This window comes from Ambystoma mexicanum, chromosome 5p, assembly GCF_040938575.1.
Source record: "Ambystoma mexicanum isolate Mex_15411 chromosome 5p, UKY_AmexF1_1, whole genome shotgun sequence".
Lineage (NCBI taxonomy): Eukaryota > Metazoa > Chordata > Amphibia > Caudata > Ambystomatidae > Ambystoma > Ambystoma mexicanum.
In genome coordinates this window covers 165,365,909-165,500,342 of record NC_090930.1, presented here as the reverse complement: position 1 = coordinate 165,500,342, position 134,434 = coordinate 165,365,909, and the positions used below count along the sequence as shown (strand labels likewise).

General features: G+C 47.6%; 1 long non-coding RNA gene across 1 annotated transcript; it reads left to right on the top strand.

The window, feature by feature from the left end:
• The first annotated feature begins 19,515 nt into the window (after positions 1–19,515).
• On the top strand, positions 19,516–92,414 carry LOC138480820 (uncharacterized). The gene is made up of 3 exons (XR_011274136.1): positions 19,516–19,779; positions 92,144–92,222; positions 92,307–92,414. It is a non-coding gene; the product is annotated as an uncharacterized lncRNA (long non-coding RNA).
• The last annotated feature ends 42,020 nt before the right edge of the window (positions 92,415–134,434 follow it).

The following is a 134,434-nucleotide window of genomic DNA, read 5'->3' as shown; positions in this document are numbered from 1 at the left end:
AACTCTGCTTTCTCCAATAATGTCTGGGAAACTCAAAAAAGTGCAAAGCCCAATTCAACTCCCTATTGCTATACCAAACAGAAAGAAAATTGATGTTCCTTAAGCAAAAGTATATGGAAAAGAGGGAGCGGGCAGACAAGATTTTAGCCTGGAAGTTGAGGGAACAGCGAAAGTCAAGAAGAGTAGTCGCCATACATACAGTAGAGGGGAATACAACCCTGGGTGATGACAAAATAGCAGACAAATTTAGACAATACTACAAACGCATATATACAGCGCAGTACTGAGGAGATGGGTCTCACATTGATCACTTCTTAGAGGGCTTACCTGACACAGGTTTGTCAATGGAAATGGCAGAGGCCCCCATTACTGAGGAGGAGGTGGTGTCGACTATTAGGAATATGAAAGAGTGTATGATCCCAGGTGATGGTGGTGTCATGGTTCGGGTCTTTAAGGCGTATCGATCCACGATAGCCCCATTTATGGCGAGAATGTTTAACTATGCTTTGGAAGGGGGAAAGGCTTCCAGACTCGCTGCTAGAAGTTCTTATTGTAGTGATTCCCAAAGAGGGGAAAGATCCATCCCTCTGCCTGTCCTATAGACCTATCTTCATATTGAATACGGACGTAAACATTTTGGCAAAATTGCTGGGCAATAGACTGGAAAAAGTAATGCTGTCATTGGTACATGGGGACCAAGTGGGTTTCATAAGGGGACAGCAATGGTCAGATAACATCCGGATAATGATCAGTCTCATACATCATGCCCAAGAGTGCAACCTCGACGCATGCCTAGTATCCATTGACTCGGAAAAGCATTTGATCGGGTGGAGTGGGGATACATGGGGAAGGTGTTAAAGAGAACAGGGATCCGGAACAACTTCTGTCGGTGGGTCTTGGCCCTGTACAGTGACCCAACTGCATGGGTTTTAGTGAATAGTGTCCTTTCTGCACCCTTCCACCTTACAAAAGGTGCTACGCAGGGGGCCCCTCTTTCGCCACTATTGTACGCATTGTCAATGGAACCCCTAGCCGTAGCGATAAGTGAAAACTCAGAGATCAAAGGGATCCAATGTGGGGAGGTGAAATTCAAACTATCTCTTTTCGCTGACGATATTCTGAGTTATCTGGTGGACCCCCACTGCTCGATCCTCACACTCCTGGCACCTTTTGGGTCTTAAAATTAACGTGTCTAAATCCAGCGTGCTGCCGCTGCGCACGAGGGATCCCGTGGTAGGGAAACTTAAGATCATTCATGGTTTGAAAGTTGAACCTGTAAAGATTACTTATGTGGGGATTTCCTTGCCAAGGCAACTCAAATTACTAACAGATCTTAACTATGCTCCCATGCTAGAAATTATCAAAACAGACCTCTCCAGATGGGCCCCCTTAACAATCGCGTGGTATGGCAGAATTACCTCAGTTAAGATGATTATGCTACCCAGTCTGTTGTACCTCTTTGCAGCACTCCCATCGGAACCCCCTGACTCCTTCTTTAGGAACTTAAACACAATGGTGGTCAGATTTGTCTGCCAGAGGAAATGCCCCAGAGTCAAGAGGACCACGCTGACTCTCCCGAGAGACTTTGGGGGTTTTAGCTTTCCAGACTTCTAGTACTATTATAAAGCAGAGCAAATGGGGGTAAAGCTGGAACACATATGGGACGACATGGGTAATTACTGAACGTACCTGGAAGACATGTATACCCACCTGAAGAAAGTTAGATATCTTATTCGGTCACCCCGTAAGGCCATCCAGGTCACAGTAAGGAACCATCCAAGATTGGGGGTGTTCTGCTTGGTCTGGAAAAAAGGAGGCATGAACAATAGGTTTTCTTCCTGGCCGTCCCTGCTGAGTTCAGTTTGGGACTCCCCCTGAGATCTAGGTTCACATGGCTTTAAATACTCCCAACTGTGGTCAGACAAGGGCCTGGAGAGGGCTGGGCAATTGTTTTCAGAGGGTAGTGTGAGAAACCTGAAGGTGTCTCCCTTACTAGTCCCCGGGGATCTGTCATCCAGGTGGCCAGGACACGGCCAGAGCTATTGGAACCGGTTCCTGGTGGTGGACCAGTGCGGGAGGATCAGATGGATGGGGGGTCTTCAGCGAGGGAAGTGGGACACCGAAGGGCGAGACAAGATATGCCCTTTCTTATAACACCCTTTCCCCATCCTACATGGTAGGATATCTAGAAGCTCAATGACCTACTCCCTTTTGCAACACAAACACTTTCTCACAGGCAGTTCATCGCGAGCAACAACTGACTAACACTAGAGCTGCATACCTGACATGTCATAACACCAGGGTCAGGCAGAGTTAGGCAATTGATACTGATTACACACACCTGACTTCCATCACACCTCCCCACACGGATAAAGGGTGAAGCATGAAATCCCACTCTGAGCGAGGACAAACGTATGAGGAAACAGCTATTTCGAGATGGCAGTTTAAATAGAGGAGAAAGGCGGCGAAACCAGAGAGGACAACAAAGAGGGAATTGCTCTTGCCCTTTTCAAGAAAGGATCACGACTTTCAGCAAACCTCAACAAAAAGAAACACAAGACCAGGAATAACAGCTGACGGCCATTGCAGTATTTGTAAAAGGTACACAGTACCCTCCCACATTGATAGCCAAGGCGGGGAGAATAAATTGCCACTGTGGTACCGTCCTTGACCCCAACAACAAAGCGACAACAATGAGTTTAGCACTGCCAGTGAGTCAGGAGAAACTGATAGCAAGCCGGGCTGTGTGATGCTTAAGGTTACAAGCAGCAACATTGTATGAACAAAGAACTTGTGTATGATTGAAACCAAGAACGGTACCAGAAAAAGAGTGGTCCGGCGCAACGTGGGTGCTCACTCGAAGGTCTCTGTTTTGGTACTTCAGAGTGTGCAAAAGATTACTAAAAGGTGAATCAACGTGGTCCTGCAACGGATTCAGTGGAGTACCATGCATATTCGAAAGGTCTTTGATCGCCTACATGTTGAAATTTGTCTGAGCATAGCTGAGGGGGACTAATTGTGGAAAGGGGGATCTGAGCCCGGCAGAGGTGGATCAAGGGTGAATTGCTAAATCACCCAAGAAGATTTTGTAGACTTGAATCCTGTGCATTCGAAAGTCTTGAAATGGTCTGAGCCCAGATGAGGCAGACTATTTGTATGAAAGGGGCTTTGAGCCAGGCAGAGGGGGATCTGGGGTGAATAGCAAAAATCACCCAGGAAGATATTGTTATTGAAATTGATCTGAGCATGGAAGAGGGGGACTAATGGTGAAGGAATTGTTCTGAGCCCGTTTGAGGGGGACTAATTGTGAATGTTGAAGATCTGAGCCTGGAGGAGGGGGATCCAGGGTGAAGAGTAAATTGCCTGACTTGAATATCAAGGAAGGAACTTTTTCTTATTATTGTATATGGAACATCAGACCCTCTGAGGCAAGAGACTTTGCACCATAGAGACTGGGGCACAGAAAGGCTCTGATATGGGAGAATGGAACTGTGACCTTATGCCGGAGAAGCCCATGAGTGTGCTGTGCTCAAGTGACCCGCCTTGTCCCATGCTAAAGACATGGGGAAGGGAAGACCAGGCCTACACATCCTGACTTTTCACTTCTTTCTTTTTGTGAACATTGTTCCCCACTATTTTGTAGCATAGTGGTAAGGATTGGCAATATTCTTTTTTAGTATAGGCCCATTTTATTTGACTAGACTGCACAAGGACTGTATTATTATTATTTGATGGTAGTAGCTTGCTCCCATCGTAGAGATAGGGTTAGATAGGCGTTTTTTCACACCCCTGATAAAAGTTCACAATGATCACTTGTGTCTGTCTTACTTTGATACCATGCCTTCCTTACAGTAGATTTAACTGGTATGGGAAATTGAGTATGTGTGACTTATTGTTTGTTTGTTGCATCAGGCCCTCTGAAAGAAGAGACTTGGAAAGGGAAAGAGACTTGGGCACGGAAGGCCCTGATTCTAAGGTTTAAACTGCACCCTCGTGCTAGAGAAGCCAAAGACTTTGCTAAACTCGAGTGTGCCGCCTTGTCCCGTGCTTTAAACGTGGGGAAGGGGGGCCAACGGCCTGAATATCCGGACATATTATTCTTCGAACACTTCTTTCTTTTACATAACATTTTTTCCCACACTATTTATATTTAGAGGTAAGGATTGGCAATAGTTTTTTTTTTTAGTATAAGTCCTTTTTATTTGACAAGACATCACTAGGACTGTGTTATTATTATTTGATGGTTGTAGCTTGCTCCCATCTTTAGATTTAGCATTAGATATGTGTTTTTCAAACCCTTTTTGAAGTTCAATAAACACCCTTGAACTGTGGTCACTTGTGTCTGTTTTACTGTTGATACCATGCCTTCCTTACATTATACCTTGCTAAAAAATTCAATAAAGATTGAAGATTAAAAAATATATGTAGATTCTAAGATGACCGCCAACACCAGGTAGAAGTGCCGGCGGAGCTCCCGCAACCCCCCTGCAACTTCAGCCTGGTGCCACCACCCAGCAGCAGTGCCTTCACCCTAAAAAGGGGGAGGGAAGCAGAGATACGGACGGGAGCAGTCTGGAGAGACGGCATGGGTCCCCGCGCAAATGCGTCACCGCGAGGTAGGAGGACCCTGGTGGAGGAGTCTGTGATTGAGGCTCGAGAGAGTTTGAGCCAAGGCGAGGAGGAACCCCACGGAGCGACCCGACACACCACCAGCAAGGGGGAGCGAGGCAATCGAGGACAGCAGTAGACCCCTCCCGGAGCAGTGTCCAGCCGGGCAAGCAGGAAGACGAGGCACCGGCTGGCAGTAGGAGCGGAAGGCAGAGCAGCGCACAGAGGGACCCGGTGACTCAAGGGGGTCCTCTGCGGCAGCTGAAACCCACAAGGCAAGGCAGCAAGGTGAAGAAGGACGAGCGGTGAGGAGCCGACATTCCACCAGCAGGCTCCCTGAGGGCTGGAGGGACCTGCTCAAGCTGACAGTGGGAACAAGCAGGGCGGTGAGTCGGAGGAGAGCAGCCCCAGGTGAGAAGCAGCAGCGCCGCGGCCCGGGGACCTCACCTGCTGCCACACTAAACACCGGGCGCCCGGGACATCGGAGTGTTGGGCGTGAGAGGAGAGCACCCCGGTCAGTGGGGAGAGGCGGCCCGAAGCCCAAGCGCAGACAGGGAATCACCTGTGCCCCTGGTGGACAGCGCGCCCAGCGAGGGGCACACCACAGGGCCGGGGAGGGAGGCCCATGGGATGAGGAGGAACATTTAAGGCACACCAGGAACCCAAACCAAAAGCAAGCGTGGCAACACCATAGCAAACATGCAAGCAACAGAAAAGCTGCCTCCCTCCAAGGGCCCGGACATACTTTGCCAATGGCCTTAGCACAGAGGAACCGGGGCAGAGAGGCCTAAGTCAGTACGGAACGCTTACGAATCTAGATCAACGTGGCATACCTCACGAAAAGCAGGGCCCTGACTGGAAGGGCCCCATTGTAGGAAAGCTGAGAGGAGCAGCGGGGGGCTGCGAGCACGGACAGCAAGCACCGGGGGCAGCAGTAGTTTTACAGGGGACACCCCAGGCCCTGGGTGACAGGAAGAGGAAGAGGGATCACGGCTGAAGTGACCCCCGCAACAAAGAAACGGGAGGGTGCACGGGGGATAGGAAACGACCCGCCGTGACTCGACCAGGTTGGAGATCGACCCAGCACAAAGCACCTAGCAGAAAAAGGGAGAGTTGGAACGGGTGTCAGCTGTCCAGCTATCCCCACCCGGGACCCCGGCAGAGGTGAAGGATACGCGGGGAAGGAGCAGGGGGACAGGCCACCATCAGAAGTCAGGGAGGCGCCACCCAAAGCCGTAGGACAGAGCCGGGCCGGAGAAAGTAGGAGGAGAGACAAAGCTAAGGACTTCAGCAAGGGGATCAGCAGCTAACGGCAAAAAGGGTGCGGGAGAAAGGAGTCTACCTGGTGGGCCCGAGCAGGAAGGAAGGAGCCACCGGGTGACCCATCTGGACGCGGAAAGGCCTCGGGCGGAGCAGGAGACTGGGAGTGCGAATAGTACCGAAATGTTACATCCATCACTAGAGGGAAGCTCTGGGCATCCTAACATGTCAAACAAAAACAAAGGCAAAGCGAACAGAGGAGCGCACCCGCAAGGAGACATACCCGGAACGCTGCCAACAATGTGGACGGCCAGAGCGCCCGCCGAAGTGCCCAGGGTTACCCAGGAAGGAACAACGGGCAGTAACACACCAGAAGAGACGGACCGAACGGTGCCGATATCTCGCCAGGACGTCCATGGGGAAATGCTATCCCTGCAGTCTAACCTGGTCAGGACATTCCAGGACCAATTTCAGCTTTTGTGAACAGACCTCAATGCAGCCCTAGGGGAGGTCAAACAGGATCTGAGTCAACTGGGAGAGAGGATCGACATTTTTTAGAGGGGTTTACAGGAAGTGGACGAAGACACGAAAGCGAACAGTGAAGCTATTGAGAAATTGGATGTGGCGACCCGAAACTTGGAGCTCCAAATGGAGGACATGGAGAACAGGTCTCAGAGAGTTAATATGAGACTGAAATTGCTCTCGGAAACAGTACAAGACAAAGAATTGAAGGGGGTCATTCAAAGCATCTTCGCAGACATCATAGGGGAAGCAGACCCGAGCAGGGTGGAACAGGACAGAGTCCACAGTTTGGTAAACTTCAACAGAGATGCGAAGGCCAGACCAAGGGATGTGCTCATAGCCTTCACAAGATATGCACAAAAAGAATCAGTGCTGAGGGCAACAAGACAACATGAGCCGATCACGTACCAAGATCAATGGGTGGAGTTCTACCAGGACCTAGCAAACAGTACACTGATTAAATGGCACCAGATGGGGCCGGTACCAGCGGTACCCAAGGAAAAGGGGATAAAATACAAATGGACATTTCCATTCAGGCTCCTTTTTGAGTTGGCAGGGTGGCAAAGACGCATTACCACCCTACAAGACGGAGTGGACTTGTTACACCTCGACTTGGACCAGGGGCGAAGGGAGGATAGGCCCGAGAGGGCAACAGAGGGGGCGAACGGAATGAGATTGAAGCCATGGGAGTGGTCCACGGTCGGAGAAAAAAGGAGGAGAAGAGCCATGCTACGCAGCCCACCCTATAGGGAGAGGGGCGATAAGTCAAATGGAGAGGAGGGGGGAGCATCTGGTAGGGGGGAGCCCTGAACATGGAAAATATAAAGGGGTGGTGGACCAAATGGAGAGAAACAAGGGCAGGGTGGGCAAACACATCTTGGGGTCGGTAAGGGCGATGAAACCCGTTGGGGAGGGAGGGAGAGGGTCGAGGACCCAGTTGCAGAGGGGGGGGGTTGGAGGGGTAGAGGGAAAGGTGGGCAATTCGGGCAGAGAGGGGGATGGGGACAAAAAAAGGGGAGATAAAGGATGAGGGACAGGGTAGAGGGCGTGTGGGGGAACTTCATGAAGAGAGAGAGAACGGGGGCCATCGGCAAGCCAGGGGCAAGGACAGATCGATAACCATTCAAGTGGTTAACACATAACGTCAGGGGGCTTAATACCCCCTTAAGAGGAAGAACCTAGAACAATTCACTAGGAAAGAGGGGCCGGATGTCTTGGGGCTGCAGGAAACACACCTCATGCACAAAGACAAGGGGCGGCTAAAGTTGCGGGGATTCGATCAGATTTTGCATGCTTCTGGAAAGAATAAAACGGGGGGAGTGGCCCTAGCCATCAAAAACACGGTTCACTTCAGAGTCACTGAAATCCTACGGGATAAGGAGGGTAGGTATATTATAGTCAGGGCGATGCACCCAGATCTCCCCTACACCATGGCGGTAGTGTACACACCAAACTCAGGCCACGAGCAGTTTCTGAGGTGCGTCCTGGGGGTACTGGAAGTTAAAGCATGGGGTCAAATAATCCTGATGGTGGACCTCAGCATAGCTTGGGATAGGGAGCGGGGTAGGTCGGTGGGTCCTGTGAGGGGAGAGGGAGCAGTGATGTCAGCAGAACTAAGGGATAGGATTGGGAGGGCGGGTCTAAGGGACGTATGGCAGGAGCTGAAGGGGGACGAGGAGGGCTACACTTTCCTGTCAGGAGTCCATGGGTCACACTCTAGAATTGACTATGTTTGGGTCTCAACGGGTCTGGTGGGATGGATTTGAGATGTGAAGACGGGCCCCATTAGAATAGAGTACCACAAGATTGTATCCATCCAAATGGATCTAGGGCGCAAGGAAAGAGGGGTGTGGGGATGAAAATACCCAAAGTTCCTTCTTAGGGACCCAGTAATCAGAGAGGAAATGGAAGGGAAGATTAAGAGCTTCTTCGCATGTAACAAGAGGGGGGACACGGGAGAGGATATAAGATGGGATGCTTTCAAAGCCACATTCAGGAGGGAACTAATAGCAGCAACAGCACAGAAGGAAAAGCAGCTGAAGGCGCTGGAGGCGCAGCTCGGGGCGCAGATGGAGGCGGCAAGACAAAAGACAGGAACAACCCTGACTAGGTCCTCCATGAGGGAGTATAGATGGGCAGTAGGGCAACTAGAGGTCCTCCGAACTAAAAAAGCTGAAGGGGCACTGCTCACCGTGGGTCAAAAGTACTACGCCAAAGCGAATAAGGCGGATGCACACTTAGCGTGCCTAATGAAGGGGGCGAAGTCAAAGAACGCAATCATAGCCCTGAAAACGGGAACAGGGGAGCAGGTCACACGGGCCGGGGTCATCCAGAAAACATTGGTAGAGTTTTATGAATCCCTATATGCATCCCTATATGCATCACAAAATCCTCAGGACCATCTACAGGCGGAGTTCCTGGAAAAGGTGAAGATGCATAAAATTGGGAGGGAGGCACAGGAGACCATTAGCCGGGAGATCACGGGGGATGAAGTAAGGAGGGTGATCAGTAACCTGCCGTCGAATAAGGCCCTTGGCCCAGACGGCATCCTTCTACAAAACATTTGCAACAAAACTAACCCTGCAACTGACATTTCTTTTCAATACATTCAGGTTCACAGGTAGAATAACCCCATCCATGAAGGAGGCCAGACTAACCCTAATCCTTAAGCCTAACAAAGACCCAGAGGAGAGAACATTTTACAGGCCCATTGCATTGAAAAAACGTCAATGTCAAGATCTACACAAAGATCTTGGCAAACAGGCTAGAGAGTTATCTCCAGGATCTGGCGGGATTTATAAGAGGCAGGCAAATGGCGGACAACATCAGGAGGGTGGCTCACATGGTGGAAAAGGTACAAAAGATGGACACGCGGTCTTCTTATTCCTGGATGCAGAAAAAGCGTGGAGTGGTCCTTTTGTTTTGGGTAATGCAGAAAATGGGTCTCAGGGGGGGGGGATTTCTGAAAATGGTTCAGGCCAATTATCAGGCACAGTCAACGAGAGTGAATGGGGCTATGTCAAGACCCTTTAGGCTGAGTAGGGGCACGAAAAACAAGGATGCCCGCTGTCCCCAATGCTCTACGCATTTTATTCCTACAGGCAATAAGGGAGGCAGATGGTATACAGGGCATTCCATTTGTGGGGAAACAGCAAAAGGTGGCAACGTTTGCCGATGATATGCTGCCCACCCTGACAACACCAATAGAGTCTATCCAGGCAAGTAGAACCCTGCTGGAGGAGTTTGGGGAGGTCTCGGGCCTGAAGGTCAATGTCAGCAAATCTGAACTCTTGAACTTAACCGTGGAGGCAGGGGACCGTGACACACTGAGGGCAGTCACCCCCTTCGTGTGGAGCCCGGGGGAATCAGGTACCTGGGAGTGAGAATCACAGCGACCCTCACGGGCTGCTACACAGCTAATTATCCCTGTTACTGAAGGACATTAAGCATGATTTTCATAGGTGGAGGAATCTCCGGGTCTCGTAGCTGGGACGGCTAACTGCAGTCAAAATGGAGAATGGCTTCAGAAAGGGGAGATTACGCAAGATAAACAATGGGTGAAAATGGAAAGAGCTGTAGCGCATCATAAACTGGCGGAAGTACTGTAGCTACTGAAACAGCATAGGCCAAAGCATTTATACGAGAGCACCATAACTAAACTAGTAGCGGAAAATTGGGATAAATTGGTAGGAACTAAGGGGATAACGACATTCCCGTCCCCCTTCACGACTATATTCAACAACAGGGACTTTACACCTGGGCTAGAAGAGGGGGCATTTAAGCATTGGCAAGACGGGGGGTGCAGGAAGCTGGGAGACATTTTCCGAGGGGAGGGAATACTCTCATTTGAGGACTGTAAAAGGGAATTTGCAGTGAAGGAAGGGGAGAGGCTGAGGTATGCTCAAAAAAGGCATTGGGTACTGAACCCCAGAAACAGAGAGGCAGCAGCCAGGAAAACAACACAGTTTGAAAAATTCCTCCTATCCAACGATGGATCCAAGGGGCTAATATCTAACCTGTATAGGATACTAGACAACGCAAATACTAGGCAACATTGGCCGTATATGCTGAGATGGGAGCGGACCTTGGGGATGCATATTGGAGAGGAGGAATGGGAGAGTTTGTGTGGCAAGAGCCTCCCAGTTGCAAGAAGCATGGTATAAGATATTACTCGGCTGGCACTACACACCAGCCCGTCTTCATAAGATATACCTGGGAACTTCAGTGGACTGCTGGAGGGGATGTGGGATGGAGGGCACGGCAGTGCATATTTTGTGGAGGTGTCTGAAAATTGAGCCATTTTGGCAGGAGGTGCAGATTGCACAGGATCAGGCCTTCGGGCCAGGAGATAGCAGACTCTATTAGGAATCAGAGGGGGTAATGCAGTGGGGGAACCCAGAACTCGAGAAAAAGCGAAAGTGTTCCTAACGCTTGCAGCTATGACGATAATAGCGCAGAGGTGGAAAAGCCCAGAGGTACCCATGATGCAGGACTGGCTGTGTAAATATGGGAAATCATAGCCCTCGAATGGGCAACGTATGCCATGAACAACAATGTGCATAACTTAGCAAAAGACTGGGGAGAAACTTTGGCCTTTCTTAAAGACAACTTTCAGGTAGTGTGATGTCCTCAGCGCCTAAAACCTTTGGATCTACAATGAACTTCGGCGACCGGTCCATGAAACGAATGGACCAAGGACAGCGCAGAAGTTGCCTTCGGGGGCATGTGGGGGGACCTGTTGGGGAATGGTTTAATATGTTGTAAAATCAATAAAAAGAGTTTTAATAAATAAATAAATGTACATCTTATAAATCATATAAGCAGAATATATTTTAAAATGTTAAAACTCTAGGAACATTATGGACTGCAAGTCCCATAATGCTCCTTGTACTGAGACGAGGAAGAGGGATCCAGGGTTACCAAAGAGTAATTTGCAGTCTAGTTATTGTAAAAACCCACACCTGAGTAGGACATTAAACATTTAAAGACCTTTCAGGTGCAGGCCAGAAGGAAGCAGCAGGAAGAAGCAGAGATTGTAGTCGTGCTGACAGCAGGACGCCGTGCGGAGAGTCTAGTGGAGGTCGGGATCCCTGGAGTATGCAGAGGATGTGTAGCAGGAAGCGGTATCAAGGCCGGCGACCCCGAGGGAGAGAGAAGCTCCCTGCATCCTACTGCCAACACAGGTTTAAGGTTCTCACTGGCGAGCGCACAGGGTTCTGCAGACTTCATTGACAGTCAGCGCAAGCAATGGCAGGTTGGCGGGAACTGTCAAACATTGCAGGAGTCCCGAAGAACGAAGAAGTGGAAGTTGCGTGTCAAAAGAAGACGCCAGGACAGACCAATGATTTAGCCTGACGCAGGTGACCCCAGGGCACTCCAAAGGAGACCGCTGGCTGATTTTGAACACCAAACTTTTGAATTTAAGCAAACTGGGCACAACTCTCCTATTACGAGATGTTGGATAGGAGAATATTGTAACCGCATTGCCAAAGCCAAATTGGGGAATATCCAATAAGGGAATATTATAACCTTCATTGCCCAAGCCAAAGAGGGGCACTATTAAATCCAAGGAGGTACAATGTTCCTGAAAAGGGGTATCTTAAAAGAGGACCATATAACTTGCATTGTCAAAGCCAAAGAAAGCTGAGAGTGACACCAAGGCAACTTGAATTTGACAGTCCCATAATAAGATATCGTGAGGGACGAAGTTGTAATACCTCATTACTCACATCCAAGAGGTTGTTTAAAAGAAAATCAGATACAGCAGGAGAGAACCCCTCCTTATAACAAGGAACAAGGGGGCGAGAAGTGTAACCTGCATTGCTTGTGGAAAACAGATCAGTGTGAAAACTATTATCCTTTTGTGCATTATGCTGGAGAAAGAGACTGTATGTCAATTGTGCTAGCAAGCCTTACCACAAAGTACCACTAGTAGTAGTAGTAGGTGTTTTATCCTGACAGGGTATAGTAAACCAGGAAATGGACAATTAGTGGATAGTCCTGGCAGGTGAGTGAACCAGGAAGAAGATAACATGAATACTGTGAATGTGGTAGAAGGTTGTGATGAAAAGAAGTGACAAATCCATTACAGTGTTTAATGAACTGTTGTATAACCATCCTGACTAAGATGTTGTTTCTAAAGAAGGAATATGACGTGATAACAATTGATCGATCCTCAGAGAATATTTATCTTGACTTCTGACTTGCTGTGTGAAGAGAAAGTGTTTTGGTTTACTTAGCAGAAGGTTGTGGAACTTTAACTATTGTTTGCAAGTGTGGATAACCTTTTGAACTAAGACAGTCACTTTACCAAGCAAAGGCCATATTGAATGAAAAGAACTTCGATTTCTACCTGCAGTGGAACGTGGCTAGTGAAATTGAACTTTGGTTTGTAACATCCTGAATTGATCCAGGGGAAGGGGCTCCAACTGTGGTCACAAGGATTCCTGTGTACAGCTTTTGTGTTTGAATGTATATGTTATTTTGGGAAGTTTAAATTGCCAACTTATTTCTGTATGATTTTGTTGTATGTATTATTGAGAGGGACAGATACTTTTAGACGTAAGGTCATTTTCCTTTAGCCTTAGTTTTCAGGTAGGAAAATCCTTATTAGACTTAGGGAAAGATAGGCGTTTGTCTCACCCCTATTTATTTAATAAAATGGCGACATTTGTGAAAACTCTACCTATGAGTCCGTCTCACCTTTCTGAATCCTCACAGTATGCAGCATGGCTACTTTGCACTCCCCGATCTTGGTAGTCCCAAAAGCTCATCTGGTTAGCTCTAACATGCCGCCCAAGCCACTTTTGTGCCCCCGGTGTCCCCTCTTCTGTTGAATACATCTGAACATAAATCTGTTGAAGGACATGGAACTGTTGAACATTTTGGGCGATTGATCTGGAGTAATTATTTTTCATCAACTTCTTCAGAGGCGTTAAAAAGAATACAAGAACATTTTAAACTTTTCAGCGGGACATAGATGGCTCCGGGGGTCCAAACCACTGTTAATGCTAAATGACTTCAGATCATGATGATGCAAAATAGATATGCCCTGGAACTTCTCACTGCAATGGAAGTACATGTGTATCACTGAATGATATGGACAATGGAACTTTATTGAATACCATTAGAGCTTTACATAATCTACGTGAGGCCATGAAAAGAGAGGCTGGCATCAAAGATGATACTTGGTTTGATTCCCTTTTTGCCTGTGTTCCATCATGACCGAGCCTTGCTGTAGAAATCTTGATGCCACTGTGCTGAATCTGATTATGTCAACTCTCCTTTCCCTGAGGTAGCCTCTCCCTATGCGACCAGCAGACAGCAGACACCACCTGATCCTGACCCTGGGGGCGGCTATATGATGGAGGCTCACCTGGAGGAAGGTGACCCTCATGGGGATGACACATCATTATTGTATGAAGTCATTTTCCCCATATTCTCTTTTAGGGATGTTTCCTTCTTCATGCCTTGATGGAATATTGTTACACTCTCCCTCAAACTTTTACTTGTGTTTCCCAACACCCTACAAAGAGCAGTATATTAACAACTGGGATGAGAGAGAGGCAGGCAATGATCACTCCCAATAAAGTCCAATAGCAACTTCCTCAACGTCATACCAAGAACAGCCTAGTAACGACTGAGATGAGAAAGAGCAACAGAGCAGTGAAGATGACTAACACCGGTAAATCAACTTAACGGTCTAGTGTTTGGAAACTATGTAATCATGCTGGGAAGTTTAAATCTGCTACAGCTGACAGGCAGAGGAGAGATCTGCAGACGTTGGGCTGCACCACGACCTGTGCTGGCGCAGAGCACCACACTGAGGGAAAGCACTACGTGGGAGACAGTGTGGAGGTGAGTCCGTACAGCAGAGAGTGTGAAGGCATCATGAGTGAGACACAGACAACAGGTCCAAGTTCTTTCAACAAAGTTTTATTAACTCACAAATGCAGGGTGGAATAATGCCTAACTTGCCCTATGCTAAGGTGGGATGTCACTACCTAAAGAAAACTACGGATAGTCTGCGTCAGGAAGTCCAAAGTAAAAACATCTATCTGTGTCCAAAACCTGTTCTTGCACTCACAGCTAAATGCATAAAATGTGTAGGGATGTCAGCATCAAAATGAATAGTGCTCACAGTAAAGTTCAGAGCTTCTTATAGCTCTTGGCTTGCAATCAGCTCCCCTTCCCCAAGTTCAAAGTACTTCACAAAGCATAGGTCTAGGCACCGCTGACGGACCACACGTTCCACCCATTACAACGGGTACCCCTCCTTGACTGTTTTTCCATTAACACCAGTCCACTGCTTCTTCTTAGAAGTGAGGCCTGCTTCAGTCACCTGTGCCACATTCTCTTGACACTGTATTATGGCTTGGCTGGCCACCATGCACTACACTTGTTTATGTTCCCTTGGCTCATGCCAATGCCTGTTTCCTTATATCATATAATTCTTTGCACTTTAATGACTTTGGCCAATGCTGGATTTCTCATATCATGCATACAACTCCTTGTGCTTTCTTGGCTTTGTTAGCACTTGTTTTCAGTTACTGCAGTTCATTGTTCAATACAGTTCAAAACTTCCTTTCAGTAAGATTCACAATCTTTCTTGACTCCTCTCAAGATGCAAGAGTGTTCCCAACTTGCTTTTATTTCATTCAGTATTAAAAAATGCTGTATATCTGCTTTAACTTGCTTTCATTGCGTTTGGTATTCAAAATGTCTTATATCCGCTTTAACGCCACATAGCAATGCTTGTTTTCCATTGATCTCAATTCCCATAGCTTTATTTCTATGATTGCCTGCCAGCCCAATGTTTCCCCTTCTGGTTGCACTCACCAGTCTGACTTACGGCTCCTTGCGAGGTCCTCCACTGCCAAGGGTTTCCTGCTCTCCCCATGTGGTCCCTCACGTCTACTCCCAGCGGTCTTCTGTGACACACGCAAACCCAGCAGTGCTTGAGACACAGGACTCATGCAACCATTTCCCTCGGTCTCGGCGTCCTCCTTCTTACGGCTTGCCACCGGCCTCCAGCATACTATACCTTTTGCTTCCCGCTGCATACGCTCTGTATTTTTCCACGGGTCTGAAGCGCTTCTCCTGCCACAAAGCTACACCGGATAGGACTGCCGGCATCCAGCAGTTTGTGGGCGTTCTCGCACAGCTGACTTAATTTCCTTTGGGATTCCAGCTTTTAAAGTTACCGCCTCCAGTCTCATTCCCAAAAGGACTAGACCGCTCATCATTAAAGCGGTTGTCCTGCTTTGCTCTTGTTGTCCTCCTCCTCGTCTCAGTACTCGGCGAGGGTTGATAGGTGTTTGCTTTCACAAAGTGAGGATTTGTTGTTCTAGGTGTCCTCTTCTTTGTCCCAGTAGCATACTGGTGTTTTTTGGGGAATATTCTAGGGGAATCACAGGGAAAGGGCCGACAAAAATCTATAAAGGTTTGAGGGATTGAATGTTCATTATGAAAGGGAAATGGGGGATACCATGTCTTATCTAAGGACGTCCTCTCCCCACTCCCCAAATCTCCAACACCCAGGTGATCCTCCCTTGCATATCCACCCCAGGGTCGAGATCCAAAAGCAATGGCCTTTCCCTGGCCACCTGAGAAGAGGATACCGGGGGAAAGAAGTGAGGACTCCCTCAGGTTCCTGACAAGAGAGAAAGGAGAGTGCATACGTTTCGCCGCCCGAGAAAACAAGGCAGCAGGAACCCCACACTGTCAAAAAGGACACAGCGAAGGCGCAGTGACTAATGGGACACATGATGAGCCAGCAAATTGAAGGCAACCGAAGCAAAAGAACTCCAGAAGCAACCTGTAAGCCCAGGGGAGACAGATGGGGTTCTGGGTTGCTTGAAATTGTGTGTCGCTCCCAGTGGAGTAACTTTGCTGAAAATGTTGGGGGGGACATGACATCTGAAAATAAAGTGCTCCATCCAAATAAAGGGGACAAAATGGTGTACCATGAGAGTTGGGGGGGACAAACACCCCTGTCCCCCCATAGAATTACGCCCATGGTCGCTCCATAAGAACTAAGTGCGAAACACAAAGAGAGGCCAATGAGGAAGTCCATGAACAGCTTGTTGAACTGAGGGAAGAAAGCAAAGTAAAGGTGAATGCTATTGGGAAAGGGGCCAAGAAGCCTTTGGTGAGAAAGGAAGCGACTACTGAAAGAAACTCTATGAAGCAAGGGTTGATAAGCAAGCATTGGGCTGATCTCAGTTTGTGGATTTCACGGAAGCAGGTCTAGCCCCCACCCTGCAAAGGCACCTTTCCCCCAAACAAAGCCATTTGCAAGGACCCACAAGCTCTGCCTCGAAGAACCTCACAGCCCTCTCTCTCACTATTGACCAACATGCCCCACTCAAACCCATATTGCCCAATCCCTGCAGAAAAGTCAACATCGGCTCACTGAAAACCTCACCTCCTTACGCTGAATCATGCGCGTTCAGGAACACTCCTGGAGAAAAAACCCTACTCCTCATAACCATAGTCCTTCCGCATTGCAGCCAAAACCTTTAAAAACACCCTCATCTTAACCAAAGCCGACTTTCTCAACACCAGAATCGCCAAAGCCAGCTCTAGCCCCTGAGAACTATTCACCATCCTCAAAGAACTAGAACACCTAGCCTCCTCCCACTCGCCTATCCAAGCTGACAAAACATGGTGCTCCACCATTCAAGCAGCACTCTCCAACACAATTGGCAAACTCCAGGACAAAATCTGATCAAAACAAGAAAGCATTTTTGCCAAACACCTTCCTTCCACAATGCCCCCAAAACCCCTCTGTATACATAACCCCCTCTTTTCCACTTCTCAGCCGTCTCCGTGCAGGATATCAACACCACAGTGCAACATCTTATACCCTCAAATTGCAAAGGTGATGCCTGCTCAGCTCACATCATCAGGCTCTGCACAGCCACTCTCACCCCAACCCTAGCAAACTTTGTGAATGCATCCTTCACCTCCAATCACGTTCCGCCTTGCCTCAAAACAGCATGGGTCTCCCCACTCATCAGAAAACCCTCTCTCGACCCCACCCTCTCCACCAACTACCACACCATTGCCACCGTCCCTTTCCTCCTCAAAATCCTTGGCCGTGTTGCTTTATACCCAAATCCAAAACCATCTCAAACAACATCAACTCCTAGGCGGCAGACAATCTGGTTTCAGGCCCAACCACAGCAACGAAACAGCCCTCCTGGACCTAAAAATCCAACTTGACATCACCCGAGACTCAGGAAATCTTGCCATTCTACTCTTCCTAGAGCTATCAGCGGCATTCAACCTTGTAGACCACGATGTCCTCTGCCAACACCTGCTCACAAACTTCCACTTCTCCAAGGAGGCAGTACAATGGATCAAATCCTTCCTAAGCGAACGTAGATCCAAAGTCTTCACAGATGACCACTCAGTCGGCCCCATCCCTGTCCCATGCGGTGTCGTACAAGGCTCCTGTATTTTTCCTGCACTGTATAATACCTACATTAAACCGCTCTTTGATCACCTCGATGCCCTAGGGATCCCATACACCAACTTTGCTGTTGAGACGCAAGTCCTCCTGCCGATCACAGGAAACTACACGCAAGTTGTTGAGCTGATCAACCAAACCCAACATACAGCATCATCTAAAACTTGATGGCAACCCACAACCTCTGCCTAAATGACGAGAAGACCGAGCTATCTCACTGTAGGCTCAGCTCAACTCAACGTCTAAGCTCCCTCAACCCTTTATACTCCTCCTTCACCATCGACGGAGCCACCAGGTTTCCAAACATGTCAAGACAATGGGCGTCTACCTCAAGTGCTTAACATGTCCCGATACATAAATGCGCTTGCATCCTCCACAGCTTACACAGCTAAGCACACCACCTTAAGCAGAAAATGTATCCCTCCCTCCAATTGCCTAACATTAGCCCGGTCTATCATCAGTAGCAAACTTGACTACTGTAACGTTTTGTTCTCTGGCACCTCTTCCAAAAACATTGCTAAGCTTCAACTCCTCCAAAACAAGGCACTACGAGTGGCACTTGGCCTCAAACATTCTGAACACATCACAATGGCAAGAAGCAATGCACACTGGCTCCCTATAAAAGAAAGAACTGTTTTCAAAACTCTTTACCTAGCCCACCGATGTCTCCACCAAAATGCCCCCTCCTATCTCACCACCCGCATCATACCTAAACTAGCTGCCCTATGCCCCTGATCGTCATCTAGCCAATAGCTCTTTACATCCAGATTCAAACGCAAACACGTAGTGGGTGCTAGCTTCTGTGTTACTGCCCCCTCCCTCTGAAACATTCTCCCCAACCACATCAGAAATGAACTCTCCCTATCAAACTTCTGAAAACTCTTAAAAACCTGGCTTTTTGACAAATATGCCTAACTGACTATTGAGAACAATGCATAAGACTCCAGATGTCAATGTACTAAAACTCTTGATGACAATGCTTATTCTTTAATGCCACCTCTTGTTATCATAATCGCTGTGATACCTTCGGGTCTGGGCGATATACAAATGTAAAATAAATAAATAAATAAAGACATAGCATAAAGTAATGGCAGAAGAGTATACCAGGTGAAGCTGAATGTTTGTAAGGTGAAGTCCTGGCAGGAGAGCATACCAGGTAAAGCTAAATGTTTGTAAAGTCAAGTCCTAGGAGAAGAGTACATCAGGTGAAGAGAAGTGTTCGAAAGATTGCATGAAAGTCTTGGCATGAGAGTGCACCAGGCAAACTCAAGTGTGTGCACACGTAATAATAGAAGGAGAATCTCAAGTCAGGCCTGTGCCCTTGAGGGTGTGAACTGTTATAAATGAAGAAAGGAGAATCGCAAGGAAGTTCCATACCCTTGAGAATGTGAACTATTATAAATGTGCAAGAGGAGCCTGGTAGAGGAATATATCAGGTGACTTGCGAGTCTGCGACCTGCATCCAAGTTGCAATACAGTGAAAGGAGAATCCCTAGGAAGATACATGCCCTTAAGATTTTGAATTATATTGAAGGTGAAGAGAAACCTGCGGAAGGAAGCTGCCTGCTGTCTAGAACGAGGATTTGGCAGCCCGTTCACCTCATTGTGTGAGGAAGTCCATTTCTCACAAAAGCTCTGCCCCGTCGCAGAGCGACGCGGAGTGTGCAGAGTGTTATTCGTGTTGCTCGGGGTGCGACCCAAGCAGTATGGCAAGTGGGGATAAAACGAAGAAGGCTCGGACGCCTAGTGTAGCAGCCGTTTAATCAGATCTCGTCGGCTGCTGCGTGTCCGGAGCGAGTGACTGTACCTGTGCAGACCCAGATGTAGGGAGGGGGGGGCCTCCTCTCACGCAGCGACAACAAAGATTTCTAGCCCTAAGAGCTGGAGAGATGCATGAACCCGGCGCAAGCTCCCTGGTAAGCAGCACTGTGTCTTGTGCAATGACCTGCCCCTCAGTCTCTTCCTTAACTACTGACATCTTTCATGACTGCACTGCCAGTACTCCCGCTCTTACACATACAGGAAATCAATGGGACTGGCAAGAATGCAGCCTGCGCCCTGAAAGCCTTACTTCTGCCTGCAATGTTTTCACGTCTAGCCATGAATACACTGCTTCAGGAACATGCTGCTTAATTACTGGTGCGAAGGGGGACGCAAATAGAGACGCAGCCAGTATTCTTTGTAGAAAGAATATTGATCAACTTAAGGTCTTGCCTTTACAAGCCTTAGCCTCACGAGCTATACAGTTCTTGCATGAGCCAAAAAACAAGATACAGTGCGACTCAGATGTCATGGGCTTGGCGTCCCATAATTATACAGGTAACAGTGCAGGTGTGGCATAAGGAGAACTGACAACCGTGGCAAGAGAAAGAGAAAAGGTTAGAAAAGAACCATTTAATGAAAATGCCACTCCTATGAGCACCGAACCGATGGAGACCTACAGCTAGATCATTTTGACAAGTGGCCCTTGCCCCCTATGGTATTTGAAGGCCCGGTGAGTCCATTGCACTTAAACACAAATAGACGCAGCTCAATTGGAGATGTGGACAAAGTTTTGAAAGATTTAATTGCAATCAATGCCAGAATTGGAAATCAGCAAAGTAATGTTACTAACGGTGAAGAGGATAAAGAGGACAAGGTTGTGAGAACCCCACAGTCACAAGCCAGTGACCTCAGTTGCTGTGAACATGAGGCTCCTGATTGCACAATAAAAGCAAATGGCAGTGCAACCTCTTTGAACTCAGCTCCTAAGCCCCCAATAAAAAGAAGAAGACTGTTGTCCAGCTCGGATGACAACATAACCATCTCACAAAAAAGGCACATGGTAAAAGTTCAAACAGAACCCCAGAATTTTACAATTGAGGACTCTTACACATCATCCTCATCTGAAAGTTCTGTTAATGAAGACAAGTTGGCAACGCATACAAACATCAGACAGACGCGGATACCTGCGCAAGCTCTACGGGAACGTAAATCTTTGAACGCATCTGAAATCCTGGCCTGTAATCTTTCTAATAAGCTCAGCAAAGATTTGAACCACCTGATAATGGCAGCACTCACCCTAACAATGGCGCCCTTCACTAAACTCGACGAGCAGTTGAATGAAAATATAAAAGATCAAACAACACTACTAGCTTTGTTGAACACAAAAATAATATCTGTGGAGCATGAAATGGCCTCGAGTAAACAAGCACTGACAATTGGCAACTCCAATTCTGAAGCAAACGTAAGACTTATGCTAGAACACACTAAAAACAGTGCAGCAGATAAGCGGTTGTTTGCGGAAGTGGCTTCGAGAAGCCATCGCCCTTCTGAAAATGCAAAACATTGACTTTAAAAATCCAGAGAAACCAGACTTTGATCTTACTGCCAGTAATATGGCTCTATGCGAGCTAGTAGGTTGTAAACCTACCAAACAAACAGAAAATGGCCCCTTTCGAAACACGAAGGACATAACTGACATGGAAAGAAATAATGAGCCAATTGATGTTGACCTAATCAGAGAACCAACGTCTGTAGGTCAACCGCGAAAATGAAAGGATAAAACTAAAAATACATCCAATGATGAAACCCTGACAAATAAAGCTAATCAGGCAACACTCTGTGGAGGAGAAGATAAGTATGCAAAGGATGTAGTCGCGAGAGATCACAAACAATCTATGGGACATGAGAAGCCCATTAGATTAAATTCTGAAATTATACCTAAACAACATCCACCGAATGTGTCGATACAAGAAGACGCAAGAGAAAGCACACCCTCAACTTCTGTGAATGCAGATGACCCAAGAGAATTTTTGCCTTCCACCTCTGCGAATGCTGAAGGACTGATGGACAATCCTGTGGATCAGAATGCAGCCCAGGCCATTGCAGGAAACAGACTTGAGATAAACTCTCGAGAAAATCCACAGGTAGAAGCCACTCCAATGGAGGTAAAAATGTTCCTTGTCTTTAATCTAAAAAAGTGGAGCCTACAAAAAAACCTCAGACATCGTGTTATTGGAGAAGAAACCAAAAAACATGAAAAAAGAAGAAAGCCACAAAGAGCGAACGTTCGATCTTTTTTGAGAAACCTCAAAGCCTTCAGTATTACAACTACATCTAACAACATTTGTGCAAAAAAACTGAACACTGGAGCAAATTGTAATGAGGCCCTAACCTCGGATACGCCAATGGAACCTAACCCAGAGGATCATCCTAATCGACCACAGGATGATAGCATACCAACTGACCTATTGGATCTGTCCACATATGAATCAAGTGAGGGTGAAGATGAACAAAATGAAGTGAGTGAGCCACATGACTCCAAAATGAAGGTTGGAAATGGTCTGTCAAATCTTCCGATTAGCATAGACTCGAGTCTAGTCCATCTCTCATCGATCAGGTAAAAATAAGTACCAGAAGATGTGTTATGTTTGAGACTATCAAGAGTAATGTTCCATCTCTGGAGGATGCCGATAAGAGCGCTTGCAAATTCTTCACTCTGAATGCAAGAAGAGCACTGGTTGAGGCTGTTAACTGCTCAAAAGTACAAACATTGAATCCGCTAAACGAAATAACCACTCAACTAAATATGAGCACAACAATCAAAATAAAAATGGAAACACCCCACGAACAAGAAAGATAGCTTTTGATCTACATAAAGCAAAAAAAGGTGAACAAATGATCAAGCAAAAGGTGAAACAACAAACCCCTAAAGGTGTTAGTCGGCAAGTACCAAATGTGAAAATAATTGGGAAATACCTTGCATGGTTGGAACGAATTCAAAAAGAAAAAGACGGACTGATCCTAAATAGAAAAATGTTCTTACCCTTTTCCACCTCATACCATAGCTGAGGACTGTGATCTCGGAAGATATTCAGACAGTTGAATTTGAGGAAGAAAAGACAAATGATTGTGTAATCCTTCACATTGCATCAAAAATGATCAGAGACTCTTTATTGGAGTCTTGTATCCAAATAAATTTGTTGGGATTTGACATCACAGAAATAAGCGAAGGAAAGTGGCAGGATTTGCAAGCGCGACGGGAGCTGCGCTCCGTGCCTAGATCAGTCGAAAATAATGATGATGAGAAACATGTCGAAGGAAACCTGCCAACCTTGAAGCTGGATTCTAAAAAGGGTGGTGATAATAGTAGGAGATGGGATACTGAAAGGGACTTGATTACCATCACCATCGCTCAGACCGACTCGCCAACCCGAAGCACTCCCTCTGATGCAAGCAATGAGCAAAATTGGACTTGGGTGGCCAAAACCCTTAACGGGGTAAATGAGAGCTAATGTTTAGCGACCTGCTACTTGGAAAATCTCTGTATCGCATCCTGGAACACGAGAGGACACACCGACCTCTATGGAGATAAATCAAAAGAACTCGGAGACATAGACATTCTCTGTCTCCAAGAGACAGGGCTTTTGGAAAATCCTATTGCTGACGGATTTGAGATTGCTTTCAATCCAGCTATCAAGGGCGTTAAAGGCAGGCCGATGACCGGCCTTTTAACATTGGTAAGAGTTAAAAGCGGCGCACCCATTGTCCTCCATAAAAATGTATCACCTTACATTCAAGTAGTCAAGATCTCACTACCAACAAATGCGAGGAAAATTGGCAAGACCTTGGTGATGATGAATCTATATTGGCAACACGATGCCATACATCAAGAAAAATGTATCTCCCAAGTCCCTGAAATACTAAGCGACATCTACCGCAAAGAGGCTGATGTAAATATACTGATTTGTGGAGATCTAAATATAAACTGCTTACTAAAACAGAACTTAAACGCTAAAGAAAATCAGACGACAAACAGAGCAGCAGTGGCTGATGCATGGATGCATGAAATGAAAGCATGGAATCTTAAAATGCTAAATGGAAACACCCCTCGAGACATTCCTGCTAATTTTACCTGGCTAAGAAAACAACAAAGGTCAATTATTGACTACATGTTTGCCACTGGGAAACTGGGAACCTGGATTGAAAAACTACAAGTTATTAACATGGATCAAAGTGATCATTGTATGCTAAAACATCAATTGAAAGTACAACAACCGAGACAAAGAGAGTCATCTAAAGTTGAGAACTTGGTTGTTGTGCCAGGTCGTAACCGTCTCCGGCTTTGACGAGAACAACATACGTGCTATATTAAAATCACTTGGGAATAAGCAAGATCCAGAGAGACTAGAATACACAGTTCTCCTGGATGCATACCGTGAGACACGCATGACGAAGTCTAAGTCCGACTTCAAAAAAAGACATGTGGGGGACTACGAAATATCAAATAAGAAAAAAGCCCTAAACAAAGCAATAAGAAAAGCTAAAACTTTCTGAACTGAAGAAGCCTTGAGATTGATAAAGCAAGCAAAACAAACCTATAAGAACTGGTTGATTAGCCACAGGTCTGTAATGATGCAACATGATGCTGAAGTGATGATGGAGACCTTAACTAAAAGAAACACAAGCTCCCTTTGCAATTTGCTGAACGATGTACATGTGCCTCCAGGAGTGCTTATAAATAACATGGTTTCAGAGAAAACGTGGGTTGACTACTATACCGAAATGTTGTTCAGCAAAGAAAATAATGTTAATACACAACAGGAGCCTGCAAATGCTTGGTCAATTACTATCGAAAAGGATGACATCTTAAGAAATATTATGAGACTCAGCACGTCCAGAGCTCCGGGGCCAGATGGCCTGAGAAACCAGCAGCTAAAAACAACAACCAGAATTGTGGGCCGAGTTCTGTTATGTTCTGTTTGCATCTATTTTGAAAAATTGAAAAATCCTGACGTCATGGCGTAGTGCAATTGTTGTCCCATCTTTAAAAAAGGGGATAGAACACAGCCAAGAAACAATCGACTGATTGCACTCCTTGACGTGGTAGGCAAAATCTTCGCAAGTCAGTTACAATGTCAACTTTTAAAGTGGATTGAAGAAACTGCGAGGTTTGACCCATGTCAGGCTGGTTTTGTTAAAGGTGTAGGCTGTGGCCTAAATTTAACACTGATAAATTTCCTAAAGATGGAAGCAATATGACAAAACAGAAAAATCTACATAGCTTTTGTTGATTTATCCAGCGCATTCGACACCGTAGACAGGGAATTGCTCTGGGGAAAAATGAGAAAATGGAATTGCCCGGAAAGCTTGTTACAACCCATTAAAGAACTTCATACTAAAACGGTCATTAAGATTAGACTGGATAATGTTGGAACACTTAGTCAACCAATTTCGACCAACTATGGTGTAAAACAGGGGTGCCCACTGGCGGCTACCCATTTCTGCTTATTCCTATCGGACATAGAAGGGCCTCTCGGAGCGACCAACTCTTATCTGCCAATAATCAATGGTGAAGCAGTAAACTGGCTGCTGTACGCTGATGATACCGCCTTACTTGACCTTACGCCAATTGGTTTGACACGAAAGTTAGCAGCTCTTGAGAGTTACGTAACAAAAAACAAACTAAAGATCAACCCTGCAAAATCAGAAGTACTAATTCTGCAGGATCTCACTCTGACCAAAAAAGAAATCAAAAGTCGTGAACCAAAATGGTGCCGGAACAACAAAGTGCTAACGTGTGTCAAAAAGGTCAAGTATCTTGGGATGTGGATAAACAGTAACATAAATGATGCGCCATGGGTTGTCAACGCAAAACAAAAATGCAAACAACTAGCTTGCCAAGCTGCGGTCGTAAATAGGGAATATGGGAAGTTCTCCTTGCAGCCGGTACTTGCTCACTACAACCAGAAAGCAGTCCCGACTTTAATCTACGGTGCAGAAAGCGCTTTAGGAGCTCCAGCGAACCTATGGTCACAACTTGAAACCCAGTATTGGAGAAGGGTTCTCCAATTCCAAAAGGGTATACCATCCGCCTGCTTGCGATATGAATTAAACCTGATATCAATGAACGCAAGAGTACTCTGGAACATGCTGTCCTTGTATCAGAAAACTATTCTTGATAAGAGGACGCCGCAGTTTGAAATTTTACCAGACTTGAGAAAAGGGAATTCAGAGTCAATACCATCTAGATGGATTAATGCCTGTGAAAAACATTTGAGGGAGCTACTTACAGACTGTGAGACATTAAAGAGCAACCCGAACTTTGTCCAAAAAAAGTTGTGGGAACGTGATTGGTGTGCAACTGTAGATGACAGAAATCGCTACAATCTAATGAGAGATGCTGCAAAGGAAGGAAAAGATCGGAGCAACCTCCAACAATATCTGGTGAAAGCTCCAAATGCCAACTATCGAAAGACCTTTATGAAATTTCGACTTAACCTATTTAATACAAGGGTAAGTCGAAAACAGAGAGTCAGTCAGATGCCAGGGACGTTAACATGCCGCTTTTGCGAGAATTACTTGGAGACCTTAAAACACTTAACTCTGGAATGTGAGGGGTTGAAATCGCTGAGGATGCTACACTTGAATCAAGTGGTAAAGACATACCCCACCTTATGTAGAGAAGATCTGTGGTTAAAGTTTGCTAATTCGAGAGAAAAAGATGTCTATGGTCTGATAAGTTTTCTACGTAAGCTTGAAGTCATGTTGACAGAGTGAAATCACTTGGAAAACGGTAAAGATGAGAAGTAGGGTGGCTTTGGGCATAGATTCTCAAAAAGAAAAACTACTGTTCGATCCAAACCACTGAAGATCTTACACAACTGAAAGAAATATGTGGACATGAGAGGAACGCAGTGATGCAAGGGGTGGGGTGGGGGTTTTCTTTTCAGCGCTGATCTCCTTTGACTTGTGCATATGTCTCTGTAACCTATTGCTTCCTACTTTCTCCTCTTTCTTTTCTCTTTCTTTTAAAAAGTTTGTATAAAATAAATGAAATTAAAAAAAATATTTTAAAAAAAGAAGGAAGCTATTTCCATGAGAACTGTGAAAACACCAAGAGGAAGAACTGATCATATTAGGTTCTAAGGAACTTGATTATTCTTTATTTGAACCTTTCACATTAGTAAAAGGAGTCTAGGGAAGGGAGCCATTCCCTGGAACTGTGAACATTGTCAATTTGAAACCTTTTGGTTGGATTTATATTTTGTGTTGGATTTGAACTTTTGAGAACCAGAGACAGTAACCTTTGCAGAGTGTGAGGGCCAGAATAGGATTTCCGACACAGGACATATTTTTGCTTGGACATCTTGACATAGGACAGACCCCCCTTAGTTTTTGGCTGAGGTAGGAAAAACCTCCTAGATTATGGATAGCAAGGCATTTTCCAACCACTTTTTGTTTTAATAAAAGTTTATAACCAAAAACTGTATGTTCTCCGTGTCTGTGTCTCATTCCTGGCTCTTCACAGCACTTTTCTTTTTGTTTTTCTGCTTGTCCTGCTCTGTTCCTGGCAGATACTTTAAAAATGCTGCTCTGCAAAGCTACCGCAAACAGCGGCTATTATGCCAATCACTCAGTCCACAGATAGGGCCCCTTTCATCTCAAATCATATAGGTACTTTAAGGGTCCAGATGTATGATTCTGACACAGTGCTGGAAGCTGGTTAGCAAAAATCTTTATTGTTAAAAGTAAAGAAAAGGAAACCCCTCTCTCACCCTTTGAGTATAAGTGGTTTCCCTACCACACCAAAAATACTAAGAAGTTTGTCAGGATGTCTTGCAAAGTATATTGTCCACCATCCTGTGTCCAAACCTATTTCTGTCCCTTACACTAAAATAACTAAGGAATACTGGGTATCTTCTTGATCCAGAAGGAGGCTCCTCTCTTCTGGATACAGACCATTAAAGTTCAGTTTGTAATGTGAAAAATACAACAACCAGGGGCAAGGACTCCCTTGCAGTGGTTCCTTCTCTTGGCAGTTCTGTTTCTTGCAACACAACAACTAGGAACAATGACCCCATTGCCCTTGTTCCTTGTCTTGTCAATGCTCATTTCTTTGTAACACAACAAGCAGCGGTAATGGCTCCCTTGCCCTGGTTCCTTCTCTTGGCATCCAACTGAACAGACCTGGTATACTCTCTTGCCAGGTACTGGTCCCAACTTAAAACTGTAGCGTCAAGTCTGGTGCACTATCCTGCCGGGCTTGATGATAGAATTTAGCAATTCTAGAAAATGTCTCTTCCCTTGATAATGGGCCCTCAACCCCTTATTTTAGCTGTTTGGACTCTTCTCTCCTTCTCACGTGTATCCCAGATCCCTCTGGACTGTCTCCGACTTGCTATGGGCCTCAGCCCCTTCAATATGTTTCTTCACTCTTGTATGGACACCTGACCTGTCTGCTTTGCTCTTGTGGGCTTTGCCCAACTTCATATGGGTCCCACACCTTGTTATATTTCTCTCGCGGGTACTCTACTTCTGTTTTACTCAATGCCCATCTGAACAGACTGTACTCTCGTGCTAGGTACTGTTACACATACAATGCTTTAGAAAGTTTGTTTTAATATTCTCAGGGTCCCAGACCCTCTTATATCAGATTGGCTCTCTTATCTCTCTCGAGTTGCCGACTTGCTGGTTCTGCAGTAGCCTCTGTTGTTCACCTGGGCCCCATACCCCTTTATGCTGGCTTCTAATATTCTCAGGGTCCCAGACCCTCTTATTTTGGATTTCTGTGACTCTTGGTTTACGTATGTTTCTCTTAGGGTCCTTGACCCATCTATCATCCACTTTAAGTCTTATTGGGTCCCTGACTCTCCTTAGGTTCCCCTTGTTCAGCTCCCAGCCCCTCTCATGAACCCAGGTAGCACCTGTACCTTGCTTTCAGGTTCCTGCTGTGTTGTGTACGTCCCCTTGGGCTCTTCCGAATCTCTGGGCGACCTTCTGATCCTCCTCTCTCAGCTCTAGCCGCCATCTGATGGTGTGGTCTTTTACTTGGTCTTCATCAGTGAGAATGGGGTTCTACATACTTTCACGTAGATGTTTGTGCATCCACAAGGGACATAGGCCCGTGTGAGGAAGAGCATTTCCAGAATATGTACAGACATTCTCAGTATCACAAGTGTAGGGAAGCCAGGTTATTGGTCTCTTCTCCCCACAGGGGAGCCACCCCCTTTGGAACTAGGAAAATCAACCCACTATATGATTTACTCCCTAGCGGACAGGGAAAGCGAATCTCACTAACCACCCTCCTTAGGGGACAAGGCAACCCCAAGCAAAGATGCTCCTATACCTCCCTATTGTACTGACACTCAACTGTTTGTAGGGAATATGGCAGCTGAAACATGTCATGACATGCAGGGCCCTTTAAAGGAGATTACCTTGGTTTCTGACCCTATGTTGGTGGTGCCCCTACCTGAATCCCAGGTCCAATGGTGTCTTTTCTTTCATTCCAGGAAGACACTGAAAAGACTTAGGGCACATGGCACATGCACTAGAAGATGGAACAAACCCATTGCTGCAGTCTAGCAGTCTGCAACTGCCAAGTATTTCAAAGCCGAAGGGAGCAGTTGACTCATTGTGTAGAAGACAATATCTTACTGCCAATACAACTCTTAATCGTACACAAGGACGGTATGAGAGTTTGATTAGCTGGAAGATGGACTCTGCACCCAGGAACAGGATTTGTACACTGGAACGGGAACGTTACAGCCACTGTATGCAAGAAAACAGTAATCAAGAACTGGTCTTCAAGCATAACAACAGTAAACACCAAGGATAGAAAGAGGGTCACTTGTGCTTTACAGGTCGGGTGTTTTCCTAGATAGTAACCAGTAATCCTGTTCTAATGGTACAAAGGAGGTGAGAGCCTGTGGGCAAGATAGAAGTACTATAAGTAGGTAAACAGAGGTATAGACAATAGAATTGAGATAAGAAAGAACAGTCTTACCATCAAAGGAATCTTGAGAGTTCCAGAGGAAGTCCTTGGTGGAGTCACCTATCCCAACGGCATGCAGATGCCTGCAATGGTGTCCCGTTCAGGCAACCTAACACCGACGGCACGAGAACGCCTAGTACCGGGTTTTGCAGAATCGGCAGTCTCTAGTCCAGGCACACCTAACAAAACCGTTAAGTCCAGTGTCCGGGTATGTCAAGTTCCTTGGTGAAAAAGTTCCTTGATAACACAAGGAAAGAACGAAGTCTTGGAGAAAACAGTCTGTGTCAGCGTTCCGAGTCAGCGTTGTGCTGGCGGTGACTGTAGACAAAACGTAAGGCAAGCAATCCGTGTCAGCGTTCCGGGTTGCCGTTTTGCTGGCGGTGACTGTAGGAAATCAAGAGGCAAACAATCCATGTCAGCGTTCCAGGTCGGCGTTGATGAAGCACAAAAGGTAAGGGGAAAACAAGATCAGGGTTCAAGAAACAGGACAAGGGAGAACAAGGATAGTAAAATCCAGAGGGCAGGAATAGCAAGTATACAGAACAAAACCGTGGCTGAATAGCAAATTCAGAAGCACCGCTCGGGCGCGGAGGAGGAGCTTATATTACGGTCAGCTGATCTGCCAAGTCGTGGGTAACGTGAGAGCTCATAGGCAGAATGTGAGCGCAAACCGGTACGCCAACGTTTCCATTGTATTAACCAACGCTCTCGTAAAGACCATGAGCGTGGTATGAAAGGCTTAATTTTAATCGGGCCGGACTTCTGAGATCCTCATACTGAGTGTGTATGCCCCGCTGTTACCGAAACACCAGGTGCACTAGGAGTATTAGAGCTATTCCTAACAGCATCAAAGCACAGAGGAGGGACTCTTCACCCCACATCCGCCTGGAGGCAGGATCACATTGGAGGCGTGGTGGGCAGAGAGCCTGCAGAACACTGCCGAGTACATGGAGGAGGTAGAGAACAGGAAGCCCGCCCTACCGAAGGAGGACCGACTGCTGCCAGAGTGGTTTGCCGGCATCTGCCGAACCCGATGCTGAAGTCCTGTCCAAGTGAGACAGGAGAAACCGAACGTGGAAACCCGACAACAGGGAAGTTGAAGTCGCATTTCTCTGGCAGCTGAAGCCACCAGCTCCCCTGACACTCAACACTGCAGGTATAAAGGTATGCAGCCAAAGAGAGGGAGCGGGAGGGAGCAGAAAAACCCTCTAGAAGCCTATATGAGTCTAATAGTGGGAATATCAAACATGGAACTGAAAGTGAGCATAACCCACGAGTGGTGGACTTTAAAAATATCTCTGAAAGGGCAGAATCCAGAACCAGAAGCCCATGAGGGGCTGAGAGTGAAAATACCCCAAGAAGGATTGATACCGAATGAACTGGTAAGGGGAGCATCCTAGGTTGGAGTGAATATCTGTTCAGCACACTAAGGCTTGAGAGATCAACAAGCCTGTGAGGGGCACAGATTGAGAGCACCTTGAAGATAGAGAAACCAGAAGCCTGAAAGGTCTGTTGGCTCAAATCGAGCTACGAGAGAAAAATATTATCTCCCATGATATCAGAGTGAAATCAAGACATACTGTGTCAAAGTAAGCAAACTAGAAAGTGGCAGCTACTTTTACGCAGAGGCAACGTTTTTACCTATTGGTAAAATGTGTGCAGGCGTCCCAAATAACATTCTTAATGAGGGTGAAAAGGCTCTAAGGACCAAACGTTGAACTTGAACACTATTGCCAGACAGGAGCCTGGTAGAAAAAGAAGAACCAGAAAGAGAACTGGGTGGTGGTCAGAAGCAGCCACTCAAGCCAAAGTATTGTGGAAGTAACTTGCTTAGGCCATATTCATTGTTTAGTTTTAGTGGTAGTGCTATGATAGGATAGAATAGGTTTTGGTACAGAGGACAGAATGTATGTGAGACAGTCTGACAAGCTGGTGATATCTAAGGAATCCGGTTAACACTAATCAAACTTCTGTTTGTAGTGTAAACTCTATCTATTTCCGGGAGGAAGTAGACTAATAATATAATTGAGATAGAGTTGGTGTGAGAGGTTACACTTTCTAAGGTAGCAAAATGCAACAATCCTTCATAGAAAATCAGTTTTAGTAGGTTCAAACAAATATTAAAATGGTATTAAATGACTGTGCACTCAATTGCAAATAAGTGCTAATATCAAAGTAAAAAAGAAACTATAGGAATGCAACAAGACCAATAAATGGCTAATGTTTGAGAACAAAGTGAGTAATGCAGAACACAATATCAATGCATACAATTGTCACTTGATTAGCATATACTATTAGTTTGAGCCTCTGCTGTAATTCAGAGGTTTATGATCGCAACATGTTTCTGTTCTTAAAAGTTAAGAACTGAGCATTCTTCAGGAAAGTAAGTCCTAATCAAATTCCTATTCAACAAATCCGGCTGGGATAGAAGTGAAAACAAGCATAACCTGTCGGATTAAAAGAAAGTAGAGTAAACTATAGTAGCTTAAATTCTCTGAAACAGTTCTATAAATGAACTTTGAACCTCAAACCATAGGCTGAATTACCTTAGTAGGTTCTTGTGGGAGCGAACAACTTCTCTACTCAGTTGTTGAAGGGATTAAAAGTAGTCCTTAGTTCCCAGCTGCAAGAAAAGCGTCAAGATAACCTTTCAGTCGCATGTGTAATGCTACCGCACTCTAGCAGCTCATAGCAGGGAAATCATACGAGGAATGTCAATACGAACAGGAGGAACACCCACCTTTGTGTCAATTCATTTGTACTAAAGTGATTTCAGTTCAAAGCAGAGTCTCATAAGGTGGTAGGTTTGAAGAGCGCCTCCTGCATAGATGCAAAACAGGATAGCGGACAAAGGAATAAATGCCAAAATTCCTGCAATCAGGTAGTCCAATTGCTTTAGGAGCTGGGTACTGAATGAATCAAGGAGCCTAAAAAGGTAGCGAACAGAGTGTCATAAGTATAAGGCTACTATTCCTCTGTGCTACGAGTTATGAGCCAATTAGCAAAGGTATGCTGTTTCTCTAGAAAAAAGTTCATTCTGATGGTCTCTTCTAGTTCTCAGTGTCTTATTTATGAGCTCATGTAGCTTCTGCCAATTATTTATAAGTCTGGTCTTCCAGACGGTGTAATGCTTATCAGAACATTTATCAGTAGTTTCCTTAATGGTTTTCATAAAATAGTCTCTTACTGTCCTTCCTCTGAGTTTGAGTATTTCACTCTCTTTCCACTCTACCCTTTTGGGGTTTGCTATATCTTTATCATGGGTGAGGAACCACCACTCCTGGGGTCTCTCCACTATGCTCTTTCTCTGAGCCCTTGGCACAATATGTAATCTTGACTCATATTACTTGTCAAAGTCTCTCATTAAGGTATTCTCCCACTATTCAACAGTTAACTTTGGTAATTTCTTCCATCCTTCATAGGATTCTCTTTCCAGCTTTCGCAAAGCCTCATGCTCAATATCTCAACTCACTTTCCTTGGTTTCTTGGGATATATGCTTTTTCTTTTTTCTTTTTTTTATAGGCCTTTTGCATATTTAAACAAGAAAACATTGCCCCTTCCCTCTCCCCCGTCCTTACCCTTTCCCCTCGACCCGCTCCTATCCCAGAGCTGCTCCACCTTGCATATTATACAAAGCGGTTTTCGGGTTTTTATCTATTGATCAAAAGTTCTGTGGGCACATTTGAATCCGATACTCATCCCTCAAATATTGCAACAATACTCCCCAATCTGTTTTAAATTGTTGGATGTCTCCTTGGATTGTATAGGTAACCCATCCATAGCCAGGATGTGCTAAATGTTAAATAACCATTCATGGTGGGTAGGTGCGGTTCCCTGCTTCCAGTTCCGGGCTAACACCAATAAGGCTGCCAAACGCAAAACCATAAAGGCCCAAAAGGCATTCCTCAATCCCCAAGAGTGTGTCTGTCCCTACCACCGCCTGCATTGTCACACATACCTGACTTTCAAGGACGAACAAGACCAGCAAATAGGGTGCCTATTCCCTTTACATCTCCGCCAACAATTATGGGATGTCTCCGGATACATATATCGAAGTCTCTCCGGAGTATAATGCCATTGAGTGAGGGCTTTATACGCATCTCCCTAAGGTGGATGGATCGCGTAAGCTTTGGGATATTTCCTCATAAAACCTCCCACTCCTCTAATATATGTCGATTTAGAGTACATTCCCACTTATCCATATAAGACCACCTTTCCCATAGACCACCTGCAACTATCAACGCATGAAATGCAGATTTAAGATGTGAATCACCTGCTTGAGTTGTTATATACTTTTTGAATGCATTAAGTTGCCTACTCGCTGCTGATTTATTGAGGGGATATACAACCCAATGCCATAGTTGATAATAGTTGAGCCTGTCCTCTTCCTTAAGGCCAAAAGACTGTTTACACTGCTCAAAGGTTTTGACTTCCTTGCCCTCCATCATGTCCCTTAACTTTAAACATACCACCTCCCTCCATTTCCTAAATGCTTGTGCATCCCTCTCACTTACGCTTTTTCAATGTCCCACCATCAATATTGTAGTTTTCACAACTTTCTTCAATTATGGTATGTTTCCCTCAGCGGCCTCCCCATTCTCCATTCCACGCTGATACCTTCATTCATTGTGGTGGCGTTTTCAAGGTTTGGAACTCGCATAAGTCTGCTTCTTAGGTTCCTCGTCTCCCTCTTCTGGGCTTCGCAACAGCCCCACTGTCCACATCTCCATAGGGTTCCGCACTCAGTGAATGCCTGCTGATAGGAGGTTTCAGGTCACCCGCTCCCACTGGTGTCTGCGTCGTTAAAGAGGCCCCGGGCCCACCACAGTGCTTCCGTGATCACGTCACCATGTCGGACGGTCCTCCAAGCTCCATCCTGACAGCAGCTTTTCTGCTGTTCAGGGTTGCCAGGTTTCCAGGCTCTCGCTCTGGTGTTCTCTGCTTCTTGCATTGCCGTGAGCTCCGCTGCTCCACTCTGCTCTGCCCCTCCAATGTGTAGCTACATCAGAGGGCTTCCCCTGCATATGGCTCTCTCTCCTCTGATCCACTCGTCGCTCTTACATACATGTTCACTCTTAAAGGGATATTCACTGGTCCTTCAGGCATTGTGGTTGATCCAGGATTGCCTGGAGCTAAACAAAAGGAGGGCATTTTATTCATTACTGGAGGCAGTCTCATGAATACAGATAAGACGCTTGCATAGGGAGTTCCTTGTGGGAATGAGAGTCGTTGTCCCCTAAGAGGGAGTCACTCCCAGTGATGTCTTACTTGCCCAGACCTCAAAGGAGGTTCTTGCTGAATAGTCTCACCTCTGTAGCCACAAAGTGGGTGGCTCCCCCAAGAGGAGAAGGGGCAAATTCTCTTGATTCATCACAGTGGGCCTCAAAGTGAGTATTTAAGCATGTCTTTTGTTTTGTTTTAATATACGCAGCACTTCAATTGACTTTACGGCTGCCCTGTCAGCAGGGATTGTGTTATCCCATCCTCATCGCCAGATGTTTGTGTTCTCTGCTTTGTAATGAGAACCATTTTATTATTTTCCAGGATAGGAAAGTTGTTGTAGCATTAGGGATTATAGGAGGTTTCTTTTAGTTAAAAATAAAACATCCTGTTTGAATATGTCCTTGTGTTCGTCTCCTATCTCTGACTAATGGTTTCCTCTTCAGCTAGCTCTGGTATCCTTTTGGTCTGGTCTCACTCAGCATCTGGGATATAGCTCTCAGCAAGCTCCTTGAGCCTCTTTCTCTCATCTAGTCACTCCTCGTATCTGAGGTATGCTTTCTCATTGGTTGATTCCCATGGCTTTGGGTTGTTTTATCGAAGTACAAAGAATTGTCGCGGAAATGACCGTAGTGGATTTCCCCGCAATACCTTTTTACCGTACTGCATTCAAATATCCAAACCACACTTTTTACATCATAGCGCCACCAGCCCCCCTATTTACCTTTTCCCCGGCCGCCGCCTCTCTTGTACCCCTGCGACATCAGTTCCGTCCCTCTTATGCGGGTCGGAGCTGACGCTGCATGAACCCATTTTTTTGTTTGTTCAGCTTCTAAAAAACTTTTTGGTGTCCCCTGCTTCCAATGTCAAGGAAGCGGGGGACAAACACGCAACCTCCGAAGCCAATAATACCAAGCATGGGGAGTGGGGGACAACCCTGCAACCCCCGCACCACACTTTCAGTATTTTGGGCTTCGATTTCTTAGTACTGGCCAAATTTGGCCAAACAGTCAGTACAACCATTTTTTTCAGACCATTTTGGGTGTTTCCAATTCTCATAATGTCTTGGATAAGCCTTCCTACATTCACCGGCATAGGTATGAAAAGGGACAGTTCCCTTGGTCAGTGGCCCCTCTACCGGCCTCTAGGTTCAGCTTGTGCTTCTTCTTCTGCCTGTCTCGAACCCATCTGTTCCCCTGGGCCATTTTTTTATTGTGCTTCTGTTTGACATGATTATCCAATAATGATTCTGAAAGGTCATCTGCTTCAACAAAGAATGTCTTGTCCGGAACCGGATGTTGTAAAACCGGCGCTGAGGTAAAGGCCTTCTTCAAAGCGTCAAAGGACTGCTGTGCTTCTTCTCTGCAAGAGAACAAGCATTTGTTACTGGTAAGTGCCCTTAATGTAGCGGCCATGGAGGAGAAGGAATGTATGAAACATCTACAAAAGTTTGAAAACCCAAGAAAGGACTCTACGGCTTTTATAGACTTGGGAACCGGCCATTCAAGGATAGCCTTCACCTTACTTCGGCTCATTTTGACACCCTGGTCCGTGATGTCATAACCCAAGAACTCGACACTGGAGGCATAGAAAATACATTTCTCGAGCTTGGCATACAGGTAATTGTCTCATAAACGTTGATGTACTGTGGACACATGCTGTACATGCAAGTCGTAGGATGGCGAGTAGATTAGGATATCGTCAAGATAGACCACCACATATTGGTCTAATAGGTCCATAAAGACGTCGTTCATGAAGTGTTGAAAGGTCGCAGGGGCATTGCAGAGCCCGGATGGCAGGACCGCATACTCAAAAAGGCCATACCTGGTTTTAAAAGCAGTTTTCCATTCGTCACCTTTTCGCATGCTTACCAGGTTGTAAGCACCTCTTAAATCTAACTTGGTGAATATCCTGGAAGACCCCATCTGGTCCAACAAGACTGAGATTAGAGGGATAGGATGCTGGTTGTGAATAGTGTTTGCATTCAACGCCCGGTAATCTATACAAGGATGCAGATCACCCTCTTTCTTTGCAACAAATAACAAGGGGGATGCTGCCGGAGAACGTGATGGTCGTATGAATCCGTTCTTTAAGGCCTTGTCCAGATTCTCCTTGAGTACAGCATCTTCCTTTTAGGTCAAGGAGTAGATACAACCTGAGGGAACCGTAGCTCCTTCCACAAAATCAATGGGGCAATCATAAGGGCAATGGGGTGGCAAGACATCTGTGACTCCCTTATCAAAAACATCACTGTAGGCCTGGTATTCCTCAGGAAGGACAGTAACGGTGACTGTACCAACAACAGAGGCAATGCCTAGAAGAGCATGACAAGGAGCATGTGTAGTGTGTTCCTTAAGGAGGCAAAATGCTTCACAATGATCAGAGGTAAACCCCAATGATCCCATATGCCAGTCCACCACAGGGTTATGCAACACCAGCCAAATCAAACCAAGAATTAAACAAAACTGTGGTGCAGAAATGACATCAAATGTTATTGTCTTGGTGTGTCCTGTGGCAATACTCATAGTGAGTTCAGTGGTACGCTGCATGACTAGGCCTGATTATAGGGTGGTATTGTCCACGGCATTTACTAACTCGGGGCACTCCTTAGCGACCAGAGGCAAATCCCATTCCTGAACGCACTGCGCGTCAACATAGTTCCCAGTGGCACCTGAGTCCAATATTGGAACACATGGTCCCGTTAGCGGACTTCAGGGTAAGTGGTATAGAAAAAGGAGCCGGAAGACCAGAGCCATGCATACCTTTGCTCGACAAAGGGGCTCCCTCTATTGTCGGGCTTTGGTGTTTCCCTGTTTCTTGGGTTTTCATGGACAGAGTCTCAAGAGATGGTCTGAAGCGCCACAGTAGAAACATAGATTGTTCCTTCTCCGAGTTTCTCTTTCTTTGGGGGTTAGAGGACCACGAACTGCTCCGATCTGTATCGGCTCGCTGTCCCCTAGAGAAGGTGTAATAGGTGCTGGCAAGACAGGAACAGCGTTCCTCTTCGCCCCCCTATGCTCTGATTTCCGAGCATAGATCTGCAGTATCAGATCCACTAGTTCAGGAAACCAGTAGGTACCACCGGAACTGTAGATTGGGTGTCCTTTAGACCACTGTAAAACAATGCCCCTTTCTTCTCATCTGGCCAACCCGCCTCTGCTACAAGTTGGTTAAATTTAGCCAGATAAGCCAACAAGGTGCCATCTCCCTGTTTCAATGATAATAGTTCTAAGTCTGTAGCCTGAGACTTCTAGCGGGTATCAAATACTCGAGACATGGCGGCTATCAAGGCATCGCAGTCAAAAAGCAATGGGCTGCCCTGTTACAGCAAGGGATTCACCCAGACTACTGCAGTACCACCTAAATAGGATAGAACGAAAGCTGCCTTTGTGGTGGAGTCAGAGAACGAGGTAGGAGGGCACAAGAAATGTAACCTGCATTGATTCATGAAGGTACGATCTGTCTTGGGGTGCCCATGAAAGTGCTCCGGCGGAGCCAAAGGAAATTGGACGGCCATGAAAACAGGTACTTTCTCTTGCTGAGTAGTTGCAGCCCCTGGTACAGAACCCCCATCAGAGGTCCCCAGCCACAGGGACTTGACTGGCATGGAATCCGGCCTGTAGGCCATCTATACGTTGTTGCGTGACATCATGAGCGGCAGTCTTATCAGCACGGAGGTCCGTGACCAACTGGACCAAAGCTGCTAAGGGATCGCTAACGGCTTGCATGGCTGCTTTTAGTAGGCTTCTGAATATGTAAGAACTGCCAAGTATTTCAAAGCCGAAGGTAGCAGTTGACTCGTCGTGTAGAAGATGATATCTTACTGCCAATACAACTCTTAATCGTACACAAGGACGGTATGAGAGTTTTGTTTTTTTTAAACTCTTTTTATTGAATTTTACAGCAAAATACACCAACTCCAAAACAAAGAAACCCACCCTTTCCCTCCCTCCCTCCCCCAAAGTGACGAGCATTCAAAATCCACATCATCGTTCTTCGAACAGTTTCTCCCCCCTATTGTAGCTCCAATAGTCTCAAGCGCTGCGGACACCACATCACCCTGTAATCTCCCTTAAGGAAAGTCATAATCTCCCCCCAGTCTGCTACAAATCCCTGCAATTTATTTTCCATGGCGTAAGTTGCCCACTCCAAGGCCACAATGTCCCACACCTTCCTCAACCAGTCCTGTTCCATGGGTACTTCGGGGCTCTTCCATCTCTGAACTATTACCAACATCGCAGCCAGCGTCAAGATCACTCTCGCTTTCTCCCTACCTCCAATTCTCCCCACTTCAGGCGTCTCGCGAACGCCCAAAGGGACCTGTATTGGAGTGCGTGTATCCCCCGGGCCGAAGGCCTGTTCCTGTGCCCTTTGCACTTCTCCCCAGAACGGTGCAATCCTGGGGCATTCCCACCAGATATGTTCTGCCGTGCCTGTTAAGCCACATCCCCTCCAACAACTGCTCGGCCTTGAAGGAAACATCTTATGCAGGCGGGTCGGGGTGTAGTGCCACCCGAATAGGAGCTTATACCATGTTTCCTGGAGCTGAGATGCTCTCGCCAGTTTGGGTATCTTCCTCCAAAGTCTTTCCCACTCAGCCCCACTGATTTCTCTCCCATTTCTGCATATAGGTCCATTGAGGGTCCCTATTCGAGATATGCAAAATCTTGGAAATGAGACCCTTCGATCCGTCGTTGGTTAGTAGGAATCTTTCAAACTGTGTTGGTTCCCTAGTTGCAGCCTGCCTAACTCCTGGGTGAAGTACCCAATGTCTTATCTGAGCGTACCTCAGTCTTCCTCTTTCTTGTACTGCAAATAATTGTTTGCATTCCTCGAAAGTCAGAATTTCCCCCTATAGAAACATGTCACATATCTTCCTACATCCTCCCTCCTGCCACCTCTCAAATGCCCTTTTCTCCAGGCCCGGGGTGAAGTCACTGTTACCGAAAAGTGGCATAAATGGGGATGGATACGTAGTAATACCCTTATCGCCCACCAAGTTATCCCACATGTCTGCCATTAATTTAGTTATAGTGCTCTCATTTAGATGTCTCGGCCTATGTTCTTTAGGTAGCCAAAGCACCTCTGAGAGACTACGGTGGGCCACCGCCCTGTCCATCCTCACCCATATCTTTTCCTGCTGACTCTCCTCCTCCTTTAGCCACTCTCTAATAATGCGTAACTGAGTTGCCTCATAATACCGCCTAAAATTTGGTAGAGCCAGACCGCCACCTTTCTTGGGAGCCATCAGTAGAGTACCACTTACCCTTGGTCTCTTCCCTTCCCACACAAAATCTTTGGTCAGAGTCCCCAGATCCCTAGAAAAGTGTGAGGGAACCGGCTGCGGGATCGCCTGGAATAAATACAGCAGCCGTGGGAGTGTGGCCATCTTTACTGCTGCGATCCGCCCCAACCATGATACTCTGAGGCCTCTCCATCTTTGGTATTCCCTCTTAATTGCCTTAAGGAGTGGGGGAAAGTTTGCAGCGTACAACCCACCCAGAGTTGCTGTGATTCTCACCCCTAAGTATCTGATTCCTCCCGGGCTCCATAGCAGGCGGGAACAGCCCCGCAGCTTATCACGCTCTTGTCCCCTAAGCGTCAGGTTTAAAATTTCCGATTTGTTAGTGTTAACCTTGAGCCCCGAGGCCTCACGAAATTTATCCAGAAGGGACAGGCTGACTTGGATCGATTCTCTTGGTGACGTTAGCATCAAGAGCATGTCGTCAGCAAAGGCTGCGAATTTCTGGTGTTCCCCCCGAACGGGATGCCCCTAATGTCCGGCCTTTCCCTGATCGCTTGCAACAGTGGTTCGAGGTAAATCGCATAAAGGATAGGGGATAGTGGGCAACCCTGTTTGGTCCCCCTGTGGAGACCGACCCTCCTGGTGGCTGTCCCATTCACCATTATTCTAATTGACGAAGTTCGGTAATTGGCCTGGACCATTGTAAGAAATTCCCCTCTAATGCCCATTTTTTCCATTACTGGAAACAGGAAGGTCCACTCCACGCGGTCGAACGCCTTTTCTGCATCAAGAGCCACCAAGACCGCGGGAGTGGCCGTTCTCTGTACCTTTTCAACTAGGTGGGCCACCCTTCTAATATTGTCCGCTGTTTTCCGGCCTTTGATAAACCCCGCTTGATCAAGGTGGATTAAAAAGGGAAGGATAGCGTCCATCCTGTTAGCCAAAATCTTAGTATAGATCTTGGCATCCAGATTGATCAAAGCTATGGGGCGATAGGCTGATCTTTCTTCCGGGTCTTTATGTGGTTTGAGAACGAGAGTTACTTTTGCTTCCTCCATTGATGGGGCGATTTTACCGGACTGCTAAAACGAGTTAAATAGCGAGGTCAGTTGTGGGGCGAGCTGCGTAACAAACATCTTATAAAAAGCAGCCGTATATCCGTCCGGGCCCAGGGCCTTATTGATAGGGAGGGTTCTGATCACCTCCCATACCTCTTCCTCTGTAATTTCGTGATTTAGGGCCTCCCTTGTTTCATTACTAATTTCTTGCAGGTGCACTGATTGTAAGAACATATCTTGCGCCTCGCCAGGGGGATGTTGGGACGCATAAAGGGACTCATAAAAACCTACTATGGCCTCCTGCACCTCTTCCTGTTTTGTGATCCTTTCCCCATTACCTACCCTTAACGCCGTAATGGCGTTCCTTGCCCTTTTTCCCCTAAGGAGCCGTGCCAAAAGCATATCGGCTTTGTTGGCCTTCGCATAGTATTTTTGCCGCACAGCAAGGAGTGCGCCCTCCGCCTTCTTAGTGCGCAACAGTTCTAACTGTCCCAGCGCTTTCCTGTAAGCCCGCATGGCTAACCGGGATGGGGTCCCCCCGCTGCCCTCCTAGCCGTCTCTACCTCGGACTCCAATTGAGCCTCTAAGGCTTTCAATTGCTTGGCACGATATGCGGACACTGCGATTGTAGCCTTTAATGCGTCCCATCGTACCTCCTCCCCTGTGTCCTCCTTTCTATTGACTGCAAAGAAAATCTTGATCTTCTCCTCAATGTCCCCCTGGAGTTCTGGGTCCCTCAGGACCACGCCTGGAAACTTCCAGCCCCATATTCCCCTTCCCTTCTTGCCCAGTTCCAAGTTCATCAATACCGTTTTATGGTCCGCTATACCAATCGGACCCGTTTGTGCCTCCCAGATATCACCCACTAGCCCTACCGAGACCCATATATAATCAATTTGAGATTGAGAGCCGTGAACCCCAGATAGAAAGGTGTACCCCTCCTCTTCTCCCTTTACTTCCCTCCACACATCCCGCAGTTCCAATCCAGCGATATTTTCCTTTAATTCAGCCGACATAACCGCCCCGCCTCCTCTCAATCTTTTGCCGTTTCTGTCCCTCTCCCTGTCCCACGCGATGTTTAGTTCACCCAACAGGACTATCTGCCCCCAGGCCTGTTCTCCTATTACTTTCAATACATGCAGTAAAAACTGTTCCTGACCTGAGTTTGGGCCAGAAATCTCCCCACTTTATCTCTCGTAACTACCTCGACTCTAAAGTCAACCTTATTCCTAATGGCCAACGCTACACCTTTTGATTTACTAGGACCTGAGGCATGAAGAATTTGATCAAAGCCTCTCAGCCTTAATCTACCTTTGTCCTTTAATACCAAATTTGTTTCCTGGAGACCCATAATATCCGTTTTTTCCTTCCTCGCAAAGAGCTCCAGCTTTTTCCTCTTTAGCGGGGAGTTCAACCCTCTCACATTATGCGTTGACCACTTAAGGAGAAAACATGTAGAACTTGTGCCTGTCTGTTCGCGCCTGCCCCCACTCCCTCCCCTTCTTTGAATGCCTCGTCCCCTCGCCCCAACCCCCTCCCTCCATCTCCTCTTCCCCCCATTCCCCTCCCTCCCCAGAAGGATATTCCCTTCCCGCCTACTCACCACTCCCAACTCGGGCATCCCTGCCCTTTCCGTACCCAAAATGGCTGCTTCTCCCAGCCCCGTAGCCACAGTTTTCCCTTTTGAGCCCCACCGCCCCTTTGGTTAACATCTTAGATCAAGAGCCAACCCGTGTTCCATTAGTTTCGTCACTTGGGGGATCTTTTTGCAGCCTCGTGCCCTCTTTGCCTCGCTTTCTCCTCTTCTCTCCTACCGTCTTCCAGCTCCAAGGTTGCAACCTGGTGCACCCTGCGGCTCCTCGTATGTCTGGACTTGGCCAAGTATCATCCAGCTCCATATGAAGAATATATGCCCCTTCTTGCAAGGATGTGATGCGCTTCTGGACTCCCTCCCACTCAAAGAGTAGGCCGAACGGGAATGTCCATTTGTACCGTATGTCCTTTTCATTTAACACTCTTATCAGTGGGCCCATCAGTCTCCTTTTAAATAGTGTACCACTCGCCAAGTCCTGAAATAATGCGATCTGCTGGTCCTTGAACATTATAGGCTCCCGCTTCCGAGCCGCCCTCAACACTTCTTCCTTCTGGACATATCTAGCAAAAGCTGCCAGGACATCTCTGGGTCTCGCCTTCTGGACTTTGATCATCCGCCCCGTTCTATGCACTCTGTCCAGCTCAATCCGCTCAGGATTCTCTTCTCCCAGAATGCCGGCAAATATCTCGCGGAGCACTACCTTCAAATCCTTATCAAGGATCGACTCAGGCAGCGATTTCACTCTGATGTTGACCCTGCGGGACCTGTTCTCTAGATCTTCCATTTGAACTTCGAGATTCCTTGTAGCCACGTCCAGGGGTTCTATTGCTTCGCTATTAGCTGTGGTTTCGCCCTCTACCTCTTGTAGGCCTTTTTCCAGGGTATCTGTCCTTTCCCCCAATTGTCGCGTCTCTTGTCTTATCTCTCCTAGGGCATCATTAAGATCGGTTCTCATTAACTGAAATTGGTCTTGGAAGGTCTTCGCCAAATTCGCCTGTAGGGCATGCAGTTCCCCCAGAAATTCCTGTCTTGACATCACACTCTGCTCCTCCTCCATTCTCTGGGCAGAAGGATCCGCTCCCGACTTCTCACAAGCTGTACCGGGGCCCTCCTTGGGGGTGTGCGTTGTCCAGATTGCAGGGAGTGTGCCAAGTGTCCCTCGTGGCTGATGCCCCCTTTCCTCCTTTGTTCTTGATTTTGGTAGTCGTGCTGCTCATATTTCTATTGTTTATGCCTGGGGCACTGCTGGCCCAGTCCAGTTTGTTGCTGCCCCCAGACCCCTTGACGAGGCCAAGAAAAAAAAAAAAAAACCTTTACAGGCGCCAAGAGCCCCTGGGCTAAAAACCTTGTGGTCCTTACCTCTTATTGAGGTTGCTAAGTATAGCCTCACGCTCTCGCTCCCCTTAGCGGGGGCTTCCCGGGATACACCAGGTCTTACAGTATCCCTATAGGTCTCAGCTCCATTTTACTGGGGAGGCCCACCCCGAGTCCTCGGAATATGTCCCGCTTCACCGAAAGTTCCTTGTCCGGGCCTCCTCTACTTCTCCGGTGGGTCGTTGCGCGCCGTATTGGACTGTATCCCAGTCACCCCCTATGCAGCATTGCCGAGTTTCTCGCAGCCTACTGTCTTCGTGGTGGGCTCTCACTCTCCTTTAATTGCGAAGTACCTCGTGGCTCCCCCTCTCCAGAGGACTAAATAACCGAGTGGGGGAAGTAACTCTCTCCCCCACCAGGGGGTTCGTTCCCAGCTCTCTAAATATACTCTGTGCTCTCGCTGGCAGTCAATCCCCCCTCCACAGCATCTCCAGCGATGCCCCCACTCACTTGAAATGCCGCCGTAGTGTGGGTGAGGCAAGGCGCCTGGCCTCCCGATTATGGCATACCTCAGGTTCTGCGCTGAGGGGTGGATGCCTCTGAATGGACCCTCCACCAGTTTTTCACGCTCCCGCCTGCTCCTCTCAATGCTCCAGCACTCCCGTGCTTTGCCGGACCCCCTTCAATCTCCTTACACCGCAGGAGGCCGCAGTGCCACTCCTTGCCGCAGCTGTGCTCCCCCGGCGCTCCTGCAGTCTACCTTGGGAGCGGTCGGCCCCAGCGCCGCCCCGTGTCTCCGCCGCCTCTCCCCGCGTCCCTCTCCCTACGTCTCAGGGAAAGACGCATGCCGTGCAGCCAGCACCGCACAGGACCTGCCGCGGACCCCCGCCTCCTGAGCACCGCGGGGGTCCGCGGCTCAACCCTCCCGTCAGTTGCCGGCTCTCCTCTGGTTCACTCCCCGCTGGGGCCGCTCTCCGCTCGCTATCCTCCTGCCGGCCGTTTTCCCGGCCCTAGTGTTCTTCACCGCGGCGGGTTTCGAGCGCAGCCTTAGTCAACGGCTCGCTCAGTTGACTCCCCCCTCCTTCCGCACTCGCTGGGGGGCTCCCCCAATCGTTTCTGGCTCCGGTTAAGGGGCGGTGGGCACCTCTTAACTCCCGGGGTTGGAGAGCGCCGTCGGCACGTCTACTCCGTGCCAGCGGCCATCTTGGAATCCAGGACGGTATGAGTGTTTGATTAGCCGGAAGATGGACTCTGCACCCAAGAACAGGATTCGTACACTGGAACAGGAACATCACAGCCACTGTACGCAAGAAAACAGTAATCTAGAACTGGTCTTCAAGCATAACAACAGCAAACACCAAGGCTAGAAAGAGGCACACTTGTGCTTTCCAGGTTGGGTGTTTTCCTTTATAGAAACAAGTAATCCTGTTCTAATGGTACAAAGGAGGCGAGAGCCTGTAGGCAAAATAGAAGAATTATAAGTGGGTAAAGAGAGGTATAGACAATAGAATTGAGATAAGAAGGAACAGTCTTACCATCAAAGGGATCTTGAGAGTTCCAGAGGAAGTCCTTGGTGGAGTAACCTATCCCGCTGGCACGCGGACGCCGGCAATGGTGTCCTGTTCAGGCAACCTAACACCGATAGCACGAGGACGCCTAGAACCGGGTGTGCGGAATCAGCAGTCTCTAGTCCAGGAAAAACTAACAAAATCCGTTAGGCCCAGGGTCTGGGTATGTCAAGTTCCTTGGTGAAAATGTTCCTTGATAACACGAGGAAAGAACGAAGTCTTGGAGAAATCAGTCCGTGTCAGCATTCCGAGTCAGCGTTGTGCTGGCGGTGACTGTAGACAAAACGTAAGGCAAGCAATCCATGTCAGCGTTCCGGGTTGGCGCTGTGCTGGCGGTGACTGTAGGAAATCGAGAGGCAAGCAATCCGTGTCAGCGTTCGAGGTCGGCGTTGATGAAGCACAAAAGGTAAGGGGAAAACAAGATCAGGGTTCAAGAAACAGGACAAGGGAGGGCAAGGATAGCAAGATCCAGAGGGCAGGAATAGCAAGTACGTAGAAAGAAATCTGCCGAACTCGATGCTGAAGTCCTATCCAAGTGAGACAGGAGAAACCGACCGTGGAAACCCGACAACAGGGAAGTTGGAGTCACGTTTCTCTGGCAGCTGAAGCCACCAATAGTGAGAATATCAAACAAGCAACTGAAAGTGAGCATAACCCACGAGGGGTGGACAGTAAAAATATCCCTGAAAGGGCAGAATCTAGAACCAGAAGCCCATGAGGGGCCGACAGTGAAAATACCCCAAGAAGGATTGACACCCAATGAACTGGTAAGGGGAGCATCCTAGGGTGGAGTGAATATCTTTTGACCACACTAAGGCTTGAGAGACCAACAAGCCTGTGAGGGGCACAGATTGAGAGCACCTTGAAGATAGAGAAACCAGATGCCTGAAAGGTCTGTTGGCTCAAATCGAGCTACGAGAGAAAAATATTATCTCCCATGATATCAGAGTGAAATCAAGGCATAGGGCCTCATTACGAGGCTTGCGCTCCCGTAATGAAGGGTGCCGGTACGGGACCGGCACCCTTCATTACGGTATGCGCATTTACGAGGTTCCCTTTGCGGGACGCGGTAAGGATGCCTTGTAAAACTAGGCGCCCTTTCCGGGTCCCGCGAGGGGAAGAGGTAGGTAATAACGGGCCAGTTATAATGTGCCTGTTATTACCTCCCTCCCCATTCCCATTGAGCCCTATAGGGGCTCAATGGGAATGGGTTCCTGCAAGGAGGAATTACCGGGTCCTCCTATGTCGGAATGACCCGGTAAATCTTCATTGCAGGAACCCGGTATTGGAGCCCGGTATGGAGGCAGCCAATAGCACCATGGCTACCTCCATACTCGTAATGAGGCCCATACTGTGTCAAAGTAAGCAAACTAGCAAGTGCCAGCTACTTTTACGCAGAGGCAAACTTTTTTACCAATTGGTAAAATGTGTGCAGGGGTCCCAAATAACATTCTTAAGGAGGGGGAAAAGGCTCAAAGGACCAAATGTTGAACTTGAAAACTATTACCAGAAAGGAGCCTGGTAGAAAAAGAAGAACCAGAAAGAGAACTGGGTGGTGGTCAGAAAGCAGCCACCCAAGCCAAAGTATTGTGGAAGTAACTTGCTTAGGTCATAGTCATTGTTTAGTTTTAGTGGTAGGGCTAGGATAGGATGGAATAGATTTTGGTACAGCGGACAGAATTTATGTGAGACATTCTGACAAGCTGGTGATATCTAAGGAATTCGGTTAACACTAATCAAACTTCCATTTGTAGTGTAAACTCTATCTATTTACGGGAGGGAGTAGACTATTAATATAATTGAGATAGAGCTGGTGTGAGAGGTTATACGTTCTAAGGTAGCAAAATGCAACAATCCTTCACAGAAAAACAATTTTATTAGGTTCAAACAAATATTAAAATGGTATTAAATCACTGTACACTCAATTGCACCTAAGTGCTAACATCAAAGTAAAAAAGAAACTATAAGAATACAACAAGACCAATAAATGGCTAATGTTTGAGAACAAAGTGAGTAATGCAGAACACAATATTAATGCATACAATCGTCACTTGATTTGCGTATACTATTAGTTTGAGCCTCTGCTGTAATTCAGAGGTTTATGATCTCAACATGTTTATGTTCATAAAGAGTTAAGAACTGAGCCTTCTTCAGGAGAGTAAGTCCTAATCAAATTCCTATTCAACAAATCCGGCTGGCATAGAAGTTAAAATAAGCATAACCTGTCGGGTTAAAAGAAAGTAGAGTAAACTATAGTAGCTTGAATTCTCTAACACAGTTCTATAAATGAACTTTGAACCTCCAACCATAGGTTGAATTACCTTTGTAGGTTCTTGTGGGGGCGAACAACTTCTCTACTCAGTTGTTGAAGGTGTCAAGACTTGAATGTCGTGCAGAATATAAGACCTCCGTCCCTAAGTACCGAACAGACGGGTAAAGTAACTTGCTGTTCAATCTTTAGGGCCACAGGTGGCAAGTACAGGAACGCAGGTCACCAACAACTGAAAAGGAATGATGCAGGTAAGAGAAACAAATGGCCACAATATAGGTTTGTAAAAAACAGGGAAGCAGGATTAGAAATCTTACCTAAGTGTTGGGGAATACTATCCCAAAAAGGGGGTGGAGGTATGGTAAAAGGAAACACACCCCTCTAAGAGCGTCAATGTACCCTCAGTGTAAGCAGCGGAAGGTGATGGAAAGTGCTCTCACTGGAATCCCCTGTGCAATGGTAACTGGAATAGTTCACTTGATGGTTACACAGTAAGTTCCAAGCTGAGGCAGTGAACTAGGAAGTATCCAGCAAAACGTGATCGAAGTCTATAATACAAAGCCGAGGTCAGGAAGTCCGGGAGCGAATTGAACAACAACTAATCAAGGGAAATCCAAAGACAGTCCAAAATACGTATCCGAGGTTGAGGTAATAGTTCCAAAAGCAATTGTGAGTCCAAACACCAGGTAAATGCCAGAAACACAGCTGTGAAGCAAAGGAAGGTGTAATCTTCACTGTTTTAAGGAGGTTGGAAATCCGGTCACGTGATCGGGATCCCCGTGTCACGTGACGCGGATCGAAGCGTGTTGTCATGGCAACACTACTCCTTTTCGAGCGCGATGACAAGCGCCAGGGAAGCTGCCAATGGAGGAATGGGCGCAGCCGGCTGCCAGGACCCTGAGGCCGCCGGGATGCTCTGGAGCCTCGGCGAACCACCTCCTGCCACTGTGAAGGCACGGGACGTGAACTGCAGGTGGGTGTGTTTAGTGATACTGGTGGTGCATTCTGGGAATTGTAGTGCTGCGGGCCTGAGTGTTGGGAAACGTGATGCTCTAACATGGATGCATGACAGAGCCCCTCCCCAATGGCCCACGACCACGTGGGCTGGACAGATTGTCCCTGTGAAAACAGGAGATGAGAATTGGGGCATTGGCATCGGAAGCAGGAACCCAGGACCTGTCCCTGGGACTGTAACCCAACCAATCCACGGGGTACTGCAGGTGACCCCTGGAATAATGGGAACCCAGAATCCCAGAGACCTCGTACTCTTCAGAGGGGTGTAATGACAGTGGAGTGGGGGGGGTAGCACAATGCGAGTGGGAGTAGGACATGGTTTTAGCAAAGAAGTGTGAAAGACCGGGTGGATACGCCAAGCAGCAGGCACAGAAAGACAATAAGCTACTGGGTTCAACGCTTTGACTACCCTATATGGCCCCACAAAGCAAGGGAGAAGTTTCCGGCAACCAGGGATGTGGAGTTGACGAGTCGACAGCCAGACCCTATCACTGGGCAAGTAAATTGGAGCAGGGGCACGCTTCTTGTCAGCGGAATCCTTCCTAGCAGCCTGCGCCTCGCGGAGATGAGTCAGGGTCGGGGCATGGACCTGGGACAAGTCGCGCATACAATTTGAAGCAGCAGGAGTACCTGACGGGAAGATATCAGGAAAAGGTAGGGTATGAGGGTGCTGACCATAAAGAGAATAGAACAGAGAAAACCCAGTGGATGAATGTGGTGCATTATTGTACGCAAACTTGGCCAGGTGTAAAATTTTATACCAGGTCTGTTGGTGCTGTAGAGACAGACAACGTAAATATTGCTCCATTGCCTGGTTCACCCGCTGGGTTTGTCCGTCCGTTTGGGGTGATAGGCAGATGAGAAATGGACGTCCATACCAAACAGTTTGGTGAGGGGCCGCCAAAACCGGGACGTGAACTGTGATCCCCTATCTGAAATCAGGATGGACGGGAGACCAAATAAACAGAAAACAGATTTGAAGAACAGCCCTGCTAGGGTGGGAGCACTAGGGTTACCTTAACATGGAATAAAACTGGCCATTTTAGTATAGGAATCCACGACCACCCACACTGTATCGAAACCCTGTACCCGGGGCAGGTCGGTCACGAAATCCATCGTAACTGTGTGCCAAGGCCTAGGAGAGATGGGCATGGATTGTAGTAACCCTAGGGGGCATCCTTTCCTATTTTTACACTGAATGCACACAGAACATGTATTCATGTAGTTGTTGACATCCTTTCTCATAGTGGGCCAGAAACACCAACGTTTTAACAGCAATAAAGTGCGTTTTTGTCCCGGGTGTCCACTGACCAGAGCGTCGTGAGGCCACTCTAAGGCTTGGTTACTTGAATCAGGAGTGGGCAATACAAGTTTGTCCTGTACAAATGGGAGGCCTTTGTGATATACCAGGTCCCAATCTGCCAACTGATCTTGATGTTGAGACACCCTTTGGCGAACAGACGACAGAAGGGATGATGGGGGTATGCAGAGGCATATAACATGATCCTTTCCTAGCAAATAATCAGGAAAAACAGGAAGGGATACACCCCCTGGTGAACATGACAATGCGTCGGCATTCCCATGCGTCAGTCGGGGCCTATGCTTTATCACAAAGTCATAAACTGCAAAGAACAAGTACCAACGCACCTGCCGACTGTTGATGCATTTTAGAGATGCCATGTTTTGCAAATTGCGCTGGTCGGTATATACCGTGGTTAGATATTTTGCCCCCAGAAGGTGATGCCTCCAAGTTTGGTATGCGTCTTTGATGGCAAACAATTCTTTCTCTGTGACAGTGTAATATGTTTCTGTAGTGGAAAATTTACGAGAATGGTAAGCGACAGGATGCAAACGACCAGAGGACACACAACACTGCGAGAGTACTGCACCCAAGGCAAATGATGAGGCATCTGCTTCCACTACAAATGGAAGTTCCGGATTAGGGTGTTGGAGGACAGGAGCGGTGGTGAAAGCGGATTTCAGGGTCTTGAATGCTGTCTGTTGTTCAGATGTCCAGAGAAAAGGATTCCGTGGACTGGTAAGGGCAGTGAGAGGCGCTACAATATAGTAGAAACCAGAAATTAATCGTCGATAATAATTAGCGAACCCAAGGAATGATTGAAGGGATTTCACATTTTTTGGTATAGGCCAATCCAGGACTGCACGCACCTTTTAGATATTCATGGATAACCCTCCTGATGAAATATGGAATCCCAAGAATTCATCCCCTTTTACATGAACAAGACACTTTTCTGGTTTAGCAAAAAGTGAATGTTTCCTAAGCCGGGCCAGGACCTCTTGCACGTGTACCATGAGTTCATGTAGTGTATGTGAATATATGAGGATATCGTCCAAATAGACTATGACAAAGACATCCAGGATGTCGCTAAATACCTCATTCATGAAGCGCTGAAAAGTGGCAGGTGCTTTACACAGCCCGAAAGGCATGACTTTCTATTCATAGAGACCGTATCTGGTACAAAAGGCGGTCTTCCACTCATCACCTTTACGCACTCGAACTAGGTTATACGCCCCTCCCAGGTCTAATTTGGTAAATATGGAGGCATGCGTCAACTGGTCGAGGAGCGGGGTGATGAGAGGAATAGGATACCGGTTCTTCACAGTGATGTTGTTCAGACGTCGGTAATCTACACAGGGACGTAGATCGCCTTCCTTTTTTGGGACAAAAAATATTGGACTGGTAAGCGGGTGAGATGGATGGCCGGATATGTCCCAAGTTTAGGGCTTTCTGAATATATTCTTTAAGTGCCTGGTCCTTAGTCAATGATAAGGAATATACACGTCCCTTAGGTATCACTGAATCAGGAATAAGATCAATCGGACAGTCGTAGGACCTGTGAGGAGGAAGAGCCTTCGCACATCCTTTATCAAAGACTTCCAAAAAGTCATGATATTCTTCTGGGATACCGACTGCAACAGCACCAACCATGCGTGTTGGGTGATTCACATCCCCGATTTCTGGTTCGCTCAAGAAAAGATGGGCTATAGCGACCAAGGCTTGGGAGGGTGTATTGACGTGAACTTGAGATGTTAAACATTCAGTTTGACAGTAAGAAGACTCGAAGAAGATCCGGCTATTTGACCAATCTATGACAGGATTATGTGTCTTAAGCCATGGTATACCCAATATTAGACCGAACTGAGGTGCCGTGATTAAGTCAAAAGTAAGAGTCTCTTTATGTGTGTCTTGTATGACTAGGGTGAGGGGTGTAGTCTGCCGTCGAATAGGCCCAGAAACTAGAGAGGTCCCATCCACTGCTTGTAGAGGTTCTGGGTGCAGTTTTTTCTGTAACGGTAGATTGAGCGAAGCAGCCAGCGTTAGATCAATATAATTACCAGTGGCCCCAGAATCAATAACTATGTGAACGTAATGCATGACTTTAGGAGAAGGGACCAGAAGAGCCTGTACCAAAACAAGTCTCATGCTGCCGAAACCGGGAGCCAAAACATAGGGGGTCAGATGAGAACTTGTCCGTGCCCCCAAATCTAGGGACGAGTCTTCTGAAAACCTGGATTCCTGGGTTTAGGACGCCTTGGACATTCTTTAACGAAATGTCCATTTAAACCACAATAGAAACAAGCATTAGTCGACTTCCTTCGTTCCCTTTCTGCAGGAGGGATGGGGCTACGAATTCCCCCGATTTGCATGGGTTCTCCTGACGAGTCAGAAGGAGCGGAGCAAGACAGGGGAGTCGAAAAACCTGATTCACTCTTATGTTCTGCCCGTCGGGCATCGACCTGTAACATCAGGTCCACTATTTCGGGGAAATGTGGAGGTAAAGATGGAACCACTGCCAAGGCGTCCTTCATTTGGTCATTGAGACCCTTGTAAAAGACTACAGCTTTTTTATTCTCGGGCCAGGATTTTTCAACGGACAACTGGTTGAAACAGGTTATGTATTCTATGAGTGGGCTTTTCCCTTGGACTAAGTTCAACAGTTCTAAGTCTCTGGACTGGGCCATACGTCGTGTATCAAATACCTGTGACATTGCTGCCACTAATAGATCGAAATTATAGAGGACTGGATCGTCGCCTTCCAATAGTGGATTAGCCCAAGTGACTACAATTCCACTCAAATGAAACAAGGTAAAGGCTGCCTTTGTGGTGCAATCAGGGAGAGCCTGGGGTCTACACAAGAAATGCAACTTGCACTGATTCAAGAAGGTACAAAACTTTCTAGGGTCTCCCTGAAATTTCTCAGGTGCGGCCAAAGGGAATGGTGTAGGTACATATACCGGGGCTGCAGGGGCAGTATTAGATGCAGTCGGTTGTTGAGGGGTGTCAAACCCAGGGTCGGGGGGCAGGGCATGGCGTTTGCTCTGTATTGTGTCATGTCGTTGGTGAATAGCGGTGGTAGCTGCGGCCATGTCTGCCCGCAGAACAGTAGTGGCCTGAACCAGGGCAGCCACGGGGTCCTCTGCGGACGTGTCCATATTCTAGACGACAAAAAACGTCTTCACAGTCTGTCAAGACTTGAATGTCGTGCAGAATATAAGACCTCCATCCCTAAGTACCGAACAGAAAGGTAAAGTAACTTTCTGTTCAATCTTTAGGGCCACAGGTAGCAGGTACAGGAACGCAGGTCACCCCGACAGCTGAAAAGGAATGATGCAGGTAAGATAAACAAATGGCCACAAGGTAGGTTTGTAAACAACAGGGAAGCAGGATGAGAAATCTTACCTAAGTGTTGGGGAATACTATCCCAAAAAGGGGGTGGAGGTATGGTAAAAGGAAACACACCCCTCTGAGAGCGTCAATGTACCCTCAGTGTAAGCAGCGGCAGATGGTGGAAAGTGCTCTCACTGGAAGCCCCTGTGCAATGGTAACTCGAATAGTTCACTTGACGGATACACAGTAAGTTCCAAGCGGAGGCAGTGAACTAGGAAGTATCCAGCAAAACGTGATCGAAAATCGAAGTCCGTAATACAAAGCTGAGGTCAGGAAGTCCGGGAGCAAATTGAGCAACAATAAATCAAGGGAAATCCAAAGACAGTCCAAAATACGTATTCAAGAGCGAGGTAACAGTTCCAAAAGCAATCGTGAGTCCAAACACCAGGTAAACGCCAGAATCACAACTGTGAAGCAAAGGAAGGCATAATCTTCACTGTTTTAAGGAGGTTGCCATGGAAATCCGGTCACGTGATCGGGATCCCTGTGTCACGTGACGTGGATCAAAGCGTGGTATCATGGCAACACTGCTCCTTTTCGAGCGCGACCGGGGAAGCTGCCAATAGAGGAATGGCCGCAGCCGGCTGCCAGGACCCTGAGGCTGCCGGGATGCTCTAGAGCCACGGCGAACCACCCCCTGCCGATGTGAAGGCACGGGGCGTGAACTGCAGGTGGGTGTGTTTAGTGATACTGGTGGTGCATTCTGGGAATTGTAGTGCTGCAGGCCTGAGTGTTGGGAAACGTGATGCTGCGGACAAGGTTGCATGACAGAAGGGCTTAAAAGTTGTCCTTAGTTCCCAGCTGCAAGAAAAGCATCAAGATAGCCTTTCAGTCGCATGTGTAATGCTACTGCACTCTACCAGCTCATAGCAGGGAAATCATTATACGAGGAATGCCAATACGAAGAGGAGAAACACCCACCTCTGTGTCAATTCAATTTTACTAAAGGGATTTCAATTCAAAGCAGAGTCTCATAAGGTGGTAGGTTTGAAGAGCGCCTCATGCGTAGATGCAAAACGGGATAGAGGACAAAGGAATAAATGCCTAAATTCCCGCAATCAGGTAGTCCAATTGCTTTAGGAGCTGGGTACTGAATGAATCAAGGAGCCTAAAAAGGTAGCGAACAGAGTGTCATAAGTATAAGGCTACTATTCCTCTGTGCTACGAGTTATGAGCCAATTAGCAAAGGTATGCTGTTTCTCTAGAAACTAGTTCATTCTGATGGTCTCTTCTAGTTCTCAGTGTCTTATTTATGAGCTCATGTAGCTTCTGCCTATTATATATAGGTCTGGTCTTCCAGACGGTGTAATGCTTATCAGAATTCTCAGTAGTTTCCTTAATGGTGTTCATAAAATAGTCTCTTACAGTCCTTCCTCTGAGTTTAAGTATTTCACTCTCTTTCCACTCTACCCTCTCCCTGTTCTGGGCTTCGCTACCCTTCTGGGGTTTGCTATATCTTTATCATGGGTGAGGCACCACCACTCCTGGGGTCTCTCCACTAGGCTCTTTCTCTAAGCCCTTGGCACAATATGTAATCTTGACTCATATTACTTTTCAAAGTCTCTCATTAAGGTATTCCCCCACTCTTCAACAGTTAACTTTGGTAACTTCTTCCATCCTTCATAGGATTCTCTTTCCAGCTTTCGCAAAACCTCATGCTCAATATCTCAACTCACTTTCCTTGGTTTATTGGGATATATGCTTTTTCTTTTTTCTTTTTTTTATTGGCATTTTGCATTTTTAAACAAGAAAAAATCCCCCTTCCCTCTCCCCCGTCCTTCCCCTTTACCCTCGACCCGCTCCTATCCCAGAGCTGCTCCACCTTGCATATGATACAAAGAGGTTTTCGGTTTTATCTATTGATCAAAAGTTCTGTGGGCACATTTCAATCCGATACTCATCCCTCAAATATTGCAACAATACTCCCCAATCTGTTTTAAATTGTTGGATGTCTCCTTGGATTGTATAGATAACCCATTCCATAGCCAAGATGTACTAAATTTTAAATAACCATTCATGATGGGTAGGAGCAGCCCCCTGCTTCCAGTTCCGGGCTGCCAAGCGCAAAACCATAAAGGCCCAAAAGGCATTCCTCAATCCCTAAGAGTGTGTCTGTCCCTACCACCTCCTGCATTGTCGCGCATACCTGACTCCAAAACGCTTTCAAGGCCGAACAAGACCACCAAATAGGGTGCAAATTCCCTTTACATCTCTGCCAGCAATTCTAGGATGTCTCCGGATACATATATTGAAGTCTCTCCGGAGTATAATACCATTGAGTGAGGGCTTTATACCACATCTCCCTAAATTGGATGGATCAAGTAAGCTTTGGGATATTGCCCCATAAAACCTCCCGCTCCTCCTCTAATATATGTCGATTTAGAGTACATTCCCACAGATCCACATAAGACCACCTTTCCCATGGACCACCTTCAGCTATCAACGCATAAAATGCAGGTTTAAGATGTGAATCTCCTTCTTGAATTGTTATATACTTTTTGAATGCAGTAAGTTGCCTACTCGCCGCTGATTTATTGTGGGGATGTACAACCCAATGCCATAGTTGATAATAGCTGAGCCTGTCCTCTTCCTTAAGGCCAAAAGACTGTTTACACTGCTCAAAGGTTTTGACTTCCTTGCCCTCCATCATGTCCCTTAACTTTAAACATACCACCTCCCTCCATTTCCTAAATGTTTGTACATCCCTCCCACTTACGCTTTTTCAATGTCCCAAAATCAATATTGTAGTTTTCACAATTTCCTTCAATTAAGGTATGTTCCCCTCGCGGTCTCCCCCTTCTCCATTCCACGCTGGTACTTTCATTCATTGTGATGGCGTTTTCGAGGTTTGGAACTCGCATCTTAAGTTCCTCGTCTCCCTGTTCTGGGCTTCGCAACCGCCCCCCTCTCCATATCTCCATAGGGTTCCGCACTCAGTGAATGCCTGCTGATGGGAGGTTTCAGGTCACCCGCTCCCACTGGTGTCTGCGTCGTTAGACAGGCCCCAAGCCCACCACAGTGCTTCCATGATCACGTCACCATGTCAGACGGTCCTCTAAGCTCCGTCCTGACACAAGCTTTTCAGGCTCCCACTAGGGCAATCCAGTAGCCTTAAACCATCTTCCTAGAACAGTATCAATATCCTTAGCACACTCCTACCACAAAGCAGTTCTTCCGCCTTCATTAGTGTTTTTGTGAGGCTTTGTCCATTCTCCCAAAGCAATAGCCATCCCCTTTGGTATAAGGTTGGTGTGCCCACTACGGGAAGTCCTCCCCAGGGCACAGGGCAAGCGGCATCCCACTGGGGAGGGCCCCCATTTGGCGACAAGGAATGCCCTAAGAAGTATTCCCCTTCACCTTCCATTATGAAAAGTCCCAAGAATTCAAGGGTTACATTGGAGCTGTACAGGGTTTCCAGGTACAGGGCCCCTTTAAGGTGAATGGCTTGGTTTCTGATCTACCTGAGTTGCCGCCCCTTGGTGGAGCTGAGGACCAATGGATTCTTTCCCTCCGCTCAAAGGAGGAACCTAGATACACGCTAGATAAAGTGAGAGACCTGGCCAGAGAGCAGGAAACACCTGCCAGAGCCGGAGAGCAGACGAGGAAGTCCCTCCCCCGAAGATGAAACCTGTGACAAAAGACATACAGTTGGCGTGGTGTGGAGCAATTCCAGGCAGCTTGTGGAAGAATGCCGCTCCAACACAGGCAAGAGCCCAGACAAATCTGGGAATGCTGAGAAGGGAAACAGCCATTTGAACCAAAGGAGTACCAGTGGAAAACCCTCTGCCTGCGAAGAAAAGAAATGGAACCAAGCTGCCAGATACGCGGTCCGCCACCAGGACGAGTATTCAGATTTGTGAAGGCCCAAAAGACCACCTCCCCATTCAAGCAACTGAGCTGGAGAGAATGTACATTGCCTTGTACAAGTGATGGGTGGAGGGCGGCTAGGCCATGCAGAATCCCACGCAGGGGTGACTGCCAGAAGACCCCATCAGGGGGTGAATGAATGGACAAGCAATCAAGAGCTGAACAAGCCAGTAGCCCATGTAGGGATGATGTCTGAAGACCCCTGAAGTGAACAAGCGAAACCACAACCACGACAGTGCTGAACGAGCCAGTAGCCCATGCAGGGCTGCTAAGGCAAAGACCTCTGAAGGGGGAAAGCAAAACCACAACCTCAGCAAGGCTAAGCAAGCCCTCACCAGAAGACGCCTAAAGGGCGTTAGAGAAACCTCAAGCAAACATGGGTAGAGCGAGGCTGTAGCACAATCTGGGCTGATAAACAGAGAGTCCCATAAGGGGGTGCAAGAAATCCTCACAGAATCAGGGTCAACAGGGTCATGGTCCACGCCGGGCCAAACATCAGACGACCTCAGAGGGGATTGAGGAAAACCAGAACCCGAGTGATAGCCAAAGTCAGGCGAATAAAATCCCTTAGCCTACCCAAGGCTAGAAATCTAGTTGTCTGACCCATATCCACAGAAGAGCTTCATTCTTTGGACATTGAAAAATACCAACAAAAGGAATTGGTTATGTTTAATACATCCCGGAAGAGGGGAACAAATCGGGAACTATTTTGGTGGATTAACAGAAACCTTTTGTGCTAGCAGGATGCTGAAATACACCTTTTCTTTGACTTTTGAGACCTCTCTGGTAGGGTCTGAGTACCAGCCATCACCTATATACTAAAAGATAAAACTAAGAGTGTCTTTCTTTCCTTCATTTTAGTAATAGGTCAGAGATTAGGTTTGCATAGGTTCGGTTGTAGGACCAAGCTTCATTTGTTGGACATTCAGATGAGGACCGGTTTATTATTTTCCAGCATAGGAAAGTTGTCGTAGCATTAGGGATTATAGGAGGTTTCTTTTAGTTAAAAATAAAACATCCTGTTTGAAGATGTCCTTGGGTTCGTCTCCTATCTCTGACTAATGGTTTCCTCTTCAGCTAGCTCTGGTCTCCTTCCTGGTCTGGTCTCACCCAGCATCTGGGATATAGCTCTCAGCAAGCTCCTTGAGTCTCTTTCTCTCATCTAGTCTCTCCCTGTATCTGAGGTATGCTTTCTCATTGGTTGATTCCCATGGCTTTGGGCTGTTTTAGCGAAGTCCAAAGAATTGTTGCGGAAATGACCGTAGTGGATTTCACTGCAATACCTTTTTACCGCATTGCATTCAAATATCCAAAACACACTTTTTACATCATAGCGCCACCAGCCCCAGCCCCCCTACTTACCTTTTCACCTGCCGCCGCCGCCTCTTTTGTAGCTTTGACCTCTTACGCGGGTCAGAGCTGACGCTGCAGGAACCTTTTTTTTTTGTTCAGCTTTTAAAAAACTTTTTAGTCCCCCGCTTCCATTGTCAAGGAAGCGGGGGACAACCACACAACCTCTGAAGCCCATAATACCGAGCATGGGGAGTGGGGGACAACCATGCAACCCCCGCTCCACATGTTTAGTATTTTGTGCTTTGATTTTGTAGTACTGGCCAAATTTGGCCAAATGGTCCATACGAAAATTATTTTCAGACCATTTTGGGTGTTTCCAATTCTCATAATGTCTTGGATAAGCCTTCCTACATTCACCGGCATAGGTATGAAAAGGGACGGTTCCCTTGGCCAGTGCCTCCTCTACCGGCCTCTAGGTTCAGCTTGTGCTTCTTCTGCCTGTCTCGAACCCGGTACAACGTCTTTTCATCGCAGGATGTTTTTTTGCTGTTTTTTTTGCTGCAAATTTTTTTTCAAAAAAACCCTTCACATTTTTTAGGGGGGGTTAGCAAGTTATATATATGGGGTGTGGGTGTTTTGGAAAAAATACAAATGAAAGAAAATGGGAGGTTTGGGGAACCTCGCAAAAATACTGTTAATAAATGTGATGGGTTTTTCGTTAAAATAATCGCTGTAATAAACCCTGTGAAAAAACATCCCACGATATAATGACATGGGGCCTCATTACGAGGTATGCCGGTAAGGCAAAAACGATGCCGGTATGAAAATACCGGCATCGTTTACCGTCCCATTGGATTCCGACCCGCAAACCCGGTATTAGCGGCACACTAAACAACGGTGCAGCTAATAGCGGCATAGGCGCGTACACACGCCCCTTCAGGGAGCAAATACCGGCATGCCGGTAATAGGGGGTAATTCCAACCCACGCATACATGCAAATACCGGCATCGCGAAGCCGGTAATCACAGGCTGCGAGATGCCGGCCATACAGGCATCGCGGAACACACACAAACAGCAAGCAGGATACAAGGAAGCTGCCACAGGTGCACACAATCTCCACAGGTGGAGTCAATGGAGGCTGTGCCAGTATAAACTGAGCACACCCACACACCATAACCCCCCGCCCCACAGGTGTAGGCAATATAGAGTGGCCCAGTACAAAAGGAGCACACCAACACACCACACCCCTTTCTACACCAAAATGCTACCACTAGCAGTTGCAATCATGGCCCTGGAGGACATGCCTATACTGCTACAACTACAGCAACAACAGCAACAACTACAGCATCAAGAACAGGCAGCACAGAGGAGACGCAGGAGGAGAAGGAGGGTGAGACAGGCCCAGCAATTACCACCAGCGCAGCCACCAGTTTTCATAGGCAACCACCAATCCCTCGCACCAGACCCAGCCCATTCAACCTAACCCCTGAGCAGATCCACACCCTGTACCGGTTGGACCGTGACACCATCACCACCATAGTGGACATGATACAGAATGACATTTCCAGCCACATAGAAATACGCACTTCCATCCCCCCACTACTAAAGGTGGTGTCTGGGCTACACTTCCTGGCCACAGGCACCTACCAACACACAGTGTGCCAGCTGCATGGCATTTCACAACCACTATTCTCACGCATGCTGAACCAAGTCCTGGATGCCCTCCTGAAGCACACAAGCACCCATATATCCCTACCACGGATTGCCCAGGTGATAGCCGAAACCAAAGTAGGCTTCCATGCACTGGCAGGCATGTCCAATTGTGTTGGTGCAATCGACTGCACCCATGTGGAATTGGTAGTCCCCCATGCCATAGAGGCGGTGTACCGCAATCGCAAGCAATACCACTCCATCAATGTGCAAATGGTATGTGACTCCAGCAAGATCATCACACATTGCTGCGCCCAATTTCCTGGATCCACACATGAAGCCATGGTACTGCGCAACTCCACGCTACCCCGTCACATGGAGCGTCATGCTGGACCACGTGCCTGGCTGCTCGGTGAGTTGCACAACAGGGCCATGGTCATGCTGTGGGGTACTGATGTGTGCGGATGCAGAAGGGGGGCCTACTGCACCCAGGTGGTAAAGGGGGTGGGGGAATAGTGCACCTGGGTGGGAAAGGGGGGGAATAGTGCACCTGGGTGGCACAAGCCAGTAAGTGGAGAATGCATGCAGAGCTAAACACCTGAACCACCTGAACCAGCCAAACGGAGCATAACACATCACTGGGCCACATATCACAAATATTGCATATGGATGACAACAAGTAAGAAGCACAACCAGGGCACCATGGTGATGGCAAGCAATGCATGACTGAATAGGATGGCAACAGTGGCAATGCGGTTAGTGTGACCATGCATAGTAAAGAATATACAGCATGATTTGGAGGCCAAACATTTTCGCACTACCACAGCACATCTGCCAGAGCAAGCATGATTACACCCTGCATCATCTATTGAACCCCATCCAGTGTACCACACCTCATTACAGTATACATTGCATCTAGGTGACTATTTTTTACACGTACAGGGGCATGTGCATGCCCACACCAAATAGCTGCTGCCATGACTGTGCTCCCTGAAGGTGGCAGTTCAGAGTGACACACACCTATTTGTATCTGCTTGCAGGTGACGGAGGATATCCCTTGAGGCCGTGGCTACTTACCCCTGTGCGGAACCCGCAGAACAGCCATGAAGAGGATTACAATTGTGTGCACACTTGTACCCGTGTTGTGATTGAGCAGACCTTTGGCCTGTTGAAGGCGCGGTTCCGCTGCCTAAGCAGGTCTGGTGGGGCACTCCTATATAGGCCTGAGAAGGTGACGAAGATCACCATGGCCTGTGTCATGCTGCACAACATGTGCGTCCGAAGGAATGTACCACTGCCACCTGACATTGACATGCATGGGCCGGGTGAGGATGAAGGGGATGGACACGGAGGTGAAGGAGCCCCCCTGCCAGTACGTGATGCATGGGATGGCCATGCTGTACGCGTAGCACTAATTGATGAATACTTTTGAAACTCAGGGACCATAAATGTAATGTGCCTGTGACACACTGTCAGCATGTGGACATGCACACTTGTTTTGTTAGAATTGCCCCACTGTACGCCATCACAGATTAAATGTACATGCACAACAATAAGTATGTCCAGCCAATGATTTTCTTGCACACAACGGGTGTATTTTCAAGACACGTGATAATGTGAACAAAATCCCCTCACAACCCCCAGTGAACACCCTCACCCACCCTACAAACCCCAAAGATACCCAAGTAAACTCTCTCACCCACCCTACAAACCCCAAAAATACCCAAGTAAACTCCCTCATCCACCCTACAAACCCCAAATGTCCCCATATGTCCAACAAACACTGGTCCCTTCACCAACGTACATTTTCAAAATGTCATTATCTGCCCACTCTATTACTTTGCAATTTTCAGAGGTGCCATGGTCAAGCTCCGTGCATTCCTCCACGTCAACCGCACGGGGCTCGATTGGGCCGAGGTAGAAGGGGTTGTGGCAGTGGAGGTGTTGATGATCAGTCCCATGCCTGCCCCAGGTTGTGGGCACTGCATTTGAGGTAGATTCGCAAGCAGGGCCTGTGTAAGTGCCCCCATACACTCCCTCATGGCACGTGTCGATGCCTCAACAGCAGCAGTGTTGGCTGCAATGGCTGTGGCAATGGCCCTCATGGAGTCATTCCGTTGGATATTTGTTTCCGCATGAGTTCGAGCATCGACTCCTGTCGGGCCTCAACCCTTGACAGGCGAGCCTCGAAGGAGTCGTTGGCTGCAGGAGTACTGGTGGGCGGGGTGCTGGATGGCAGGGTAGTGGTAGGCAGGGTGGTGGATGGCAGGGTGGTGGTAGGCAGGGTGGAGGATGGCACCTGAGTGGGGCCCACGTCCAGGGCACAGTCCTCCTCAAAGAGGCCTATGTCTGAGTCTCCAAGGTCCGAGTCGTGGAGGCAGGGATCGTCCATGCTCTCGGCCTCTGTAGGGTGGGGTAGGCTGGTAATGGGGCTTAGGGTGGGTGTGCCGGACATGATGTCACCCTCATTCTCCACTTCTGTATCCACAACATCCACGGTGGCTGGCAGAGCTGGAATGGAAACGCCTCCCACTGTGGGTGGCTGCTGCTGTACTGTGGCTGCAGGTGTCTCCTGCAGGGTTACTGCCCGGTGTGGCACACTGCCTGTTGCTCTGGGCAGTTTCTTGGGCTGGGGGTGGCGGTGGCCCTGGTTCCTTGCTGTGCAGTGGAAGAACTTGCACACCTGTCCTGCATTCCATCTTCCTCATCGGTGCCTGGGGGATAGAAGATATGCAGGTCATCAGTAATGGTGTCACATGGCAGCTATGATGTATTGCGCTGCGATATGTTCATACATTCATGCACAAATTATTTCTGGGGTGTGGCATTTGGTGTTCTGAGGGGGCATGTGGGCAATTAATGCATGGCTGGTGGCATGGCATTGATATGGTGTCTGTGTGGTGAGTTCCATGGGCACGGTTGGGTCATGTTGCACTTGTGTTGGCATTGGGATTGGCACTCAGCATGTGTGTGTTGCATGGTGTGCCACACATTCTTGATTGGATATGTTGATGTGGGCCTGGGACATGCATTGCCTTGCCTAGTCTCACTTCCACATCACTTGTGCCACATCATGGTTTAGCCTACATGGATGTGATGGGTCACTCACCTTCTTCTGTGGATGATGCGGCGCCCGCCTCCTGGTCTCCAATTCCCTCGATGGATTCAGGGTCAATGAAGGTACTGGCAGTCTCCTCCCATGCCGTCAACTTCACTGGGTAGTGTGGTCCCCTGCCTGTCGCCATTGCGGCCCTCCTGTTCTCCGCCAGGATCTTCCTCACCCTGAGGCAGAGGTCATCCCACCGCTTCCTACAGTCACGCACACTCCTTGGGTGGTTCCCACTGCCGACACCCTCTGTGCGACCTCCTGCCAGACTTTTTTTTTGGTTTGGGCGGCATGCTCATGTCAGTGCTCCTGATCGTGTCCGCATGCTGGGCCAGGGTGTCAGCAAGCATGCTTAGTTCAGCGTCTGAAAAACGCTGTTTTCTCTTCCTTTGGGTTGCCTTCTTGGTAGCCTTGGACAACCTGCTTCTATTCTGCCACAGAACAACACGTAGGAACTGGTGGTTGTGGAGGATGGCAATGGATTGTGTTTTTAAAGATGGCCGCCGGCCCATTTCCTGTTCCTGCGCGATGACGTAATTTCCGGGTCCGTTTTTTTTGCAAACACGTTAATACCGTGCCGGTATTACGTGCCGGTATTTAGGGGTTGTTATGAGGCGGTAACGCTATGGGCGGGACCTGCAATGCCGGTATACGGGGATTGGTGGCCCTTTACCGGCATGGCGGTATTGCCACTACCGGCATAGGGGAACGCGCGTGCTCGTGCACTCGTAATCACCCGCTGTTAGCGTGTTTATACGAGCACGGACCCGCTCATTCCGGCATGCCGGTAATGAACCCGCTTTAACCGGGCAACTCGTAATGAGGCCCAGGGAACCCTCGAACCCATCTGTTCCTATAGCCAATTTTCTTTTATAGTGCCTCTGTTTGACATGATTATTCATGATTTCCAACGCGTGGGAAAATGTTGCATGATCACCTGCAAATGCTGACTAAGGGAGCAGCAGCCACGGTGTAACCATCCTGCATGCGATATCACTTGATGGGTGGGCCCCAGAAGACACAGGGAGCGGGATGGGCGGAAAAAGAGGAACCAAGTTGGGGAAGTTTCAGTTTCGGTTGTTAGCGCTGCGCGATCAATAAAGACGCATTGGAAAGCAGCTCTTCTTGTCTGCGACTTTATTATAATCAGAAACGGGTGAGTGAGCTGCTCCAGACTCATGCAAGAGTCTACACTGGCGTCGAGGATCGTGTGTCCGCGAGTGCAGCACATGCTGTGTAGAGCGTTCCATGACCAATCACGGAGGAGCACCGGAAGGCTCTGATGCCCAGCCCAAGGCTGCAGCGAGGCAGCGTAAGTGCACTGAGGCACCAGTCAAGCTAATACCGTAGGGCTGGAACTGCATAGCTGGGCTAGATGACCTCTGAGACGCACAACACTGCATGAATACTGGCAGTGTCAAGGCCTTTGCACTAGTTGCCAAAATTGTGAATGACAATTTGGGGGCAAGGAAGGGAGTGAGGGCTAAAGCCTGGACAGGAGCAAGTACACATACCTTTCAACCCACGCTGGCAAGGGAAGACCCCATATCAGATTGGCGGAATATTCCCACCACCTGGCTGATCGCCATATGATTACTGGTGGAGAAAGGGAGAGCAAAAGAAGGAACAATAAACATTGAAGGGATATGGGTGGCTAGGTGGCAGACGGAAGACCTACTATAGTCTTCCCATGTCCAATCAAGCAGCTGCGTCTGATACCCCACCACCCACGCCACAAGACGGCCTACCCTCGAAACTGCAAGAGAACCTGGTCATGTAACTGCCTGGCCATTTCGACCTGACAGAAACCAACACCTTGGGACCCAGATGGAAAAAAATGGATGAGAGACTTTGATGGATATGTGCAAGTGATTGTGCCCCTGGAGGAAGAAAAAAAGCACAACCTTTTTACACCTAGAAGTTGGGCCAAATGCGAGAGACATAGTAGACGAAATTCCGGCCAACACCACAGACTCATACACAGGCCTTAGGGATGCCCTCACCAATGATTTCACTCCACGCACTTATGTTGACTACGAACGCCACTTGTTTCACAACACCAGACAGTACAACGGGGAGTCGATGGATGCCTTTGTGATGCGTCTGCGTGGGAGGAAGTAATATTGTGATATCAACAATTCTTCATTGAAGAGGCCCTAAGGTCTCAAATCATTGCCGGCTGCGAGTCCCCTGTGTTCCGCAAGTGCCTTTTACAGAAACAAGGGTCTCTTGATGAGATTTTGAAGCTGGCCACGTCTGACACTGCGCTTGAGCAACAAGCCATGGGAAACGTCAAGGTATCGATGCCATCATCAGAAGCCATTCACAAGTTGACCGCACCGTTGATGCCACAACGAAATAATTACCCCTATTGCTACTGCTGTGGCTATGAATATCCTCATGAAGGTGCGTGCCCAGCCATGGTGCAACAGTGCACTGTGTACAGAGGGAAGAGTCACTTTAAAGCAGTCTGTCGTGTATCACGTGATCTGACCAGAATCGAGAGCATGCAAGTGGGAACAGCGAGGGCAAAAGAGAAGATGACCAGACCACAGGCACCATATGAACCCCCTCACAGATGTCACATGGAGAGGGGAGATGAGAATCATAGAAATGAAAAAACCGGCACCACAGTGGTGCACCCGTCGATCTTCAAGAGCAAGGTCACACTGAGATATGGTCACAGGAGATATGTGAGATACCTAGTAGACCAATCCACATTGGACAGTGGATCCAGTTGTCCGTCGGCTGCAGAGATCCGGAGAAAGCTGAAATCCAAGAAATCCAGCAAGGAAGAAACAAAAAGGAAAGGCTACCTGTATGCTCTGGGAAATCTCACAGCCAAAGACCACAGCTCCGTACTACTGCTACAGATACAAGGTCTGTCAGAGGAATTCCTCATAGACACGGGAGCCACTGTGAATGTCATCAGTGAAGAGGTGTACGGAAAAATCTAAAAGGCCCTGAGACTTAAACTGGCAGAGGTAAACATATACCCATACGGATCCAGGATTTCATTACCGTGCAGGGGGTACTTCATGGTAGAATCTAAGTACAAGAGTCAATCCAAAATACTGCCCATACATGTGCTGGAAGCCGCTGCTGAAATCGGATGCATCTTCAGCTTCAGAGCTACCCTGGACATGGGCTTAATCCACATATTATATCGGCTCATGGCCCACAAGTACATTGATGCACCCGAAAAAATGGAACAGCTATTCCCCAAGCTATTCAAAGGACTTGGAAAACTAAAGGACAGACAGATAAGCCTGCATATCAACCCTGAAGTGCACCCTGTGGCACAACCCTATAGGGGTATCCCAATAATCAGAACCAGGTAGAGGAGGAACTGCATCATTTACTGGAACAAGACCTCATTGAACCAGTAGATGGTCCCACGCCGTGGGTCTCCCTCATAGTCCCAGTCCCCATGAAATGATCGGACAACGTACAAATCTGTGTTGATATGCCCAGACCCAACAAAGCTATCCTTAGAGAGAGACATTAAACCTCAAGGACTACGGACATGATACATTTGTTAAACAGGCTCAAATATTTTCCAAATTAGACCTCAACAAGGGTTGCCATCAGTTGGAGCTAAGCAAACAGTCAAGATACATAACAACCTTCTTCACTCACCTGAGACTCTTCAGATATAAGAGGTTAAGCTTTGGAGTGTCATCGGCCACTGTAATATTTCAATCAGAAATTTATAATGTCAGCAAACACATACCAAATTGCTTAAATTATAGTGATGACACACTGGGGTTCGGAAAAGACCAAGACCAACATTACAGTACCCTGGTGAGAGTACATGGCATTGGAGGCCGTGAATCTCACCCTGAACAAGAAGTGTGACTTTTGGAAAGGACATCTACAATTTTTCAGACAATTTGTCAGACACATATTCTCAGCACAAGCAATGATGCCAGATCCAGAAAAGGTAGCTGCGCTCACAAATGCCAAGCCTCCTACAAATTTGTCCGATCTGAGTTCTTTTCTAGGTCTCGTTGGTTATGTACGAGATACATACAGAATTTTGCATCTGTGAGTGAACCCTACGAATGCTTACTAGGAAGGATGCGACTTTTGAATGGTCGGAGGACTGTCGAGAAGCATTTGAAATATGGCGTACTTCAACCCAGCTAGAGACGGAACTCACAATGGATGCCAGTCCTGTGGGACTGGGAGCCTTCCTAACTCAGGTTGACTTGGAGACACCCGACAAAAGACATATCGTGCCACATGCCAGTAGTAGTCTTTCACCTATGGAGCAGGCATATTCACAGGCTGAAAAAGGGATTGGGAGTTGTGCGGGACTGTGAACATTTCGATTTGTTCCTGTATGGGTAGCCATTTAGGGTTGTGACAGACCACCAACTGCTCCTATTCATATTTGGAAACCCACAGGCAAAGATGCCTCCTTGAATTGCTAGATGGGGACTCAGCCTTCAAGGCTACCAATTTCGCATAAAATACCGACCAAGGAAGGAAGAGAACCCGGCGGATTTCCTGTTCCGCTACCCTGTCCCAACAGCAGAGACGAATGCATCGATTGGGGATCAATACATACACTATGTTGTCAAGGAGGACTCGCGGGAGGGGGCTGACGTTATGCAAATAACTCAGGAATCAAAAAGTGACCCAGCCATTCAATTCATCCTGCGCTGCATGCAATCGGGAAGGTGGAAGCAAGCGAAAAAGATGGGGGAGAACATGTGTCCAGAAACGCAGAAAGAGATTCAGAGTTTATTACTGGTGAGGGATGAACTAACATGGGCAGAGAAAGGACTGCTGTTGAAAGGAACCGTATTGTGATACCTCAGAATCTAAGAAGGAAAATGCTGGAGTTGGCACATGAGGGTCACAGTGACATTGTGTCCACAAAGAGGCTCCTGTGCCAGAAGATCTGGTTTCCACACATAGATGGCCAAGTGGAAGCATTGCTTAAAGATTGTCGCATCTGTACTATTCTAAATCCCCACACTAGCCCTGAACCCCTCCAGATGACGGAACTGCCTGAACACGCCTGGGACGTAGTGACCATTGATTTTATTTGGGCCTATGGCAGGAGGTGAACACGTGTTGGTGGTGGTGGATGAACATTACAGGTATCCGAATATATACAGATAGTGTCATCCACGGCGGCTCATCACACCATCTCAGCCTTAGACAGAATGTTTACGGCATATGGAGTTCCTCGGGTAGTCAAGTCTGACAATGGTCCCCCACATTCATGGGACAAGACTTCAAACATTTTGCTCAGTATATGGGTTTCAGGCACCGGAAGATCACGCTGTTGTGGCCTGAAGCCGACAGAACAGTTGAACGGTTCATGGGAAATGTCAAGAGATCCATCCAGATTGCTCCTCTGACGGGAGAGTCGGTGGAGAAGATACTATATCAGCTCTAGAGGGATTTTGCCAATACCTGACACAGCACCACAAGAAAACACCTTCTGAGGTCATGTTTGGACGAAATGCCCGAACACGGTTTCCCCACATCACGCTACTCACTTTATAATGAGATCAGGGAACGAGACGCTCAAGTTAAAGTGAACATGAATTGGATCACAAGTCACCTGACCTGATTAATGAGACATTTAAGGAATATTATATGAAGCTGTATCAGAATTAGTTGGGTGTCAGTGGATTGGATGAGTCATTTTTGGAAGGGATGGAGATAACTAGAGTGAATGATTTGGAGAAAGCCATGCTGGGAGAGGCTATAACTGTGGATGAACTGAAATCTGCGATTGGGAAATTGAACTCGGGCAAGTCTCCTAGTCCGGATGGTCTGCCTGCTGAATTTTATAAAATCTTGCTGGATTCAGCGGTGGAACTTCTGCGAGATGTATTCATGGAATCTAGGGTGGGGGGTTTGCTTCCTGCTTCTACTAGTCATGCCATTATATCGGTATTTCTTAAAAAGGATAAGGATGGTTGCTTGACTTCGAACTATCGTCCGATCAGTTTGATTAATGCAGATAATAAGATTCTGGCGAAATTATTGGCTCTGCGTTTGCAGACTCTTCTTGTGAAGTTGGTGCACACTGATCAGTCAGGTTTCAGTCGCGGCCGGAGAATATCTAGTAATATTAGGAACTTATTGTTGTTGATAACACATGCACAGGATATGGAGGATGACGTGGCGTTGTTTTCTTTGGATGCGGAGAAAGCGTTTGATCGCGTTGATTGGAACTATCTTATTTCAGTATTGCGTGCTATGAATTTGGGAGAGGAATTTATTTCATGGATTACCTTGCTTTATGCTTGTCCGACTGCCGCTGTCAGAAGTAATGGGCAATTGTCAGACTCTTTTGTACTACAGAGGGGTACAAGACAGGGATGTCCTTTGTCCCCCCTGATATTTCTTTTGGCCATGGAACCATTGGCAATTGCCTTGAGGTGTGACGTGGGAATACATGGCCTAAGTTTTCATGGTGCCGATCAAAAGTTGTGGTTTTATGCGGACGATCTGCTATTATTATTATGGAATTTAACTGTGTCCCTTCCGGCCTTGCTGGATGTTTTAGATAGATTTCATGCGGTGGCAGGATTTAAGGTCAATTGGTCTAAATCTGAGGTGTTGCCGATTTCAGGATACTGTGATAAGAATTTGATTACTGGACTTGGGTTTCAGTGGTGTGAAAGGAAACTAAAATATCTGGGTATATGGCTGACCCCGCTGGTGGATGAGATGGTTGTGGTGAACATGAGTGAGGTATGTAGTGATTTGGAAATGAGCATTTTGAGGTGGTCTTTGCTTCATTTGTCCCTATGGGGCAAGGTGAACGCTCTAAAAATGAATGCAGCTCCGAAAATTAATTACATTCTAGGTATGCTTCCGGTGAAAATTGGCCAACATTATTGGAAGAAAATTGATGGTTTGTTGCAGTCCTTTCTATGGGATAATAAGCCGCCACGGCTAAAATTATGGAAACTTCAGTTACCAGTGGAAAAAGGGGGTCTGGGGGTACCGAACTTCAGGGCATATCATTTAGCTTTTTCAAGTCATTTTATTGTACCCTTTTTGATGGATCTGCCTGATAAATGGGTAATTTCTGAGGCAAGTATGTTGGGCCCGCTCCCTCCAAGGGCAATTCTCCCAGCAACGAACAAGTTGTGTAACAAATCGCCTTTGTCAGTTTTTCTGAGAGAAACGTGGAGACATGTACATGAATTGTTGGGATCGGTTGCTTCAAAGACCATTCATGCATCCATTTGATTGAATCCGTTGATTTCTGTTGGGGGTAAGTCTTTATTCTGGCCGGACTGGTTTCTGGGTGGAGTTCTCTGGATTGATGATGTCCTTGTGGATGGAGAGTGGATGGGAGAGCGTGAGTTGCGAGAGAAGTTTCACATTGACAATTTCAGATCTGATGATTTCAGAAAATTGAAAAGATGCATAGGTAATGTGGCGGAGCAAGGGAGTGCAATGGTAAATCTCTTTCTTAAGGAAAGGGAGCCAGATGGTTGTTCAATTGCTAGCAGGATATACAATTGTATTGTGTATGCTTATAAGGAGAATTCTGACTTTAGAGATGAATGGGGAAGGAGAGTGCGGTGTGAGATTTCACCCGAGATGTGGTTGAATATGTGTGCAAATGTTAAACTATGTGCTATTGATCTGGTGGAACGGTCAAGACAGATAAAGATCCTCAATAGAGTGTTTTGGAGTCCGGAACGAATGTTTAAGAGGGGGTTGCTGGACTCGGATGATTGCTGGTGTTGTGGGAATGGCCTGGGAAGTTTGGAACATCTACTGTGGGAATGTGTGCGTGTACGGGGATTCTGGCATGATGTTTTTTGTGTCTGCTTGCGTGTTTTGAATCTGGATGTTGAATTGGATTTTATGACAATGATTTTGGGAGGAGGACAGTTGCTGGAGGATCTTTCTGTGTCACAGAAAAAGTTTCTGCTCCGTGGTGCTAGTCTGGGCAAGAAGTTGGTTTTGAGGGGCTGGAAATCACAGAATGCACCAGTTCTTGAAGATTGAATTGAGGGGATGTCTGCACTTGCGTCCATGGAAAAGGTGTTTTTTAAGAGGCAAGGGAAGTTGAGATTGCATGGAAGGGTTTGGGATGACTTTCTGAACATTTACTAGTTTCTGGCTGATTATGAATATATAATGTTCTGCTGTTCTGTGTATACTTTACCGTTCTGTATTAATTGTTTTGATTGATTTACTTGTTTATCTATATGTAAAATCTTATAAATAAATACAATTAAAAAAAAACTAAAGTTCACTCCAAAAACAAAAAAACAAAATAAAGTGAACATTAATCATGCGGATGGCTGACGAAGGACCTGCGAGGCGAACATTTATGAAGGTGACACTGTGGTCGTGAGACAACCTCGCACTCATAAACATACTTCAGCCTTCAGGAGTACTCCTTTAATTGTCACGCATGACAACGGATCGATGGTGACACCTGAGGACGTACAGAGTCAGATAACTAGCAACTCCTCACAAGTTCCCTGCAAGGATGGAGAAAGGTGGTGTGAGGAGGTCGCAACCTGGGGATCAGAGAAACTGCATGATGGTGATGGAGAAGAGTCTGAGGGTCAATGTTGGATCCCTCCTGAACATTCCAGCCCGGGGTCCCTGTGGAGTGGCCCGAAAGGGCTAGAACTGGGACAAGAAGACTGATTGAAGAAATGGATTAAAGTTAAGTTCATGTTAAAAGGGGGGAGGTTGTAACATCCTACGTGAGATGTCACGTGATGGGTGGAAGCTGGAAGGTACGGGGAGCGGGGTGAACGGGAAGGGAAGAGACAAGTTGGGGAAGTTTCAGTTTGGTTTGGTAATGCGATCAATAAAGACGCGTTGGAACGCAGCAGCTCTTGTCCGCGCCTTTATTATAATCACATCTGGGCGCTGTGTGGGTGAGCTGCTCCAGAATCATGCAAGAGTCTACACACGGTTCCACATATGCTCTCCAGCTCTCCCTAAGAGCGAGCTATAACACTGTCTGTAGTAGAAATCCTAGACAAGCTGCTGAGAACAGGACTCTATCCCTAACTGGCAAATGATACTGTGGGATAGCCTTACTATTAGTTACATTTAGTGAGAAGCAACAGGAAAATCTGGGAGGCAAGTGGGATGCCTGGTGCCTTCTTGAGGGGAGAGTAGAAAATGGAGCAATGAGCTTCCTTTCTCCACACACCCAATTCCATCTCGATGTAGCACATTGCACAGCAGGTGGGTTTATCTGAGCCCCCAGAATCCCCTCTCCCCCAGGCTAACTAATAAAAGGAGAAGAGTAACTATTGTGAATTACACCGAATCTGAAGCCTCTCTCCATCTGTCATCCACAGTGAATTTGATTATATAAAACAATTAACCTCACCCTTTCGTTGAAACAAAAAAGCTCATACTTGTAGGTAAACAAGGTCAGTGTTTTAGTGCGGCCACGTTCTTTGTGTTCTGCGATTATTTTTTAACACTGGAGAAATGGTCGTTTTCCATGGAAGCATTTTCCCAAGAGCTCGCACAGCAGTCTGCTTCCAAGGCGCCGTGTATAGACTAAATAATATTCGATCTGTGTAAATCAATATATAGTGCAAGCAGCGGGCCAATTAGACACCCCTTTGAAAGATGTTCGGAGCATGCATTCGGGGCCCCCACTGGGCCCTGGACTGAGGCGGCCGGCCCCTTTCGCAGGTAGGCACTGTGAACGCCTGTCAGATAATAATGCCCTGCAATTACTGACGACCTGGCGCGGGTCGGCTTTAATGCCAAGCGAGATGGCTGCCAATCTGCGGAAACACAATGGATAATTATACGATGCCTCTGTGATCAGACGTCCGGCTCTATTTATATGCCTGGGTCAGCAGCCTTCTCGAGTGACAATGAAATGTAATAATCAGTCTGCCAGCCACAATACCTCCTAAAAGTCCCCAACTTTCCCTAATTATACATTTCAAGACCCCCTTTTAATGCAGACACTCTGCTGAAGTGGCCTGCCTCGAGCGCAGAGTGTTTTCTGACCATGGTAGCTGCAGAGACCCTGCTTTGGGAATACATGTATTTCCTTTCTTTTGCTTCTAGTGTACCCTGATCAAGACTGGAGCCCTCTCCTAAAATCCAAGGCTGAATGTCCAGTTCTTGCAAGAATGTTTCAGTTGTTGTGTGTAAGTTGTACAAGACTATTTCATCTGTCCTACAAAAGTTGGACATACAGAGGAAATATGTGTTCACTTTATTATGAAGGCGATTCATATTTGTATAACACAATATATTCATGATGTGGAAAGAAATATCCAGGCCTATTCAAATTGGGCGGCTCATCATTATCTTCGACAGAAATTCATATAGCAAATGAAAGGTTTGGTGCGGGTGTAAATACTTATTCTCTTACTTTCGCCTTTTGTTATTGTTAGAGGCTAGCAGGAACCCTTTATTAGCTCCCTGCAAAGCAACACCACACACACCTCCACCCTAATTTAAATGCGGCGGAGCAGGAAACTGAGACATAAATGCAAGGCATAATGGATTCACACCTCCCCTTCCTGCTGTGCCCCATTTTTGTGCTAACAGAAGGCAGAGGAGGGTCCCGGAGCAGGGATAAGATCTTGGGCCTCATTCCAAGTGTGGTGGTCCAGAAATACCGGTGCTGGTCGCTCCGTACCGGCACCCTTTACCGGACCGGCACACTACGAGTCACGATGGCGGAAACTCTGTAACTGCAAATGGGACTCACAGTGTTACCGTTGCTGGCTGCACCGTCAATGCCAACAGCGGCTGCTAACGGAAACACTGGCACAGCGGCAGTACGGCTATATTCCGAGTACCATCAACACAGAAACACTGGCATGAAAATGACGGTCCCACCGTGCATCCTGCGCTGGAAATACCAGCACTGCAGAGAAGTTATTAAGCAGGCCCAGGTGTGCAGCAACAGGCCACAGGTGGCCAAAATAATCCCAGCTGCACACCATGAGCACTGTGAATGTCAAAAAGGACCACACCCACACACCTTCCAACACGACCATGCTGGCAGCTGCAATAGCAGTAATGGAGTTGGGGGCCCTGCATGCAAGGATCCAATATGAGCAACAATTGGAAGAGGCAGACAGGCAGAGGAGGTGGGCGGAGGTGCAGGAGGAGGATGATGGCCACGCACATGAACAATGTCCAGCAGGTAGCACCCCACAGGCAGCCACCCATATCCCGCTTAAGGGCCACACCCTGGAGCCTCACCGACACACACATCCACACTGTATCAGCTGGACAGAGAGGCCATAGCCAAGGTGCTCATTCAGCTCCTGCATGCCCTCCTGCATCATGTGTAAGACCACATAGCCCTCTCCAGAACACCTGCCCAGGTCAATGGGGCTAAAGTGGGATTCCATGTCCTTGCAGGTATGCCCAACGTGATAGGAGTACTGGACTGCATACACGTGGAGCTGGTGACCATACATACCAATGAGTCTTCCGCACCCATAAACTGTACCACTCCTTGAATGTCCAGGTTGTGTGTGATGCAGACCTCCTCATTACCCACTGCAGCACCTGCTTCCCTGGATCTACGCACGATTCCATGGTGCTGCGTAACTCCACACTCCCAGGGTACATGGCACGATACAGTGGAGAGCGGACCTGGCTATTGGGTGAGTGAAAGTACTAACACATAACATGTGCACTGTGCAAGGGGATGGGTGGGTTGAGCACTCTCACCAGTGCACACGTGTTATGCAGCAGCATGTCCACATGTTGCATGGATGATCGGAGGGCATGTCTGGCATGTGGTGCATTGGTAAATGGAGCACACCCCATCACAATTAGTCCTCAAAAGGAGAGGCACAATACATGCTCTGCATTTACCAGAATGCATAACAACAATGCCACCTACCCCAGCATGTACACACTGTGCACATCCCCCACCGCCTGCCTCACAGCCATGTCAGGCAAATGTAGCCTACCTCCCCACCAGCACCGTACCCCACAGCATGAAGCCAGGTGACCTGCCTGTCTCTAGCACACATACCCATATGCCTATGACAAGAATCTGAACAATGGTGTAACACAGAATGACGAATGGGAGAGATGACCAATGTACAACATGCAAATGCCAAAAATACATGGCAGATGACATTGAAAAAGTAGATGGCTTTGTCGCCATAGGGGTAATGGGCAAGGGGGGAGTCATATGGGGTGGGGAATGTGGGCGCAAACCACCCCACGACCTTACAATACACAAGAAACCAGGGTCATCTGTGCCATTTGCTACTTCTTGCAGAAAACCCATGTGACACTGACCCACATCCAGACAACGCTGCATTGACACCTCCACCACAATGACTTTGTCCCTCGTGTGTCCCTCCCATGCAGGTGATGCCAAGTACCCTGTGATGCCATGGCTAATGACCCCCATCAAGCAACCACAAAATCAGCACAAGCATGCCTACAACTGTGCACACATCAGGTAAAGGAGCACCATTGAATGAACATTTGGACTGCTGAAGGCAAGGTTCTGCTGCCTGAGTAGATCTGGGGGGGGGGGCCTCATCTACAATCCTGTGAAGGTGGGCAGGTTTGTCCTGGCCTGTGCCATGTTACATAACATGTGCATCAGGTGCAACATTCCCCTTCCCCCAGACATTGACATGCCTCCAGCGGAGGGGTGCCATCGAAGGACGTGAGTCACGTTATCAACTAATCAGCCACTACTTTTGAGCACAGAGCACATGCACATGGCTTAGGCCATAAACCACAATTGACACTGCACAGCAAATAAAGCACCCTCTCATGTAAAAAATGAATGTCCAGTCATGATTTGCAATGCAACATCCAGTGTATTTACATGAATGGAAAAATGTACAGGTGGACCAACACCTCCCGCCCAACTATCCCTCCCCCCTCAAACTCCCCAACTGTCCCTTTCCACTTACCCTCCCCAACTATCTCTCCCCACTCACCCTCCCCAACTATCCTTCCCCACTCACCCTCCCAACTATCCCTCCCCACTCATGCTCCCCAACTCTCACTCCCCACTCACCCTCCCCAACTTGGGTCACACTGTCAATAATGTCTAAGTCCAAGACTCACCCATGGCTCATGTTTGACCAGGGCCTATTTTCGTGGCTGATTGCCACCTGGCCCGCCCTTGTGCCCTGTAGCAGACTGGCAAATTGACCTCCACTTTGGGCTGCTCTGGTGAGAAGTAGCGGGCGTGGAGCTTGTGGATGGCGTGTGGGAATGCTCACTGGCCCATCGATCCAGGGCCCCCTGCAGGGACATTGCCAGTGACTCGGCCATGGCCGACATAATGCTTTTGACCTTGCGGCCCCTCTTGGCCATGAGTACAAATGCAAATGTTGCATGTCCGCAAGCACATGCAGTGCTGTGCCCAGTGGCCTGCATGTTTTCCCGCATGAGCTGTGCTTCAGTGCAGAGCAGGGCTGCCGCCTCCATATCAGGTGGGACTCCTCCAGGTGCTGCTGCACCAGGGCCGACAATCCTACCTGCCTTTCCTTGATGCGGTGCAGACGGCCTTCCATGTCCCTGAAATTGGGGAAGGGTGGGCGTGGGGGGGCTTGTCAGGTTCGAGGGGCTGAATTCAGGCTGCTCCTATGTGGCATTGCCCATGGTGTCACCTGCATCATCATCAGCTTTCCCATCGCTGTACTCAGGCACATTTATTGGAGGCTACTGGGGTGAGGGTAGTAATCGTTCTCCTGCCATCGCCCTTGTTGGATGGAGATGCCTGTGTTGGAGGGGCAGCTGGTGTGGCCACTGCAAGGGCTGCCTGGGTTGGGGGGCAGCTTGTGTGGCCACTGCAGGAGCTGCCTGGGTTGGAGGGGAAGTAGTGACAGTCACAGTGTGTGCAGATGTCTCCTGGGTGGTGGTGGTACGTGGAGTTGACCGCCTTCCACATCTGGTGCCCCTTGAGGTGCCTGGTTGGACTCCACCGTTGTCAGAAGATGTGCCTGAGGGTGGAAGAAAGGCATGATGTTAGGGATCAGTGTGACCTCAAAAGATCCTGATGCATTCAATGTGTTGGTCGTGAGGTGGGCTGTTGAGGGCACATGCCGTGGCACATGACATGGTGCACTCATGCTTGTGCTTGTGTTGTGCAGCCTCAGATGCTGGTTGTGGGTTGTTGGGTCATGCCACTCAGATGTACTGTGACTACTTGCATGGTGACCTGCCAGTTGCTTGGGACGGTGGTATGGAGATCTTTCGGGGCGCAGGGTGTTGGGATGTGAAAGGGGGAGTGTCGAGTGTGGGGGATTTGGAAGGTGCAAGTCAAAAGTTGATGGCTGACCCAGTTGCAGGCCCAGTATGAGTAGTGGTGGTTTGTGGTCGGTCTGGCAGGGACGTGGAAGGCCCATGCCATTGCCATTGGATGGGAGGGTGGGCATGTGTGGGTGCAGGTGAGGGCTGGCATTGTAGTGTAATGGTGGTAGTGGTGGCACGGCAGTAAGCGGTGGCAGGGTGCCTTGTGTCTGTGTTGGGGGACATGCTTGTCCACTTGCCAGTACAGTGTGCCTGTACACTGTTCCTGAGGGATTTCAGGCAGGGGTCATTGGGATGAGGTCTGGGTGTATGGCCGCAACAGCACCCTGGGTGTTGATTCAGGTGTGTGTGAGTGTGTCTGCAGTGTGTGATTTGGAGAACATGGACTGTGCAATTGCCATTTCACTGCAGTAGTGGTACAGTGGTGAGTGCAGGGTGGGAAGGGCGGGTGTTGTTCATAATGGGTCTTCGTGTACTCATCGACCTCAAAGGGTTTCCCCGCTCCGGTCTCCACAGTGCCCACTCCTTCAATGACCTCCATGTGCAGCATGCTGCTGCACTTCACCTCCCAGGGCATGAGGCGGATTGGGGAGGTAGGTCAACCACCGGTGCCCATGCATTGTCTGTGGTGTGCAGACAGGAGGTTCCGGACGCTCAGGCATAGGTTGCCCGACCTCTTGTGGCAGTCTTTCACTGGGCGTGGGGTTGTTGACACTGCTGACACCTTTTGTGCCACCTCCTCCCAGATCTCCTTTTTCCTCTGCTGGGTTCTGCAGTGCTAGTCCGTGGAAAACAACTCCCCAGCATGCTGGACTATGGTCTCTGCCAGCATGTGCAGCTCCATCTCCGAGAAGCACGGCTTGAGCTGCCGGGTCTCACAGATGCACAATGCCATGCTCACATATTGATTTCAGCTATCAGGAGGGGTGGATGTCTACTGGATCCTGCAGATTGCAATGGATTGTTTTCTAATGATGGCGGTCCGCCCGTTCCTGTTCCAGCGATCACTTTATTTCCGGTCACAGTTTTTCAGTACCACTGTTTCCGGTGATGCTGCATCCGGCATAGTAATGCCGGAACTGGGGGGACCAGCACCCAGGGTGACTGTGCGGCCGGATTTCACAGTTCTCAACTGTGTTTCCGTGATGCCGGTGTCACTGTTTCCGGCATGCTGGAATGCGTGCAGCCGACAACCCGTGTTCGTCCATTGTTTCCGGCACGACGGGTTGTCGGACACGGTGGGACCGGCATCACATAAACAATGATTTTTTTACCACCAGGCTTGGAATGAGGCCCCTTGTTTTGGCACTTCATTTTACGCCTGCGTGAGATTTTCATGCTGTCATAAAACGAATTGATACCTATGGAATCTGCCTCGGTTTTGCACCTGTTCAAAACCATGGGGATGCCATAGGAATCCATTAGTAAATTCCACCTGCAAAGCGTATTTGCAGGCAGAGTTTCCGTTTTTCACAGATGGAGGGGAAAATGAAAAGAGTAAAAGCGAGTTTTCCTCACTTTTATTCTTGCTGACTCCCCACCACCTGGTCATGGTTTAAAATTGCATGCAGGGGGTCACAAAGCACATAAGTGCTAACGACGCGTTGATGGTCTCTTGCAAACAATTGTGACTTTTTATACAAAATGAGGCTGATGGTTTTCTATCTCATCAAAGTATCTATATAAATCAATGGAGTGCTGCGTACAGGTATCGAGGACTGGGAACCTGATGGGTTTTCAGGATATCCCTCATTAATATTCATGAGGAAAAAGTGAATACATTTAGAATCATTGTATGCAAATTCATCTCATGAAAATTAATGAACGGTAGGCTGAAAACCCAACATGGATCTGGCCCTAGAGGCCTGGACTTGGACAACCCTTTTAAATTAGTTTGCCCAGCAGCAATCGCTCTCTTTCATAAGAGGATGGAGAAGATAATGGAAGGTGTTTTCTTATTCTTGTAGAGGCACACAGAACATTATCATCAGCCATTGTTTTGGGGATTTCCTTGGCGAAAATCAACTATTAGGAGCAAGACTGGTTCAAGAACGTTTGGCAATGCCGTGATATTTTGGTGCCCTGGGACTTTCCCCACTTCCCTCTTTCACAAAGACAATCTGATCTGCTTTTAGAAGCAATCAGATGCCCCCTTGTTTGTTGTACCCTAGACGGCATCCTCAACTTGCTTTGTCCTAGAACTGGCCCTGACAATGGTGTGTTAGTCTGACCTAGTACTTTGCAAGGGCAATGCATTTGTGCTTCGTTGTGCCCCAAAACCTTTCTGACTCGTGGACCCTCCTTTGTCCTCTCTAGAGCCAGTTTAGTGGAGAGGGTCCATACATGACGCAAACTCAGTAAAGGAAGAGCAGAGGTGTCGCACATTTAGGATCAATGCAAATGACAAATCAAAATGCTTATGCAATTAACCCATAAACCTGTAAGTCCTGGTAAGCCTTGTCAGCGACACACCAAGAAGGGAAATTAGTGGAAAACCCAATGAGGAACAAAGTAGCAAAGACAATGGTACGAGGAAATGAAACTGGGAGAGGTAAGCGCACCTGTCAATGATTGGACCAGAGGTCTTGTGTCTTCGCCTTTGGAGGGAGGATGCAGTTAAACAGTTAAAGAGTGACCATTCTGGGAGGCAACACTGAGGCATTTTTAATAGGGAACCAGGGGATGAACCCCATCAGCGGATGAAGAGATCCTGCACCAAAAAAACTCTGAACATATGATCAAGAGCAACACCATTTAGTAATTTTTCCTTCAGGTATTTGGCCTGGTGTCTCAGGACTGGACAGCAATTGGGGATGGGGGCAGCTAGTCCTTTAACTTTCTTGGCTGTGGTACCTGCTAGTGACTTAAATGTGTGTCTTTCGTATTGAATGAATGCCGCCTCTCCACAGGAGTTGAGATTTGGAAAAGTCCATTGAAGACAAGGGTATAGCGCATTGTATATCCTCTGCTTTTGTTGGTATAGGCCATGCTGAAGGAGCACATTACTGTTGGATGCTGGTCTACCGCCATTGGTTTTAAATGTTACAGCTTAGGGAGTTGTGTCTGATGGATTGTGTTCTTGGGGTATTGTGCAAGTAGTTTCTTTCTAAGCATAATCAAGTAAAGTGACCTTGTGTTGGCTGACTCAATGTGTGTGGCTCTACAAGAAAAAGGAATAGGATAGGGCTATTAATGGAAGAGATGAGCCAACCTCCTTAGATGTTCCCAACCTCTTGTGCTTGTTACACACCAAGGAACCAAGAAACGTGAGGGGAGGTCATAGGAAATAGGTGGCCCAACCTCTATAGATGGGGCTAACCTCTTGCGCTGTCTAGGAACCACCGAGCTCAGCATCAAGAGGGGAGACAGATCAGGCAATCTCTTGTTCTTGTTAGACACCAGTTCTCGGGTTATTCTTCCAGCAACCAATGACTACAGCTAAGGGGGTAATGTGCCTAGTGCAGAAATGTGAGTAGCATCCAATCCTAGTAAGATAGCGCGTGTGTGTGTGTGATTTGCATGGCGTGTTAAATGGGAACGCAAACATAAGTTTGTGCTACACTCCAGTTCAAACTCTGCCTAACACAAATAGATGGAAAACAGCATTTGTGGCAATCTTTACAAAAAAAGATCGCGCACACAGAAAGCAACTGCAATTGAACATCCAGTGTCTGTGAAAATAGCTTTTAAAATACAAATGTGCCCTCGCTCATGGAAGCCGGCTGCTTTTAGCATATATTGTGAAGTGGAACCAACTAGCAGTAATGACTTGGAAATGTGTATGGCATTGTCACGGAAATGGGCACAGAATCTCAGCTCTGTTATCTCTCTCAGCCAACCTGTGTTTTCTAATTTGATTCTGGTCTGCAGGGCATGGACAACATGTTTGGTAAAGCAGAGCGTCATGACGTGCGCACTGGGGGACTGGCCAAGAATGAGACATTTGCTGATAAGAATGTAGAAATCAAAGGCACGAGCACAAAGGTGGAAATATTCAACATATCTATTGCTTAATACTCAGGAGTCAAGTCCTAAAAAAAAGTGGTGGGGGACTCTTTAACATACCAGTTGAATGTGGTGTCACCAGAAATTAGCACATCAAGATTACCTTGGAAAAAAGTGGGGTGACGTCTGAAAAAAAGTGGGGGGACTCCGTCCACCCTCGTGTAGCCTCGACTTGAGCTCTGCTTTTATTCCCAGGATCACCAAGGGAAGTATCCTTCGCCAGGGATAGTCCTCACAGTGGCTCACACTGGAATCCCGGCAAGGCGCAGGTTCTCTGTTTACTATTCCACAGATTAACACTTGGAAAACACTGGACCTATACAGCAAGCAACCCTCAACCCCCTCCTTTAAAATGTCAGGATGCTCGGATACTTGACAGACCCTGAGTGGCAGAGAAATGGGTCATTGGCAGGTCGTCACTCTAGAAGCAACTGAACCTTTGGGACAGCCCCCTGAACTTGAACCGTCTGCCCAGGCTCCAGTAGAATCACCTGGGTGTGGTGGCACCACCTCTCTCTCCCTATTCCAAATGCGTCCCAAAACTGGCTCGGATCCTCGCATTTCGAAAACCTTGAGCTGTGGCGCAAACTTTATCGAGTGCCTTGTGGGAGGTCGGCAACTTGACCCGACCCAGTCCCTCACACTCACAGTCTCATCTTCGAGGCAGCGGTCATAACTCTTTTTGCAAGCAACCTGCTCTCGAATCTCTCTCTTCTCTCCTTGACAACCACCATGGCCTCTGTCTTGTCTGTGTCTCCGCCCTTGATTTCTACACGTGAGTTTGCCCCATATACACAAAACAGGTGTCCCTTTCTCGTGTGCCTGCTCCCTTTTGTGTCTTCAAATAACGCTCCAAAAAGCCCCCAAAATGTCGAAATCATGGTTGACACGAATGGAAATATATGGATTGCTTTTATTTTCTAGGATCACGATGGGAAGCCCCCTTCTCGGATCTTCCCCACAACGGCTCACACTGCAATCCCAGAAAGACACAATTTATACAGAGTGCCAGTGCAAATGTTCAAAATACTTAAAGGATAGTTCCGGGACTTTTTTTTTATTGTCCCTACGGTTCGGCCATGTGTTTTTAAGCATAAATCGGTAGATCGTAGAAAATTCTCCTATGGACCTTACCCGACTTTTGGTCCATTAACGCACTCGAAATCAGCCTCCATTTTGTGATAATCCTATCATTTCCCCCCATCGCCCTGGCTCACCTGCGTTTGCGGCACTAAATCATATCCCCCCGTCCCTGAAACAGACTTTATCAAAACATTCATATTCCCCGCCTCTATCCGTGACGTGACTGTGCTGCGTAGGCAAACGCGCCCAGGCGTCTTCTACGCGACTCCACACAGAACCCGGAAACCAACACAGATCAGCTCACAACACAGCGCGCCACAATTCGGAATATGAAACTGTACTTTTAAATCAAACCGCAAGATTGTAAATTTGGTAAAGTACATTTATTGGACATCAAATGTTTAGAGAATATTCAGCGATTTGCATTTTTCTTTGCTCTCGATCCAAAATAGTTCTTCTTGAGGCAAGCGATGTTCGTGTGCAGTACACAGGGTGTTGGTTTACGATAAAATAAGCTCTTCGGTCGCACTGATAATCGCATGGCTGTTCCAACAACGAGGCACTAGGCCACCACAACGGTATGTATGTTGCATCTAGCCGTTAGTACCGCGTAAGGACATACTTGTACTTGGCGATCGTCCCATAAAATGGTCAGGGTGGTAACGTTGTTCACGCGGAGAAGCAACTGGCGGTTGAAAAAGCCATCCGCCGGTGTCTGGTACTCGTGACACAGACAATAATGAAGGATGTACCTGTTTTAAAAACATAAAAAATGAAATTAGTCTCACCATCAGATCTTTATTAAAATTATTCATTTCATAGCTAGGACAGCGCTACTGGGTATTATACGTCATTTCCAGTAACCCACCCCCTCTCCTCTGCCTTTTTCAGAGCCGCCTGAGCGCCAGTGGACCACTTCGTCACTGATATGATATAATATGGCATTTGCAACGCGCCTATACACAAGTGTTTGAAGGCGTGGCGAGGCAGGGAGGGGGGGGGACAAGGAGAAGACAGACAACGATCCTACTAGGCCAGGTGTCATTCAGATCGCGCAAGTGCAGGGGTAGGGGGAAGGTAAAAGTGCAAGGGGAAGGGGAGGGGGGAAGTGGAGTACAAGGTAAGTAGCATAAAATAATAAATACATAGGGCCAGCTGGTGGCAAGTGCAAGGTAAGTGCAGAACAAGTGCTGGGAAGGGGGGGCTGTAGGATACTGAGACAGTCCCCCAGTGCAGGGGTTGACAGGGAGGCAGTGCAGGTGGAGAGTGGAAGGGCCCAGGACCGAGGTCGTAGACAGTGGACCAGTTGTAGCAGGGTAGAGGGAGAGAGAAAGCAGAAGTAAAGAGGAAGGTTTTGAGGTGCTTCCCTAAAAGGAGATGGTTCTCCTCAAGATAGTGCGCGGCACAAAACAATATGCCACATAGAACGAACAAGTACAACTTAACCCGTCTTTAAAGCTACTGTATAGTAATTAAATTGCGGTATAAACTCATCTAAACAGTTACTTACATTATATTTGCATTTTCCATTGTGTCTGTGCGTAGGGCAGCCCCGAAATACCACTCCTTCTATGCCGACGTTATTTCTTCTAATGAACGTGGCTATCGTTTCTGAAATTTTATTCATTATCGTTTCTTACGTTATTGCACCACACCCCCAAAAAGAAGTCTTTCGGGATGGTCCCGGCCTGTCAAGGTCAAATAACAATAGAACCTTATACTGAATCGTGGGCCATTCCGGCACCCGAGCAAAAAATGAAAGCAGCTGACCTTCACTTTGAACGAGCACACATTCCTAGTTAGCTACATTCAGTGTAAGGCCATCTCACAGGACTTGAAATTTACACTTCACCTTTGCATTTTGTCTGCGTGCTTTGCAGCCCCAGAGAACCATAAATACGGAGACATTCTATATTTTTTGAAAAATTATTTATATTACTGTTTGGTTTAATTTAATGCGCAAATGAACAAGGTTGGATAGACACATTGCATGTACACTGAGCAATCACTTTTATTTACACAATACATAGATACACATATTCAATGGGCCTGCAACATGAGGAGACTCGAGAGCAAAGTCACAGGTGACACCCGGGTGGTTCGCACTACTGCATGGTGAAGAGAGGGGCAAGGGTGGAGAGACACATTGCATGTACACTGAGCAATCACTTTTATTTACACATTACATAGATACACATATTCAATGGGCCTGCAACATGAGGAGACTCGAGAGAACAGACAATCAAATTACAATCATTTAAACCGTGATGTGTATTTCTCAATGAGCTCTGCTTTAGGTGGACATGGAACAGAGGCAATGTTGGGTGGCAATGCAGTTGTCCCCTGCACAGGTTCGTTCACAACTCCATGTATGTGCCTATCTATAACATCAACAATAAGTCTCTCAATAAACTCATATTGCATATCCTCAAACACTGGTTTGATCACCCATTGTTTACTTCTTTTAGTGAAGGCCTTATTGTAGCGAAGCGTCCCTAAAGTTCCGGTCGTCCTACTTTGTTGACGGCCAACATTATGGTTATGTGCCAAGACCGCTAGAAGAGTCCGATTTATCATGCCCTCCATGCCAAAATGCAATCGTTTTGGTCTGTACTTTAGGCACATATTGTGGAACACCTCCAAATCTCCTGTGTGGCAGAATTCCGTGAGTCCCCTCAAATCTCTTGTTATAGTTTTATCAAATACAATCTTTTCAATGGCTTTGTGAGTGGGTGATGAAGGAATCAACCACTTCTTCTTCCGTGTCTCCTCTGTGGACAAATGGCCATGTTCACAATTGTGGAAATGTTGGTTCGTGTTCCAGCGGTGAACGCTGCTACAGTGTAACATTACTGACCGCCATTTTTCCAGTAGAATTTCCAACGACCCTCCACATGTTTTTGAGCTCCACCAAAGATGGTTGCTGATTGACTTGGACCACTGTGAAATACCTTGCATATCTTTTTTTTTACCTGCAGCCGACATTTTTTTATTGATTGTTTTTGCAAGATGCCAAGCGTATATTTTTGTACTCTTCTCTCATTGTCTTGGCAATTGAAACGTGTCTGTCCGTGGCTATCAGGTCGATCACCATTCCCCGCGATTGTAGTTCTTGCAATGATGCTACAAAGCCAACTTTCTCCATGGCCACTGAGGATGTACTTTGTGACACCTGCACGACCACCGAACTCACAATTTTCTTACTTTCCATGTCCTGAAAGTGGTAGGTGCAGTACTTGGCTGAAAATCCTGGGCTGTCGCACTGTCCATCACCGGCTAGCCTGAACCTTTTGCCCGCGAATGTACTATCAATAGACATTTTTTCCATTCTCCAAGCTTCGCTAATGGCTGGAAATAGATAATCGGTTTGGTATTTGTAGAACTGAGTTTTCGCAATGAAATGGATTCCCACAAACTGAAAGAAAGACTCTAACTTTTTAAAACTTGAACCACTAAAAAGTGCAGCCGCTGCACAAAGTAGATTGCCTGCTGGCAGTTGCCCCAGCATGGGTTGTGCAGACCATGAGAAAGGATGATATTTTGTACAGGTGGCATGTATTTTAAGGTTAGTGCCTCGAATTGCACGAGTCACATTAATCAATGGCTCCCCACATACTTCCCCACCAACCGAATGCCCACATTTCATCCGAATAATAATATCAATCAAACAACTATCGAATACAATGAATTTGGCCTCTTTCCTTATACTGTCACTCTGCATCCCAGCTGGTTCGGCCTGTAACGTTGAGGACATGCCACTCACATGAAAGGTAGAATCTCTGATATCGTCTTCCGCTATGTTCAGTGATATTGATGGTGTTTCATTGTCGTCCACTTCATTCTCTTCCATTGCAACATATGTTCCTTCTCCGGCGATGGGTGAATAAAACAATTTCTTCAACTTTCTCACGGTCTTAGTTTTTGCGGGTGTGGATTCTGTGAATTGATCTCCGACTGCATCCGAACTACCAGGAGGACATTCACTATCAATGGCTGGTGGTGGTATAGCTCCGTTGTCAATCACTTCATATTCTTCCCATTGGCATGATGCATCTCCTGTCTCAAGTCCCTGCCAAAAGGTTTGACAAGCAACATCTCTCGTTCGCTTCACTGTCTGTGTAGATCTAGTTCGTACACCCACTCGCAGCTAGAGGACAGATTGGAAAAGGGATGTTCAGTTTAAACACAACTTAACAGTATTGAACTATTAACAGTGAAAAACAACATAATATAGTGTCCAGGACACTAACCTTCTTTTACTTTCTTTTCTTTGAAACTTTCTTGCCTCGAACTTCAACATCAGGACGCTGTTGCTCCGACTCGTGTTTGCATGTCTCCACTTCCTCTTGCGCTGCAACGACTATATTTTCATGATAAGCACATCCATCACGCACTGACGCTCCATCGACTCCCTGAAACATAGAACTTCCATTAGCATGTATAATAATATTGAAAACACAAAATGTACTTGGGGACCAATACCCACGTACATCTCAATAGCAAAACACGAATGAACGCTTTCTGTAGAACATTCAAACGACAATTATTCACGCATTGTTGATCTAGTTAGATGGAACTGTCAAGATCCATACCTCGGGCTCCTCATAGACTTCCATTGATGATATTATTGAAGATGATGCTTCAGTAACTCCCTGAAACACAGTAATTACATTAGTATGGTTTTCTATTTTGTAAAAAATAGAACATAATCTTTGTGCAGGCGTCAACGGCTCATCTAAATAGACCTGCACAAATGATCAGTTGTCTAAAATAAATAATGGATATGTAAATATGATTCGATTTGCTCGATCGTTGGAAGTGTCACCACCCAGAGATCTGCATCAACTACTAGGGGTGATGTTCTTGTAGAAGAAGCTCCGTCATCTCCCTGAAACATAGTACTTGCGTTAATAAAGAAGGAAGTATAGCGGATGTAATCACGTCATATGATTTCGCTTGATCGAACTGTCAGTATCCATACCTCGAAATGAATAAGAACATCAAGGGACGATGTAACTGCGGTGCACACTTCTGCAAGCTGTTGCGCCGACCCGTAACTGCATGCTCCCCCTTCTTCTTGGACTAATGCTCCATCGACTCCCTGAAACATAGCACTTTCATTAGTAATGAACACAATATTGAAAAAAGAAGACACATAGGAGGGCGACGACAGAAGGACATATCAATGGCTAAAAATGAAAGAAACATTGTGTGTAACAATCACGCTACAAGAATGCAAGATCTGATGATCTCCATCGATGGAACTGTCCGGAAACGTACCTCGAGCATCTGAGTGACATCAACGGTTGTCGTCAATACGTTGGACTCCTCAGCATCTCCCTGAAAGACAGTACTTGCATTATTTTGGATAACAATAATTATAACTGAAAACAAAGACTAGAGGACGAGTACAAGGGTGTACCATTAGGTAAAATAATCACACGATAAATTAAAACTATTGATTTACATGCCTAAAACAAGTCAGTGGCAGAATAGCTAAGTAAGATTACCCGATAGGCGCTTGAAGTGGCTGATGACTGCAATAACGACACGGATGGAGAATCTTCCGCCTTCATATTGAGTGGATACATAAATGGGGAAATTATTGTTAGCTAATGCTACACACTACCGCAAGGCCGAGAGATAAATATGTAAACTTGACTCACCAGTGGAGGGATGTGGACGAATAGAGTGGGAATAGCGGTTGAGAGCAATTTTCGCCTCGCTCGCGGTGTGTTCTTCTTTATTAGCAATGATGTGGAGTACATGTCTGAGCTAAAGTGCCTGCTGCAGATGCGGTATCGATCACCCCTCTTGTCCGCAAAGACTTCTAGGACTCTACTTTCAAGCTCAGACGGTGGATATCCGCAATATCGGACCCATTCTCTTATCTGATCTATTGTCTTAGGGAAAACATGCATTATAGTACCTTCAGATTTATTATGGGTCTTCGAAGGGCAACCGCCAATGGAACAGGCAGGCATTGTGGAAAGTTCTGAAAAGTAAAGATCAACAATTCTCTATGAATACCAATGTGTTAAAAAATTAAATGACACATAAAAGGTTCAATGCAAGGTTCGTTTTGGTTCTTGGAACTATACACGTTATTCACATGCGGATAAGTATTTGAATAACTTAAAAAAAATAGAAAGATAATTTGACTAAACTCAGAACATGTGACTAGTTCCTTGCATGTACTGTCTTGAACGAAAAGAAATTGGACGCAAAATGATTATGGTACATGGCCTTACCTTGACGAACAAACAGTTAGATGCAGGGATCAGAGTAGTTTCTTGTCGTAGAACAGGGAGCAGTTCACAGGTTTGCAAACTGACGAGTTTCCTCGAAGTGGTCACGGAAGTTCACAGAGACGAAGAGCAGATAACCAGCACCTTCACGGGTTGACTAGCAAAGCGCAAAGAAGTTCTCATTGGAAATATGAAGTGGGTTATAAAGAATTCGAAACAGGGGTGTGTTTGTGAATGAATGACGTGTATATGTCGTGGCATTATGTGGTTTGCAGGGGGCCGTCCAGCGTGAGGGGGGATGCTTGGCAGGAGACACGGGGTCTGGAGGTAGACATGGGAACAACAACCCATGCTGTATAGACCACTTTGAAGTGTACATGGTCTTTGGCACCTCTTGGCCTTTATCGCTCCCTGACAGCTCCACTTGCCAGCACAAGTACCCCGGTGCGAACTGCCTTTGATAGGGCGGGGGGGGGGGTGGATTGGGGCGGTGGTCGTGCAGACAAGACACAGGAAGACTCGTGAATGGAGACACACTTATGTGGATTGCAGGGGGCTGTCCAGCGTGAGGGGGGATGCTTGGCAGGAGACACGGGGTCTGGAGGTAGACATGGGAACAACAACCCATGCTCTATAGACCACTTTGAAGTGTACATGGTCATTGGCACCTCTTGGCCTTTATCGCTCCCTGACAGCTCCACTTGCCAGCACAAGTACCCCGGTGCGAACTGCCTTTGATAGGGGGGGTGGGGCGGGTGGATTGGGGCGGTGGTCGTGCAGACAAGACTCGTTTGCCGCAGGGCCTCACCAAGGAGAGGCCATCTAACTGCATGTAAGAGGCAGGCTGCAGGATCTAGTACATGGAAGGCAGGGGTGTGAGTTTATAAATACCTCACCCTCCCAGGAGAATATATGGGTGCAGTTCACCCTGGAGACCCTGGATGCCTAGGCAGTTAGTCAGCAGCAGGCTGGCCTGTGGTGGCAAGGCGGCACGGGCCAGAGGGGGTCATCTCTGTACCCGGTGCCCAAAAGGATGATTTATTATGATCAACCATATGGATTATTTACCTATAACCATGTTTTGTATCAATAAAATCCAACGGCCTTCCTTTTATTGCCAACGCTTGAACAAAGTGGTGTGGTAAGTATTTTTGGGGGAGGAGGCAAGGCCGGGAGGCTTGATGCCAACCCGCAAAATAACATATGTATGTCTGCTGCATATGGGTTCAACGGTTATGTGGATTGAAGGTGGGCGGCCAGCGTGAGGGAGGATGCTGGCCGGAGACATGTGGTGTGACAAGACAAGGCACAGGAAGACTATTCAATGGAGACACACTAGATTCATTTAAAAAATCAAAACAACCATTGTTAAAATATATGTTGGGTTTTATTTTAGATCTTAATTTCAATTGAACATAAATAATAAACATTACACATTGTAAAGTTCCGGTTGCAGCACATCCAGGGAAAATCCGCGGTATTGTCCACTGTCGCTGGGGAAATGTTGTCTAATGGCAAGTACCGCACAGGCAGGTATTACTCTCCGAACGCGGTGTCCGAGCCTCCCGTGAAGCCACCAAGTAAAGCAACGATAGGCCACCAGCCTGTACCACCTGTGAAAATGAAAGATGCAAACTGTATTAAAATGACAAAACTTTCTTATCACTGTCGATTCAGGTAAAAAATGTCATTCTGCTTTGAAAAAAATTCTATCTAGAAAATGCACAATATGGAACCAATTTACATGCATTCGAATGATATGTAGATGTAATTTTATATGTGGGAGATGACCATGAAATAGTAGTGGCATCACTGACATCACAACCAGAGTATACTTACTCGTTACTCGGATTACGCGGACGAACAGTGCCGCGAAGTTCGTGCATAAGCACCATCATCATCCTCAACACGGTCCGTGAGAGGCAGGCTTCCCTGAACTCTGGCAGCTCGGTGATGCATTGCGGACTTGGCTCGCCTTCCGAAATGTAGGCCAAGCACCCGGAATTTTCACGGCAGCAGCAGTTCTCCTCCTCAGTTGGCATTAGCTCGCACCGATTGCACGTGCACCAGGTGGAGACGCCGTCCATGCGACATGGTCCAGGCTCTTCATCCGTTGACTGGTCCTCCCAACTGCCGTCCGAATCCCCATCGTTTTCGCGTGCTTGCCTTTCCAGTAGTTCTTCCTCGGTGTACTCGGGCTCGTACATATACGGCATTATTGTAGCCATTGTGTGGTAAAGAAAGTAAAATAATTTACAGAGATGGTACAGGTGTTCACAAGGCCTAGAAGCGGCGAAGGTAGCTGACCAGAGCACAGAAACGAGTCACAGAATACTCAAAGTAACACAGAGAGAGTAATGGAATCGAAAATCTGCTGCTGTGTGTTGTGAAACGGTGTGTTTATACTTATTGAGGAAAGAGGCGTCCTGCCATTTCCATGGCGACACTTCATTAGCTGAGGCGCAGCGATTGTTGACACGAAACGTGCTTTGGCGTTGGGAAATGGGCGGTACGCGTCTGCTGATGTCAGGCTCAGAGGCGGGGGATTTGATTTAGTGCCGCAAAAGCAGGTGAGCCAGGGCGATGGGGGGAAATGATAGGATTATCAGAAAATGGCGGCTGATTTCGAGTGCGTTAATGGACGAAAAGTCGGGTAAGGTCCATAGGAAAGTTTTCTACGATCTACCGATTTATGCTTAAAAACACATGGCCGAACCGTAGGGACAATAAAAAAAAAGTCCCGGAACTATCCTTTAATGTGGATTTCCAGCCTTTAGCCCGTGAGAACCATTTAAGCAGGCGATTTTCGGCAACATATAAGTAAATGGAAAAGTAATGGCATACTGTTATTAGGTGCATGGCAACTGTTGAAAGTGCTACGGGACATGTGTGAGCGAACTAGCCAGTTGGTACATCACAAAATTGGTGAATATCCCGTGTTTAACATGCACTAGAGGGCGCCATAGATGAGGGGAGATAGAATGTGACACATTATGATAACTGTTTGCATATGTAGACACATATATACGATAGTGACATGACTCTGTTCCCTCTAGGAAGATGTACCACAGACACTGTTGAGGCGGTGATTTAATGGCGGATATGGAAATGACCAAGTAACGTGCCCAAAAATAGGTGAGATGCCTTGAGAAAGGGCAATCATGTGTAATGCACCTTAATCAACTGGTCTATACACATACTCTCTGTGTTGAATTCTAGAGACGTGAAAGGTTGTTCTGGCCCTGAAAAATTGGAAACCAGGGAGAACAAACTGGAAGATGTTGATTTACATCTTAGAGACCTTCACTCCTGCATAATATATCAGGTAAGCTAGTGTGATGGTGAACACACAGCGATGTACATAATGTTAAGATATCTTTCGTTATATATATGGGAGAGGTTTACTGAGTTGCCTTGTCCTCCTTTTTTGTTACAGTTGTGGTATTGAAAAATTAATTACCTCTGTAGGATAAATTCCATCGCTGACACGCAACTCCATGATTTTGTGTGGAGGGGAGTGGCAATATGTATATACATATATTGAGATATACACACAAGATGTATGTGTCTAGAAAAATAAGAAATCGGAACTTTGACAAATCGTATATCATTTATTTTAGATAAATACGTGTGGACGACATCCCCCACCTTTTTGATAAATCGGAGTGGTCGCAATAGAACCATCCGTCTCCTGAAGAAGGCCGCCTACATTGATTAGCCAGAATTAAGAGCCTATCTCTTGACGACCGAAACATATGTCGAGTGAAATTGAATAAGCATGATGCTATTTGATGTTATGTATTAACACTTACTGCCAATACAAAGGGGTGTTGAAATATATGTAAAAATCTGAGTATTTAGGAGGATTGATTAATGTATATTCTTTTGTGAAAAACTGAAGCAGTGAGTGAGACTTTGTTGTGAATGATGGAATGGTGGTATATGAATGTGGGTGTCAACAATTGTAATGAAGAACTGGTGAAATTTTGCATATAAATAAATCTATTTTTTGACATAAGTTGGTATTGTCAAGATAAATGTTCTAATTTCATATGGCAAGGATACATTTTTCTGTTGCACCAGTGTTACAACATCCAAATCCAGCACTTTCATACATGGCAGAAGCGGATGCCTCTGACATTGCCATTGGTGCGGTATTGTCACAGTTTTGTACTGATACCAACCTTCTACATCCCGTTGCCATTCATTCCCGGAAAATATCAACGTATGAAAGAAATTACACCATCATTGAGAGGGAACTGTTAGCCATGAGAGATGCGTTCTTCGTTTGGAGACATCACCTATTAGGGACGGCTCTCCCAGTGCATGTATATACAGACCACCGCTAGCACTTCGGTCAGTCAAGTGTTCCAGGGCCCGTTGGCATGAGTTTTTCCCCATGTACAATTTCAACATCCCTTACCGCCCTGGTTCCTTACACTCAAAAGCAGATGCACTGTCTCGTTTTCATGGTCCTTCCACAAAAAGCTTTGTGGAGGGTTCTCTTCTCCTCCCTCAACAGGTGGTATGCGGCTATACTATGCAATCGTCTCTCAGGTCTTAGATCCAGGATTGGGTACAGGAGTGTCCACCGGAGATCAAGGAATACAATATGGACATAGTCCAATCGTTGCCTTATGTTCAGGGCAGGATATACATACCGATACAAAGACACGCTAAACGGCGCTGCAATGGTGCCACGATTCTAAGGTTGCAGCTCATCCCGGCAAAAGGAAAATGGTTGATCTATTGCGGAGATGGTGCTGGTAGCCATCCCTGGGCCAAAATGTCACGGATTACATCTCTTCGTGTGCGGTTTGTGCTTAGAGTAAGAATGTTAATACCAAGCCTGTGGGTCTTTTGCAGCCGCTCCCAGTTCCTGGGCATCCACGACATGTGATCTCAATGGATTTCGTTGTTGATCTTCCTTCAGTTGGCGGTTATGATACCATCTGGGTGGTAATAGATTACTTCACCAAAATGGCATTGTTCATTCCTTGTAAAGGGCTTCCGACTGCACCCACATTGGCCGATATGTTCCTGAGACATGTCTTTTGTTTTTTTGGGCTGCCTAGTATCATCGTCTCGGATCAGGGATCGCAATTCACTTGACGTTCTTGGAGAACTCTCACGTGTACTTTTGGTATGGATGACAGATACTCTAGTGCTTACCATCCGCAAACCGATGGCTAAATGGAATGTGTGAATGCAACCATTTAACAATATTTCCGTTGCCTCATCCTTCAACATCAGGAATCCTAGCTCACTGTTCTGGTATTAGCAGCGTTCGCCTATAATAACTCCTTGCTTACTTCCACAGGCTCTTCTCTGTTCTTTGTCCTCTATGGCTTTCATCCTCGCTCTCTTCCCTTACATCCAGAGGTTTCCCTTATCAATCCCGCGGCCTCTGCCTGTGTTTACGATATATATCGAAGCTTCATGTTAGCATTAGGCAACAACTATTGGCAGCGCAAAAATGCACAAAGGCCTTTGCTGATGTTCATCGTTCTACGGCCCCTGTATTTCAAGTAGGGATGAAGGCCTGGTTATCTACAAAGACCCTATGCATTCCCGGCCGCAAATCCCTTTTGCCTCGCTTTGTTGGACTTTATGTGATCTCAGAACTGATCAATCCCATAGCTGTGCATGTGGTTTTACCAGCCTCTTAGAAAATCCATCATGTGTTCCACGTGTCTTTATTGAAGCCTTTCCACCTATCCACCAGACTACTGTCTCGTCCTCCTGTTTCGGTGCGGGCTTCCGATGAGTACGAAGTCCACCGTATCATTGACACCAAGCTCCGGAGGGGTGTTTGTCTGTATTTTGTGGACTGGCGGGGTTACGGTCCTGAAGACCGTACTTGGGAACTGACAGACAATATCCACGCCCCGTGTTTGTTGGCAGCTCTCTGGTCCTCCTGTAGTGGGAGGAGTTCTTTGGGGGAGGATACTGTCAGGATTCCACCTTTGCCACACCAGGTACGCTCGCTAAGGACACCTTCAGGGGAGACAGAGTTTTCCTGCCAAGGTAACTCCATGTGCTCATTGCGTACCTTATACCAGCGGTTTCATCACAAGTGCTGTTGTAATGCCCTTGCATTACTGTCAGAGATTAAAGACGCTGTGGCAACTCCACAAGCTTCAGTCACTATTGCAACATTGGGGCTGGAGAGCCCAATCCAAGATGGCTACCCGCTTTTGCACAGCCCGCACGTCATCACGTGTGCCTGGCCCCCGACGCGTTGTCAGGGCAGCAACAAGTAGACGGAAGTAGCAGGTGGGCTTCGCATTGCAACTGTTACTCTTTGTTGCAGAACGCTTGTAAATTCCTTTTAGCTCGCTGTTGAGCCATTTCTTCCTTTCTGTCCTGGTATCTCGGTCTCCCCCATTTCCTGGAGTTCGATATTTCCCGGATTACTTGGCTACTTAGCCTTCTTTGGTTCTTTTCGTGCTTGCTCCTTCTCAGTCCTGTCTCTGTTCCTGTGTCCTCTCGTACTCCCAAGTTTCTTCTGTGTTTTATGGGTGCACTTTTCTGCGACTCTACATCTTGGAAACCGTAGAGTACTGTGGGGAATTCTAGTATTGTGATACAAGTTCCCTGGAACCCAGCCTTTGGATATTCTACCTACAAGTTCAAGTCCAGAGATTTCGAGGCTCGCTGCATATTTGGATTTAAGGGGTTTTCCCTCTGTTCTAGAGGTTTTTTTCCCTTCTGAGATCCAGCTCTCCGGGTGGCCCCTGTGCCTCACAGTTCCTTGGGTCAGCGCAGTGGTGGCCTGGAGTGATCGGCCTTACCTCTTCTCGCCAAAGAAGGAAAGACTAAGAAGGAAGACGTAGACACTGCTACCAAGACAGAAAAGGTGAGACCAAAACATGACAGCCGTAGTCTACAGGGAAACAGGACGCGATTTACAGACAGGTGGAGGTTACCATGGAGACGTTGGCGTCCCCTACACGTTGGGCGTTTGCACATTTTCCATGCGGGAACAGTGCTCACATGATCAAGTGTACTTGGGCACCTCCTATTCACAGTGAAGTACGCCTGTATTAATTGCTATATTGTCTTTTGCCTGTTATCGAACCTTGGTTTGTCCATTTCACCTTGCTTTGTCGTATCCCTTGCCTGATTCTTTGATACTTTGATAACAAACCCTTTTTCTGCCCCACGGACTCCTTCGTGCAACGGATTGTACCACGCATTCAGAGAACGCCGACCCGGAACGCTTTTGGACTGCTTTGTCTCTTGATTTGTCTACCTTCAACGCCCGCTCTTTGCCGCCCATTTCTTCTGTCTGGAACTCACATTGGCAGTCCAGCGCCAGAAGTTTCTATTTCATACGCGCCCAACTCGCAGAGACTGGAGATTTTTCTACACTTCCACGATACCCTGAGGCGCCCTTGTGCCGTTGCGGTAGGTGGACTATTGGGACTACAGACTTCAGATCTTCTGGATTGTGTAGGCGTCCATGTGCTCTCGGGACAGTCTATATTGGATTTGCTGCCTGGCTTTACATATTGAACTACTCCTACATTCTGGACACATACACGGTAAACTTAGTGCACTACAGAACACAGCTATCTTGTCCCTACTGCACTACTCTTTGTCATTGTTTTGCTAGTTTTAATATTACTGTGTATTGTAGGTACACCAGTCACGTTCCTTGGAAGGGGATTGGAAGAGAAAGTTCCAATTAGAAGATTGCCTTATACCACAGGTTAGCATTGTCTGTTGCTTGTTACTATCCTCTGCCTCTTGTGTTTTCGGATCCACTGATAGTGTCTGTCTTTCTGTTCTAAAGCCTGCGGTGTTCATGATTGTGTCCTTTCTTCCAAAGAATAGACTCCTTATAGCGTAACATTAATGGTTTAAAGGGTACATTGTTGGGAAGAACTCAACCTCTACACGATGAGTTCAATCACTTAGGAAGACCAGTTACTCATGACAAAGTGAAATCCAACACCGTTCCTGGAGATTTTGTATAAACCTCCATCAAGTTAATGCCATATCGGATTTCGATGCCTATGCCATGCCACGCATCGACAACCTAATTGATCAACTCGGAGTAGCCACCTTTCTATCTACCCTAGATTTAACCATGGGGTACTGACAAGTTCCCATATATGGAAATACTGCGTTTTCCATGCCATTAGGATTATTCCAATTTAAAGTCCTCCCTTTCGGGCTACACAGTGCACCAGCCACTTTCCAACACCTCATGGATAAAATCCTGAAAACTCAATTTTGATTTCTGTGGAGCTTATATTGACGATATCGTCATTTATAGTAAGACTTGGGAGGACCATCTCTTCCATCTTTAAATCATCATGAAAGTCCTCAGAAACGCGTGCCTACCTGCTAATCCAGCTAAGTGCAGATTGGCCCAATCAGCCGCAAAATATCTTGGCTTCTTCGTAGGGAATGGGAATGTACAACCTTAAGATGATAGGTAAAAGCCGTTTTAGATACACCAACTCCCAAGCCAAGAAGAGATCTAAGTGATTTTCTCAGGTTAATAGGATACTACCAAAGGTTTATCCCCACCTTTTAGGACAAAACAGCCCGGCTGACAGATAATCTTAAGAATGCCGAACCCCAGAAACGTCATTGGAATGACAAGGATGAGATATGTTATCACACCTTGAAGCAAACGCTGTGACAAACCCCAATCCTAAAGGTAATCGACTTTGCTAAGGAGTTTGCCTTACAGACAGATGTCTCCCTTACAGGGTTAGGGGCCGTCCTGCCCTAGGTTTGCGACAGACTGGAACATCCCATATTATTTACCAGCCGCAAGCTGTTCCCATGTGAAAAAGATTACTCCGTGTTGGAACTGGAGGCCCTGGCTATCAAGTGGGCCATTATCCATCTTAGGTACTATATATTGGGACAAAAGTTCATACTCGTTACAGACCACTCACCCCTAGTTTGGATTAGACAACGCAAAGACTTCAACCCTCGGGTCATGCTATGGTTTCTAGACCTACAACCCAATTGTTTTACTGTGGAACACTGAAAAGGAAAAGACCAGGGAAATGTAGATTTTCTTTCCCAGTTCCCCTGTGAAACAAATGTGGTGACATCGCATGGAGGAAGGATATATGAGGAACTTGAAGGTGTCTCCCTAGTTAGTCCCCGGGGATCTGTCATCCAGGTGGCCAGGACACGGTCATCGCTATTGGATCCAATTCCTGGGGGTAGACCAGTGAGGGAGGATCACCTGGATGGGGGTTCCTTTGGGAGTGGCAGTGGGACATTGATGCTGAGACGTGGTATCCCCCTTCTTTCAGCACCTTCTCCCCATCCTACCACGTAGAATATTCCAAAACAATGCCTCCCCCTTTCCGACACGAACACGTTCGCACAACACGAAAGATAAAAGACTAACACCAGAGCAGTTTACCTGACATGTCCCAATACAAGGCTCAGGCAAAGGCAGGCAATTGACCAGAATCACACACACCTGACGGCCCTTTCCCTTCCCCACTGGGATAAAACGTGGAGCATGAGAGCACAGGTGGAGCAAGGCAGACCGCACAACGTGAGAGCTAACTCAGCACGGCAGTTCAAGAGGAGGAGAAAGACAGCGCGTACCGAGAGGGTGACAAGGAGAGAAGCGACCTTGCCCTTTCCGACCAAGGCTCATGAAACCTCTGCAGGCGGAATCATAAGACCGCGAACAATAGCCAACGTGTGTTGTAGCAGATGTCAACGGTACACAAGACCCTCCTCTGATGATTACCAAGCGGGCGAGAGACACTTGTCTCTGTGGTTCCAACATTGACTCCAAAGAGAAAGAAAGCCAAGCAGTTCATCACAGCCGGTGAGTTGAGAGGAGAGTCGATAAGAAACCAAACTGTTGAACGAAAAGTATCAAATGCCTAATTTGAACAGTGAAAGGCTTAAAGAGCTAGTGAAGGAAAAGGGAGAAAACCAGCAACAGAGGAGTCCGCCACCACGTGAGTGCTCACGTAGAAAACTCTGGGCGATTACTGTATGCTATAAACTACCGTAACCAGAAAGTATTGGGAGAAGGCGAAAAGAGGTGAAAGTGGTCATACAGGGGGTCTTGTAAACTGCTCTGTACAGTCGAAAGTCTTTGACTGACAGATGATTGTAAAGCTACAGGAAATGAATCCTGTTTGGTGAAATTAGTCCATGAACAGTGTGCTGCAAAGTTTGACAAGAGTGCACCAGGCAGATGGATGCTAAAAAGAAGGGACGAAGCCTGAAGTCCCATGAACAGTGTGTTGAAAGGAGTCTGTGAATTGTTTGAAAAGACATTAAGATTCGTGAGTGCAAGAAGTATTGTAAGAACAGGGGAAGTAGATTGTCACCTTTGGCATTTAGATCCAAGCCCAACCGAGGGAGCTCCAGGGGTGAAATGTCATCACCCAAAGTCCATTTGGGAAAGGAACTTTGTGTTTGTCTGTTTTGTTGAATACATCAGGCCCTCAAAGGCAAGAGACTTTTTATTGAAAAGAGAGTTGACCATCGAAGAACCTGATAGCTGGTACGGGACTGTATGGGAAAGCTCGAGTGTGTACTGTGCTCAGTAGATCCACTTTGTCCCGTGCTCAAAATGTGGGGAAGGGAGACCCCTGGCAATCACATCCTGACTTATTATTTGTGAACACTTCTTTCCTTATTGAAAATCCTATCCCTCATTCTTTCTGTAATTAGTTGAAAGGATTTGGCAATAGGTTTTTTTAGTATAGGACAAGATGCCACAAGGACTGTCTTATTTTTCATTTGATGGTCGAAGCTTGCTTGCATCTGTCACGATCACTCTCTGATGAAAGTTCCCCCCACTCCTCACCTGATCCACCAGCTCTAATGGTGGTTGTCTTCTTCTTTCGGAAGTCTTTCTTCTTATGTAGATAGGGTTTACCACGGGAGGCTGCCACTGTGACCACTTAATAAGCAAGTAGTCCAGTGGAAAGGGTCCCGGGGTAGCCGAATAGGGGAAAAAGCCAAAAAGGCACAAAAAACCCCTTGTAGTTCTTGGACTGGATGCAGATAGTAATCAAGGACACTGCGTGGCAGTGGAGTTGGAGACCCGATGATTCCTAATATGATAGCAACCTCGTCTGTTTCCTCCACCCTCCCATTACTGTTTTTTTTCCTCCCCACCACCCCTCCAGCACTATCTGAAATGTTGTCAGGCCCTGTATGATAGTTGCTTGTTTTGTTCCTCCCCTCCCTTTCTGCACCCCTCTCCCTCACCTTTTGTTTTTCTCTGGCTCTACCAGAAATGTCGCCAGGCCTAGTACGGTAGTCGCCTGTCTGTTTCCATTTCCTTCCCACTCTCCCCCTCCCTTCCTTATCTATGTCTTAGCTCTTGCACTGTCTGAAATGTCATCAGGCCGAGTACGATAGTTAATTTCACATCCTTACTGTTCATGGCCTGTAAGAATGTGGTTGTATTTTCCCTTGTTCCCTCCCTTGCCTTGAAGTGCTTTGAAACACATTGTGTATAGGCGCTATATAAATAAACAATCATATCCAAAAGCAGTAGACCCGGTAGACAGGGTTAGCAGGAAAGTGTGTCCTTAACCACCTGCCAAACAACTGGTGAAAATGGAACAGTGTAAGAATCCAGGGAGAGAACTATGTGAGGACTGACAGGAGTCAAAACTGGAACAGCTGTGGGTAGTGAGAGAGAAGAGGAAGAAAGCAAAGGGAGAGCGGCGAGAAACGAGAGAGCAAGCGGGCAAGTGAACGCCCAAAAGCATGCACAAGCAGAAGATAGTAGCCGGCATGGCTGAAGACCCAGACCGGTGGATGACTGCAATACACAGACAGAAAGCAGGGAGATGCGGAAACCCAAACAGAGGGAATCTGTAGTGCGGCAGCAAAAAACAGGAAAGAGGGGCTCCAGAAGCGACTCAGCAAGAGGAGAGAGGGACAGGGCTTAGCAAAGCCAAGGAAGGAAAAACAGCGTCCTGACCCAAAGCGAGGAAAACTCACGGGTTCAAATGCACTGACCGCCGGGAACTGCAAGGCTAAATGCAGCGTGCTATTTTCTCCATTGGTTTGAAATAAAAAGTCCTAAACGTTGACTCATTTGACCAATCTGCTTATCTCATTATATCTTCCAATCTGGCTCCTATATTATAAGCCTTTGTGGCCTTCGCTCCTCTCACTGAATTTGCGCCCTAACAGCGCATATCGATACTGGCCTGTACCATCACCCATCTCAATCATCTTGCTAGAATTGATGGTTTCACAGCCCCATACAACCTACATAAGGTTATGAATAACTGTGATATCCCCACTCGTCTCACATCCTTCGTAATGTCTTTGTATGCTGCTAAGCATCTAACTGGACATAGTTTGCGTTGAGTTGGAAATGCCTCGTAAGAAACAGATTTTAAGCCTGTTTTAGTATTTTTCGAGATGAAGAAAGTCACTCCAGTCAGTGATAATGACTTCTGAGTCACATATGATGTTCTTTTACACAAAAGAAGGCACACAAGCATAGTAACTTTAGCTGATAAAGCTTTCCTAGATAATTCTGAATTATCAGGCGACGCTACAAAGAGTTTCAATAGTTTCAATTCTGTATCTACAACCCACAACTGTGAATACTTCTCCCTGGGAGGTCTAGTCATTCTTACCCCTTTCAACAGTCAGCATATCAGAGGGTGTTCCCCTATCGGTACCCCTGCAATCTTAGGGTAGCCCGCGGATATCGCAGAGCGGGCTGATTTAATTTATTTTAAAATGTGTTTATTGGAATTTAGTTATGTTTACAAAGCAGCACCACTGCTGGGTGCGTGTACAACTGCCAAGATAACCGTTTTTTCTTTAATTATGTTGTACCACATTAAACAGTAACATTTCAAACAACAATTAACATTAAACTGTCTCCTTGATTGTCGTAAATAATGTTCTCCAAGCTCCCGGCAAGGGGGGTATCAGGATGGGGGGGGTAAGACCGTTTCGGGAGTTATCTGGGCCTTTGATGGTTTCGCGTCGAGTGACTTAACTAGCCTTGTGGATCTTAAAACCGCCCAGGTGATATGTTCAAGGGGGTTTGTCATCTGAAGAATGAAACAATTTTGTCATGGTGTCTTTCCATGCCACTAGTGCCATGCTCAAGTCTTCGGTGGATTTAGCTACACTGTCCTCCCAGGCCCTTGTTTCAGCGTTCGCCCACTTCTCAAGCTCTTTGCGCCACACTTTATAGTTCGGTCCTGCAGTCTTTTTCCATGACATTGCGATAGTTCTTTTAGCCACTATGCACATTATGTCCATCAGTTTAACTGAGTGCTTGAGTTTAGCTAGTCTGGGATAGGTTGCCAAAAGGCATTCGGCTGGGGTCCACTCATACCTGGTCATGCCCACTTACTCACATGTTTGTTTTATTTTTGCACAGAGGCTCTGTGTCTTGTTGCATTCCCATAGCATGTGGATCAGATTTGCGTCATCTGCCCCACACCAGGTACAGTTAGGTTGCATGGATTTGCTGAATGTAGCCATTTTGCTCGGGGTTAGGTAAGTGCGGCATAGTACATTTATCTGCATCAATCGGAATATGTGATTTCTAGATACGTCTTTGGGGAATGTCAGTGCTCTATCCCATTCTTTGTCTGTCATTACCTGTCCCATGTCCGCTTCCCATTTATTCTTTAGATCAGCACTCCGAGGATTGGGAGTGTCAATTAGGAGGCTATATATTTGGGACAGTGTTTTCCCTCCCTCTCCCATATTATACAGCAGTGTTATGAGAGGGTCTGTGTCTGGTTCCTCTGGCCAGGTGTCCCATTTTGTTCGTGCTATTTTGCGAATCTTCTGGTACCAAAGGTATTGGCCGGTATGAATATTGTCTTCTGCCTGTAACGTTCCGAACTCCCAGAAGGTTCCTTCGGCATAAAGGTTGCCCCAAGTATACACCCCTTTTTTTCCCAGAGTCTGATATTATTCAGATCAGCATCGGTTTTACTCAGCCCGAGATTATTGGCACTTCCAGGGAGTATGGTTGCTTTAAGTGCATGGTCGTTATGGTCCTGTGCCATACTTTCCTACCCAAAGTCACCAAAAAGGGTGCGTTTCTTAACAGGTTTTGGGGGACCCAAATTAGTTGTTTCAGTTGTATCGGGGGGATCATGGTCTGTAGCAGAGGAGTCTCTGAAGTGGTCTCGTCTGCTAACCACTTAGATACAAAGCCCAACTGAGCTGCCAGATAATACTTCTCTAAGTTCGGCAGTTGAATACCTCTTTGTTTATATGGTAAGACTAATGTGAATAAATCCACCCTGTGTCTGCCACTTCCCCATAAGAATTCCCGGATTATTGTATCGAGTAGTTGAAAGAAGGGTTTTGTGATGTAGAAGTGCACATTTTGGAACCCATATAGGAATCTAGGGAGGACAATCTTTTTAACTATTGAGGCTCTGCCCGTCATAGATAGGGGTAGTTTTGCCCAGAATCCCATAGATTTACATAGTGCAGGCAGTGCCGCCCTTGTGTTATGTTCATGCATTAATTCCGGGGTGTGCATTATCTGTATCCCGAGGTATCGGAATGAAGTGATCTGCCACTTTATGCCTACCGAGGGGAGTTCTTCTACATTCTTATCTTTCAGGCCTGCTAGGGGGAACAAGCAGGATTTGGCTCTGCTGAATTGTTGTTACGCTCACCTGGCTCCCACAGGGGTGTCGGTCGGACCCGGACTGCTGCGGCCTCCACCCACGTGATGCGTAGTGCAGCGATGACTGACTGGATTTGCCCTCCAATTCTTGTTTGCTTGATTCGTAGAAATATTCTCCTACAAGTGGAGAGATGGATTTAGCCACTTGTGGATTCAAGTGATAGCACCCCCACTGTCCTCCCCACTAATCACCACTGAAGTGCCCTCTCAACAATCTCACCTTATATTCTTGAAGGATGAGCCCTCCATCCTGCGAAGTACGCAGGGGCGTGTTGATGACCAGTTACTTCACCGGCCTGAAGATATTGGAAGAGTTGTAGACGAATCCTGACTCTAAAAGGTCCTGGCGAAGAGCCGTAAGTATATAGTTCATAAGAGTTCAGAATGTCTGAAATTCACTCCTGTCCAATTCCTCTTTTATCTTGCAGCTGTGACCCAATAAGAAGATTGACATTGAAAGCGCTCCAGTAAAAGTCTGTGTTACCCAACACTGTCCGGTAAATAATGCCCAGGGTTAAACTTGCTGCTTTCTCCTTTTCTCACAGGTGCGGCATAAGAAGAGGTGGAGTGCTGATGAATAATACCTCCGGCGGTAAAATCAGGTAAGCATATGGCGGCTAAAGAGATTGTCTCTGTCTGTTCTCTCTGCTCACCTTGTTGTTTCTTGTCCCCCTTAGGTGCCGGAATTCGGCGATGTAAAGATGGAGACAGTACCGGATCGAAGAGATACTGCGTGGAATGGTGAGTATGGCGCGGCGCTGCTGTTGGCGATGCGACACGCTTAAAACAAAGTCTTTCCTCAGGTTTGAAGATGCAATGAATCCGGGATCAGGTAAGAAATCAGGTAATATTCTTGTTCTAACCTTTGCTTCTTTCCTTCTTTCTAGGTGCTCCAGGTTCGAGGCGGGCGTGGCAGAAGGCTGGATGCTGCTGCTGGCACGGTGAACGTTACGCTGCTGGATGCAGAATAACGCGAAGCGTGTGCTGCTCTTCGGGCGTGGTTTAAATAGCCTTCCAAAGTAGTCCCAGGTAGGTATTCCTCCCCGACCACACCCGAGTAACAAAATAGTCCCTACGGTAAAGTAGTCCCTTCCAGGCCTCACATGGGCTTGGATCTTCTTGCAGCATGGTCTGCATCAGGTAAGTGTGCACTTATGAGCCTGGCACCTATGGCGCCAGGACTGATGTCCCATATGAGCCTGGCGCCATTGGCGCCAGGACTGAACCCAGACAGCCCCTAGCAGGGGTTGCTGGGTTTTCTCAAGGCAACATGATGCCTGCTCCCGGGGCTGATGGACGTGGTCTGGATGCCCGGGGGTATGCATCATTACAGCACTCCCCCTCAAGGCCCCTCCTAAAGTCGTTCTTCCTCTTGGTCCTGGTTTGTCTGGGAAGTTCTGATGGAATCTCTTCACTAATCGAGGTGCATGAACGTGGTCACTAGGCTCCCATGACCTTTCCTGTGGCCCCTAACCTTTCCAATCAATTAAGTAAAAAAGTTTTGATTTAACCACCTTGGAGTCCAGGATGTTTTTCACCTCAAATTCAGGTTCTCCATCTATCAGGATCTGGTGGTTTGGTTAATCTTGTTCCTGGTTGAACTGGTTTTAAAAGCGAAACATGAAAGACAGGATGAATTCGCATATTGGAGGGTAATTCCAGTTTGACGGCCACCGGGTTGATAATGGCCTTAATGGTGTAAGGTCCTAAAAATCTAGGATTAAAAGTCTGAGTTCCTTTCAGAGGTATGTGTTTTGTAGCTAGCCAAACCTGATCTCCAATGTTGTACTGTGGAGTTTCACTTCTATGTAGATCAGCATTTTTCTTGTATTTCTCGTTTGCTTGCTTCAAATGTTCTGTTGCTTCCTTGAAGGCTTGTGTAATAGTAGAATGCAAATGACTAACTGCGGGCATTTCTAAGTGCTGAGGCGAATCGAGTTCTGAGGTTCGAGGGTGGTGTCCATATATGGTATAAAAGGGACTTTGTCCGGTTCCTGAATGTACAGAGTTATTGGATGCATATTCGGAAAGCCATAAAATATCTTTCCAATTACTTTCGGTCTGGTGAAGCATGCAACGTAGGTACTGTTCAAGGGTCTGGTTGGTCCTCTCCGTCTGACCATCGGTCTGGGGATGGTGACTGGTTGATAACCTTATGTCGATTTGCGCCAATTGGCAACATTTCTTCCAAAAATGTGAAATGAATTGACTACCTCGGTAAGAGAACAATATGGAAGGATACCCATGTATTCAAACAATGTTTTCGAGGAACTCCTTAGCCAGAATTGAAGCAGAAGGTAATCCCTTCAAAGGAATAAAGTGGGCCATCTTGGAAAAAAGATCCACGATAACTAGAATGGTGTTAAATCCATTACATGGAGGTAAATCTGTAATAAAGTCTAAAGACAAGGTGTGCCATGGTGTAGGTCGAATATCCAAAGGTTGTAAAAGGCCAGCTGGTGTTTTCTTCTGACTTTTGTTTTGGGCGCAAATGCCGCAAGACATCACAAATGATTGTATATCTTTTCGCCAGGTGGGCCACCAGAATTGTCTCTTAATTTTAGCTTCGGTTTTTGCGATACCTGGGTGACTTTCCATCAGGGTATCATGATAATTGGAGATGACAAGTTTCTGTAATTCCTTGTGTGGTAGAAATAGTTGTCCCTGATAGTAGGGTAGATCATTGATGACTGAGTAATCCGGGCCTTTTTTTACCCAGTCCTGCAGGGCTGCTGGATCGAAGAGTTGTTGGATTTTTAAATTAATGTCTTCTACTGTCTGTAAAGTAGTTATGCCAAGAATTCTTTGTTCAGAAATTATAGGCACCGGCTCCGGGTTCGCATATGCTTCTTCCATTCCTATTCGGGATAAGGCATCTGCCTTGCCATTTTTACAGCCTGGTCGATAAGTGATCACAAAATCAAATTCGGTAAAGAACAATGCCCATCGAAGTTGGCGCGATGATTGGGCTTTGGCAGTTTTTAGATACTGCAATTTCCGGTGATCGGTGATTACAGTAATGGTATGCCTGGCACCGAGAAGATAGTGTCACCAAGCCTTAAAGGCAGATTTGATGGCTAATAACTCTTCATCGGTAACCGCATAGTTTAACTCAGGTGCCGAGAACTTTCTGGACCAAAATGACACTGGGTGAAGTTGACCAGTTTTAGGATCCTTCTGGGACAGGACAGCTCCCATGGCTAAACTGGATGCATCAGTTTCCACTATGTATGGAAGCTCTGGGCGTGGATATCTTAAGACAGGCGCAGACGTGAATTTCGCTTTCAGCTCTTGGAAGGCCTTTTCAGCCTCTTCGGTCCACAAGAAGCGTTTGTTCTTTCGCAAAGGTGCTGTGATGGGATGCACAACATGTGAGAAGTCCGGAATGAATCTGCGATAGAAATTGGCAAATCCGAGCATGCTTTGTACCCCTTTAACTGAACTAGGTGATGGCCACTTGAGAAATGCGTCCACCTTTCGTGAGTCCATTCGGACTCCTTTTGGAGTCAGGATAAAACCAAGGAATTCAACTTCCGTAACATGAAAAACACATTTTTCCAATTTTGCATATAACTTGTGCTGGCGTAGTTTCTCAAGGACTGCACGTACATGCTTAACATGGTCTGATTCTAAGGAGGAGTACACTAGAATATCGTCTATGTATACGACAACACAGACGTCAATGAGTTCACGAAGGACATCCTTCATAAAATACTGGAAGGCTGATGGTGCATTGCACAATCCGAAGGGCATCACCTGATACTCGAATAATCCGTACTTGGTGCGAAAGGCCGTCTTCCATTCGTCGCCTTCCTTTACACGTACCAGATGATATGCCCCTCGGAGATCTAACTTAGTGTAGATACAAGCATCCTTCACTTGGTCTAGTAGTTCAGGGATCAGAGGCAATGGGTATCGGTTCTTGACAGTTATCTGGTTCAATGCGCGGTAGTCTATGCACGTTCTGAGGTCACCTTCCTTTTTAGGTACGAAGAACAAAGCTGAAGATGCAGGGGACTTGGATGGGTGAATAAAGCCATTGGCAAGGTACTGGTCTAAGTATTGTCGTAGGTGAAGGTTCTCAGGTTCCGTAAGGGCATAGATCCTGCTACAAGGGGGTTGTGCACCGGGTATGAGATCGATTTGACAATCGTACGATCTGTGAGGAGGTAAGGTTTTTGCCTGTTCCTTTTGGAAGACATCCTGGAATTCTTGGTATTCTGGAGGTAGTTGCATGACTGCTGCGGTTACTGTGTCCAGGCCTGTGTTCTGATTTTTCTTTGGGTAACAGGTTTGTGCACAATCGGGAAGGTTATTCTCTTCTCTCGCCAATCAATACAAGGATTATGTGTTTCCAACCAAGGTATCCCCAGTATTATTTGGAACTGTGGGACTTTGATTAGATCAAACACAATAGTCTCTCGATGCCCATCCTGACCCAATAGTGTCATCTCTGCGGTGGAGTGAGTTACAGGTCCAGAAGCGATTTCAGTTCCATCGACTGTGGTGATGACATCTGAGGGGGTTTTTCGACAGAGAGGTAGATTCATCCTAGAAGCCAATTCATAGTCCACATAGTTTCCTATTGCCCCGCTATCAATGTATGCCCTTACTGCGTGCATACACGATGGCTGCCCTGGATCTACGAGGACCATTGGTATGATGAAATGTGAGGTCTGAGTATCCTTCTTCAAGCTCGGCAAGCGGACCTCTACGCTTGTCGGGTGTGGTCGTTTCCCGAGTCTGACTCCATATGGCTTTTATCAGCAGCTCCTACCACCTTCTTGGGTGGTTTTACAGGGCAATCCCGTAGAAAATGTCCAGAAGTTCCACAATATAGACACAATTGCATTTGTCGTCTCCTTTCTCTTTCCTTCTGAGTTAGGGGTCCTTTAACACCTCCGATTTGCATGTGTTCTGAAGCATCTGCTCCTTTGAGGTTAGCGTGGGTTTTGACCAACACCCGATTCTCAAACTTGGCTCGATCAGCCTTTCTGTTCTGAAGTCTGTGATCTAACTGGACCACTAAGTCTATATATTCAGCGCAGTCTTGAGGTGGGTTCACGACTTGAGCCAAGACATCCTTGAGTTCTCCTCGAAGCCCTCGATGAAATAACGTGATTTGTTTTTCATCCGGCCATCCGGTTTCCACCACCAATCTATTGAAGGTTGCGATATAAGTTAGCAGATCCTGGTTACCCTGTCGTAAGGATAAGAGTTTGTTATCCAGGGCTTGTCCCTGTGAATGTCTGGCGAATAGTCTTTCCATGCTCATTTGAAAACCCTGAAAATCCCGGAGAAGAGGGTCATCCTGGTTGACTAGCGGAATGGACCAATCCGCTGCGCTGCCACTAAGATATGATAATACAAAGGCTACTTTAGCTTGGTCGTTTGGAAAGGCTCCCGGTCTGCATAAAAAGTGCAAGCGGCATTGGTTCATGAACACAGCGAATCTCTTGGGGTCTCTAGCAAAGCGTTCGGGTGGAGCTAACGGAATATTTCCTGGTAAAATCACTTGCACAGGATTGCTTGATGAAACTGGGGCTGGATTCCCCCCAAACCCAGGTAAGGGTGTTTGTCCAGCTTGGTTTTGCAGCAGTTGTCTGGCGAGATCATCTGTGCGCTCCTTTGATACAATTAGTTCTCTTCTGAGGGCATTAGTCTCTTGGCGAGCGGCGTGCACTTCCGCCCTAAGTTCCCCCAATAGTTGGGCCAGTTGGTCGGTTTCTGAAGTTTCCATAACGTCCGGGTGGGGATTTGTAGATAGGCTTCACGTTCTGTTACGCTCACCTGGCTCCCATAGGGGCGTCGGTCGGACCTGGACTGCTACTGCCTCCACCCACGTGATGCGTAGTGCAGCGATGACTGACTGGATCTGCCCTCCAATTCTTGTTTGCTTGATTCGTAGAAATAGTCTCCACAAGTGGAGAGATGGATTTAGCCACTTGTGGATTCAAGTGATAGCACCCCCGTTGTCCTCCCCTCTAATCACTACTGAAGTGCCCGCTCAGCAATCTCACCTTATATTCTTGAAGGATGATCCCTCCATCCTGGGAAGTACGCAGGGGCGCGTTGATGACCAGTTACTTCCCTGGCCTGAAGATATTGGAAGAGTTGTAGACGAATCCTGACTCTAAAAGGTCCTGGCGAAGTGCCGTAAGTATATAGTTCGTAAGAGTTCAAACTGTCTGGAATTCACTCCTGTCCAATTCCTCTTTTATCTTGCAGCTTTGACCCAATAAGAAGATTGACAACTGAAAGCGCTCCGATAAAAGTCTGTGTCACCCAACACTGTCTGGTAAATAATGCCCAGGGTTAAACTTGCTGCTTTCTCCTTTTCTCACAGGTGCGGCATAAGAAGAGGTGGAGTGCTGATGAATAACACCTCCGGCGGTAAAATCAGGTAAGCATATGGCGGCTAAAGAGATTGTCTCTGTCTGTTCTCTCTGCTCACCTTGTTGTTTCTTGTCCCCCTTAGGTGCCGGAATTCGGCGATGTAAAGATGGAGACAGCGCCGGATCGAAGAGATGCTGCGTGGAATGGTGTGTATGGCGCGGCGCTGCTGTTGGCGATGCAACGTGTTTAAAACAAAGTCTTTCCTCAGGTTTGAAGATGCGATGAATCCGGGATCAGGTAAGAAATCAGGTAATATTCTTGTTCTAACCTTTGCTTCTTTCCTTCTTTCTAGGTGCTCCAGGTTCGAGGCGGGCGTGGCAGAAGGCTGGATGCTGCTGCTGGCACGGTGAACATTACGCTGCTGGATGCAGAATAACGCGAAGCGTGTGCTGCTCTTCGGGCGTGGTTTAAATAGCCTTCCAAAGTAGTCCCAGGTAGGTATTCCTCCCCGACCACACCCGAGTAACAAAATAGTCCCTAAGGTAAAGTAGTCCCTTCTAGGCCTCACATGGGCTTGGATCTTATTGCAGCATGGTCTGCATCAGGTAAGTGTGCACTTATGAGCCTGGCGCCTATGGCGCCAGGACTGATGTCCCATATGAGCCTGGCGCCATTAGGACTGAACCCAGACAGCCCCTAGCAGGGGTTGCTGGGTTTTCTCAAGGCAACATGATGCCTGCTCCCGGGGCTGATGGACGTGTTCTGGATGCCCGGGGGTATGCATCATGACAATTGTATGCCTGAGACCTTAGCGTAATTGTCAAGGACTTCCAGCATTGTCGGCACATTGAGGTGAGGGTTTCGGACATATATTAGTACGTCATCGGCATAGAGTGAGATGATGTGATCCACTCCGCCTAGCCGTATTCCTGCATCAAAAAACGGTTGTCTAAAGTAGATAGCGATGGGCTCCAAACCCAAGATATAAAGCATAGGTGAGAGCGGGCAGCCCTGCCTGGTTCCTCTGTAAATGTCCCATGCCTCCGACACATATTTCCCAGACTTCAGCCGTGCCCTTGGTTTATTGTAGAGAATTTTGATCCATCTAATGAACCGTTGGCCAAAGCCAAATCCCTCTAGAACTGCCACCAGCCACTCCCAATATTTAGAATCAAATGCCTTGATGGCGTCTAAGGATAATAGTGCATACCTCTCCACTTTTGTGTCAGTGTGGGCTATTATGTTCTGAAGCCTGCGCAGGTTCATAGTAGTGTTATGACCAGGCACAAAACCATTTTGGTCCGTGTGGACAATGTCACCTATTACTCTGGACAGCCTCTTTGCTAGGATTGTTGTTAATATTTTGACATCATAGTTGTGCATGGCGAGCGGGCGGTAAGGGTCACACTTATCTGCAGGTTTATTGGGCTTGAGCATTGGGACCACGAGGGTGTCTCTCATGCTATCAGGTAGGATCCCTCTTTCATAAGTCTCTGAGAAGACTTTGTGTAATAGAGGTGTCAGTGAGGATTCATATGCCTTGTAAAATTCGGGGGGCAGTCCGTCACTGCCCGGAGTCTTACACGTAGCCAGGGATCTAATTTCTTCTGTTACGTCCTCAGGTGTGATGTCCATGTCTAAGGTTTCAGATTGTGCAGGAGATAATTTGGGCAGACCTATCTCTTTGAGCGTATCAACTATTTGTTCTTGGGGAACTCGGTCTTCATGGGAGTATAATTGTGCATAAATGCATTTAAAAGCGTCATTAATACTATGGTGGGTTCGGTGCAACTCGCCTACCTCATCCTGCAATGTAGTGGTTATGTGCCTGGGGTGTTCTTTTCTGCTGCGCCAGGCCAGTAACCGGCCAGGTTTGTCTGCCTCTGTGTGTGTTCTATTGGTTCTGGTAACAAAGTCAAATTTAGCCAATCTGCTCCACGCCTCATTGCAATTCTCTCTAAGTGTTCTAAGTTCTTCCTCTCTCTTTGGGGTGTCTATGGGGGCGGCCTCTAACCTCACAATTTCCCGCTCCTTCTGGTCTAATTCACCGATTAGTAGTCTCCTGTTACCTCCAGCTTTTGCTATGATTTATCCCCTTGTTACTACTTTTAGGGCTTCCCATAGTGTACTTACGTGTTCCACACTTCCAGTGTTTTCTATTATAAAGTTATCTATGGAGTCCTGCAGCCCATCTTTGAATACCGGATCTTTCAAGGTCTCTACAGGCATTCTCCACACGGGGATGAGAGGTTTGGGCCAATATGGTTCCATTCTATCAGGAGTGGGAAATGGTCCGAAATAGTTCTTCCTAGGTATTGCGCACCTATTATCTGGGGTAAGTGCTCCCTGCTTATGAAGAAATAATCTAGTCTTGTTTGGAGGCCATGTAGGGACGAGAAGTATGAATACCCTCTCTCTTCAGGGTGTAGATCTCGCCATGCATCTGCTAGGTCAAGCCCGTCCGTCATGGCGTTCAGGGACGTGGTGGCCGCCAAAGGGTCTTTTGATAGGGGCAAAGACCCATCCAGTTCTGGGTTGTGGATGCAATTGAAATCTCCTCCCCATACAAAAAAACTGTTCCTGTATTGTAGTATTTTGGTACCCAGCACTTTCAAGTGAGCTGGGATGTTGTTATTGGGGAAGTATGAGTTCACTATGCATATTTCCATTTGTTCGAAACTCCCGCATATTACCACATATCTGTCTTCTGGGTGTTTTTCAATCTTACTTAGGTGGAATGGTATTTGGGGATTGATCCAGGTGTAAACCCCTCTTGCGTATCTGGAATAGGGGGCTCCAAAGCCCTGTCCCCCCCAGTGTTGCCCAAGTTTTGCCTCCGATTCTGCAGTGCAGTGTGTCTCTTGGAGCAGAGCTATCTCCACTCTCTTCCTATGTAGATAGGATTTAATTCTGTTTCTACTGAGGTAAGTGCCCAGGCCCCGCACATTCCATGTCATTATCCTTATTAGCGTAGCCATGGTGGTTCCACGATGAGTTCAAGGTCCCCCTGCCCCTCACAAGGGTTATCTGCAATTATAGTTAAGTCCCCACAGATTTCCTTTAGTTGCAAGTTCTCACCCTTCAGGTATGCTATTTCCGCCCGTCTACCCCTTGCCCTCATTCTGCCTCTTGGAGACTTACCAACTTTCTCAACTACCATTCCGATGAATGGTTTAACCGAAGAAAACAACAAAGAACAGCCCCCAGCAGTTGCTTCAAACTCATAACGCTCAGGGGCTCCCGAGCCTTCTGGGCCTCTCCAGGCCTTTCGGTGCGGGTGGTGTGTAGGCATTCCACCTGCACTGTTCCAGGTGGGGTGGGTCGTCGGCGCTCTTGTGTTTGGGCCTTCGTGCTCCTGCCCAATTGCGTTGACTGTTTGTTGCAGCGTTAGGGTGGAGTTTCATAGCTAAAGCCGTGCTTGCATGGTGTAGCAGTCGTCATTTTGTGCTGTTCCGGTCGTCCATTTATCTTTTGTTTCCTTTTATTGTTTCTTCTGCGTCCTGCGCGAGGTTATTGTGTTCAAGCCACATATTTGCTGCAGCTGGAGTCTCTAGTAAGATTGCCTTTCCTTTGTAGAGTACTTTAAGTCTTGCTGGGTAAAGTAGCATGTACTTAAGGGTACGTTTCCGTAGTCTTGCTTTTATTGGTATGAAGGAGTACCTTGCACGTTGCACCACAGGGGTGTAGTCTGGGTACATGACCATAGCAGAATCATTCCTTTTAATCACTCCGCCTTCCCTTGAGAATCTTAGTATTATCTCCCTATCACGGAAGTTTCAAATTTTCGCTATTATTGGGCGTGGAAATGACCCAGGTGGTGGCCGCTTCTGAAGAGATCTGTGGGCTTGCTCCACAGAGAACCCTTGGGTGAGTTTACCTGCCCCAATTTCCTGGAGTAGCATTGTTTCTATGAATTCAGTGGGGTTCAGGCCTTCCATGTCTTCTGGAATCCCGAGTATTCGGATATTATTTCGGCAGGCGCGACCTTCCGTATCCTCGGAGCGGGATTCAAGTCTAGCCACTGTTTTTTTTTTTATAAAGTATTTTATTGTTATTAACATAGTACAATGGTCATAATAACAAAGCAACAAGCAAACAAAAACAACTTCAGACTGTCATAGTCGTTCACAATCAGAAAAGGTACCCTGAGCATCAACAGTTGAGCGATCATCTCATCACATGCAATAATGTATAGTATGGTACAAGCACAAAACAAAACCCCCAGTGCACATTCCCCCGCCTGTACATGGGACACTCAGGCCACACCTTCCTCCCACCTGTCCCATATTTTCGACGCTTTGTTGGGACAGCCTCGCGCCGAGTAAATCCTACGCTCCATCATAGCGCATATGTCCATATCCAATTTCCATTGTTCCAGCGTTGGGGAGTCAGGGGCACCCCATTTCTGCGCGATATTGCGCTTAACCAGCCCCATCGCCGTGTGTAGGAGCAATCTTTCCCACTTATTAGCTTCTATCTCATCGGGCACGCCCAGAAGCAAAGCCCTTGGGTCCAGTGGTATGGTGCGAGTCAGAACTCGGGAGAGTTCCCTACAGCATGCGTTCCAAAAAGTTTGTATCTGGGGACACAGCCACAAAATGTGAATAAAGGTCCCCTCCCCATCCCCACACCGCAAACAGTTTGGGTCAGAAGCCCGTTTCCAGCCATATAGACGTGTCCTAGGGTAATAAACCCGGTGTAGTATTTTCAACTGCACTAATCGAAGCCTAGAGGAAATGGCGATTTCCCGGGGATGCATAAGGACTTGTATCCAATCCTCAGGATCTATCACCCCCACATCTACTTCCCATTTTGCCTTTAGTTCATTCAATTCGGGGGTAGCAAAGGAGGATATAGCATTGTAAAGGATGGAAGTGCATTTGGTAGGGATATGCGCCGGAAGGATGTTACGCTCTATGGGGGTATAGTCCGGTAACTGCGTATCTGCTGTCAGGTAGGGTCTCAAAGCATGGGCGAGGCGAATGTAGTGGTAATGTTCCGTATTCGGAATCTGGAATCGCAATTGTAGGTCATCAAATGAGGCCAAACACCCCTGTGTAAGCATGTCCCCAATCCTGGCAATCCCCGCATTCACCCATCTAGGCCACGGCTCCAACTTCTGGGTCTCAGCTAGGTTGTTGTTCCGCCAGAGGGGTTGTGCTCTAGTAGCTTTATTTTCCCACCCAATGAATCGGTGTGCCTGTCTCCACACTGTGATCATATGCGTAGTGGTTGTGGGCGGAGAGGTTCTCGAAAGGGGCTGATAGAGGAGAAGCAGCGGGTCAGTGTTGCGCATAGTGGCTATCTCAGCCCGTATATGGGGCAGGTCTCGGTCCCCGTGGAGAAGGTCATTAACCACCACCAGTTGTGATGCCCAGTAATACGTTTGAAGGCGGGGAACTCCTATTCCTCCCTCCCAAATAGATCTTTGAAGTGTAGTTAACGCAATTCGTGACTGGCCTCCCCCCCATATGAGGTCTCTGAGAAGTGTCTCCACCTGGTGGAACTCCGAGTCGGGGACTTTAAGTGGGGCATTTTGAAGGACATAGAGGAATCTAGGAAGGGTCATCATTTTAAAAAGTGCCGCTCTTCCCATAAGTGTCAGGGGGAGGAGTTTCCAGTGCCGGACATCAACAATAAAGCGGTCTGTGATTGGTCGGAGATTGTTCCTTATATAGCTTGTTAAATCCCCGGATATCCATATTCCCAGGTAACGAAACCCCTGTCGTTCCACCCGGTACGGGCAGTCCTGGGGGATTGCCTGTTCCCCACCCTTCACCGGAAAGAGGACTGATTTCCCCCAGTTGATTCTGAGTCCGCTGAGTTCCCCAAAGCGGACTAACATTTGCGTTACAATGGCAGAGGATGTTAGTGGGTCACCCAGGTACACCAGGAGGTCATCCGCATACAGGGATGTACGATCCTCGTGTCCCTCCGGCCATCTGAATCCTCTCCAGGCGGTGTTTTGGCGAAGCCAAAGAGCTAATGGCTCGATAGCAAGGGCGAACAAAAGAGGGGACAAAGGGCATCCCTGTCGCGTACCACGGCCCAGGGGGAAGGACCCAGAGGACCAGCCATTCACTCTCACCTCCGCCTTGATGTTAACATAAAGTAGCTGCACCCAGCCTAAATAGGCCTCTCCGAACCCCATGCGGCGCATTATTTCCCAAAGGTAGTCCCATCGAATGGAGTCGAACGCCTTTTCAAAATCGATTGCCAACAAGGCCAAGGGTTCGTTTATAATCGGGGATCTCTCCAATGCTAAATGGAGGCGGCGCAGATTCATCCGAGTCGATTTGGCAGGCATAAAACCACACTGATCCGGATGGATCAAGGAGGATGTGACTAACTGCAACCGATTCGCTAATAGCTTAGCAAGGACCTTAGCTTCCCCGTTAATCAGCGATATAGGTCTATAAGAAGCACAATCATGTGGAGGTTTGCCAGGCTTGGGAATGACCACAATGGTGGCCTTGCAAAGATCTGGTGGGAGGGTACCCTGTTCCCGGGCAGCAAGAAACATCCTATGTAGAGGACCGGCCATTTTGTCTACTCCTAGCTTCTGCCAAGTTTCAACTGGGAATCCGTTCGGGCCCGGTGCCTTTCCCGACTGGAGCTGAGACAGTGCCTCTGCAATCTCAGCCTCTGATAAAGCAGAGTCCAGCTGGTCCCTCTGTTGCCCCGAAAGGATCGGCAGCGTCACCTCATCTAGGAGGCAGGGGTTTAGCGGTGAGGTCGGAGCCCGATACAAATCTGCGTAAAACTCTGTGAAGGCCTCGGCAATCCCAGAGTCCGAATGTTGGGTGTCGCCCTGTGCCGTGACAATTTCCCGGACATGGCGCTGCCCCTCGTCTCTCCTCTGCAACCAAGCGAGCAGTTTACCCGACTTATCCCCAAGTTCATACACCCTCGCCCTAGCCTGCCAATGGGCCTGCTTGGCGTCATCCATCGTTCTGTTACGGAGGCACTCCTGGGCGCGCTGGAGGGATCGGTGGGTCTCAGGCGTAGGATCGGATATATGCTCAATCTCCCTGTCTCTCACTTCCTCTTCGGCCTTTAATATTTCCCGGAACCGGATGTTTCTTTTATGTGTCGTCCAAGAAAGGATTTCACCCCTTAGCACTGTTTTATAGGCCTCCCATAATATCACGGGGCTGTCCACCGACTTCTCGTTAATTTCGAAATATTCACCAGAAACTTCCTCGAGGCGATCTATCAGTTCCGGGGACCCCAGATAATAATTGTTAAGTCTCCACGTTCTAGGGGGAAGGGGACCCTGCATACGCAATTCAACTAAGAGGGGGGAGTGGTCCGAAATGCCCCGGGGGAGTAAATCTGCGGACATTGCCCTATGGAGGTCGGTATGTGGCAAGAAGAAGTAGTCCAGTCTGGACATGGAGCCGTGAGCGCCGGAATGGAAGGAGTACTCCCTATCAGTCGGGTGTAACTCTCTCCATACATCTCGGAGCCCAAGGGCCGATGCAAAACTGGCCAATCTAGTCGAGGTGTCAGGGTTGCGATTTCGGAGATGGGAACGGTCAAAGTTATCATTCATGGTATCATTAAAATCACCCCCCAGAATGAACGTATCAGGATGGTGTTTCCCTATAAGGGTAGTAAGATCGTCCAGTAATTCCTGTCCCAACCCGGGTGGGGAATAAATTGCGGCAATGGCCATCGTCTGACCCCAGATGGTCCCCATGACGAACACGTATCGACCCCTTGGGTCGCGCTCAACCAATTGCTGAGTAAATGGAATGCGCTTGTGTATCAGGATGAGGGTGCCCCTGGAGCCCATTGTGTACCCCGCCTGAAGGGCAAGGTGGTAATTAGTCCTCTGAAAAAAGGCACAGTGTGATCCGGCCAGGTGGGTTTCTGTCAAAAGGGCCACATCAGGGGAGTGTCTATTTAGAAATTGCCTAAGCAGGCGCCGTTTAATCCCGGACCCCATCCCATTCACGTTCCAGGTGAGGAACTTCAGGGATTTGGTGTGGCGCATGGGTGTCCCGTGAGTCTGTGCACAGGATATCTATCACACATGATGGGGGTCTGTACGATTGTAGCAATCAGTGAGAGATGGTGAAGTGGTAACTTCGACCAAAGACAGTGGTTCGTGTCCGTTATAAACATATGACAGTCTTGAAGTAACAAACAAACTTCCAAACATTCCCAACTTACCCCCACCCTATACTCCACCCCAACACGAAGTACCTGTCGCCCAAACATAGCTGGACCTTCAACTTAAGGTAGCAGCTCAAAAACCCAGACCCTAGAGCCGGGTCTAGATAAACAAGAAAGAGGGGGGGGGAAAAGGGAGAAGGAGAAGGAGAAGGAAAGGAGGAAGTTCGGCTAGGGGGGGGGGGGGTTTCAGAGGCTCCTCCAGAGTCCCCTCCCATGCGCCAGTGTCAACATCTTCCATGGTGGACTACTCATGCGTCCGGCTTAAGAATACAAACAAAGAAAGAATACTTCAAAGCGCCATTACTAGGCCAGAGGGGCGACAGTCCGGTCAATGTCCTCGCTGATCTGCATCGGGGTCCAGGACCCCCTGTTCATTCCTCTCCGGGTTTCCTCTCGGGGAGGCGTGCCTGGGCCTCGGTCTTCCTCTCGGCCTCCTCGGTCTCGCAGTCCAATCACCTTCTATATGGGCCTCCGCCCATTTCCATGCCTCCTGCGGGTCGCTGAAATGAACCGTGGTTCCACCATGATATATCTTCAGTTGGGCCGGGAAGAGCAGGCCATATTTCACATTTAGTTGGGCCAGCTGTCTCTTGAGTGGCTCAAACGATTGTCGTGCCCGCTGCACTTCTCGGGTGTAGTCCGGGAAAAAGGCGATTCGGGAGCCGTTATGGGTAATCGAGCCTTGTGCCCGCGACAGTTGCAGGAGGGCATCCCTATCTCGGTAGTTGAGTAAGCGGGCGATGATAGTACGTGGCGGGGCACCCGGGGGTGGTCTACCCGCCGGCATTCTGTGAGCCCTCTCCACTGAGAAGAACTTTGAAAAGGATGTGGCCTCGAAGATGTCTACAAGCCACTGCTCCAAGAACAGCTCCATACACTGTCCCTCCTCCCCTTCTGGCAGACCCAGGATACGGACATTATTGCGACGGGATCGCCCCTCTCCATCCTCCACTCTTGATTCAAGGGTCTTAAGGCGGTTTAAGGCCTGGGACAGTTGGCGGTTAATCCCGCCTATATTGTCTTCCACTTCAGAAATACGTTGTTCCGCCTCTCCCGTTCTGGAGGTTAGTTTCTGTAGATCGTGGCGTAGGAAGGAGACGTCTGCCGCCATGCTATCTATTTTGGTCTCCATGGAGGATCGGGAATTAGCAATGGCCGCCATTACATCATGGAGAGAAAGAGGGCCCTCCCCATTGGGGGAGTTCGGTCGCGTTGCTGGGGCCGCCGGGGCCGGGGTGGTGGCGACGGCAAATTGGTCCATGCTGCTCTGTGTGGAGGGTTTCTTCTGCCTTTCTTTCCCCATAGTTCCGGGGAGGCGTGGGGCGTCCGGCACGGCAGGTCGAACAGTGCTAATTACGCCCTTATGGATCTACTCCGGTGTACCGTGTCGCAGCCCCGCAACAGGCCAGGTGGAAGGCCTCGGGGTCCTCCAAACACCTTCCAACACGCAGGTTCCACGAATCCAGCGTCTGTATGGAGCAGGGGGGGGGGGAGAGTTAATCCCACCTACCTCTAGCTCTGTCGGGCCAGGCCGCTGCCGTCCTCCACCACTCGGGGCTGGGTCGAAACAGCCCAAGAGCAGGAGCCGTTTGTCCGGGCGACCTCCGGTTGTAAGAAAAGTCAGTGTCCACTGCGTGTGCCGCACCACACCAGGCCGCTTCAAGCCCCAATCAGACAGGAGGTGGTCTGCCCTCAAGCTCCGGCGGCCATCTTGGTTTCGCAGTTCGGGGCCCCCGGCCTTCAGTAAATTGCAGATTATGGCCCTCCAAACGGGCAGACCACAGCCCGGATTTCCGCCGGTCGTAGCCCCCAGCTTCACGGGCACAATCGTGGCGTTGATGTCGCTCGATGTCCCCAGGAATCAGGATAAAGGTACAGGATTGTGTCGGCGCTTACGGGAGCTCACTCAGCTAAGTCTAGCCACTGTTGATTCCAGTTCTTGTACTCTCGTTTTCAGATCCTGTGTGGTCTCGCTGCTTTCTTATAGGGAAGCTTCCGTTTTGGTCACTCTTTCCGTCAAGTTGCGGGCGTCTTGCCTCATAAATTGTATGTCTGATTTTATTTCTCCTATCTTGTCTTTATGGATGTTCGAAGCGCTGCAATGGCCTGCAGGATTTGAGTGTCTCTGGGGTCTACCACCAGGGCTGGTGGTTCCACCGTGGCAGTGACATCCTGTATTGGTTGTTGCTTTGGTCTGACTGTTGTGAAAGAGTCCATTGTCACTGATTTTGATCTGTTTTTGGGAGGCGACATTTCCTCGCTCGCGGGTTCCAGTCTTATGTAGTGGGTCAAGTACTCTTGCCTTATGACAAATTTGGAAGTTCACTGGTCTGCTGTGGGTAGCCCTTGTTGAGATGTTATGCTGCTGCAGATTAGGTTCCTGCGCGAGTCTTGATCCCCTTTCCACGGGCCTTATGTTTCGCCTTGGGCCTCTGGCCTTCTGACGTGTGTTTCAGTGTTCACCTCTTCGATTTAGGGTGGGTAAGGTGGAGGCTTCCCTTCTAGACGTGCCTGTACCTGTCTAGCACACCTCCAGCAGCACTCATTTACCTCCACTGTAGATAGTCCCCCATGACCAGGGCATTTCGCCACCTGCCCTGGGATATTGGTGTAATCTTCAATGTCCAGCACTGAGGAGCGTTACTCAGCACAGTGAGGAGCGGTCGCTTCCTGTGCTTTTAATTGCTGGTGGCTTCTAGGTGGTGCGTGGTAGTGGTCCAGTAAAGGCTATTCTGGCCTTATCTACCAGATTCAGCAACCCATGTGGCGTTGGAGTACCAAGGCACCCGCTGAGCCTTGTTTGTGGCTCTGTGTCCTGTGCCTCCCATACGTCGCTGGTGTACCGCGGAGTAATGGCTTCACCTCTAGTCCGTGATTGATTGGGGCGCGCTGTGTGTGAATCGGCTCCCTCTGTTTTACTGCTGTTTCCCCTGTCCGAACTCACCTCCTGTACCTCTGACAACAGGTAGACGTCTTCTTTCGATTCGTGACTCGAGGAGGTTTTCTTAGTGATCTGCCTTCTGTGGCCGCAGTCACTAGTTCGGGTGTCTCGGCCCTGCTTCTCCGAATCCAGGCGGCACCGTTCTCTGGCACCGGCGCTTCTTTTTGCTTTTCCCCGAGGGTTGATGGTAGGCGGCCCGCTCCGTCTCCGCTTACTTGCGCTGTCTGAAGCCCTCCATGTCTTCCAGTGCAAATCCGCTGGCGGGGTTTCTCCTTTCACGTTCGGCTCTCCGTGACCTCGTCCGCTTATTAGGGATTACATCAGCCCACAAGCCTCACCTCCCGACAGCGGAGCACAGCGTTGTGCGTTCGTCTGGGAGACCCTCCTGTAGGGGCGTTATATGTTAATCGCCACGTCCGCTCTCAAGAGGGTTTCGGTCGGCGGTCTCACCCAGCAGTCCCGACGGCTCCCAGTTCGGGCTCACTATTGTAACGCTCCACTCGTTTCTGCGATGGAGTCCGCCATTTTGGGTGCCGCAGGGGGGTCTTTTCGGACGTTCTGTTTTCCTTGTTACCAGTGCCGTTTTCTTCCAGCGACTCAGTCGAGTTCAGTAAAAGGGTTTTACTATGCCTGCACGTAGTTTTTATCGGTGCACATTCCGATTTAATCATCGTAATATTGTCTGGATCATGGGCAGGAGCTCCTCAGGTTGCCGACTTTACTCCATGCGCGCTGGCCACGCCCCCCGAGCGGGCTGATTTAATGTACTGTCATGATTCCTGCCGCTCATGTCCCCAGCCCTCCAAGATGTCAGGCTGGAGCCAGGCCACGATCACCTACATGGCCCTCAAGGGCCTCTCCATCCCTCCAAAGACCCACTTGGAGTCAGACTTGGCACTTGTGGCACCAGACTCACTCACTCCCATAGGATAACATTGGGGATTGGACTTGTAGTGCATTGATGGGGACAAGATGGATGCCCCCACATATTTCGGTTCCCAGAACTGTATGTGCAATTTAGTCTTTTGGGTGTGGTTCAGCCCAGAGACACCTTGGATACCCAGAGATTATTTAAGCCACGCCCAGGCTGAGAAACATGCTTTGTGTTTTCTGCACCTGCAGCGTGACACTCACCATGTTCGGATCGGTCTCCAGTAGGCCTGCATCTTTCTTCTGCGCTTAGCTCCTGCAAGAACAAGAACACTGTTAGGAACAGCCTTACCTTGCGGCGCTTCTGCCCATCATTCATTGCTCCTTCTGTTCTGCGGCATCTTCGGCAGTGTCATTCCCATCCCGGCACGCCGCTTCCTAAGGAAAAGGGAAAAGAACAGAGAAAAAGCATTAGTAAGCATTCAGCAAATCTTCGCTTATTTTTAAAGATTGTACGAGCTTCAAACGCTTACCTGAATCCCAGCCGCTCTGGGGGAACTCTGTCTCCGGAACTTCTTATCCATCTGCAAGAGGGTAAAGACACTCCAGGTTAGCGTGGAAACATCTGGAGGCGCCGCATACCGCGCTTACTCACTGCATTTCTTCTTCATAACCGGCATCCACGCTGAAAACGTTGCGGCACCTAAAAGACACAGAAAAAGAACTCAGTTCAATACAAATACGAAAGGGTTGCATCGCGCATCGCGCTCTCACTCACCTTCAGCGCTACTCATCTCAGCAGCACGTCGCTATCCCCTGATGCCGGCCATCATCTAAGGAAGGAAAGGAACGAAGTTAGAGAACTGTTCAAAAGACTCATTATACTTACCTGTCGGGCTCTTGCCAGTGAAGTAACTAGGCAGCAACGAGCCTGCATCAATCAACGCGCCCCTGCGCTGAAAGCAGGACAGAGAGCACACTTTCCAAGAAAACAAGGTGAGCTGTGGATCAAAGGGAAGGGTTGGACCCCGGGGAAGAAGGTGTTCAAGCACACAGAGACAATAGGGAGTTAAACTCTACCAATTCTGTGTTTCAGGCCCAGTCTCCAGTCGAGTAAACTCCAGGGAAGGGTTTGAGGTCGTAAGAGGTCAGAACAGGCTGAGTGACGTCCCGTGGATATCAGGTGAGCGTTACATGTTCCTATATGCTTTCACCTGTGCTGCCAATTGACCAAATAAATTGGCTATGTGAACCACATCTGTTCCATCGGGATGTACGTCTCTCTCCATACACCAACTACTACAGTTTGCCCATGCAGATTTATCTACTCTATATTATAGAATCCAATGCCAACAGATGGAGCTGGTGATCCCGATGCAGGGACCTGTCGACAGGGGGCAGGTGGATGGATCAGGAAACATCATTACACATCAATTGCCTGGAATTACTGGCAAGGTCCTTCGGTGTGAAATGCTGGACTCAGGCGAGGGCAATGTGTCAGCGGTCAGGTATATAAACAGATTGGGTGGCACAAGGTCCAGAAAGTTGGCTTAGATGGCAATGGAGTTCTGGCACCTCTGTCTACAGAGACGAGTTTCAGTGATGGCTAAATACCTGCCAGGCTGCCAGAACGAGGTAGCCGACTGGAACCCCATATTTCACAGGGATGCCAGCAATTGGAAGCTATATGAGGAAGTGTTTCAAGACCTGATGACTCGATGGGAACCGTGTCAGATCGACCTGTTCGCATCGAGGTTGAACAACCAATTACCTCAGTTCTTTACTTGGAGACCAGACCGGTTGCAGAAGCAACAGATGCTTTCCTCCAGTCATGGGGGCAAGGCGTGAATTACGCATTTCCCCCCTATTAGATGATCGCGAGAATGTTAGCTCAGGTGAGGAGGCAGAAGGCCTCTCTAATTCTGATCACTTAGGATTGGATGGGTCCCTGGTGTCCAAAATTAATTGATGATGAGCTCAGCTTTGCTCGATAGGCCTGGCCTAACCAAGATCCCCTGAAATCGCCCAAGCAATCAGGTTGAGTTTGCCTGTCTGCACCAGCGGGTGGCTGCCTCCTCTGGGGTCCCGTACAATTAACCTGTGCTTGGGAAGAGCAACCAGGTTGTTGTGTGATAACTCCAGTAGACTGGGGAACCAAGCTTGGCCTTTCCAATCCTAAGTGATCAGAATTAGAGAGGCCATCGCCTGAGTCCAGCATTTCACACCGAAGGACCTTGCCAGTAATTCCAGGCAATTGATGTGTAATGATGTTTCCTGATCCATCCACCTGCCCCCTGTCGACAGGTCCCTGCATCGGGATCACCAGCTCCATCTGTTGACGTTGGATTCTATAATCAGGTCCAGGGATGAGTCAAGTATAGCTCTCCTGTTCCATTTATCCATGTGTTTGAGCCACCATTCTAGCTCCTCTCTCACCTCTTGAAGGATTGGCATGCTTTGCTAATAAGATACGCCCCGCCTGAGGTGTTGGATCTTTAGCCTTTAGTGTAAAGGTCCCGGGAATATGGCTTGAATCGATAAAGCCAAACGTCCCACCAGCCTGGCAATTTACTGTAACAACATAACTCTCTCCTTGACAGCGTGTGTCTGATCTGCTTCTTGATGTTGTTAACTTTGGCTACTGGTAAAATGAGTGATCCTCAGACCATGTCTCCCACAAACCCCAGATATTCCATGGATTGATCTGGTTGAACACTGGATCTTTCCAAGTTTATCCGAAACCCCAGTTGTTGGAGTAATTCTAGTGTGGTATTCACCTGAACTTTGAGCATTTCCTTGTTCTGGCACATTATGCAATCCAGTTAGATTATAAATCGGATGCTGTGTGCTCTTAGATGTGTCACTACGGGTTTCATCAGCTTGGTGAAACACCATGGTGCCGATGCCAAGCTGAAGGTTAGGCAACCAAATTCCCATGTCGCCTATCCCAGAAATTTCCAGTGCTCTACTGCAATGGGTACCTTTTAGGTCTATCCTGGCTAGCCAATCTCCCTGTTGTAATATGTCCCTTAGGAAGTGGATGCCCTCCATTTTCAAATGTATGTAAATCACAAAATGATTCAACTCTCATAAGTTGATAATTGGCCTCAGCTTGTGTTTCTTTTAACCAGGAACACATTGCTTATGAAACCTATCGAGGAGTTTGTCACTGCCCGATGGCCACTTTGTGCTCTAAGCCTCTGAGTTCTGATTCTAACAACTGCTGATCTGTAACACTTATGCATATACAATTTGAGAGAGTTGTTTTCCTTGGTGTCGTGTAAAAATCTATGTGAAGCCCTGGTTCTGTGTCCAAGACCCAAGCATCCTTGGATATGGTATGCCAGTATGCAAGTTCATGTTTGCTCGCTCTCACCTGTGTTATTTTGTTGGCGGTCTCGATGTTGCCAGCTTCTGCCCCTTCCTCTACCTTTGGAGGGAAAGAAAGTGTTTGGTTTCCGTTCTTGTTGTCTCTATTGTGCTCTGTCACTGAAGAGCCTGGTGTACCGTTATCGGCTGGTAGAGTGGCCCCTGCCTCTGCCAGCCCTCCCGAAAATCTTCCTACTGTAAACCCTTTTGTTCAGGGAGGCCTGTGCCTTGTCAAGGGCCGCATACCAGTTGGCAAATGTTGTGAGCTCCTTTATAAAGGAGTCCCCAAACAGTTTCCCCTTAGCAGCTGCTGCTGACTGAGAGGTTGCAAGTTCGCTAAGTTTGGGATCTATTTTTACCAACAGCAATCTCCTCCTTTCGGTTGTAATAGTGCAGTTGGCATTCCCCAACATGCAAATTTGTCCCGACCCACATCCAGAAACCCCCCTGGCAAGCCCATGGGCCAGGAGGGGTCTTGGCTCGGGTCTCCAACAAACTTAGGCATCCTTTGCCTAGGCCCTCTTGGGCCAAGTCGTGGCGCCTTTGGCGCCAGGCTCATACTTAATAAAGACTTGTGTTTAGGGGACTACTTTATTTCAAGTGCCAGCCAACATGGAGGCATCCACATAGCTTGGCTCCTTGGAACCAAGCTATGCGGTATAGTGTTTTGGGTGTGGTAGCCTAGGAACTACTTTACCTGGACAACTTTCTTGAAGCTATTTAAACCACACCCGACTTGGATAACACGCTTCGCGTTACTTTGCAATCGTGCAACGTGACGCTCATCTTGTTCAGCTGTACCCGCGAACCTCGGAAGAACAGCATCTGTAAAGAGACAAAAGGACATTGTTAGCAGCAGCAGCTTACCTGTAATTTTTCATTGTTAGCTGCCCACAGCTCCTGCGAACAGCATCCTAGGATCAGCGCGTCTCCCGGACCGACGGATCTGCAAAAAAAAGAAGAAACAAGACATTAGACACTTTTACAACATAACGAATTGTGCCGAAAAGCTTACCTCGCAAGTCGCCCTTTCGACCAGCATCACCTCGGGATTTCAAACACCGGGTGAGCATCGCGATCTATGGGAAAGAAAAGACAACAGGTTAGCAAAGGCAAGGCATCATAGCGCTGTGCATAGCGCCTACTTACCGCATCATAGCGCTCTTTATACGACATCATTTACCGGCGAGACCCAATTCAGCCAATGCATCACATTGGACTTCCGCGCACCTAAGGAAGAGAAAGAGACATTTATTAAACCAAGAAAGGCATGCAAGAATAACAACAATACACAACAGCAATAAGACCTATCTGAAAGTCTCAAAGCGGGCCGGCATCAGTGAAGTAACTAGATCGCATTCGCCCACAAAGGACAACGCGCCCTTGCCAAGAAGGCAGGATGGAGAGCACACCTGAAATAACAACAAGGTGAGGAGAGGTCCAGAGGGGCTGCGGGCATACAGGTTAGTGGGGGGCTGCTTACCCCATTTGCCCAGTCTTGAACAATGCCCACCTGTATTCCAGGCAGAACTTTCCCACTGGTCACACCTGGGAACCGCAGAGAAGGATACCAGAGTCTCTACGGCTGGGTGGCGTCCCCGTGGATACCAGGTGAGCGTAACAGAACGCAAAGCCAAACCAATCCACCTGGGCACCATGGAGACATCAGAATTAGACCAATTGGCCCAATTGTTAGGATAACTTCGTGCCAAGGTTCATTCTGCCCGACAAGAGACTAACGCTCTCCGAAGAGACTTATTAGTGACTAAAGAGCGCACTGAAGAAATTAGCAGGCAATACTTGCAATCACAAGCAGGACAGACGCATCTACCTGGAAACAACCCAACGATGCAAAATCCTACCATGCCATCCACTACCTCTACTCCGGTACAAATCATGTTACCGGGAACAGTTCCTTTGGCACCACCGGAGAGGTTTGCAGGTGATCCACGGAAATATGCAGCTTTCATGAATCAGTGTCGCCTTCACTTTCTTTGCAGGCCTGGAGCATTCCCAAATGACCAAGCTTGGGTAGCCTTTGTTTTATCATACCTGAGTGGTAGCACAGCAGATTGGTCGGTACCATTGGTGACCCATGATGATCCTGTATTGCATGACTTTGGGGGATTTCAGAGGGAAATGGAAAAACCTTTTGCTCGCCATACCCGAGTGCAAGCAGTGGACAATGAACTCCTTTCCCTCCGACAGGGGAATCAGGACTTGTTAACGTACATTGCTACTTTCAACAGATTGGTTGCTGAAGCTAGGTGGCCTGAAAACAAAATATCCACGTTGTTTCATCGGGGCTTACAAGGCGAATTAAAAGAAGTTCTAGCTCAAGTGGTTGATCCTCCTAGAGACTGTTCTGAATTCATAGATTTGGTCGTACAACTAGACCACCGGTTGCAAGACCGAAAAGCAGACCGTTCCAAAATGGACCCTCGGGCTGTGTACGTTCGATCTAGAGACAATGTAACTTGAGCGCTAGAAAATACTGTGGAGCCCATGCAAGTCGGAGGGGTACGACCTCCACTAACAAAATAAGAGCGAGATAAAAGGAGAAAACAACAACTATGTCTGTATTGCGGAAAACCAGGGCATTTCCTGAAGGACTGCCCAGTGAAACCTCCAAGGAAGATCGTCAGGGCCACGGAAAAAGATGAAGGGAAGGAATCTAAGTCGGAAAACTACCCAGCTCGGCAAACGTAGAGGTCAGTTTGTCGAGTGAGAGAAAAGAGCCACCGACCTCACACTTTGCAATACCAGTGATCTTAATTAATAACCAACGATCGTCAAGAATGCACGCCGTTGAAGCATACATCGACAGCGGAGCAGTTGGGAATTATATAGATCAAGACCTGGCTGCAGAGATGGGGCTTCCCCTATGTTCCAAGCTGACTACAGACAAGGTAACTACGGTGGATGGGACAGAAATCGCTTTCGGACCCGTAACCCAAAGCACAGCCGAGATAACCTTGCTGTGCCAGGACGGAAATCGGGAACTTATTTTGTTCAATCTCATCAAGGCACTTCAATTCCGGCTTATACTAGGGATGCCATGGTTAGTCGCTCACAACCCTTTGATTGACTGGCGGGCAAGGAAAATAACCTTCTTCAGCGACTCCTCCCCAGCCTGTTATTATCAAGAACAGAAACCTGCTTTCAGTATCTCTACGACTCCCGGAGCGACAGCATCAACCCTGTGAGTAACTAATACCTTGCCTGAGGAATACCACGATTTCCAGGATGTATTCCAGAAGGACCAAGCAAACACGCTGCCGCCGCACAGGCCCTATGACTGTCAGATCAACCTTGTTCCAGGTGCTCAAGTCCCTTGCGGTAGAATCTATGCTCTTACGGAACCTGAAAACCTTCATCTGAAGTCTTATTTAGACCAGTACCCTGCAAACGGATTCATCCGTCCATCAAAGTCCCCTGCAGCCAGTCCTTTGTTCTTCGTACCGAAAAAAGAAGGGGACTTAAGAACCTGTATTGACTACTGCACATTAAACCAGATCACCGTGAAGAGCCGGTACCCCTTGCCACTTATCCCTGAAATGCTGGACCAGGTCAAAGATGCCCAGATTTACACCAAGTTGGACCTTCGAGGAGCGTACCACTTGGTCCGGGTCAGAAGCGGAGACGAATGGAAAACTGCTTTCCGTACCAAATACGGTTTGTACGAATATCAAGTCATGCCCTTTGGGTTATGCAACGCTCCAGCAGCATTTCAATATTTCATGAATGAAGTCTTGAGAGAGTTAATTGATGTCTGCGCCCTACTGTACATAGATGATATCCTAGTGTACTCAACCTCAAAACAGGATCATATCACCTCATTGAAGTGGCGTCCCGAGATTATCAAGACCTGGCAGTCCTGACCTTAGACACCACCAAAGCCTTCGACAGGGTAGACTGGAACTTCATGCGGCTCACCCTGGAGGCATTCCGGTTTGGCCCTGCGTTCCAAAAGATGGTGTTGGCCAATTACATAGCCCCAAAAACATAACCAAGACTCAACCAAAAGACCTCCGCCTCGATCCCGCGCTCATGTAGAACAAGGCAGGGCTGCCCACTCTCACCGCTCATCTTTGCCCTGGTCATGGAACCATTTGCCCAAAGGTCACGATCCAACGACTAAATCACTGGGCTGCAGATAAATGGGGAGCAGTTCAAGATCTCACTGTATGCAGACGATGTAATGATCTCCATCACCAACTGTCAGACCTCATTACCCGCCGTCCTAAGAGAACTAAAAGCATTTGAACAAGTAGCTGGATTTCAGGTGAACTACTCCAAATCGGAGGCACTGAGCATCAACCTAGATACCCCCTTCATAACCACCCTGCAAACACTCTGCCCGTTGACATGGAGCACCGACTCAACACCATACTTAGGGATACGCCTCACAGCAGACCCGAAAAAGCTATACGCAGCCAACTCCCCCCCCTATTCAAGGAACTTGAAAACGACCTGCAACGATGGAACAGCCAATAAATCTCCCTCTTGGGAGGGGTCACAGCATGTAAGATGAACTTCCTCCCCAGAACGTTGTACCTATGCTCCGCCCTACCAGTCTCACCCCCGAAACAAGCCCTGGAGCAACTGCAAAAGAAGCTTGCAAAATTCGTTTCGAAGGGTCGCAGGGCCAGAATACCACTAAAAGTCATGACAGGGGCTGCTAAATGGGGCGGCCTGGGGCTGCCGAATGTCACTAACTACTTCCTGGCAGCTCAACTAGCGAACGCCTCTGCCTGGACGGAACAAGAATCTCCCCCGAAATGGGCCCGGATCGAACAAGCCAACTGTCAACCGCTGCTACGCTCCCTACTGCACGCCCCAAGGGCCCTTCGGAGCCAGGGATCACAGATGCTATCATCTACCAGAGCAACCCGGCAAGCATGGGCATGGGCCCGGCGGTGGAAGAAGCTGCCCAAGGGCCTCGGCCCGCTCTCCCCGATCATCTGGAATCCGGACTTCTCCCCAGGTATGGCGGCGTCAAACTTCAACCGATGGACCGCTGGAGGCCTCCGCTACCTCTCGCAACTCTACGAGGGCGACTCCCCGCTTAACTTCAAACAATGCAAGGACCGCCTCCAGGTAACGGAGAGGGAGAGGTTCACATACGCTCAACTACGCCATTGGATCTCACAACCGGCAGTTCGTCAGGGAGCAACCCGCGACCTACTCCCACTGGAGCACGCACTGGAGGACGACACACACCAAGGGCGGATCGCTAAACTGTACCGCCTCCTTCAGGGGGATATACTGGAGATCAGACCCCCATACATGGCCGGATGGGAGACGGATCTGGGATGTCCTATTGAGGACCAGACGTGGGTGGAAATATGGACAAGGATTAACTCAACCTCCAGATGCGTCACGAACAAAGAATGTGCCCTCCCCGGTACGCCTACACCATTGCAACACATCCTTTGACCCAAGCTGTTGGAGACGCTGTGGTGAGCGAGGGACCTTCTTCCACATGTGGTGGAGCTGCCCAAAGGTCCAAGCCTTCTGGAGGGGGATCATACAAATCATCGAGGACATTACCCAACGCAGACTGCCGTTGACTCCAGAGGTGATTCTCCTGGGAGTAGCAAGCCCGGACTGCTACCAGAAATCAGGACGCTCTGCTAAATTGCTGACGCAACTATTATTAGCGGCCAAGATTACAGTGGCCCGCAAGTGGAAACGGAGGAGGGCCCCATACTATCCCTCTGGTGGTTAAAAGTCTGGGAAATACTAGTGGCTGAGAAAGTCACATAAGCGAAAGAGGGGACCCTCCACCGCTTCACCGACTGCTGGGCGCCAGTGCTGGACTACCACTGCCAATTCCCAGCACTGACTTTCCAACCGCGCCTGGTAACAAACTTCCTAGGTCCACAGAGCCCAGACAGATCCCCAGTCCACTAGAACTCCGCGGACATAGGGGAGTCCGCAAAGGGATCCACTGTGGGAGGGAGGGAACAAATTGCATGCATGTCGCTAATGATGGGAGTTGCACCACCGTGATTATTTTACCTGTCATGCTGTAGCCGAAATAAATAAAGTTGTTAAAAAAAAACAGGATCACATCAAGCACGTCCGTTCAGTCCTCACCAAGCTTCACGAACATCGTTTATATGCAAAGCTTGAAAAGGGTTTTTTTCACGTCACCGAAGTTGCGTTTCTGGGTTTTATTCTTACTCCAGGAGGCATCAGAATGGACCTACATAAAGTAGACGCCGTTTTGAAATGGCCAGCACCAACATCAGTAAAAAGGGTACAAAGCATGTTGGGCTTTGCGAACTTCTATCGCCGGTTCATACCAGACTTCTCTCAGGTCGTACACCCGATCACTGTATTGCTACAAAAAAACAACAAAAAATGTGCCTGGACCGAAGAAGCAGAAAAAGCTTTTCAGGAACTTAAGAAAAGGTTCACCTCCGCGCCAATCCAGCGACATCCTCGCCCAGATCTTCCTTATATTGTGGAAACGGACGCTTCCAGTATAGCAATGGGAGCTGTCCTCTCACAAAGAGATCCAGAAACCGGCCAGCTACATCCAGTGGCCTTCTGGTCGAAAAAATTCTCACCTCCGGAGATTAATTACGCCATCACGGACAAAGAACTCTTGGCGATCAAATCTGCCTTTAAAGCCTGGCGGCACTACCTTCTGGGGGCCAGACACACCATTACAGTTATCACAGACCACCGAAACCTGCAATATCTTAAAACAGCTAAAGCCCAGACTTCACGCCAATTGCGGTGGGCCCTTTTCTTCGCCGAATATGATTATGTCATCACATTTCGACCAGGGGTCAAGAATGGAAAAGCTGATGCTGTCATGACCCACAGGACGCGCCCCTTTTGGTCTTCCTGGTCCTTATCGCAACAGGCCTTGCATTCCCTGACACTCCCAACATGGCCATCCAGCGTGGCATGCCTTCCGCGGTCTATACGTTGGACGTAACGTATTCTACTAATAGGCAGAAAACGCTGCTCTCAAGCAATTAGTTCTATCCCGTGATTCAGCCGCAAAACAATCTAGTGATACTACAGGCCTTCCTATCAACCTTCGGGAATAAGACCTATCCTGTTTTGGCCTTGGTAGACTGCGGGGCTATGGGAATATTCATTGATCAAGATTGGGTTTTTAGTCACCACATCCCATACGAAACACGAAGCATCATGCAGCCGTTGGAAGCGATCGATGGAAGACCCCTCACTTCGGGGCCCATAAGGCTGCAGACCAAAGAGATCCAGCTTTCAATTAACCACCACCAACAGCGGATTCGATTCGACATTGTTAAGTCAGCTCATTACCCCATGGTACTGGGCATGCCCTGGTTACAGAAACACAATCCGTATATCAATTGGACAGCAGGATCACTATTCCTCGGCTCAGAGTTTTGTATGTCTCAATGTCTAATCCTGGATCCCTCCTTGACCCCTTCCAAAGAACCACCAATAGACCATCAAGCACCTTTCATGGTTTCCAATATCGTGCAGGTTCCTAAGGCCTATCAGGGATTTGTTGATGTGTTCTCAACTGCCATAGTCCAGGCCTTACCCCCTCACAGGCCTGAAGACTGCGCCATAGACACGGATCCCTCAGCAGTGATTCCCTTTGTCAGGATGTTCATCCTTTCCGAACCTGAGAAAAAGGCCCTCCGAGAATACTTGGATCCCAACCTTGAGAATGGCACCATAAGACCTTCAAAATCTCTAGCCGGAGCTTCATTGTTCTTTGTTCCTAAGAAGGACACTAAGGAACTCAGACCCTGCCTCGATTATCGTGGATTAAATCAATGCATCCTAATGGACCGGTACCCTTTACCCTTAATCTCGGATATCCTGGAAGCGGTCAGAGGCACTGTGATTCTCATGAAACTGGACCTCCGGGGTGCCTATCATTTGATTCGTATCCGGGAAGGAGATGAATGGAAAACAGCATTCAGAACACCCTTTGGTCACTTTGAATATCTGGTCATGCCCTTTGGATTAGCTAATGCCCCAGCAGTCTTTCAACGTTTTATGGACAGGGTGTTCTCTGACATGCTATTCCTCTTCGTCATCGTCTACCTGGACGACATTTTGATCTACTCCAAGGACCTTCTAAAGCATGAAGAGCATGTAAAGGCAGTACTACAATGACTCCGTGAACATAAACTCTTGGCCAAACCCGAGAAATGTATGTTTCACGTTGCTTCTGTTCATTACCTAGGATTTATCCTTACTCCAGAGGGAATTGGCATGGACCCTTCAAAGGTAAAGGCTATATTATCCTGGCCTGCTCCCACGTCCGTGAAACCAGTTCATTCCTTCCTGGGGCTTGCCAATTTCTACCGGAAGTTTATACCCACCTTCTCTGAGATTGTTCAACCGATTGTTGCTCTCCTGAAGAAAGACACCCCCTTTGTCTGGTCTATTCCGCAAGATAAGGCATTCCAACTCTTGAAGACAAGATTTACTCAAGCCCCCATTCTGGCCCAACCCGACATTGATCGACCATTCCTTGTGGAAACGGATGCCTCTAACTACGCCATTGGAGCGGTGTTGAAGCAAGAATTTGAGGATAAACTAGAACACCTCATTGCTTACCTTTCACGAACGCTGACTCCCAGTGAGACACACTACTCCGTCCTGGAAAAATAACTTTTAGCCATCCACCAAGCCTTCACTGAATGGCAACATCTACTCCTGGGAGATAGATATCCAGTCCAGGTCCGCACGGACCACCGAAATCTTCAAATTCTACAGTCCTTAGAGTGTCGGAACAGTCGTCAGGCTCGTTGGGCCTTCTTCTTTGCCCAGTACCAGTTCCACATCACTCATGTTCCTGGATCACAAAACTTGATTGCTGACCCCTTATCTCGAAAGCCTGACTATGAAACTACCGAAGATAAGGCCTATCCTAAGATGTTTCCCCACACGATTTTTGTAGCTCAATCAGTCAATCTACTGGAAGAAATCCAAGTACAAACCCAATCCTCTGAACTCTGGAAGAATATT